Source organism: Phyllobates terribilis, unplaced genomic scaffold, assembly GCF_046119375.1.
Source record: "Phyllobates terribilis strain yellow unplaced genomic scaffold, ASM4611937v1 Scaffold_2__4_contigs__length_985480577, whole genome shotgun sequence".
NCBI lineage: Eukaryota > Metazoa > Chordata > Amphibia > Anura > Dendrobatidae > Phyllobates > Phyllobates terribilis.
Genome location: NW_027362762.1, coordinates 26,997,985 through 27,105,807, shown reverse-complemented (window position 1 = coordinate 27,105,807; position 107,823 = coordinate 26,997,985). Strand labels below are relative to the sequence as shown.

The 107,823-nt window shown below is 49.5% G+C and overlaps 1 protein-coding gene across 1 annotated transcript; it reads left to right on the top strand.

Moving 5' to 3' along the window:
• Nucleotides 1–13,689: 13,689 nt before the first annotated feature.
• On the top strand, nt 13,690–52,629 carry LOC141243726 (olfactory receptor 12D2-like). The gene is made up of 3 exons (XM_073668947.1): nt 13,690–13,698; nt 42,571–42,634; nt 51,707–52,629. The coding sequence occupies exons 1-3, from the start codon at nt 13,690–13,692 to the stop codon at nt 52,627–52,629; spliced, it is 996 nt and encodes a 331-aa protein (XP_073525048.1).
• The last annotated feature ends 55,194 nt before the right edge of the window (nt 52,630–107,823 follow it).

The following is a 107,823-nucleotide window of genomic DNA, read 5'->3' as shown; positions in this document are numbered from 1 at the left end:
CCTGCATATGGGGGGAGAGGTGACATCCTGCATGGGGCATTATATGGTGGGGAGTGACATCCTGCATGGGGCATTATATGGGGGGGAGGTGACATCCTGCATGGGGCATTATATGGGGTAGGTGACATCCTGCATAGGGCATTATATGGAGGGGAGAGGTGACATCCTGCATATGGGGGGAGAGGTGACATCCTGCATATGGGGGAAAGGTGACATCCTGCATGGGGCATTATATGGGGGGGAGTGACATCCTGCATGGGGCATTATATGGGGGGAGGTGACATCCTGCATGAGGCATTATATAGGGGGAGAGGTGACATCCTGCATGAGGCATTATATGGGGAAGGTGACATGCTGCATAGGGCATTACATGGAGGGGAGAGGTGACATCCTGCATATGGGGGGGGAGAGGTGACATCCTGCATGGGGCATTATATGGGGTAGGTGACATCCTGCATAGGGCATTACATGGAGGGGAGAGGTGACATCTTGCATATGGGGGGAGAGGTGACATCCTGCATGGGGCATTATATGGTGGGCAGGGACATCCTGAATGGGGCATTATATGGGGGGGTGACATCCTGCATGGGGCATTATATGGGGGGAGAGGTGACATCCTGCATGGGGCATTATATGGGGTAGGTGACATCCTGCATAGGGCATTATATGGGGGGGAGGTGACATCCTGCATGGCATTATATAGGGGGGTCACATCCTGCATGGGGTATTATATGGGGGGAGGTGACATCCTGCATAGGGCATTATATGGGGGGGAGAGGTGACATCCTGCATGGGGCATTATATGGGGGGAGAGGTGACATCCTGCATGAGGCATTATATGGGGGGAGGTGACATCCTGCATGGGGCATTATATGGGGGGGTGACATCCTGCATGGGGCATTATATGGGGGGAGAGGTGACATCCTGCATATGGGGGGGAGAGGTGACGTCCTGCAAGGGGCATTATATGGGGTAGGTGACATCCTGCATAGGGCATTATATGGAGGGGAGAGGTGACATCCTGCATGGGGCATTATATGGGGGGAGAGGTGACATCCTGCATATGGGGGGGAGAGGTGACATCCTGCATGGGGCATTATATGGGGGGAGAGGTGACATCCTGCATGGGGCATTATATGGGGGAGAGTTGACATCCAGAATATGGGGGGAGAGGTGACATCCTACATGGGGCATTATATGGGGTAGGTTACATCCTGCATAGGGCATTTTATGGAGGGGAGAGGTGACATCCTGCATATGGGGGGAGAGGTGACATCCTGCATGGGGCATTATATGGTGGGGAGTGACATCCTGCATGGGGCATTATATGGGGGGGGTGACATCCTACATGGGGCATTATATGGGGTAGGTGACATCCTGCATAGGGCATTATATGGAGGGGAGAGGTGACATCCTGCATGGCATTATATAGGGGGGGCGGTCACATCCTGCATGGGGTATTATATGGGGGGGAGGTGACATCCTGCATGGGGTATTATATGGAGGGAAGGTGACATCCTGCATGGGGCATTATATGGGGGGGGAGGTGACATCCTGCATGGGGCATTATGTGGAAGCCAGTATTCTGTATGGAGCATTATAAGGGGGCCAGTACCCTGTATGGAGCATTATATGTGGGCCAATATCCTGTATGGAGCGTTATATGGGGACCAGTATCCTGTATGGAGCGTTATATGGGGACCAGTATCCTGTATGGAGCGTTATAAGGGGGCCAGTATCCTCTATGGAGCATTATAAGGGGGCCAGTATCCTCTATGGAGCGTTATATGGGGGCCAGTATCCTGTATGGAGCGTTATATGGGGACCAGTATCCTGTATGAAGATTTATATGGGGACCAGTATCTTGTATGGAGCGTTATATGGGAACCAGTATTCTACATGGAGCGTTATATGGGGTCCATTATCCTGTATGGAGGACTATGTGGGGCCCATTATACTGTATGGAGGACTATGTGGTGCCCATAATACTGTATGGAGGACGGTATTGTCCGGTCTGCACTGTGCGCTGCGAGGATTCGCAGGTTTCTGAGCTATTGTAGAATTTACTATAAATATCGCTCATGTCATGTAAGAAGTGAAATCTTCAGCATTGTACTATATATATATTTCTCTGCGGTATCTGTGCATCATGAATCGTGGTATGTGTTAAAGGGGCCACTGAGACTCTTTCGCCCAGGGCCCACAAAAACCTGGAGCCGGCCCATGTGGTAGTAGATAGTGATGGACCACGCATGCACATATACAGATACTGGCTGATGACGGATCATACATGTACATATACAGATCCTGGCTGATGACTGGGTCATACATGTACATATACAGATACTGCCTGGTGACCGGTCATACATGTACATATACAGATACTGGCCGGTGACCGGGTTATACATGTACCTATACAGATACTGGCTGATGACTGGGTCATACATGTACAAATACAGATACTGGCCGGTAACCGGGTCATACATGTACATATACAGATACTGACTGGTGACCGGGTCATACATGTACATGTACAGATACTGGCTGATGACGGATCATACATGTACATATACAGATACTGGCTGATGACCGGGTCATACATGTACATATACAGATCCTGGCAGGTGACCGGGTCATACATGTACATATACAGATACTGGCTGGTGACCGGGTCATACATGTACAGTACAGACCAAAAGTTTGGACACATCTTCTCATTTAAAGATTTTTCTGTATTTTCATGACTATGAGAATTGTACATTCACACTGAAGGCATCAAAACTATGAATTACCACATGTGGAATTATATACTTAACAAAAAAGTGTGAAACAACTGAAAATATGTCTTATATTCTAGGTTCTTCAAAGTAGCCAGCTTTTGCTTTAATGACTGCTTTGCACACTCTTGGCATTCTCTTGATGAGCTTCAAGAGGTAGTCACTAGAAATGGTCTTCCAACAATCTTGAAGGAGTTCCCAGAGATGCTTAGCACTTGTTGGCCCTTTTGCCTTCACCCTGCGGTCCAGCTCACCCCAAACCATCTCGATTGGGTTCAGGTCTGGTGACTGTAGAGGCCAGGTCATCTGGCGTAGCACCCCATCACTCTCCTTCTTGGTCAAATAGCCCTTACACAGCCTGGAGGTGTGTTTGAGGTCATTGTCCTGTTGAAAAATAAATGATGGTTCAACTTAACGCAAAGCGGATGGAATAGCATGCCGCTGCAAGATGCTGTGGTAGCCATGCTGGTTCAGTATGCCTTCAATTTTGAATAAATCCCCAATAGTGTCACCAGCAAAGCACCCCCACACCATCACACCTCCTCCTCCATGCTTCACGGTGGGAACCAGGCTTGTAGAATCCATCCGTTCACCTTTTCTGAGTCGCACAAAGACACGGTGGTTGGAACCAAAGATCTCAAATTTGGACTCATCAGACCAAAGCACAGATTTCCACTGGTCTAATGTCCATTCCTTGTGTTCTTTAGCCCAAACAAGTCTCTTCTGCTTGTTGCCTGTCCTTAGCAGTGGTTTCCTAGCAGCTATTTTACCATTAAGGCCTGCTGCACAAAGTCTCCTCTTAACAGTTGTTGTAGAGATGTGTCTGCTGCTAGAACTCTGTGTGGCATTGACCTGGTCACTAATTTGAGCTGCTGTTAACCTGCGATTTTTGAGGCTGGTGACTCGGATAAACTTATCCTCAGAAGCAGAGGTGACTCTTGGTCTTCCTTTCCTGGGGCGGTCCTCATGCGAGCCAGTTTCTTTGTAGCGCTTGATGGTTTTTGCAACTGCACTTGGGGACACTTTCAAAGTTCTCCCAATTTTTCGCACTGACTGACCTTCATTTCTTAAAGTAATGATGTCCTCTCGTTTTTCTTTACTTAGCTGCTCTTTTCTTGCCATAATACAAATTCTAACAGTCTATTCAGTAGGACAATCAGCTGTGTATCCACCTGACTTTAGTACAACACAACTGATGGTCCCAACCCCATTTATAAGGTAAGAAATCCCACTTATTAAACCTGACAGGGCACACCTGTGAAGTGAAAACCATTTCCGGTGACTACCTCTTGAAGCTCATCAAGAGAATGCCAAGAGTGTGCAAAGCAGTCATCCAATCAAAAGGTGGCTACTTTGAAGAACCTAGAATATAAGACATATTTTTAGTTGTTTCACACTTTTTTGTTAAGTATATAATTCCACATGTGTTAATTCATAGTTTTGATGCCTTCAGTGTGAATGTACAATTTTCATAGTCATGAAAATACAGAAAAATCGTTAAATGAGAAGGTGTGTCCAAACTTTTGGTCTGTACTGTACATATACAGATACTGGCCGGTGACCGGGTCATACATATACATATACAGAAACTGGCTGGTGACTGGGTCATACATGTACATATACAGATACTGACTGGTGACTGGGTCATACATGTACATGTACAGATACTGTCTGATAACTGAGTCATACATGTACATATACAGATCCTGGCTGGTGACTGGGTCATACATGTACATGTACAGATACTGGCTGGTGACTGGGTCATACATGTACATATACAGATACTGACTGGTGACTGGGTCATACATGTACATGTACAGATACTGGCTGATAACTGGGTCATACATGTACATATACAGATCCTGGCTGGTGACTGGGTCATACATGTACATGTACAGATACTGGCTGATAACTGGGTCATACATGTACATATACAGATCCTGGCTGGTGACCGGATCATACATGTACATATACAGATCCTGACTAATGGCCGGGTCATACATGTACATATACAAATCCTGGCTCATGGCCGGGTCATACATGTACACAAAGAGATACTGGCTGATGATTGATCATACATGTACATGGACACACCTTCTCATTTAAAGATTTTTCTGTATTTTCATGACTATGAAAATTGTACATTCACACTGAAGGCATCAAAACTATGAATTAACACATGTGGAATTATATACTTAACAAAAAAGTGTGAAACAACTGAGAATATGTCTTATATTCTAGGTTCTTCAAAGTAGCCACCTTTTGCTTTGATGCCTGCTTTGCACACTCTTGGCATTCTCTTGATGAGCTTCAAGAGGTAATCACCGGAAATGGTCTTCCAGCAATCTTGAAGGAGTTCCCAGAGATGATTAGCACTTATTGGCCCTTTTGCCTTCACTCTGGGGTCCAGCTCACCCCAAACCATCTCGATTGGGTTCAGGTCTGGTGAGTGTGGAGGCCAGGTCATCTGTCGTAGCACCCCATCACTGTACTTCTTGGTCAAATAGCCCTTACACAGCCTGGAGGTGTGTGTGAGGTCATTGTCCTGTTGAAAAATAAATGATGGTCCAACTAAATGCAAACCGGATGGAATAGCATGCCGCTGCAAGATGCTGTGGTAGCCATGCTGGTTCAGCATGCCTTCTATTTTGAATAAATCCCCAACAGTGTCACCAGTAAAGCACCCCCACACCATCACACCTCCTCCTCCATGCTTCACGGTGGGAACCAGGCATATAGAGTCCATTCGTTCACCTTTTCTGCGTCGCACAAAGATCTGGTTGGAACCAAAGATCTCAAATTTGGACTCATCTGACCAAAGCACAGATTTCCACTGGTCTAATGTCCATTCCTTGTGTTCTTTAGCCCAAACAAGTCTCTTCTGCTTGTTGCCTGTACTTAGCAGTGGTTTCCTAGCAGCTATTTTACCATGAAGGCCTGCTACACAAAGTCTCCTCTCAATAGTTGTTGTAGAGATGTGTCTGCTGCTAGAACTCTCTGTGGCATTGACCTGGTCTCTAATCTGAGCTGCTGTTAACCTGCGATTTCTGAGGCTGGTGACTCGGATAAACTTATCCTCAGAAGCAGAGGTGACTCTTGGTCTTCCTTTCCTGGGGCGGTCCTCATGTGAGCCAGTTTCTTTGTAGCGCTTGATGGTTTTTGCAACTGCACTCGGGACACTTTCAAATTTTGCCCAAATTTTCAGACTGACTGACCTTCATTTCTTAAAGTAATGATGGCCACTTGTTTTTCTTTACTTAGCTGCTTTTTTCTTGCCATAATACAAATTCTAACAGTCTGTTCAGTAGGACTATCAGCTGTGTATCCACCAGACTTCTGCGCAACACAACTGATGGTCCCAACCCCATTTATAAGGCAAGGAATCCCACTTATTAAACCTGACAGGGCACACCTGTGAAGTGAAAACCATTTCCGGTGATTACCTCTTGAAGCTCATCAAGAGAATGCCAAGAGTGTGCAAAGCAGTCATCAAAGCAAAAGGAGGCTACTTTGAAGAACCTAGAATATAAGACATATTTTCAGTTGTTTCACACTTTTTTGTTAAGTATATAATTCCACATGTGTTAATTCATAGTTATGATGCCTTCAGTGTGAATGTACAATTTTCATAGTCATGAAAATACAGAAAAATCTTTAAATGAGAAGGTGTGTCCAAACTTTTGGTCTGTACTGTACATATACAGATCCTGGCTGATAACCGGGTCATACATGAACAAATACAGATCGTGGCTGATGACTGGATCATACATGTACATATACAGATACTGGCCGGTGACCTGGGTCATACATGTACATATACAGATCCTGGCTGGTGACCGGTCATACATATACTGTACATAAACAGATACTAGCTGGTGACCAGATCATGCATGTACATATACAGATATTGACCGCTGACCGGTCTTACATGTACATATACATATCCTGACTGATGACGGATCATGCATGTACATATACAGATCCTGGCCGGTGACCGGATTATACATGTACATATACAGATCCTGGCTGATGACCGGATCATACATGTACATATACAGATACTGGCCGGAGACCAGGTCATACATGTACATATACAGATACTGCCTGTTGACCTGGTCATACATGTACATATACAGATACTGGCTGGTGACTGGGTCATACATGTACATATACAGATCCTGGCTGGTGACCGGATGATATATGTACATACACAGATACTGACTGGTGACTGGGTCATACATGTACATATACAGATCCTGGTTGGTGACTAGGCCATACTTGTACATATACAGATACTGGAAGGAGACCAGGTCATACATGTACATATACAGATACTGCCTGGTGACCGGTCATACATGTACATATACAGATACTGGCCGGTGACCGGGTCATACATGTATATATATACAGATACTGGCTGGTGACTGGGTCATACATGTACATATACAGATCCTGGCTGATGACCGGATGATATATGTACATATACAGATACTGGCTGGTGACTGGGTCATACATGTACATATACAGATACTGGCTGGTGACTGGGTCATACATGTACATATACAGATACTGGCTGGTGACTGAGTCATACATGTACATATACAGATACTAGCTGGAGACCGGTTCATACATGTACATACACAGATACTGGCTGGTGACTGGGTCATACATGTAAATATACAGATACTGGCTGGTTACCGGTTCATACATGTACATATACAGATACTGGCTGGTGACTGGGTCATACATGTACATATACAGATACTGGCCGGTGACCGGGTCATACATGTACATATACAGATACTGGCAGATGACCGAATCATACATGTACATTTACCGATACTGGCTGATGACCGGGTCATACATGTACCTATACAGATACTGGCTGATTACCGGATCATACACATACAGATCCTGGCCTGTGACAGGGTTATACATGTACATACACAGATCATGGCTGATGACCGGGTCATACATGTACATATACAGATCCTGACTGAAGACCGGAACATGCATGTACATATACAGATCCTGGCTGATGATCGGATCATACATGTACATATACAGATACTGGCTGGTGATAGGTCATACATGTACATATACAGATACTGGCTGGTGACTGGATCATACATGTACATATACAGATACTGGCTGGTGACTGGGTCATACATGTACATATACAGATACTGGCTGGTGACTGGGTCATACATGTACATATACAGATACTGGCTGGTGACTGGATCATACATGTACATATACAGATACTGGCTGGTCACTGGGTCATACATATACATATACAGATACTGGCTGGTGACTGGGTCATACATGTACATATACAGATACTGGCTGGTGACTGGGTCATACATACACATATACAGATACTAGCTGGTGACCGGATCATACATGTACATATACAGATACTGGCTGGTGACCGGTCATACTTGTACTGTACATACACAGATACTGCCTGGTGACCGGATCATACATGTACATATACAGATCCTGGCTGATGACTGGGTCATACATGTACATATACAGATCCTGGCTGATGACCGGATGATATATGTACATACACAGATACTGGCTGGTGACTGGGTCATACATGTACATATACAGATACTGGCTGGTGACTGGGTCATACATGTACATATACAGATACTGGCTGGTGACTGGGTCATACATGTACATATACAGATACTGGCTGATGACTAATCATGCATGTACATATACAGATACTGGCTGGTGACTGGGTCATACATGTACATATACAGATCCTGGTTGGTGACCGGATGATATATGTACATACACAGATACTGGCTGGTGACGGGGTCATACATGTACATATACACATACTGGCTGGTGACTGGGTCATACATGTACATATACAGATACTGGCTGGTGACTGGGTCATACATGTACATATACAGATACAGGCTGATGGCCGGGTCATACATGTACATATACAGATACTGGCCGGTGACCGGGTCATACATGTACATATACAGATACTGGCTGGTGACTGGGTCATACATATACATACACAGATACTGGCTGGTGACTGGGTCATACATGTACATATACAGATACTGGCTGGTGACTGGGTCATACATGTACATATACAGATACTGGCTGGTGACTGGGTCATACATGTACATGTACAGAAACTAGCTGGTGACCGGATCATACATGTACATACACAGATACTGGCTGGTGACTGGGTCATACATGTAAATATACAGATACTGGCTGGTTACCGGTTCATACATGTACATATACAGATACTGGCTGGTGACTGGGTCATACATGTACAGTACAGACCAAAAGTTTGGACACACCTTCTCATTTAAAGATTTTTCTGTATTTTCATAACTATGAAAATTGTACATTCACACTGAAGGCATCAAAACTATGAATTAACACATGTAGAATTATATACTTAACAAAAAAGTGTGAAACAACTGAAAATATGTCTTATATTCTAGGTTCTTCAAAGTAGCCACCTTTTGCTTTGATGCCTGCTTTGCACACTCTTGGCATTCTCTTGATGAGCTTCAAGAGGTAGTCACCGGAAATGGTTTTCACTTCACAGGTGTGCCCTGTTAAGTTTAATAAGTGGAATTTCTTGCCTTATAAATGGGGTTCGGACCATCAGTTGTGTTGTGCAGAAGTCAGGTGGATACACAGCTGATTGTCCTACTGAATAGACTGTTAGAATTTGTATTATGGCAAGAAAAGAGCAGCTAAGTAAAGAAAAACGAGTGGCTATCATTACTTTAAGAAATGAATGTCAGTCCGTCCGAAAAATTTGGAAAACTTTGAAAGTGTCCCCAAGTGCAGTTGCAAAAACCATCAAGCGCTACAAAGAAACTGGCTCACATGAGGATCGCCCCAGGAAAGAAAGACCAAAAGTCACCTCTGTTTCTGAGGATAAGTTTATCCGAGTCACCAGCCTCAGAAATCGCAGGTTACCAGCAGCTCAGATTAGAGACCAGGTCAATGCCACACAGAGTTCTAGCAGCAGACACATCTCTACAACAACTGTTAAGAGGAGACTTTGTGCAGCAGGCCTTCATGGTAAAATAGCTGCTAGACAGGCAACAAGCAGAAGAGAGTTATTTGGGCTAAAGAACAAAAGGAATGGACATAAGACCAGTGGAAATCTGTGCTTTGGTCTGATGAGTCCAAATTTGAGATCTTTGGTTCCAACCACCATGTCTTTGTGTGACGCAGAAAAGGTGAATGGATGGACTCTACGTGCCTGGTTCCCACCGTGAAGCATGGAGAGGAGGTGTGATGGTGTGGTGGTGCTTTGCTGGTGACACTGTTGGGGATTTATTCAAAATTGAAGGCATATTGAACCAGCATGGCTACCACAGCATCTTGCAGCGGCATGCTATTCCATCCGGTTTGCGTTTAGTTTGACCATCATTTATTTTTCAACAGGACAATGACCCCAAACACACCTCCAGGCTGTGTAAGGGCTATTTGAAAAAGAAGGAGAGTGATGGGGTGCTACGCCAGATGACCTGGCCTCCACAGTCACCAGACCTGAACCCAATCGAGATGGTTTGGGGTGAGCTGGACCGCAGAGTGAAGGCAAAAAGGGCGAACAAGTGCTAAGCATCTCTGGGAACTCCTTCAAGATTGTTGGAAGACCATTTCCAGTGACTACATCTTGAAGCTCATCAGGAGAATACCAAGAGTGTGCAAAGCAGTCATCAAAGCAAAAGTTGGCTACTTTGAAGAACCTAGAATATAAGACATATTTTCAGTTGTTTCACCCTTTTTTGTTAAGTATATAATTCCACATGTGTTAATTCATAGTTTTGATGCCTTCAGTGTGAATGTACAATTTTCATAGTGATGAAAATACAGAAAAATCTTTAAATGAGAAGGTGTGTCCAAATTTTTGGTCTGTACTGTACATATACAGATACTGGCTGGTGACTGGGTCATACATGTACATACACAGATACTGGCTGGTGACTGGGTCATACATGTACATACACAGATACTGGCTGGTGACTGGATCATACATGTACATATACAGATACTGACTGGTGACTGGGTCATACATGCACATATACAGATACTAGCTGGTAACCGGATTATACATGTACATATACAGAAACTGGCTGGTGACCGGATCATACATGTACATATACAGATCCTGGCTGATGACTGGGTCATACATGTTCATATCCAGATACTGGCTTGTGACTGGATCATATATGTACATACACAGATACTGGCTGGTGACTGGGTCATACATGTACATATACACATACTGGCTGGTGACTGGGTCATACATGTACATATATAGATACTGCCTGGTGACCGGATCATACATGTACATATACAGATCCTGGCTGATGACTGGGTCATACATGTACATATACAGATCCTGGCTGATGACTGGGTCATACCTGTACATATACAGATACTAGCTGGTGACCGGTCATACATGTACATATACAGATACTGGCTGGTGACTGGGTCATACATGTTCATATACAGATACTGGCTGATGACTAATCATGCATGTACATATACAGATATTGGCTGGTGACTGGGTCATACATGTACATATACAGATCCTGGCTGGTGACCGGATGATATATGTACATACACAGATACTGGCTGGTGACGGGGTCATACATGAACATATACACATACTGGCTGGTGACTGGGTCATACATGTACATATACAGATACTGGCTGGTGACTGGGTCATACATGTACATATACAGATACAGGCTGGTGACTGGGTCATACATGTAAATATACAGATACTGGCTGGTTACCGGTTCATACATGTACATATACAGATACTGGCTGGTGACTGGGTCATACATGTACATATACAGATACTGGCTGGTGACTGGGTCATACATGTACATATACAGATACTGGCTGGTGACTGGGTCATACATGTACATATACAGATACTGGCTGGTGACTGGGTCATACATGCACATATACAGATACTAGCTGGTAACCGGATTATACATGTACATATACAGAAACTGGCTGGTGACCGGTCATACATGTTCATATCCAGATACTGGCTTGTGACTGGGTCATACATGTACATATACAGATACTGGCTGGTGACTGGATCATACATGTACATATACAGATACTGGCTGGTGACTGGGTCATACATGTACATATACAGATACTGGCTGGTTATTGGGTCATACATGTACATATACAGATACTGGCTGGTGACTGGGTCATACATGCACATATACAGACACTAGCTGGTGACCGGATCATACATGTACATATACAGATCCTGGCTGATGACTGGGTCATACATGTACATATACAGATCCTGGCTGGTGACCGGATCATATATGTACATACACAGATACTGGCTGGTGACTGGGTCATACATGTACATATACACATACTGGCTGGTGACTGGGTCATACATGTACATATACAGATACTGCCTGGTGACCGGATCATACATGTACATATACAGATCCTGGCTGATGACTGGGTCATACATGTACATATACAGATACTGGCTGGTGACTGGGTCATACATGCGACTCCCCACCTGGGCCGCGTGGGGCACCCGGAACCGGGCCTTTTTGTAGATGCTGGGGGTTGTAGTCACCATGGCGGTGACCCGGTCCCGTGGCTCAGGGTGGTCAAACTAAATGGCGGGCTATATGCTAAATGTCCGACTACGCCACCCGTGGATTGCGGTCAGAGTGAACCGCCGCTGCAGGGTAGACCACTGAGGCTGGTGTTGTGGGTGCAGCAGGGGATAGTACAACTCCCCACGGGAGGAGTATGGCCTCAGGGCAGTAAACAGGGATGTTGGTGGTGATGGTGCGCGGGAGCAGCAGTAACCACACGGAGTCTGTCATGCAATTCAGGGTCTTTACTGTTGATGGTATTAAGGGACCCGTCCAGAATACAGGTTAACAATGGAGGCCTGGTCAGTCTGAGAGCAACTGGGAAATCCCGCTGGTCAGGGGGAGTTTGTAGGCCTACCGTGCTGACTTCACTCTTTCTTGGCTATCCTGCTGTAGTGTGGTGGTAGCCCACGTCCCTGAGTGTACCGTGTTGTTCTCACCTGTATGACTGGCGACTCGGGCCTTCCGTGCTTCTCACCCCTCCAGGGCAGTAGTGGTCCCTCTCGTGTGGCTGAGCCTCCGGGCTTCCTTGGGCCAGAGGACTTGAAGTCCCCTGCGTGGTGGTTTTCTGCTGCTGGGCTTATAACCCTCACAGCCTCGGACTCCAGTGTCCAGCTTTTCAAGTCTCTAGTCAGGATGAGCTCTTCTAGCTCCCCTCTTGGCCTCGTGTTCCTCCTCTGCCTACAGGGACTCCTCAGCCTGCTGCTGACCTGTCCCTGTCTCTGGAACTAGACTCTAACTGGTCTCTGGCTTGTCTCTGGCTGGTCTTCACTGTCTAACCCCGCCCCAGATCCAGTTTATAAAGGGCAGGTTTCTCCCCTCCCTGGACTGAGGCAGGAGGTGCTGCATGCTAATTGTCCCCAACCAGGGAACCTCCCACCTGCTCTCAGACATGACATTGCTGCCACTGTGGCGACCAGACCTGGGGTGCCACATTCCCCCCTAGTGAAATTTAGTACTCCGGGACTAAACATTTTTTTAAGTAAAACACAACATAACAGAGGATAAGCAATAACATAAACATATATACAAGTACATTTAGTTTTTATAGGTCACGGCACTTCCGTGACCGGGTGTCCATGTCACCCAACAAGGTGAAGTCTTGAACAGTGTGGGGGACCTGTCCCCACAACCCCCAAGTTCCTGGCCCTGGGTGTGGCGGCAAGGCTGAAGCTATCTACTTTGGACCACAAGGGGGCCACGGACAGGTTTTTCTTCTGTGGTCGTCTTCAAAAGAGGGCACCTTACCAGGTGCAACTATGCACAAGGTATCGTTCCGGTTATTCATTGTCCATAACCTGTTAGTCCATGAACCCTGTCGGGTAACTAGAAAAACATAATTAGTAACCAGGCAACAAACATTAAACATTTGCAATATGCAGGTAAATATATCACATTTTTAAATTCTCCAGCGAGCGGGTACCTGACCTTTAGTGCTCCTGTTGGACCTACGTAACCCACTGTCTGGTGGTACTCTATTTGGGTCCCCTGTTTCCACCCCCTGTGTACTGGGTGTGCTCGTGTCTGCACTAGAGGTGTTTGCAGATGTTACGGGTAGGTTGGGCAGCTTTCTGCGTACTCTTTGGCTCACCACGGGCATGGCAGGTTCACTACTAGCAGAGGGTTGATTCTCCTGGGCTGCTGGTATGGAATCTCCTGCCTACGGGGCCGGTTGCTCTTCCAACACTACTTGCTCTTCTGCAGGTCCTTGAGGGGCTGGCTGGAGAAAGGTAAGGATGGGTACCACTATGGCGTTGTTGATTTGTGTCCAGGACCATGGAAACTCTCCGAGCACTGTACTGACCATTTCTTCCCTTTCCTCTGCGGGTTGAGGGCTATCTTGGTCTTCATCAGCACTTTGCAGCTGCTCAGGACACCTCTTCAGGTGGTCTCTGGAGTAGAGATGAGCGGTGTTCGACTCGAACTGTTCGCCAATCTCAAATTCGAGCTGTTATGGGCGGTGTTCGAGCCGTTAGGCGAATACGAACGATTTGAAAAAAATTCGGCTGTTCGAGGTTATGTTCGATAACTGTTCGTGCACCAAAATCATAACTGAATTTTTTCTCAGTAATGCTGAAAATTAATGTTAATACGCAGTTTGAGTGTACAGCGGGGCGGGAGGAGGGGCAGGGGATGGATCTCTGCAGAATTAATGAAGATCTCCATTTTTTTTTCTCTTTCCCGCATTTACAGTGGGGAGGTGCAGTCTGTCAGCCTATCAGCAGCGCACACACGGAGCGAACTGCTTTTTTTTCACACAAGCAAGGGCATGTGTCATTGGCAGTGTATGTCACATGTCCTTGCCCTATAAGACCCAGCCATTTTCCCCATCGCCACCATTTTCTCACTGCCGCAGCTGCGTGTTAGACGGCACCGCTGTTGCTGTGTGTGCTATACTTTGTTAATTTGAAGCCAAGTTTCGCACAAATCTACAGATAGCTTGGGAGTAGGGAATAATTGTGATTGCAGTCCTTTTAAGGACTAGGTTACATCATTTCCTACGACTTTTATCAGGCAGGTCTGTGCTCTTAAATAGATAGGTTTGGAGTAAAGACTAATTGTAATTGCAGTCCTTTTCAGGGCTAGGTTACATCAGTTCCTATCACTTTTATCAGGCAGGTCTGTGCTCTTAAATAGATAGGTTGGGAGTAAAGACTAATTGTAATTGCAGTCCTTTTCAGGGCTAGGTTACATCAGTTCCTATCACTTTTTGCCAGGCAGGTCTGTGCCAGTGCTGTGCAAGTTTTTTTCACAGCATTTGGCTAAATCTAGCAAAGCAAATTCTTTTTGGCCTCTTGCAGTGTGTGTTAGTCAGTGGAGAAGCCTATCTGTGTTGCAAGCTACACCACCTATGTATAGAATACAAATTTTTTTACTGCACCTAGTGAAGTAAAACCTATTGGGCATAGCATCATTTTATTAGTCCATCTATACTAACCTCCACCAGGTTGCAAATTCAAAATAATTTTTATCTGCATCTAGCTCTAAAAAAATATTTGGGCTTCGGCTTGTAGCAGTGTGTGGGACTTGTTCTGTTAGTCCATCTATACTAACTTCCATCAGGTTGCAAATTCAATATAATTTTTTTCTGCATCTAGCTGTGAAAAAATATTTTGGCTTGTAGCAGTGTGTGGGACTTGTTCTATTAGTCCATCTATACTAACCTCCAGCAGGTTGCAAATTCAAAATAATTTTTATCTGCATCTAGCTCTGAAAAAATATTTCAGCTTGTAGCAGTGTGTGGGACTTGTTCTATTAGTCCATCTATACTAACCTCCATCAGGTTGCAAATTCAATATAATTTTTTTCTGCATCTAGCTCTGAAAAAATATTTCGGCTTGTAGCAGTGTGTGGGACTTGTTCTATTAGTCCATCTATACTAACCTCCAGCAGGTTGCAAATTCAAAATAATTTTTATCTGCATCTAGCTCTGAAAAAATATTTCGGCTTGTAGCAATGTGTGGGACTTGTTCTATTCGTCCATCTATACTAAACTCCAGCAGGTTGCAAGTTCAAAATAATTTTTATCTGCATCTAGCTCTGAAAGAATATTTCGGCTTGTAGCAGTGTGTGGGACTTGTTTTATTAGTCCATCTATACTAACCTCCATCAGGTTGCAAATTCAAAATAATTTTTTTCTGCATCTAGCTCTGAAAAAATATTTCGGCTTGTAGCAGTGTGTGGGACTTGTTCTATTAGTCCATCTATACTAACCTCCATCAGGTTGCAAATTCAATATAATTTTTTTCTGCGTCTAGCTCTGAAAAAATATTTCGGCTTGTAGCAGTGTGTGGGACTTGTTCTATTAGTCCATCTATACTAACCTCCAGCAGGTTGCAAATTCAAAATAATTTTTATCTGCATCTAGCTCTGAAAAAATATTTCGGCTTGTAGCAGTGTGTGGGACTTGTTCTATTAGTCCATCTATACTAACCTCCATCAGGTTGCAAATTCAATATAATTTTTTTCTGCATCTAGCTCTGAAAAAATATTTCGGCTTGTAGCAGTGTGTGGGACTTGTTCTATTAGTCCATCTATACTAACCTCCATCAGGTTGCAAATTCAATATAATTTTTTTCTGCATCTAGCTCTGAAAAAATATTTCGGCTTGTAGCAGTGTGTGGGACTTGTTCTGTTAGTCCATCTATACTAACCTCCAGCAGGTTGCAAATTCAAAATAATTTTTATCTGCATCTAGCTGTGAAAAAATATTTTGGCTTGTAGCAGTGAGTGGGACTTGTTCTATTAGTCCATCTATACTAACCTCCATCAGGTTGCAAATTCAAAATAATTTTTATCTGCATCTAGCTCTGAAAAAATATTTCGGCTTGTAGCAGTGTGTGGGACTTGTTCTATTAGTCCATCTATACTGACCTCCATCAGGGTGCAAATTCAATATCATTTTTATCTGCATCTAACCCAGCCAATACTTTTGGGCTAATACCACAGTTTGGCCACTCAGCTCTGCTCGGTTCCCATCCATTGTTTTTTGTGCAAACAACTCCAGAGTTGTCAATTAGTTAACCACCAAAATGAGTGGAAAAAGGCCTACTGCTGGTGGAAAGGGGAATAGGCGTGTTGGGAAGGGAAAAAAAGGTTGTGTCCGTGGGGTAGGTGTTAAAGCAACAGTAACATCTGCAGAAGAAAGACCATCTTCCAGCCAAACTAAGATGTCTACTTCTTTTTGCGGACAATGTGATAAGATCCCTTTCTTACGGCCACGCCAATCGCTACAAATTCCAGATGAGGCAAAAAAAACGCAGGTGCTTCAACGAATATCAAGTTCTCCTTTAAGTGGGCTCTCCTCCACCTCAACTTCAACATCACAAATACTCCAGTCCTCAGAGGTGTCACCCCAATCGCACTTGCTTCCTCACAGCTCCCAAGTCTCCAGCTGCCCGTCTGAGTATGAGGTAGAACAGATGGTTGAGTCTGCAGAGCTGTTTGCTCATACTATAGCCTGGGAATCAGAGGTCAGCTCCAGAGCTTCTGTGAATCCAGACGAGGAAATGATCTGCACTGATGCCCAGAATCTTTATGAGTCGGATCCAGGACCAGATGCAGAAGGTTCTGACCATAATGTAGACCCTCGTTCCCAAACTGTAACTCCTGTTGGTGGAGACAATGAGGAAGATGATGATGAGACTCAAATACCTGATTGGAGCGACAACTTTAGTTTTTTGTCAGGGCAGGAAGAGGTTGGCTCTGAGGACGACGGGTGTGATAACACACAGGGTGATGATGACGAGGTTGGAGATCCCACTTACTGTCAACCCACAGTCAGCCAAGAGATGAGGTCAGCAGAGGAGGTGGAGGAGGATGCTAGTGACGACGAGGTCAGGTTGTGCCTTCCTGGACAGAGACGTAGTACTGGAAGCACGTCAACAACTGCATCCTCAAACACAACTCTGCCTCTGACCACAAGTCGTGGTGGCTCTTCATGTCGCATGGGTGCTAAGCCTTGCATAGCCTGGGCATTTTTTCAGATCGATAAAGATGACCCAACTCGTGTTATCTGTAACATTTGTCAGCAAAAGCTAAGTAGAGGCCAAAAAATACATAGTTTGAGTACTTCATGCATGAACTGGCACATGGATATGAAGCATAAGTTGCAGTGGGAAGCTCACTGTGCTACAATGTGGCCTAGTCGGCCGGGCCAACCACCGTCTGCCACATCTTGTGCATCCGCGGCCTCTTCATCCTCTGTGACTGGGGGGACAGCAGTCACACCTGTTTTGGGACGCAGACCTGCCACCTCTTTACCCGCAACAGCCAGCGTGATTGGCAGGTCATCATTTTCTTTGGAGGTGGAAACACCAGCTGGTGTTCAGCGCTGTCCGACATCGATAGCACCACCTTTGGATCAAGGCAACCTAACATGTCCGCCAGCATCTTCCTCACAGACCAGCAGTTTGCCGGGGACACCCTTCTCAACCCCGTCTAAGCACAACAGCCAGCCCTCGGTCCCTCAGATGTGTACAAGTAAAAGACCATTTCCTCCTAGCCATGAGAAAGCTAAGAGGTTGAATTTCACCATCTGCAAGCTCTTGGCTACAGAAATGCTTCCTTTCCGCCTGGTGGATACAGAGGATTTTCGAGACCTTATGTCCGTCGCAGTGCCCCAGTACCAGATGCCCAGTCGGCACTACTTCTCAAAGAAAGGTGTGCCTGCGCTCCACCAGCATGTCGCACACAACATCACCGCTTCTTTGAGAAACTCTGTGTGTGACAGGGTGCATTTCACCACAGACACTTGGACGAGTAGGCATGGACAGGGGCGTTACATGTCGCTGACTGGGCACTGGGTAACTACTGTGACAGCAGGACAAGGGGCTGCTGTCCAAGTCTTGCTGTCCCCACGAGTTGTGCGTCAATCCTCTTTATCTCAAAGTTCCTCCACTGCTTCTGCCTCCTCAACCTCCTCTCGGTCCTCCATCTGCACCCAAAGCCTGTCTGGTCATGCCACAAGCTTTCTAACTGCGCAGAAGGGATCCTGCACACCTCCTTACTATGCTGGCAGCAGGGCTCAACGTCATCAGGCGGTTTTTACTTTGAAATGTCTGGGAAATGTGAGTCACACAGCTGAGGAGTTGTGGTCAGCTCTGGAGAACCAGTTTCATGAATGGTTGTCTCCACTGGACCTGAAAACAGGGAAGGCCGTGTGCGACAATGCTGCAAACCTCGGTGCGGCCCTTCGCCAGGTCAATGTCACACACGTGCCTTGTATGGCTCACGTGTTGAACCTGGTTGTCCAGTAATTTTTAGCCCATTATCCCGGACTAGATGGCCTTCTGCAGAGGGCACGGTCGCTGTGTGCTCACTTCCGCCGTTCGCATCCCGCAGCTCAGCGACTTACATCTCTACAGAAGTCCATGGGCCTGCCACTTCACCGGCTAAAATGCGATGTGCCTACCCGGTGGAATTCAACTCTGCACATGTTGCAGCGACTGTGGCAGCACCGACAAGCCTTGGTGCAATACGTTCTGACGTATAGCCTGGGCCAACGAGATCCAGAGGTGGGGAAAATCACGCTGGAGGAGTGGTCTAAGATCAGGGACCTATGCAACCTTCTGCACAGTTTTGAAATGGCGACGAAGATGTTTAGTGCTGACGATGCCTTTATCAGCATGACTATTCCGGTGATTTACATGCTGGAGCACATGTTAAACAGAATTCGGAGTCAGGTGGTGGCACAAGAGGAGGTGGAGGAAGTAGAGGAGGAGGAGTTGTATGCGGAAGGGCTAATGACTCGCCCCCTGGGCCGTGGGGCACGCGGAACCGGGCAGTAGGGAGACGCTGGGAGTAGTAGTGGCGGCCCGGTCCCGCGGCTCAGGGTGGTCAGACCAATGGTAGTCTGCTACGTACTGATGATAATGTCCGACTACGCCACCCGTGGATTGCGATTATTAGGAACCGCCGCTGCGAGGCAGTCCGCTGGGGCCGATGGTGTATGCAGCTAGGATGGTGTGACTCCCCACGGGAAGAGTGCGGCCCCAGGGCAGTGTAGTGGAAGATGGGAATAATGGTGGTGAGAGTCCCAGTACCGGTAGTGCCGGAGGAGCGAAAAAGCACACAGACAACGTACTGCAGTCCAGGGTCTTTACTCACGGTTAATATCCAAGTCACTTCTGCAGGGAATGACTGCCCGAGCCGTGCTGCGTCCACCAGATGAGGGGCTCGGTCAACTCCCAGGCAGCTCAGGAGTATGGCTCAGGACCCCCTTCAATCCTTCCTCTGGCCTGCCTCACCAGTGACCCACTTTTGTCCAGCTGCCGCGGACTTGTGCGGTCAAACGTTGGCCCCATCCTCCGCTGTCCTATATGGTGTCTTCCTAGCAGGTTTGATGAGGTGTCGCACCAATAAATGATCACGACGTCCGGTCTTTGGCTGAGGGTAGTTTCTCCTCCACCAACTTGGGATCCGGCACCCTTAATCTGCCTGACCCTTCACCCTGTATTCTCGTGGGTTCTTAGGGTCCCTTCCACCTTCTTGTTCCTGAGCCCTTCTGTTTCTCTCTCTTCTCCTTCTCTCCTGTTCTGTCTTCTCCTCCTTCCCTTGGCCTCTTCTCCAGGCCCACTTCTCCTTCTCCTCTCAGGCTCCGGCCTCTTCTCTAGGCCTGACTCTGGAGCAGCACTCAGCCTGAGCTGCTGCTCTCTGTCAGCTCTCCTCACAGACTGAACCCAGATCTAAGATGGCTCCTCCCTTTTATACCTCTCTCTAGCCATGAGCCCAGGTGACCAGCAACCAATGAGCTCCTTCCTACGCTCAGGAACCAACCCCTATCTGCCCCTACAGCACTGGGTGTTCCACCCCCTCTCCCCACTCCAGTCAGGGGCATAGTCGGTCGTGCCTGCACTTCTGTCTAGTGGGAGCACCGTTGAGCTGTCCCTCGGAAATGGGGTGTGTGTGCTGTATGCAGCTAACTGAGCCCTGGTCCATACTCCATCCTTACCTGGGAGTGGAATATCACACCTCTGGCAGAGGTGCAATACCCCTGTAGCGGCCGAACCCTCGGGGCGCTACATTCCCCCCTGGTAAAGCACAGCACGTCCTCGGGCTGGAAAAGAGCAAAACAGTTGATTACAGGACATGCAAAACTTTTCAAAACTTTTTACATTTAGAAAGGGACAATACGGTTCAGTTCCCTTTATGGGACATACTTTTCTTTCACTAGGCACTATAAAATGTTTTTAACACTACTGGAACTCTTTTGTCACTTGTCATATAAAACGGTTTCAAGATTATGTAAAACATTTTCTAGCAGCATATTAAACTCTTCACATAAAACTTTTTTTTTTTTTTTTTTTTAAGCAAAACACATTCTTGTATTCTTGGCTGCGGTGCAACTTGTGACCAGGTGTTCATTCTTCTTGAAGGTGCAACAGTCCAGTAAACTTGTCTTGAGGTAGACGTTGCAGTCTTTTTATAAAACCAGTAGGGGGCGCTTTAGGAAGCGCAACTATATACAAGGGGTGGCCGCTCTCAGTCCTCGGCCAGTTTTGGGAAGGGGAATGGCTGCTCACAGTCCTCAGCCTGTTAGGGGATGTAGGGGGTAACCTTCAAGTAGTTCCACAACAGTTCCATGACAGTCCCAACGTGGACCACACTTCAATATGAAACAGTCCCAAACAGTTCCTTTGTACCCTGACGGGTAACTATTTACACTGGTATGCTACTGTTCACTGGTAGCGATACCCTCCAGCCGCTCCATGCTCCTCATGGTGATGATCTTCAGGCCCGTCCGGGCCCTCTTGGTACTCAGAGTCCGAGCAGTACTGCTTCTCCTCTCCTACCACTCTGTGAACGTGCAGGGCGTACCATCCCTTCACGCCTTGGTGTCGGGTGTAGGACACCACGTCTCCTGGATATAGATCCCGCCCTCGATGACCTTCTGGCAGGTGGCTCTCTACATCCCTCCTAGTCACGAACACGTTGCTGATGGTCTCAGGATCTTTAATGAAACCCCAGCCATGTTCCATGTGAAATTTCACGACAGTCCCGGTGACTCGGGGACCGCGGGCAGCTCGGGGATCTCGCCGGGTCTTCATCTTCTGCTCCGCACTCTGGACCTGCAGCTTCTCCTGTTTCATGCGCCGCTCCCGCAGCTCCCTCTCGAATATCTCCAACTGTTGGCGGCAGTACTCCCGTCGACGGGCGGCGTCCGGGGGCGCTAGGCCTTGCGACCGGGCCTGCGATTGTGGTCTGCTGATCACACCCGGGGTCAGAGGGCACGGCGTGGGGCGGGGCTCGCTGGCGGTGTCGATGGCCTGGGAACCGGTTGGTAGCGGTGGAGGCACGGTGTCGATGGGGGGTTCAGGTACATTGGGCTCCGCAACAGGGTGCAGGGGCAGGTCGGCGGCCCCAGGGTTCGGGGTAGGGGCGTCTCCGTTACCTGCCTCTGCTGTCGCGGCCTCCTCCGCGGCGGCGTCCTCGGCCTCCACTATGCTTTCACTGCCCTCGATGGCTGGTGTGCCGCTGGATGTCGACGGCGCCTCCTGCTGCAGGATCACGGCCCGCCGGGCCATTTCTTCTTTCGACCTGGCAATCACGTCCCGCTGCGCCCGGACCATCCTCCGGTCCAGCTCCTCCAGCGCAGCCCGCACATACTCGGGGTCTTCCTTGGGGAGGTGTGCTAGCAGCTCCGTGAAGCTGCTTGGGGATTCTGCCTGCAGCAGGCCATGCGCCAGGGCGCTGGAGCTGGTTCCTGTCTCTATCTTCGGGTGCGGCCTGGCCAGACTGATCCAGACCGCGCCCTGCCCAACAGTTTTCTTCTCTCTCCGCCCCTGGGGGGGGTGGTCCTGGGGCATTCTGCTGACAATCACTCTCAGGGGCAGCCCCCCCACGTTGACGGACATCTCCACAGCCGCTCTCATGGCTGTTGGGGGTGGGCTCCTTCTTTGGCGCCATTCTGGGACCGGGCCCACGATGGGAGGTGGCTTCCTGTGGTCTTTTGGTGCGCACATTATGGCGCTTGTTCTTCTAGGGCGGGCGCCATTTTCAGCACAGTCAATTTTCAATAAAACAGTCTCTTTTTCTTCAGGCGCGCAGTACCCGTTGTTAGCGGGCACGTAATCCTGCCGACTACGCCAAAGCTGACTCGCCCCCTGGGCCATGGGGCATGCGGAACCGGGCAGTAGGGAGACGCTGGGAGTAGTAGTGGCAGCCCGGTCCCGCGGCTCAGGGTGGTCAGACCAATGGTAGTCTGCTACGTACTGATGATAATGTCCGACTACGCCACCCGTGGATTTCCAGTTATTAGGAACCGCCGCTGCGAGGCAGTCCGCTGGGGCCGATGGTGTATGCAGCTAGGATGGTGTGACTCCCCACGGGAAGAGTGCGGCCCCAGGGCAGTGTAGTGGATGATGGGAATGATGGTGGTGAGAGTCCCAGTACCGGTAGTGCCGGAGGAGCGAAAAAGCACACAGACAACGTACTGCAGTCCAGGGTCTTTACTCACGGTTAATATCCAAGTCACTTCTGCAGGGAATGACTGCCCGAGCCGTGCTGCGTCCACCAGGTGAGGGGCTCGGTCAACTCCCAGGCAGCTCAGGAGTACGGCTCAGGACCCCCTTCAATCCTTCCTCTGGCCTGCCTCACCAGTGACCCACTTTTGTCCAGCTGCCGCGGACTTGTGCGGTCAAACGTGGGCCCCGTCCTCCGCTGTCCTATATGGTGCCTTCCTAGCAGGTTTGATGAGGTGTCGCACCAATAAATGATCACGACGTCCGGTCTTTGGCTGAGGGTAGTTTCTCCTCCACCAACTTGGGATCCGGTACCCTTAATCTGCCTGACCCTTCACACTGTATTCTCGTGGGTTCTTAGGGTCCCTTCCACCTTCTTGTTCCTGAGCCCTTCTGCTTCTCTCTCTTCTCCTTCTCTCCTGTTCTGTCTTCTCCTCCTTCCCTTGGCCTCTTCTCCAGGCCCACTTCTCCTTCTCCTCTCAGGCTTCGGCCTCTTCTCTAGGCCTGCCTCTGGAGCAGCACTCAGCCTGAGCTGCTGCTCCCTGTCAGCTCTCCTCACAGACTGAACCCAGATCTAAGATGGCTCCTCCCTTTTATACCTCCCTCTAGCCATGAGCCCAGGTGACCAGCAACCAATGAGCTCCTTCCTACGCTCAGGAACCAACCCCTATCTGCCCCTACAGCACTGGGTGTTCCACCCCCTCTCCCCACTCCAGTCAGGGACATAGTCGGTCGTGCCTGCACTTCTGTCTAGTGGGAGCACCATTGAGCTGTCCCTCGGAAATGGGGTACGTGTGCTGTATGCAGCTAACTGAGCCCTGGTCCATACTCCATCCTTACCTGGGAGTGGAATATCACACCTCTGGCGGAGGTGCAATACCCCTGTAGCGGCCGAACCCTCGACCAGACGGTCGGCAGCACCAAGGCGGCAGGCATGTGAGGGTGGGGGAGATGGTTTTACCAGGGCGCATGGTAGCAGCCAAACTAGTGAGGAAGGTGCAGGAGCCCAGGAAGAAGTGGAGGACGAACTGATGGAAGACTCATCAGATGAGGGAGACCTTGATCACATTTCTGTTGTGCGAGTTTGGGGGGAGAGGGCAGAAGAAGGAAGCATGATTGTTACCTCGCCACCAACACAACAGGGACTTGGTGCTCCTGGATGCGCAAGACACATGAGTGCCTTCTTGCTGCACTACCTGCAACATGACCCTCGAATTGTGAGAATTAGAAATAATCCTGACTACTGAGTTGCCACACTCTTAGATCCCCGGTACAAAAGTAAATTTGCAGAAATTATTCCTGCCATAGAAAGAGATTCACGCATGCAGGAGTATCAGCAGAGACTGTTGCAGAATCTTACATGTGCTTTTCCCCAAAACACTAGTGGTGCACGTAGTGAATCTCAACTTGACAACTGTGGGACCGTCGAGTGTTCAGCTCTCAAAACGTAACAGAAACAAGGTATCTGCTGGTAATATCAATTTTGCAAAATCATTTCACCACTTTTTTAGCCCATCCTTTGCAAGGCCACAAGAGACAAGAAGTCTGACACATAGTCAACGCCTAGAGATGATGGTACAGGAGTATCTCCAAGTAAACATTGAAGCCATGACTGTGTCACTGGACCCTTGCTCTTTTTGGGCTTCCAATCTGGATAAATGGCCGGAACTCGCCACTTACGCCTTGGAGATCTTGTCATGCCCCGCAGCCAGCGTTCAGTCTGAACGTGTGTTCAGCGCTGCTGGTGGTGTGCTGACAGATAAGCGCACGCGGCTCTCCACTGATAATGTAGACAGACTCACGTTCATAAAGATGAACAAATCATAGATCCGAAACGACTTTTCTACCCCTGTGTCATCCTGGGGAGAGTAAAAGCTTGATGATTTTTTAAAATCACCTCACCAACCGTTTTAAGCTTTCAAATTACTAATCATGTTTATCTGTATCTTGGCTGGAAAATAATTTGGGCCTTGTAGCAATGTGCAGTACTGATTCTATTAGGCCATCTATACTAAACTCCACCAGATTTAAAATTACTAATCATGTTTATCTGTATCTTGGCTGGAAAATAATTTGGGCTTTGTAGCAGTTTGCAGTACTGATTCTATTAGGCCATCTATACTAAGCTCCACCAGCTTTCAAATTAATAATAATTTTTAGCTGGATCTAGCCCGGAAAATAATTTTGGGGCTCCTAGATGCGCAAGACACATGAGTGCCTTCTTGCTGCACTACCTGCAACATGACCCTCAGATTGTCAGAATTCGAAGTAATCCTGACTACTGGGTTGCCACACTCTTAGATCCCCCACACTCTTCGATCAACCTTTTCATTTTAATAAAGAACAAAAAAATGGTCATTTTTGAAATTATAAGCATTAGCAGATTATTAGAAACTGAAATCAAACAGTTTTCAACTCAAAACTTTATTCTAGGTGATGTTACATTTGCACATAGGACCCCTTGTTCGAAAGGAGCTTCTGTACTCTCTCGTCCATTGAATTTGTCAGGTTTTGGATGGTTTCTGCTTCAATTGTTTTGCATGAGGACAGAATACCCTCCCAGAGCTGTTGCTTAGATGTGAACTGCCTCCCGCCATCATATATACTCCTTTTGATGATGCTTCAGAGGTTCTGAATGGGGTTGAGGTCAGGGGAGCATGGGGGTCACACCATAAGTTTGTCCCCTTTTATGCCCATATCAGCCAGAGATGCAGATGTGTTATGTGCAGCATGAGACGGTGCATTATCATGCATGAAAATGATCTTGCTGCGGAATACACGGTTCTTCTTCTTGAACCATGGCAGGAAGTGCTGTTTGAGAAACTCCACATACATTATGAAGTTCATCTTTACCCCTTTCAGGGATCCTAAAGGGGCCGACAATCTCTCTCCCCATGATTCCAGCCCAAAACATTACTCCACCTCCTCCTTGTTAGCGCCGTAGCCGTGTTTGCATGGGGTGTCCATCAACAAGCCATCCTCCACTCCATCCATCTGGACCATCGAGCACTGCACGGTACTCATCGGTGAACAAAACAGTTTTGAAGTCAGTCTTCATGTATTGTTTGGCCCACTGGAGCCGTTTCTGCTTGTGTACAGTGGATAGAGGAGGTCGACAGGATGGCTTACGCACATCTGCAAACCTCTGAAGGACCCTGCATCTTGTTGTTCGGGGGACGTTGGAGGCACCAGCAGCTTCAAAAACTTGTCTGCTGCTATGACAAGGCTTTTTTGCCGCTGCTCTTTTAACCTGACGTAATTGCCTGTAGGAAAGAGTCCTCAATTTTCCCTTATCAGCACGCACACATGTGTACTGTGAATCGGCTACATACTTCTTGATTGTGCGATGATCAGGATGAAGTGTCTTGGCAATGTTCATTGTAGTCATGCTTTGACCTAAACACTCCACAATTTGTTGCTTCTCAGAAGCCAACACATCCTTTTTCTTTCCCATTTTGGCAGAAAATGTAGGCTGCTTAATAATGTGGGACAGCCTTCTTAAGTAGTCTTGCCTTTCATTGGACACACCTTCCAAACTAATTAGCACAGGTGTCTGCAATTGCTTACAGTGATATAAAGAGCCCTGACACACATCACCATCAATGAGTTTAACTGACAAACAAAAAAAATTCTTACCTTATCGCTCCTAAACACTTTTTGCATAATAATTTGGAACACAGTGTACATGTGCTTTTCCACAAAACACCTGTAGTTCACGTAGTGAATCTCACAGTTCTAACTTGCCAACCGTGGTCTGTATGGAGTTGTTCAATAAAGGGCCCAAAATTAAGATAAAATAGACGGGAGAGGTCTCTATGAATACGAATTCCTAAGTATTTGATACCCTGTGAGGGCCAGGCAAAGGGAAAGTTGGACTGGATGGAATCCTGTATGGATTTGGGGAGGGAGACATCGAGGGCCTCAGACTTCGCTGCATTGATTTTAAAATTTGACCATGTAACAAAGTGATCTATTTCAGCCATAACAGCAGGGATGGATATATGTGATTAAGTGATATATACTAGGACATCATCAGCAAATGCAGAGCACTTGTACTCGGTGCCTTCCACCTCAATCCACCTAATATTGGGGTTATGGCGAATTGATGAGAGCAGGTGCTCCGTCACTAGGATGTATAAGAGAGGGGACAGAGGACATCCCTGCCTTGTCCCATTGGTGATTATGAAAGGTGATGGCTGGCTATAAAAGGGTCCCCTAGACCCCTACCCCAAGCTTTTTAAGAGAATAATATATGGCGTGCCAGGAGACTCTATGGAATGCTTTCTCAGCATCCAACGAGAGTATCTAATTACAAATTTTTAACTGCATCTAGCCCAGGAAATACTTTGTGCCTAGTAGCAGTGTCTGCTAGTCAGCGGATTATCCCAGCTGTTAAGCAAGCTACACCACCTGTAGTTTGGACACTTAATTTTTTCAAAGGAAATGCTTCGGGCCACCGGGACACTCAGTGAAGAGCATCGGGGAGGCACCCCAAGGCATAGGGGCTGGGACTGGTGGTAGGACACCTTGCGGTGGACCGCCGAGCTCGATCCTTATAAAAGCTTTTTAACTGCAGCAGCTTTAGTGGACGCTACTGGAGCTGGAATTACGTGGCTGCTGGCATGAGACTTGCCCTCCAATAGATCCTTGTAAAAGGATTTAAAGTGTATTCATTCAAATTAGAGAGACAATTTAAATTAAAAAGATTAGACCTGCCTCCACCGCAGGGGGGCTCGCTCGACCCACCAGCGGACAGGCACCAGTATTGGGAGAGGGGGGCTGGCCATCAGGGTCCACCGCGGCTCTGGCACAAAGCCGGCGACACGGAGGTCGCACAGGCAGGAACGGACTGGCTGTGTCGGCTTCGCACTTTTTTGGTTTTAGAAGGGCATGACATGCCTATATCTGTGTCTCCACCTCCTTTTACTCCTCCACCTCTTTTCTTTTCGCATGACTATATGTACTTGCACTTTTCCATGTGTTAGTTGTGTCTTCTGAGCAGTTTGTCAGGTTTTGGACACTAAACACATTAAAACCAATGGCAGGAAAACAAAAACACATAGAAACACATAGAAAACACCTTCAAAGGTGTCCAAAAGCTGACAAACTGCTCAGAAGACACTCTCTTTAAAAAAGCCGGCCGGCAATTCAGCAGCGGCATACACCGGTACCCGACAATTTAGACAAGAAGGAATAGAGCATCACACATAGATTAGATAGATAGAAACATGTCAGTCACATATATATAAGAAGTACAGTGACAGTGTTGGTTACTGTACTTGTCATTTAGTGTTAAAGGATTTATTAAAAAAATATTAGTATTTTCATGCACCGTCTCTTTAAAAAAGCCGGCCGGCAATTCAGCATCGGTACCCGACAATTTATAACAGAAAGAATAGAGCATCACACATAGATTAGATAGATAGAAACATGTCAGTCACATATATAAGAAGTACAGTGATAGTGTTGATTACTGTACTTGTCATTCAGTGTTAAAATAAAGGATTTATTAAAAAAAAATTGGCGTGTGGTTCCCCGTAATTGTAGTCTCTAGCGGAGGTTAAGCAGACAGCTGGGGCAGATGTTTTAAGACTGGGAAGGGAGTAATACCCACGGAGCTTCCCAGGCTACTAATATCAGCCCCCAGCTGAATACCTAGCCTTTACTAGCTATTAAAATGGGGGACCCCCAAAAAAATGAAGTGGGGTCCCCCCTAATTTAATAGCTAGCAAAGGCTAGGCAGACAGCTGGGGGCTGATATTAATAGCCTAGGAAGGGGCTATGAATATTGGCCCCCTCCCAGGCTAGAAACACCAGCCGTCAGCCGCCCCAGAATTGGCGCATCCATAGGATGCGCCAATTCTGGCACTTAGCCTCGCTCTTCCCACTGCCCTGTAGCGGTGGCAGTGGGGTAATAGGGTTGGGGTTGATGTCAGCTTATAATGCCAGCTGACATCGAGCCCAGGTTAGTAATGGAGAGGCATCTATAAGACACCCCCATTACGAACCCCATAGTCAAAGTTACAAAAAAACACAAACACCCAGAATAAAGTCCTTTAATTGAAATAAACACACAATTCTTTATTGTTCTAAATTAAACTATACTTACCGTCACGCCCATTCCAACTGAAGCCAACGATCTCCTGCAATAAAAGTAAAATAATAAAGCAACATCAACCTTACCTTTCCATGGTTCTCAGGATGGCTCCAGCTCTGCTACATTCACATGACAGGCTGGAGCGCAGCAAAACGCTGCCATCCAGCTTGCCATGCGGCAGACACTGAGAAGCGCAGGCATGCTTGCGCTCCTCAGTGTCTGGCTGTGACGGCATCCAGATGAGCCGAGCTCATGTCCAATGAACTCAGCTCACCTCATGCACGTCACTGACAGCGTGGGAAAATTCTCAGCTCTCAGGCATGCTTGCACTCTGCAGTGTCTCTGAAGGATGACAAGCTGGATGGCAGCGCTCAACTGCGATCCAGCCTGTCATCTCAATGCCATCCCAGCGTGGGAGAATTCTCCTGCTGAAGCGCTGAGCGCTGAGAATTTTCCCACGCTGTCAGTGACTTGCATGAGGTGAGCTAAGTTCATTGGACATGAGCTCACCTCATGCACGTCACTGACAGCGTGGGAAAATTCTCCTGCACTCAACGCATGTGCAGGAGAATTTTCCCACGCTGTCAGTGACGTGCATGAGGTGAGCTGAGTTCATTGGACATGACCTCGGCTCATCTTTATGCCGTCACAGCCAGACACTGAGGAGCGCAAGCATGCCTGCGCTTCTCAGTGTCTTCCGCATGGCAAGCTGGATGGCAGCGTTCTGCTGCGGTCCAGCCTGTCATGTGAATGTAGCAGAGCTGAAGCTGTCGTGGGAACCATGGAAAGGTAAGGATGATGTTGCTTTATTATTTTACTTTTATTGCAGGAGATCGTTGGCTTCAGCTGGAATGGGCGTGACGGTAAGTATAGTTTAATTAAAAACAATAAAGAATTGTGTGTTTATTTCAATTAAAGGACTTTATTCTGGGTGTTTGTGTTTTTTTTTAACTTTGACTATGGGGTTAGTAATGGGGGTGTCTTATAGATGCCTCTCCATTACTAACCTGGGCTTGATGTCAGCTGGCATTATAAGCTGACATCAACCCCAGCCCTATTACCCCACTGCCACCGCTACAGGGCAGTGGGAAGAGCGAGGCTAAGTGCCAGAATTGGTACATCCTATGGATGCGCCATTTCTGGGGCGGCTGACGGCTGGTGTTTCTAGCCTGGGAGGGGGCCAATATTCATGGCACCCTTCCTGGGCTATTAATATCAGCCCACAGCTGTCTGCCTAGCCTTTGCTAGCTATTAAAATAGGGGGGACCCCACGTCATTTTTTTGGGGGTCCCCCATTTTAATAGCTAGTCAAGGCTAGGTATTCAGCTGGGGGCTGATATTAGTAGCCTGGGAAGCTCCGTGGGTATTACCCCCTTCCCAGGCTACAAACATCTGCCCCAGCCGTCTGCTTAACCTCCGCTAGAGACTACAATTACGGGGAACGCCACGCCAATTTTTTTTTTTAATAAATCCTTTATTTTAACACTAAATGACAAGTACAGTAATCAACACTGTCACTGTACTTCTTATATATGTGACTGACATGTTTCTATCTATCTAATCTATGTGTGATGCTCTATTCTTTCTGTTATAAATTGTCGGGTACCGATGCTGAATTGCCGGCCGGCTTTTTTAAAGAGACGGTGCATGAAAACACTAATATTTTTTTAAATAAATCCTTTAACACTAAATGACAAGTACAGTAACCAACACTGTCACTGCACTTCTTATATATGTGACTGACATGTTTCTATCTATCTAATCTATGTGTGATGCTCTATTCCTTCTTGTCTAAATTGTCGGTGTATGCCGCTGCTGAATTGCCGGCTTTTTATGTTTCACTGTGAGCACTGTTCCCATCGATTTGGGCAACCACTGGGCAACCACTGTAATGCCACAACCACCATGGCTGTGGCATTACAGTGAGTGGCAGACAATCCCTGCATGATTGGTGCTCTAAATAGCGCCAGACATGCAGGACATGCTTTTGGTGCACGAACAGTTATCGAACATAACCTCGAACAGCCGAATTTTTTGCAAATCGTTCGCGTTCGTCAAACGACTCGAACACCGCCCAAAACAGCTTGAATTTGAGATTGGCGAACAGTTCTAGTCGAACACCGCTCATCTCTACTTACCAGGTCTTGCTCTCATTAGGTAAGCCGGGGTGCAGTTGGTAGAACCCACTGGGATATGGTTATACAAGTCCACCAGATCCGGCAGTTTCTCAGGCCACAGGCTGCGTTCCTCCAGAGGCAACGTCTTGAGCAGTTCTATTACTACCTGATACATTTTCTCACACATCCCGTTGTTTTGGGGGTGGTAAGGCGTTGTCCTTATCTTCTTGCAGCCATACAGGTTGCAGAATTCCTGGAAGACTTCAGCCTCGAATGCTGGACCTTGATCAGTCAACACCTGCTCTGGATACCCGTGTGGACGGCAGAAATGCTGCTGAAAGGCTGTGGCGGCTGTCTGAGCCGTTAAGAGGCCACCACTAGGAACCGGGAGTAGTGATCTACGATTGTGAGGGCGTAGACGTATCCCGATCTGCTTGGAGCCAGCTTTAAGTGGTCCAGGGCCACCAGCTCAAGGGGCTGCTTTGTGATGATGGGCTGCAGGGGAGTCTTCTGGCTGGTGCGGTCCTTCCTCCTTAGGTTGCATGGGCCACAGTCTCTGCACCATCTCTCTATAGCCCCTCTCATGCCTACCCAGAAGAACCGCTCCCGCAACAGGAACTCCAGCTTCTTCCATCCAAAGTGCCCTGCTCCGTCATGGTATGCCTCTAGGACCATAGCCGCATCCCACCCTGGGACCACTACCTGCCAGATCAGCTCGTGCGTTCGAGAGTTGACGGTCCAGCGGCACAGCCTCCCCTCATAGAGAAACAGCTTGCTCCTCTCCTTCCACAGCTGTTTGGCCTCTTCTGGAGCATCCAGATCAAGGTGGGCATCAGCTTCGGTCAGCATCTCTTTCACCAGGCGTACTGCGGGGTCACTATCCTGTGTCTCTGCCCAGCCGTGGTGGGGTAAGGGATTGAACGTAGCGGTGGCAGAGCACCTCTCCTTTACGCAATGGGAACACTGGGTGATCCCATGACGGTGGAATGCAGGGAGTTCAATTTCTTCCAGTTCTTCTGGATCCTCTCCCCCGTCCTGCAAGTGAGACATTCTGGACAATGCATCTGCGTTGGCATCTGCGCGCCCTGTCCGATATTTGATGGTAAATTCATAATTGGACAGCCGGGCCATCCATCTCTGCTCTAGGGCACCAAGTCTTGCAGTGTCCAGGTGTGTCAACAGGTTGTTGTCCGTGTATACGGTGAACTTAGAAGAAGCCAGGTAATGCTTGAAGCGTTCGGTGACTGCCCACACCACTGCCAGGAACTCTAGCTTGAAGGAGCTATAATTCTCAGGGTTTCTCTCTGTGGGTCTCAGCTTTCTGCTAGCTTAAGCAATTACCCGTTCTCTGCCCTGCTGGATCTGGGACAGTACGGCTCCTAGCCCCACGTTACTGGCGTCAGTGTGGAGGATAAAAGGCTGGCCGTAATCAGGGTAGGCCAGGATCTCATCCCCCGTGAGGGCCATCTTCAGCTGGCGGAAAGACTCCTCCTCCCGCTTGTCCCACTTAAAGGGCGGCTTCTGACTTTTAGTCTTTGACTGACCTAACAGGAGGTCCTGCATAGGGGCGGCCATTTTGGTGAACCCGGAGATGAATCTTCGGTAGTAGCCTACCAACCCGAGGAACTGCCGCACTTCCTTTATGCTGGATGGTCATGGCCAGTCCTTAATCACCGTGATCTTGTCAGCGTCTGGGGCTACTCCGTCAGCACTCACCACGTGTCCCAGGTACTGTACCTTTGGCTTCAGTAGATGACACTTGGAGGGTTTCACCTTTAGGCCGAAGCCTGCCAGGGCATCGAACACCTCTGTCAGGTGCTTTAGATGGTCCCCATAGGTCTTGGAATACACGATAACATCGTCCAGGTAGAGTAGGACCGTCTCGAAATTTCTGTGCCCCAGACAGCACTCCATCAGCCTCTGGAAGGTCCCTGGTGCATTGCAGAGTCTGAAAGGCATACAGTTGAATTCACTGAGACCCATCGGGGTGGTGAAGGCGGTCTTCTCCTTGTCAGACTCTGCTACAGGAACCTGCCAGTACCTGCTAGTGAGATCCAAAGTAGAGAAGAAGTTAGCAGATTTTAATGCAGCCAAAGACTCCTCTATCCTAGGTAACGGGTACGCATCTTTGTGTGTTATTCTGTTGACCTTTCTATAATCTACACACATCCTCATCGTGCCATCTTTCTTTTTTACAAGAACTAGAGGAGCTGCCCAGGGGCGACAGCTATCCCTGATCACCCCAGCCTCCTTCATTTCTCGTAACATACCCTTGGCATTCTGATAGTGTGCAGGGGGTACAGGCCGGTATCTCTCCTTTATGGGTGGATGGTCTCCTGTGGGGATTTGGTGTTCTACCCCCTTTACTTGCCCAAAGTCTAGCGGGTGTTTACTAAAGACTCTTTCGTACTCCTGAACCACCCGGTAGACTCCCTGTTTTTGGTCTGAGGGAGTGGAGTCGGTGCCCACATGCAGTTTCTGACACCAGTCCTCCATTTGTTTCTTGGAGCCGTTACCCTCCTCTGGTTGAGATGGAGGCAAGGGTTCCATGGCCTTTACAGAGTTCTGGTTAATGGTGAACAATTTGGCTAGAGTAGCATACCGGGGCACGTGTACTTCTCTTTCCCCAATATTTAGGATGCGGACTGGTACCCTCCCATGGCGGACATCAACCACCCCCCGTGCTGTCAAAATGGTGGGCCTACTGTCTGAGTAAACGGGTTCTACCATAGCTTGGTAGTCCCTTCCTCTTAACCCGATTGCAGTCCGGCACCAGATCATCATTTCACTTTTTGGGGGCATGGCGATAGGGAACGGGTCACTCATCCAAACGCTACCAATCTCACCACCAGACAGTTCTACCTGTTGCCGCTTCATCAGGGCTCTGATCTCTTTTTGTAAGACATGCTGCTGGCTGGAGCTGGCCTTCATTGCAACCTGCTGTAATATGACAATTATCTCTGAAAGACAATTTTCAATAACGTTAGTACCCAAGGTTATTTTAAGGTGACTTTCACGACGGTCAATGTCCACAATAATCAGTCCTTGCGCCGGCAGTTCAACTTTACCAATTTTGATGGTCACCTCTTTGAACCCCACCTGCGGCACGGGCTGACCATTGCTGGCGATGATGCTCAAGTCATTATCTGGGTAGCGGGTAATATCCGTGTCATCCAAGTTCCGCTTGAAAAGTACATAGGGGATGGTGGTTACCTGTGACCCGGTGTCCAACAGTGCACTCATGGGAATGCCATCCAGTACCACAGGCAAGACCGGTCGTCCCCCCACATATTTGTCACGCCAGTTTGATGGGCCTGATGATCTTACACCTGGGAGTTGGCCCTCTGCCCCAGGTTGGGCCCGTTTAAATTACAGTACCTCGCAATATGTCCTGGCTGGCTGCAGCGGCGGCAGATGGATTGTCCATCCTGGTCATAGCGGTCCGTTGGCTTCCCTCAGGACGGTGGGATCATATTCTGTCGGCGCCATGGGATGTCCTCCGGACTGGTAGCCAGCTGGATCTTTCTTGGAGAGGATACCTGCAACGACTGCACAGTCCTGGTTAGTGCGGCAACGCTTTTAGTCAGCTCTTGGACCTGATAGTGCAGGTCTGTAGACGGGGTACTATTCTGTGCGTTGGCTCCTGCAGATTCTGTAGACTGGGGCGCCGCCTCTTGGTGATAAGTGATAGCAGGGCGCCTGGAGGCCGCAACGCCACCGGGTGCTGGTTCTCGGAGTACCCGGATGGCTCTGTCCTTAAATTGTGCAAAGTCTAACTCAGGGTTCTGCAGGTCCATCAGGCGTAACTGGGTTCGGTGGGCGTTGGACAGCAGACCCTCAATGAATTGTTCAGTCAGCAGTTCACCTGCATTCCGCACACTGTCAGGGTCTGCCTGCTTAATGGCTCTCAGGGCCTCTTGCAAATTCAAAGCATAGTCTCTTATACTGTCTTGGGCCCGCTGCTTGCACCCATAAAATCTCATTTTGATCTCTGCTGAGGTGCGGGTATCAAAAGTGTCCTTTAGACGGGCTAAAATCTCCTTCACGGTTCCCTTGTCCCTGACTGACCAGGACTTTACTTCTCGTTGGGCCGCGCCGGTTAACTGGCCTATCAGTATGGTCACTTTTTGTTCCTCCGTCAGGGGGTACACCTTGAATAGGCAATATAGTCTCTCTTTAAAGTCGCCCAGAGTATGTGACTCCCCTGAGTACTGGGGCAACCAAGCCGCTCCGGGGATATAAGGCATCGTGAACGGCATTACTGCGGCAGTGGCCGCGCTGCCTGTGGCAGTTCCCTCCGCTTCCAACATTTTCTTCCCCCTAGTCAACCGTGGCCTACCTTCCGTTGCTTTCTTCTGTAGGCCGCGGCTCCGCAGGCGATCGTCGGGGTTGAGGACCTTGCGTCGCGTCCAGGTGACGTCAGCGTCCGCTTGGCTCCTTTCAGGACCTTGCGCAGCGTCCGTGCGTAAGGCGGGGCTCCAGTTCTCACGCGCTTTTGTCGTCCATGCCCCTCTTCTTCCCGCGCGGCGTGCCAAAGATGGCGTCCGATGGCGGGAAAATGGCTGCAGATGGCGGGAAACTACACCAAGGTAAGTATTACAGTCTTATTTCAGGCACGCAGTACCCGGTGGTTGCGGGCATGAAATCCTGCCGACTACGCCAAAGTTGACGAGCCCCCTGGGCCGCGTGGGGCACCCGGAACCGGGCCTTTTTGTAGATGCTGGAGGTTGTAGTCACCGTGGCGGTGACCTGGTCCCGTGGCTCAGGGTGGTCAAACTAAATGGCGGGCTATATGCTAAATGTCCGACTACGCCACCCGTGGATTGCGGTCAGAGTGAACCGCCGCTGCAGGGTAGACCACTGAGGCTGGTGTTGTGGGTGCAGCAGAGGATAGTACAGGAGAGTATAGGAGTATGGCCTCAGGGCAGTAAACATGGATGTTGGTGGTGATGGTGCGCGGGAGCAGCAGTAACCACACGGAGTCTGTCATGCAATTCAGGGTCTTTACTGTTGATGGTATTAAGGGACCCGTCCGGAATACAGGATAACAATGGAGGCCTGGTCAGTATGACAGCAACTGGGAAATCTCGCTGGTCAGGGGGAGTTTGTAGGCCTACCGTGCCTACTTCACTCTTTCTTGGCTATCCTGCTGTAGCGTGGTGGTAGCCCACGTCCCTGAGTGTACCGTGTTGTTCTCACCCATATGACTGGAGACTAGGGCCCTTCCGTGCTTCTCACCCCTCCAGGGCAGTAGTGGTCCCTCTCATGTGGCTGAGCCTCCGGGCTTCCTTTGGCCAGAGGACTTGAAGTCCTCTGCGTGGTGGTTTTCTGCTGCTGGGCTTATAACCCTCACAGCCTCGTACTCCAGTGTCCGGCTTTTCAAGTCTCTAGTCAGGATGAGCTCTTCTAGCTCCCCTCCTGACCTCGTGTTCCTCCTCTGCCTACAGGGACTCCTCAGCCTGCTGCTGACCTGTCCCTGTCTCTGGAACTAGACTCTAACTGGTCTCTGGCTTGTCTCTGGCTGGTCTTCACTGTCTAACCCCGCCCCAGATCCAGTTTATAAAGGGCAGGTTTCTCCCCTCCCTGGACTGAGGCAGGAGGTGCTGCATGCTAATTGTCCCCAACCACGGAACCTCCCACCTGCTCTCAGACATGACATTGCTGCCACTGTGGCGACCAGACCTGGGGTGCCACACATGCACATATACAGATACTAGCTGGTGACCGGGTCATACATGTACATATACAGATACTAGCTGGTGACCGGATCATGCATGTACATACACAGATACTGCCTGGTGACCGGATCATACATGTACATATACAGATCCTGGCTGATGACTGGGTCATACATGTACATATACAGATCCTGGCTGATGACCGGATCATACATGTACATATACAGATCCTGGCTGGTGACCGGATCATATATGTACATACACAGATACTGGCTGGTGACTGGGTCATACATCTACATATACACATACTGGCTGGTGACTGGGTCATACATGTACATATACAGATACTGGCTGGTGACCGGATGATATATGTGTGGCACCCCAGGGGTCTGGTTTTCCACAGTAATGTAATGTTATGTCTGAGAGCAGGTGGGAGGTCCTTTGGTCAGGGATCCTGTGCATGCCACACCTCCTGCCCAGTCTTGGGAGGGGAAGAACTTCCCCTGTATAAACCCTGGGCTGAGGCAGGGTTAGTCAGTCAAGGAGAGTAGAGACAAGAAACAGCAGAAGCAATACTACTACGAGTCAGGGGCTGGCAGCTGCAGAGCTCGCCCTGACTGAGAAGCTTTCTTACCGGACCCGGCGTCCGAGGCTGTGAGGACTAACTCCTACCCAGCAGCAGAAGCCGACCGGCAGGGGATTTCAGGTCCTCAGGCCCAGAAACCCGAAGGCACGGTCACACGCGTGGGACCAGCACCGCCATCGTGGAGCGGAAGCCATTAGAAGGCCCCGAGTCACCGGCCATACGGGTGAGCACCACACGGTACACTCAGGGACGTGGGCTACTTATATCCGCTTCTAGCAAGGTAGCCAGAAGAGTACAGTCAGTTTGGGAAGCCTACAACTCCGCCTGGCCAGGGGAGATCCCATCTGCTCAAGGACTGACCAGGCCCCGTTCACTAGCAAGTACTCCGGGAGGGTCTATCGTTGTTACCAGTAAAGACCCTGAATTACACCGCACCGTCTCTGAGTGGTTCCTGCTACCCCCATCATCCACATCTGCTGCCCTGAGGCCATACCCCTCCCGTTGGGGGTTATACCATCTACGCTGCACCATCCATCCACCGGCCTCAGCGGACTGTCCTGCAGCGGCAGCTCCACAGCTGCATTCAACGGGTGGCGTAGTCGTCCTACATCTACCGCTGTTACATCGCCGCTCAGTTTGACTCCCTGGGCACGGACCGGGTCACCGCCACGAGACTACAACCCTCAAGAGATCCAGCTCCGGGTAAGCTCCCGCGTGCGCAACGCAGCGCGACACAGGCCCAGGGGCGCGTCAACTTTGGCGTAGTCGGCAGGATTTCGTGCCCGCAACCACCGGGTACTGCGTGCCTGAAAAAGAGACTTTTCAAACTTACCTGTGGTGAAGATTCCCGCCATCCGGCGCCATCTTCAGCCTTCTTCCCGCCATCGGTGAAGTTTCCCGCCATCCGGCGCCATCTTCTGCCTTCTTCCCGCCATCCGTGGAGTTTTCCCGCCATTGGACGCCACCTTGAGGACGCCGCGCGGGAAGAAGAGGGGCGTGGACTCCGAAAGCGCGCGAGAACTGAAGCCCCGCCTCACGTCCGGACGTTGCGTAAGGTCCTGGAAGGAGCCCAACAGACGCCGACGTCACAGGAGCGCGACGGAAGGTCCTCAACCCTGACGATCCACTGCGGAGCCGCGGCCTACGGAACAGGATCATCGCAAGGTAGGCCACGGTCCACTAGGGGGGAGGAAGATGTCGGATACGGAGGAGAGCTTCACTGCCTCAACCCCCGCCAGCGCTACCGCTGCTGCAGTTATGCCCTTCACCATGCCCTATATCCCGGGAGCAGCTTGGCTACCCCAGTACTCAGGGGAGTCACATACCCTGCATGACTTTAGAGAAAAGCTGGATAGCCTCTTCCAGGTGTACCCCCTCACAGAAGAGCAAAAAGTGAGCATCCTGGTGGCCCAACTAACCGGGGCAGCCAAAAGGGAAGTAAAATCCTGGCCACCTGGGAGGAAGACTGTCGCAGGGATACTAACCCGGCTGAAGGACACCTTTGATACCCGCACCTCAGCCGAGATTAAGCTTAGATTCTACGGGTGCAAGCAGCGAGCGCATGAGAGTATAAGGGACTATGCACTAAACCTACAAGAGGCCCTGAGGGCCATTAAGCAGACCGACCCTGATGGAGTGGGAAACGAGGACAGGCTGTTGACCGAACAGTTTATAGAGGGACTGTATTGTAATACCCACCGAACTCAGTTGCGGGCAATGGCCTTACAGGATCCCCATCTGGGCTTTGCACAGTTCAAGGACAGAGCCATCCGGGTGCTCCGAGAACCGGCACCGGGTGGCGTTGTGACCCACAAGCGCCCTGCTATCACTTACCACCAGGAGGCGGCGCCCTTGTCGGCAGGGCCTGTGGGAGCTGATGCGCAGGCTTTGGACAATGACCCGGCTCCAGACCTACACCATCAGGTCCAAGAGCTAGCTAAGAGCGTTGCTGCGCTAACCCGAACTGTGCAGTCTTTACAGGCTTCCACCCCAGGGAAGATCCAGCTGGCATCCGGACCGGAGGACATCCCGTGGCGTCGACCAAGGAGGACCCCACCGGCCAGAGGAAGACCCAGTGACCTATACAGCGAGGACGGACGACCCATCTGCCGCCGCTGCAATCAACCTGGACATATGGCAAGGTACTGTTCTTTAAACGGGCACAACCTGGGGTAGAGGGCCAACCCCCAGGAAAAAGATCACCAGGCCCATCGAACTGGTGCGACAGATATGTGGGAGGACGTCCAGTCTTGCCTGTGGTACTGGATGGCATTCCCATGAGTGCCCTACTGGACACCGGGTCACAGGTCACCACCATCCCGTACGTGCTCTTTAAGCAGTACTGGAATGACTCGGATATTACCCGCTACCCTGACGACGACTTGAGTATCATCGCCAGCAATGGCCAGCCCGTGCCACAGATCGGATTTAAAGAGGTGACCATCAAAATCGGTAGAGTCGAACTGGCAGCACAGGGACTGATCATTGTAGATATTGACAAACATGAGAGTCACCCAAAAATAACTCTAGGAACTAATGTAATTGAAAATTGTCTTGCAGAGGTGATTTTCCTTTTACAGCAGGTTGCCAAGAACGCCAGCTCCGGCGAGCAGCGGGTGCTCCAGAAAGAGATCCGGGCACTGATGCAACGGCAACAGGTGGAACTCTCCGGCGGTGAGATTGGTAGCGTAAGAATGTGTGACCCTTTTCCTATTGCCATGCCCCCAAAAAGTGAAATGATGATTTGGTGTCGGGCAGCTATTGGTCTGAGAGGTAGAGATTACCAGGCAATGGTAGAACCAGTTTACTCGGACAGTAGGCCCACCATTTTGACAGCACGGGGGGTGGTTAATGTACGCCATGGGAGGGTGCCCGTTCGCATAATAAATATCGGGGAGAGGGAAGTGTACCTGCCCCGGTATGCCACGCTAGCCAAATTATATACCATTAACCAAAATTCTATACAATCTGTGGAACCCTTGCCTCCATCTCACCCGGAGGAAGGTAACGGCTCTAAGAAAAACATGGAGGACTGGTGTCAGCAACTACATCTGGGTACTGACTCCACTCCCGCACACCAGAAACAAGGAGTCTATCGGGTGGTTCAGGAGTACGAGAGAGTGTTCAGTAAACACCCGTTAGACTTCGGGCGAGTCAAGGGGGTAGAACACCACATCCCCACGGGAGACCATCCTCCTATAAAAGAGAGGTATCGACCCGTACCCCCTGCCCACTACCAACACGCCAAGGGGATGCTTAGAGACATGAAGGAGGCTGGGGTGATCAGGGATAGCTGTAGCCCCTGGGCAGCTCCACTAGTCTTAGTCCGAAAGAAAGACAACACCATGAGGATGTGTGTAGATTACCGGAAAATCAATCGTATCACACACAAGGATGCGTACCCCTTACCAAGGATAGAGGAGTCATTGGCTGCTTTAAGATCTGCTAACTTCTTCTCTACCTTGGATCTCACTAGCGGGTACTGGCAGGTTCCTGTAGCAGAGGCGGACCGGGAGAAGACCGCATTCACCACCCCGATGGGACTTAGCGAGTTCACCTGCATGCCGTTCGGACTCTGCAACGCACCGGGAACCTTCCAACGACTAATGGAGTGTTGTCTGGGCCACAGAAACTTCGAGACGGTCCTGTTGTACCTGGACGATGTCATCGTATATTCCAAGACGTATGAGGACCACCTGAAACACCTGGCGGAAGTGTTCGAAGCTCTGGCAAGTTACGGCCTAAAGGTGAAACCCTCCAAGTGTCACCTCCTGAAACCAAAGGTGCAGTACCTGGGACACGTGGTGAGCGCTGACGGAGTGGCTCCCGACCCTGATAAGATCACCGCAATTAAGGAATGGCCAAGCCCCTCCAGCGTAAAAGAAGTGCGGCAGTTCCTCGGGTTGGTAGGCTACTACCGAAGGTTTATTCCCGGTTTCACCAAAAAGGCAGCACCTATGCAGGACCTCCTGATAGGCCAGTCCCGGAAGGCCAAGAACCAGAAGCCGCCCTTCAAATGGGAGGAGCTGGAAGAAGAGTCCTTCCGCCAGCTGAAGATGGCCCTCACGGGGGACGAAATCCTGGCGTACCCGGATTATAGCCAGCCCTTTATCCTCTACACCGACGCCAGTAACATCGGGCTAGGAGCCGTGCTGTCCCAGATCCAGCAGGGGAAGGAACGAGTAATTGCCTACGCCAGCCGAAAACTGCGACCCACCGAAAGGAACCCCGAGAATTACAGCTCATTTAAGTTAGAGTTCCTGGCCGTAGTATGGGCAGTCACCGAGCGCTTTAAGCATTACCTCGCTTCTTCCCGGTTCACCGTGTACACGGATAACAACCCGTTGACACACCTGGACACGGCAAGACTCGGTGCCCTGGAGCAGAGGTGGATGGCCCGTCTGTCCAACTACGAGTTCACAATCAAATACCGGGCAGGACGCTCCAATACCAACGCGGACGCCCTGTCCAGGATGCCCAACCTGCCGGATGGAGGAGAAGATCCGGAGGGACTGGAAGAAGTTGAACTCCCTGCATTCCACCGTCATGGGACTATCCAGTATTCCCACCGGGTAAGGAGTAAGCAGGCTGCTACGTTGAACCCCTTACCCCACTACAACTGGGCGGAAACGCAAGACAGCGACCCTGCCGTCCGACTGGTGAAGGAAATGCTGACTCGGCCGGAGGCTCGCCTTGAACCAGACGCTCCGGAGGAAGCCAAACAACTATGGGCAGAGAAGAGTCGACTGTTCCTTTACAAAGGGAAGTTGTGCCGCAGAATGGTTAACTCCCGGACGCATGAATTACTCTGGCAAGTAGTGGTGCCACGAAGAGACGCAGCCATGGTGATGGAGGCATACCACGACGGAGCTGGACACTTCGGGTGGAAGAAGCTGGAGTTCCTGCTGCGCGAGCGGTTCCACTGGGTAGGCATGAGGGGAACCATCGAGAAGTGGTGCAGAGACTGTGGCCCGTGCAACCTGAGAAGGAAGGACCGTGCCAGCCAGAAGACTCCCCTGCAGTCCATCGTCACCCGGCAACCGTTGGAACTGGTAGCCTTGGATCATGTAAAACTGACCCCAAGCAGAAGTGGCTACGTCTACGCGTTAACCATCGTGGATCATTACTCCCGGTTTCTGGTTGTCGTCCCCGTCAAGGACTTAACGGCTCAAACAGCAGCTAGAGCCTTCCAGCAGCACTTTTGCCGTCCACACGGGTACCCGGACCAAGTGCTGACGGACCAGGGACCTGCCTTTGAAGCGGAGGTCTTCCAGGAATTCTGCAATCTGTATGGCTGCCGGAAGATAAGGACGACACCCTACCATCCGCAAACTAATGGACTTTGTGAGAAAATGAACCAGGTGGTAATGGATCTTCTAAAAACGTTGCCCCTGGAAGAACGCAGTCTGTGGCCTGAGAAGTTGCCCGATCTGGTGGACCTATACAACCACATCCCGGTAGGTTCCACCAACTGTACCCCGGCTTACCTAATGAGGGCAAGACCTGGTAAGTTACCTGTTGACCTGGAAATGGGAGTCCTGACACCCGAGGACACTTCACCAGAAACAGACTGGGACACAGAGAGGCAGCAGCAGTACCGGAGAGTACAGGAGAGCGTGGAGCGAAGTCTCTGTCAGGCTAGGGAAAGACAAGAGAAAACTTACAACCAGTATGCTCCCGCTGTTCCCCTGGTACCCGGAGAGCAGGTCTTGAAGAGGAAGAGACGGCTCCACAAGTTGGATGACCAGTGGGAGAAGGACCCGTACACCGTACTGCCCTCAAGCCACGAGAACCCGAAGGTTTGTACCATCAGTAAAGACGGAGGGGAAACCACAGCCATTGTATCCCGGGACCACCTGAAGAAGTGTCCCGAACAACTGAGGAACCCTGAAGAGGAACAAGAAGACCATCGACCCGTAGAGGAAAGGGAAGATATGGTTAGTACTGTGCTCGGGGACTTCCCTCGGTCTTGGACTCAAGTCAATGGTGCAGTTGTGGTACCCGTACTCACCTTCCTCCAACCAGCATCCCAAGCACCTACGGAGCAACAGGTAGAGCTGGAAGAACAGCCGGTCCAGGAGGCAGAAGACTCCACACAAGCAGAACAGGAGGATCAACCCTCTGCTTATAGTGAGCCTGCCGTACCCCTAGTGAGACAAAGAGCCGGTAGACAGCTGCCCAGTTTACCCTTGACAGCTCCTACACCCTGTAGTTCAGGGCCAGACAGTCAGCTCCGTAGGTCCACTAGGGCCACTAGAGGCCAGTTACCCGCACGCTGGAGGATTTGAAGTGTATAAATTGTTTTATTTATGTTTATCTGTGTATTGTTGCTTGTGTATAATTTTGTGTTTCCAGTTATTTTTAGGAATCCTTGGTGGATTTACCGGGAATCCTTGTACATAGTTGGAGCGTAACCCAGGATGGACTAGAGACTGTTAAGGACTCGGGGTAGGACAGACCCCTACCTGGTTACGTCTCCCTGTTTTGGTGAAATGGACACCTTGCTTTCTTCAAAGACTACACCCGGTTACGGACATGCCGTGACCACCTTTATGTGTTTCTTCTTATTGTACTATTATTGTTGTTATATCTTGTTATGTTTTTTTCTAAAATATGTTTAGTCCCGGAGTACTAAATTTCACTAGGGGGGAATGTGGCACCCCAGGGGTCTGGTTTTCCACAGTAATGTAATGTTATGTCTGAGAGCAGGTGGGAGGTCCTTTGGTCAGGGATCCTGTGCATGCCACACCTCCTGCCCAGTCTTGGGAGGGGAAGAACTTCCCCTGTATAAACCCTGGGCTGAGGCAGGGTTAGTCAGTCAAGGAGAGTAGAGACAAGAAACAGCAGAAGCAATACTACTACGAGTCAGGGGCTGGCAGCTGCAGAGCTCGCCCTGACTGAGAAGCTTTCTTACCGGACCCGGCGTCCGAGGCTGTGAGGACTAACTCCTACCCAGCAGCAGAAGCCGACCGGCAGGGGATTTCAGGTCCTCAGGCCCAGAAACCCGAAGGCACGGTCACACGCGTGGGACCAGCACCGCCATCGTGGAGCGGAAGCCATTAGAAGGCCCCGAGTCACCGGCCATACGGGTGAGCACCACACGGTACACTCAGGGACGTGGGCTACTTATATCCGCTTCTAGCAAGGTAGCCAGAAGAGTACAGTCAGTTTGGGAGGCCTACAACTCCGCCTGGCCAGGGGAGATCCCATCTGCTCAAGGACTGACCAGGCCCCGTTCACTAGCAAGTACTCCGGGAGGGTCTATCGTTGTTACCAGTAAAGACCCTGAATTACACCGCACCGTCTTTGAGTGGTTCCTGCTACCCCCATCATCCACATCTGCTGCCCTGAGGCCATACCCCTCCCGTTGGGGGTTATACCATCTACGCTGCACCATCCATCCACCGGCCTCAGTGGACTGTCCTGCAGCGGCAGCTCCACAGCTGCATTCAACGGGTGGCGTAGTCGTCCTACATCTACCGCTGTTACATCGCCGCTCAGTTTGACTCCCTGGGCACGGACCGGGTCACCGCCACGAGACTACAACCCTCAAGAGATCCAGCTCCGGGTAAGCTCCCGCGTGCACAACGCAGCGCGACACAGGCCCAGGGGCGCGTCATATGTACATACACAGATACTGGCTGGTGACTGGGTCATACATGTACATATACACATACTGGCTGGTGACTGGGTCATACATGTACATATACAGATACTGGCTGGTGACTGGGTCATACATGTACATATACAGATACTGGCTGGTGACTGGGTCATACATGTACATATACAGATACTGGCTGGTGACTGGGTCATACATGTACATATACAGATACTAGCTGGTGACCGGTTCATACATGTACATAGACAGATACTGGCTGGTGACCGGGTCATACATGTACATATACAGATACTGGCTGGTGACTGGGTCATACATGTACATATACAGATACTGGCTGGTGACTGGGTCATACATGTACATATACAGATACTGGCCGGTAACCGGGTCATACATGTACATATACAGATCCTGGCTGATGAATGGGTCATACATGTACATATACAGATACTAGCTGGTGACCGGATGATACATGTACATTTACAGATACTGGCCGGTAACCAGGTCATACATGTACATATACAGATCCTGGCTGATGAATGGGTCATACATGTACATATACAGATCCTGGCAGGTGACCGGGTCATACATGTGTGACGCCTCGCTCCCGCTCGCTAGCCCTACCCTGAGAGATGGGGGTTACTCGGAACCGGGCCTCCTATTTACGGTGGATGCAGTTGTGGCCTAGGCCCGGCCCGTGCCCAGGGTCATCACAGTAAAAATAAGGGCCAGGAGGGACGGTGGTAATCGAGTGCATGTAATGACTACGCCACCTGTGGTGCCTGGTGATTCACCACTAGCGCTGCGGCAGTCCTCTGAGGCAGGATGTCGTGGCAGCAGAAGATGGTGCTACACCCCACAAGCGGATCAGGGCCTCAGGGCAGAGATGACGGATCAGGGGAGTGGTAGTGGGTGGTGCGGTGTGGTGTCGTGCTGAAATGAGGAACCGGAGGCAGTGGATGCAGTCTTCCAAACTTTACTCACGTTGTTAGGTGTCAGCTGCAAGGCTTCTCCTTGCTCCTCACAGCGCGCTGCAGCCACCAGGAAGGGGTTCAGCACTCTCCGGATAGTTAGGGTGCATCATTCAGGACCCCCACACCAGAGTGTTCCTAGAATTTCCCACTAGGTCCTCTCCTGTCCGTATGTGGTGCGTGTTACAAGGCTGGCTATACACAGAACAAGGGTACGGGTGGCGACTCCGCTCCGTCCGTTACCCGGTGGGATCCACTAAGCCTCCGGGCTTTTCTGACTGAGACGTGAAGTAGCAGAGACAGATATCGGGGGCCGGTACCCCTCTTGCAGCAGGAGTCCCTCTGACTAGGCCAGAATAGTGAGGACAGGTGGCGTATGCCGCTCCGTCTGTATCCCCTTGGGATCCTTTTGCCTGTGGAGCTTGTCTCCTCTGCTTCCCTCCAGGCCTTCTTAGGTAGGGACCTTGACCGGGTAGAGACAGCCATTAACTCTAGCCTGCTCCTCGCCTCAAGGCCAGAGGACGAGGACCGTGTATCTTCAATCAGCTGCAGGTTCCACCGGAAAGCCACGTTCAGTGATGAAGACCACAATCAAAGACCTTGAATCTAAGATGGCCGTTGATTAAATATAATTGAATGAGTGTAACCTAAAGGTGCGTCCTCCACCCTCACCCACTACATGGTTCCCCCTATCTTTGGTTCCCCCCATCTCCTATATCCCGGCTGGGGCAGCACTATGGTGCCTTAAAGCTCCCCTCAGGACAGGAGTGTGTAGTGTTGAATGGATGGCTGAGTCCTGAGAGGTGCTCCACCCCTACCTCGGAGAGGAGATACCACACCTCGGTCTGAGGTGCAGTGCCCCTGTGGCGGCTGAACCCTCAGGGGTGCCACTTTCCCCCCTGGTGAAACACAGCACGTCCATGGGCTGGAAAGAGAGCAAAGCATTGGTACAGACTTTTTACATTTTTGCATAACAGTAAAACTATCTTTCCTTTATGGGAAGCTCAATTCTTGAGCGTTGCAATAATATATATACAATATAAATATAGACAAACATTAAGTCACATTATGCATGTATAAAAGACATTATGCACACATGGGAGACATTCAAGAGACATTATGCAAGTAGACAGTTCTGTAGAAAATATTGTAGAAAAGAGTCAGTTCAGCAGCATGAGGGACCTGTCCCAAACCCTCAACGTAGGCCCTGGCGTGGCTGCAGGGCATGGAGATCCTGAGTTGGACCTCCAGGAGAGCCACTCCAGACAGGTTTTGCTTCTGAGGTTTGAGGTAGTAGTAGAGCGGTTTTGCATAAAACCAATAGGGGGCACCTAAAGAGATGCAAAACTATTTACAAAGTGAGTCTGTCTACTGCCAGTGTCCGCAGGGACAAATGTCTCTTTAAACCGGGAGGAAAAACAACATAACTACTTAAAACAGTAACTTAGTCAACAGGGAGGTACAACCTCCGGGGCTGCTTAGGAACGGTATCCCCACTTAGGAAAAGGCTCATTCTTGCCAACTGAGCCTGACCGGTCCTCTGTGGGCAGGTGAGTGGGGGCATCCCCTTTGAACACCCTGTGGACGTCCAGTGCGTACCACCCACGCTCCCCGTGGTGGCGGGTGTAGGACACCAAGTCGCCCGGGTAGAGGTTCCGGTCAGGGTGGCCTTGCTCCAGTTGCGGCTCGACGTCCCGCCGATTCACGAAGATGTCCTGGTGGAACTGGGGGCTGCGAATGAAGCCCCATCTGGCCTCCTGGTGGAATCTGACTATCTGGCCTTCCTCCCTGGGGCTTGGATGGGCGGCCTCTGCCTGGCGGGCCCGTGACTTTGCGGCCTTGGTCCGCACCTCCAGGCGCTCACAGCGGACCTCCGTTTGGCGTCGCTCTTTATCAAATTGGAGGAGCTGACTTCTGCACATCTCCTCCCTCCTCCGCGCTTCAGCCCGGGTCTCCTGGGGGAAGCCCATCAGGTCCCCCCCCCCTGGTTGTCCCAAGCCATCTCTTCCGCCGCCGAGCAGGCGACCTGGGTAGCGGCGTCAGCAGGGGTTGCTGCTGGTCCTCAACCAGTACGGACCAGACCGGGTTGGAGCTGGGAGTCTCCTCAGTAAGGGCAGGAGGTTGGCCGGGAGTCGGGAGACACAGCAGGCCTCCGGTGGTAGCGGTAACTTGGGCCTCCAGCTTCGGAGCTAGAAGCTGCTCCCACTGGATGGCGCCCGGGGACAGGGGTGCCGACAGGATACTCAGGAGAAGTACAGCACGCCCTGCGCCTGGGACGTGGATTTCTTGCTTACCTGCTCCTGGGCTGCACGAGGCCTCCTGGGTTTCCTCTGTCTGGGCTACGGTTCTGCTGGATAGGCTTGCAGAGCTCTGGCGGCGGGCCCGAATCTTGCGGAGCACCTTCTCTCGCCACTCTCCGGAGACCAGTCGTTGCGCCTCCGCGATCCTCATGGTGAGGTCCTGCGCTTCCTCGCGGAGGAACTCGGCTTCCTCCGGGGTCAAGTGGATTCCTCCCATGCCACGGAAGGTAGCAGCTTCTGGGCCAGCGCTGGAGGATTCTGGAGAACTCTCCTCGGTGGCTTCCATTACTGCTGCAGGGTGCGGCGAGTCTGGGATTGTTGCGGCCACACCTCGTTGTTGCCTTCGTCTCCTCCTCTTTTCGGTGCGGCTTCAGGGCGGCTGGCTGACGGGCACTCCCAGGGACATCCCATCCGCTTTGACGGACATTACCTTGCGGAGTGTCTCTACTGCAGGGGGCGGTCTGCACTTTTGGCACCATGAGGGAGCCAGGCCCACGATGTGAGGTGCTGGGTTGCTGTCCTTTCTGCACATAATGGCATCCATTCTTCTTGGGCGGGCGCCACATGGAATGTGAAATGACAGTCTTTCTGTAAAGTCGCGCAGTACCCGGTAGCAATGGGGACAATTTCTCCGCTGCTGCGGGCACGCAATCCTGCTGACTACGCCAGGTCTGTGACGCCTCGCTCCCGCTCGCTAGCCCTACCCTGAGAGATGGGGGTTACTCGGAACCGGGCCTCCTATGTACGGTGGATGCAGTCGTGGCCTAGGCCCGGCCCGTGCCCAGGGTCATCACAGTAAAAATAAGGGCCAGGAGGGACGGTGGTAATCGAGATGACGGATCAGGGGAGTCGTAGTGGGTGGTGCGGTGCGGTGTCGCGCTGAAATGAGGAACCGGAGGCAGTGGATGCAGTCTTCCAAACTTTACTCACGTTGTTAGGTGTCAGCTGCAAGGCTTCTCCTTGCTCCTCACAGCGCGCTGCAGCCACCAGGAAGGGGTTCAGCACACTCCGGATAGTTAGGGTGCATCAATCAGGACCCCCGCACCAGAGTTTTCCTAGAATTTCCCACTAGGTCCTCTCCTGTCCGTATGTGGTGCATGTTACAAGGCTGGGTCTCCCTCTGGCTATACACAGAACAAGGGTACGGGTGACGACTCCGCTCCGTCCGTTACCCGGTGGGATCCACTAAGCCTCCGGGCTTTTCTGACTGAGACGTGAAGTAGCAGAGACAGATATCGGGGGCCGGTACCCCTCTTGCAGCAGGAGTCCCTCTGACTAGGCCAGAATAGTGAGGACAGGTGGTGTATGCCGCTCCGTCTGTATCCCCCTGGGATCCTTTTTCCTGTGGAGCTTGTCTCCTCTGCTCCCCTCCAGGCCTTCTTAGGTAGGGACTTTGACAGGGTAGAGACAGCCGTTAACTCCAGCCCGCTCCTCGCCTCAAGGCCAGAGGACGAGGACCGTGTATCTTCAATCAGCTGCAGGTTCCACGTTCAGTGATGAAGACCACAATCAAAGACCTTGAACCTAAGATGGCCATTGATTAAATATAATTGAATGAGTGTAACCTAAAGGTGCGTCCTCCACCCTCACCCACTACATGGTTCCCCCTATCTTTGGTTCCCCCCATCTCCTATATCCCGGCTGGGGCAGCACTATGGTGCCTTAAAGCCCCCCTCAGGACAGGAGTGTGTAGTGTTGAATGGATGGCTGAGTCCTGAGAGGTGCTCCACCCCTACCTCGGAGAGGAGATACCACACCTCGGTCTGAGGTGCAGTACCCCTGTGGCGACTGAACCCTCAGGGGCGCCACACATGTACATATACAGAGACTGGCTGGTGACCAGTCATACATGTACATATACAGATCCTGGCTGGTGACCGGATCATGCAGCTTAATATGAAAACACTGTTCTCCCCGTATTTGTGTGGGTTTCCTCCGGGTTCTCCGGTTTCCTCCCACACCCCAAAGACATACTGATAGAGAATTTAGATTGTGAGCCACAATGGAGACGGTGTCGATAATGTCTGTAAAGCGCTATGGAATTAATGTCTCTATAGAAGTGAGTAAAATAAATAAATAAAATAAATAAATTATAATAATAATAGCTGGATCGTACACAACAGCACGTTCTACCTGTTTTGTCGACCTATTTCCATATAGATTGTAAGCTTGCGAGCATCCGGATCCTCACTGCTCCCGTAACTGTTGAAATGTGTTAGATTATATTGTTTTTATTGTCTGTACATGTCCCGCTTAACTGTAAAGTGCTGCGGATTATGTTAGCGTTATAGGGATAAAATTATTATTATTATTATTATTTAGTCGAGTACTAATGATGGTTCTGGTGATATATTCATCACTGAGGCGGGAGCTTGTGATGTATTTATGTACTGATGGTGGTTCTGGTGACTTGTTCTTGTGCTGTTCTTAGTTCCGATCCTATACACATGTAACAACCCATTTCTTGTAAGATTATGGGATACATGGACTTGTTGATAAAGTATTGTGCCTTTTGAAAAGTTAATGATGACTGCATTAGTATTTATGTTAGGAATATTACAGGGGTTGTCCAAGTTTGTGATGAAAGTCTGCAGTCAATTTATGTGAATATAAACGTATGAATCCTCACAGCGTGCACAACACATGCTGTCAGGATTTCCCAGTGCTGTTGGTGAGAGCATCTATCTCTCTGATATTGGGGAAAAGCATTGTCACCAGAATGAAATAAATAATTGTCTGACATTAACTGATCATTAAGCCCGACCTGGGCCACTAATCCCATCTGAGCCATTGAGTGACTCTTTCTGATCCATCTTTTGTAAATTCTATTATTTATTTGCAGTGGATCTGAGGACAGATGAGGATCATCTCAGAGGAACCTCATTCATTTCATGATTCATGTTTGCTGTTATAAAACCTGATCGGATTCATGAAGTACATGATGTCACAAGTTGAGAACCAGACAGCTGTAAATGAAATGGTCCTCCTGGGCCTGACAGAGAGGCCCGAGCTGCAGGACACCATCTTTACCTGGTTCCTTATCATCTACACCTTGAATTTACTGGGAAATGGCTTTATCCTGGTTATTGTGATCTTAGACAACAGCCTCCACACCCCAATGTACTTCTTCCTCAGTAACCTCTCATTCTTGGATATTTGCTTTTCTTCTGTTACGGTTCCAAAAATGCTCCAGAACTTACTGACTAGGCAGAAGCAAATCTCTCTGAAGGCATGCCTGGCCCAGATGCATTTCTTCCACTTTCTGGGCAGTACAGAGGTCCTGATCTTGACGGTGATGTCATATGATAGGTACGTGGCCATCTGTAGGCCTCTGCACTATACAGTGGTCATGAATGTGTCCATGTGCCTCTCACTTGCCCTCAGCTCCTGGACTGCTGGCTTTGTACACTCGCTGGTCCACACCATATTCACTTCTCAGCTTCCTTTCTGTGGTCCGAACAGAGTGAACCACTTTTTCTGTGATATCAAACCATTGTTGGGACTGGCGTGTGCTGACACCTCGCTCAATGTCAGGCTCCTGTCTCTCATCACAGGGTCGTTAGTCATGGCCTCATTCCTTCTGACTCTTCTTTCTTATGCGCTTATTGGTATTTCCCTTCTTCAGATTCCCTCAGCTGCAGGGAGGATCAGGGGCTTCTCTACCTGCACGGCGCACCTGATGGTTGTCATACTGTTGTATGGTACAGCGCTCTTCACCTACCTGCGCCCAGTTACACAAGAGTCTCTACAAATCGATCAGATTGCAGCTATTTCCTTCACCGTCTTCACCCCAATGCTGAACCCACTGATTTATACGCTACGGAATAAAGATATCCACAGGGCCACAAAATGCCTCATTAGGCTCCTGATGTAATATGAAGAAAGCTCCTGTGGTAGTTATAGTACAGGACTCGTACTGAGTAACATGATCTCCCAAGTCTAGGGACTGGAAACGCGTAGAGATCTGTGTACTATGAAGGCGATATGGAATCATAACATTAGAGTTAATAAAGAGATGCAGATTATAAGTACCCAGTGCCACATCAACTCTATATGCAGATGTGTTGATGATTATATATATATACACAATATATACACACATATACATACAGTGGGTACGGAAAGTATTCAGACCCCTTTAAATTTTTCACTCTTTGTTTCATTGCAGCCATTTGGTAAGTTCTAAAAAGTTCATTTTTTTTTCATTAAAGTACACTCTGCACCCCATCTTGACTGAAAAAAAGCAGAAATGTAGACATTTCTGCAAATTTATTAAAAAAGAAAAACTGAAATATCACATGGTCATAAGTATTCAGACCCTTTGCTCAGACACTCATATTTAAGTCACATGCTGTCCATTTCCTTGTGATCCTCCTTGAGATGGTTCTACTCCTTCATTGGAGTCCAGCTGTGTTTAATTAAACTGATAGGACTTGATTTGGAAAGGCACACACCTGTCTATATAAGACCTCACAGTTCACAGTGCATGTCAGACCAAATGAGAATCATGAGCTCAAAGGAACTGCCCAAGGAGCTCAGAGACAGAATTGTGGCAAGGCATAGATCTGGCCAAGGTTACAAAAGAATTTCTGCAGTATTCAAGGTTCCTAAGAGCACAGTGGCCTCCATAATCCTTAAATGGAAGAAGTTTGGGACCACCAGAAGTCTTCCTAGACCTGGCCGTCCAGCCAAACTGAGCAATCGTGGGAGAAGAGCCTTGATGAGAGAGGTAAAGAAGAACCCCAAGATCACTGTGGCTGAGCTCCAGAGTTGCAGTAAGGAGATGGGAGAATGTTCCACAAAGTCAACTATCACTGCAGCCCTCCACCAGTCGGGCACAGTGGCCCAACGGAAGCCTCTCCTCAGTGCAAGACATATGAAAGCCCGCATAGAGCTTTCTCAAAAACACATGACGGACTCCCAGACTATGAGAAATAAGATTCTCTGGTCTGATGAGACAAATAAAGAACTTTTTGGTGATAATTCTAAGCGGTATGTTTGGAGAAAACCAGGCACTGCTCATCACCTGCCCAATACAATCCCAACAGTGAAACATGGTGGTGGCAGCATCATGCTATGTGGGTGTTTTTCAGCTGCAGGGACTGGTTGCAATTGAAGGAAACATGAATATGGCCAAGTACAGAGATATCCTGGATGAAAACCTCTTCCAGAGTGCTTTGGACCTCAGACTTGGCTGAAGGTTCACCTTCCAACAAAACAATGACCCTAAGCACACAGCTAAAATAACAAAGGAGTTGCTTCAGAACAACTCTGTGACCATTCTTGACTGGCCCAGCCAGAGCCCTGACCTAAACCCAATTGGTCTCTGGAGAGACCTGAAAATGGCTGTCCACCAACGTTCACCATCCAACCTGACGGAACTGGAGAGTATCTGCAAGGAAGAATGGCAGAGGATCCCCAAATCCAGGTGTGAAAAACTTGTTGCATCATTCCCAAGAAGACTCATGGCTGTACTAGCTCAAAAGGGGGCTTCTACTCAATACTGAGGAGCAAAGGGTCTGAATACTTATGACCATGTGATATTTCAGTTTTTCTTTTTTAATAATTTTGCATAACATTTCTACATTCCTGGTTTTTGCCAGTCAAGATGGGGTATAAAGGGGTCTGAATACTTTCCGTACCCACTGTAATATATATATATATATATATATATATATATATATATATATATATATACACAGATGGTGGAATCAGTATTGAACACTTCACTAACTTTCTAAGTACCGTTAAATATATTTCAAAAGGTGTTATTGACATGAAATTTTCCCCAGATGTCGGTAACAACCCGTCCAATCCACACAGGAAAGAAATCACCATAGATGTCCATGAATTATCTATAATAATGAGAAATGACACCGGGAGAAGTATTGAACACACTTACTGAAATGTATTTAATATTTCATGCAAAAGCCTTTGTTGGTGATGAAGCTTCAAGATGCCTTCTGTATGGAGAAACTACTAGCAGGCATTGCTCAGGTGTGATTTTGGCCCATTCCTCCACACAAACACTCATCGCATCCTGAAGCTTTCATGGGCTCCTTCTATGAATTCTGAGCTTTATTTACTTCCATACATTTTCTATAGGATTCAGGGCAGGTGATTGGCTACGCCATTCTGGAATCGTTATTTTCTTTCTCTTAAACCAAATGAGTTTACTTGGCCGTGTGTTTGAGGTCATTGTCTTGCTGAAATGTCCACCCTTGTTTCATCTTCATCATCCTTGTATATGGCAGCAGATTTTTATCAACAATTTCTCGATACATTTGTCCATTCATTCTTCATTCAAGTTTGTGAAGTTTGCCAGTGCTGAAAGCTGAAAAACAGCCCCACAGCAAGATGTTCCACCTCCAAACTTCACTGTTGGTATGGTGTTTTTGAGGTGACATGCAGTGCCTTTTTGCCTCCAAACATGGTGTGTATTATGGCATCCAAAGAGTTCAATTTTTGTCTCATCTGACCAGTCTATATTTTCCCAGTATTTGACAGGCTTGTCTAAATGTTGTTGAGCAAACTGAAAAAGTACTTGAACATGCTTTATATTCAGCAATGGAGTCCTGCGTGGTGAGCATGCATCCAGGCCATGGAGGTTGAGTGCATTACTTATTGTTTTCTTTGAAACAATTGTACCTGCTGATACCAGGTCTTTCTGTAGCTCTCCACAAGTGGTACTTAGCTCCGCTAATAATTTTTTTTCACTTCTCTGTCTGAAATTTTGCCAGGTCACCTGGTCGTGGCAGTTTATGGTGAAATGATGTTCTGTCATACTGAAATGATGAAATGATGTTCTTTCCACTTTCGGATTATGGTTCCAGTAGTGCTCACTGGAACCCTCAGTAATTTAGAAATTCTTCTGTAACCAATGGCATCAGGATGTTTTTCAACAATAAGCTTGTGAAGGTTTTGAGACTGCTCACTGGTGTTATTCATCATGAGATGTTTCTTGTGTGGTACCTTGGTAATGAGACACTTTTTTATAGGCCATCAGGAGAACCAGCTGATATTATTTGTCACTAAGTGGCAGGATTTCTTTCTAATTACTGGTAGATCTCAGCCGGTGTCAGGACTTCCAGGGCTTTTTGCATCTCTCTTTCTTCATGTCTTCAATATCTTTTCTCTGTGTCAATTCTCACTATTACACAAAATTTATGGACATCTATCATGATTTCTTTGCTTGAATGGATTGGATGGGTTGTTATCGACATCTGGGCAGAATTTCATGTCAATAGCAGCTTTACAAATAGATTTACTTAGAAAATTGGTGACATGTTCACTATTTATTTCACCCGGGTATATGCACTCGTGAAACATTGAAACTGCAATACCAAGAATGAAAAGTTTGGACTTATGGAAATCACAGGATGAATAGACATGTTAATTTTATGCAAATGATTAAAAAAATTGAAAGAAAAAAAACTTTCCACTATAGGAAATGAGTTCCATGTGCAGAAATCTGCACTCTTCCAGCCTCAGCTGCGATCACTGAGGTTACGAATGGTTGTCTGAGGAAGGTTCTAACACTGAAAGTGCAAATCATCAGGATCCGCTGCCGGCAGCTCCTGCGTAATCACTGACCAATGACATCCTTCATGTGCTTGAAGGAGACAAGTCCAGAGATGCTGCTGTGACACCCCAGGGGTCTGGTTGCCACAGTGATAGAGATGTTATGTCTGAGAGCAGGTGGGAGGTCCTTTGGTCAGGGATCCTGTGCATGCCACACCTCCTGCCCAGTCTTGGGAGGGGAAGAACTTCCCCTATATAAACCCGGGGCTGAAGCAGGGTTAGGAGTCAAGGAGAGTAGAGACAAGAAACAGTCATAGGAAGAAACAGCTGGAGCTCAGTGGGAGCAATACTACTACGAGTCAGGGGCTGGCAGCTGCAGAGCTCGCCCTGACTGAGAAGCTTTCTTACCGGACCCGGCGTCCGAGGCTGTGGGGACTAACTCTTACCCAGCAGCAGAAGCCGACCGGCAGGGGATTTCAGGTCCTCAGGCCCAGAAACCCGAAGGCACGGTCACACGTGTGGGACCAGCACCGCCATCGTGGAGCGGAAGCCAATAGAAGGCCCCGAGTCACCGGCCATACGGGTGAGCACCACACGGTACACTCAGGGACGTGGGCTACTTATATCCGCTTCTAGCAAGGTAGCCAGAAGAGTACAGTCAGTTTGGGAGGCCTACAACTCCGCCTGGCCAGAGGAGATCCCATCTGCTCAAGGACTGACCAGGCCCCGTTCGCTAGCAAGTACTCCGGGAGGGTCTATCGTTGTTACCAGTAAAGACCCTGAATTACACCGCACCGTCTCTGAGTGGTTCCTGCTACCCCCATCTTCCACGTCGGCTGCCCTGAGGCCATACCCCTCCCATTGGGGGTTATACTATCACGCTGCACAATTCTACACCGGCCTCAGCGGTCTGCCCTGCAGCGGCAGCTCCATAGCTGCAAATCAACGGGTGGCGTAGTCGACACTCAAATAACATCTATCAAGACTGCCACATACTGAGTTTGACTCCCTGGGCACGGACCGGGTCCCTGCCACTCGGAGACTACAACCCTCATCTGATCCGGTTCCGGGTAAGCCCCCGTGCGCGAGACGCTGCGCGACACAGCAGGCCCAGGGGCGCGTCAACTTTGGCGTAGTCGGCAGGATTTCGTGCCCGCAACCACCGGGTACTGCGTGCCTGAAAAGCAAAGACTGTTCAAACTTACCAGTGGTGAGGTTTCCCGCCATCCGGCGCCATCTTCTGCCTTCTTCCCGCCATCCGTGGAGTTTTCCCGCCATTGGACGCCATCTTGAGGACGCCGCGCGGGAAGAAGAGGGGCGTGGACTTCGAAAGCGCGCGAGAACTGAAGCCCCGCCTCACGTCCGGACGTTGCGTAAGGTCCTGGAAGGAGCCCAGCAGACGCCGACGTCACCGGAGCGCGACGGAAGGTCCTCAACCCTGACGATCTACTGCGGAGCCGCGGCCTACGGAACAGGATCATCGCAAGGTAGGCCACGGTCCACTAGGGGGGAGGAAGATGTCGGATACGGAGGAGAGCTTCACTGCCTCAACCCCCGCCAGCGCCACCGCTGCTGCAGTTATGCCCTTCACCATGCCCTATATCCCGGGAGCAGCTTGGCTACCCCGGTACTCAGGGGAGTCACATACCCTGCATGACTTTAGAGAAAAGCTGGATAGCCTCTTCCAGGTGTACCCCCTCACAGAAGAGCAAAAAGTGAGCATCCTGGTGGCCCAACTAACCGGGGCAGCTAAAAGGGAAGTAAAATCCTGGCCACCTGGGAGGAAGACTGTCGCAGGGATACTAACCCGGCTGAAGGATACCTTTGATACCCGCACCTCAGCCGAGATTAAGCTTAGATTCTACGGGTGCAAGCAGCGAGCGCATGAGAGTATAAGGGACTATGCACTAAACCTACAAGAGGCCCTGAGGGCCATTAAGCAGACCGACCCTGATGGAGTGGGAAACGAGGACAGGCTGTTGACTGAACAATTTATAGAGGGACTGTATTGTAATGCCCACCGAACCCAGTTGCGGGCGATGGCCTTACAGGATCCCCATCTGGGCTTTGCACAGTTCAAGGACAGAGCCATCCGGGTGCTCCGAGAACCGGCACCGGGTGGCGTTATGACCCACAGGCGCCCAGCTATTACTTACCACCAGGAGGCGGCGCCCTTGTCGGCAGGGCCTGTGGGAGCTGATGCGCAGGCTTTGGACAATGACCCGGCTCCAGACCTACACCATCAGGTCCAAGAGCTAGCTAAGAGCGTTGCTGCGCTAACCCGAACTGTGCAGTCTTTACAGGTTTCCACCCCAGGGAAGATCCAGCTGGCATCCGGACCGGAGGACATCCCGTGGCGTCGACCAAGGAGGACCCCACCGGCCAGAGGAAGACCCAGTGACCGATACAGCGAGGACGGACGACCCATCTGCCGCCGCTGCAATCAACCCGGACATATGGCAAGGTACTGTTCTTTAAACGGGCACAACCTGGGGTAGAGGGCCAACCCCCAGGAAAAAGATCACCAGGCCCATCGAACTGGCGCGACAGATATGTGGGAGGACGTCCAGTCTTGCCTGTGGTACTGGATGGCATTCCCATGAGTGCCCTACTGGACACCGGGTCACAGGTCACCACCATCCCGTACGTGCTCTTTAAGCAGTACTGGAATTACTCGGATATTACCCGCTACCCTGACGACGACTTGAGTATCATCGCCAGCAATGGCCAGCCCGTGCCACAGATCGGATTTAAAGAGGTGACCATCAAAATCGGTAGAGTCGAACTGGCAGCACAGGGACTGATCATTGTAGATATTGACAAACATGAGAGTCACCCAAAAATAACTCTAGGAACTAATGTAATTGAAAATTGTCTTGCAGAGGTGATTTTCCTTTTACAGCAGGTTGCCAAGAACGCCAGCTCCGGCGAGCAGCGGGCACTGATGCGACGGCGTAAGAATGTGTGACCCTTTTCCTATTGCCATGCCCCCAAAAAGTGAAATGATGATTTGGTGCCGGGCAGCTATTGGTCTGAGAGGTAGGGATTACCAGGCAATGGTAGAACCAGTTTACTCAGACAGTAGGCCCACCATTTTGACAGCACGGGGGGTGGTTGATGTATGCCATGGGAGGGTGCCCGTTCGCATAATAAATATCGGGGAGAGGGAAGTGTACCTGCCCCGGTATGCCACGCTAGCCAAATTATATACCATTAACCAAAATTCTATACAATCTGTGGAACCCTTGCCTCCATCTCACCCGCAGGAAGGTAACGGCTCTAAGAAAAACATGGAGGACTGGTGTCAGCAACTACATCTGGGTACTGACTCCACTCCCTCACACCAGAAACAAGGAGTCTATCGGGTGGTTCAGGAGTACGAGAGAGTGTTCAGTAAACACCCGTTAGACTTCGGGCGAGTCAAGGGGGTAGAACACCACATCCCCACGGGAGACCATCCTCCTATAAAAGAGAGGTATCGACCCGTACCCCCTGCCCACTACCAACACGCCAAGGGGATGCTTAGAGACATGAAGGAGGCTGGGGTGATCAGGGATAGCTGTAGCCCCTGGGCAGCTCCACTAGTCTTAGTCAGAAAAAAAAGACAACACCATGAGGATGTGTGTAGATTACCGAAAAATCAACCGTATCACACACAAGGATGCGTACCCCTTACCAAGGATAGAGGAGTCATTGGCTGCTTTAAGATCTGCTAACTTCTTCTCTACCTTGGATCTCACTAGCGGGTACTGGCAGGTTCCTGTAGCAGAGGCGGACCGGGAGAAGACCGCATTCACCACCCCGATGGGACTTAGCGAGTTCACCTGCATGCCGTTCGGACTCTGCAACGCACCAGGAACCTTCCAACGACTAATGGAGTGTTGTCTGGGCCACAGAAACTTCGAGACGGTCCTGTTGTACCTGGACGATGTCATCGTATATTCCAAGACGTATGAGGACCACCTGAAACACCTGGCGGAAGTGTTCGAAGCTCTGGCGAGTTACGGCCTAAAGGTGAAACCCTCCAAGTGTCACCTCCTGAAACCAAAGGTGCAGTACCTGGGACACGTGGTGAGCGCTGACGGAGTGGCTCCCGACCCTGATAAGATCACCGCAATTAAGGAATGGCCAAGCCCCTCCAGCGTAAAAGAAGTGCGGCAGTTCCTCGGGTTGGTAGGCTACTACCGAAGGTTTATTCCCGGTTTCACCAAAAAGGCAGCACCTATGCAGGACCTCCTGATAGGCCAGTCCCGGAAGGCCAAGAACCAGAAGCCGCCCTTCAAATGGGAGGAGCTGGAAGAAGAGTCCTTCCGCCAGCTGAAGATGGCCCTCACGGGGGACGAAATCCTGGCGTACCCGGATTATAGCCAGCCCTTTATCCTCTACACCGACGCCAGTAACATCGGGCTAGGAGCCGTACTGTCCCAGATCCAGCAGGGGAAGGAACGAGTAATCGCCTACGCCAGCCGAAAACTGCGACCCACCGAAAGGAACCCCTAGAATTACAGCTCATTTAAGCTAGAGTTCCTGGCCGTAGTATGGGCAGTCACCGAGCGATTTAAGCATTACCTCGCTTCTTCCCGGTTCACCGTGTACACGGATAACAACCCGTTGACACACCTGGACACGGCAAGACTCGGTGCCCTGGAGCAGAGGTGGATGGCCCGTCTGTCCAACTACGAGTTCACAATCAAATACCGGGCCGGACGCTCCAATACCAACGCGGATGCCCTGTCCAGGATGCCCAACCTGCCGGACGAAGGAGAAGATCCGGAGGGACTGGAAGAAGTTGAACTTCCTGCGTTCCACCGTCATGGGACTATCCAGTATTCTCACCGGGTAAGGAGTAAGCAGGCTGCTACGTTGAACCCCTTACCTCACTACAACTGGGCGGAAACGCAAGACAGCGACCCTGCCGTCCGACTGGTGAAGGAGATGCTGACTCGCCCGGAGGCTTGCCTTGAACCAGACGCTCCGGAGGAAGCCAAACAACTATGGGCAGAGAAGAGTCGACTGTTCCTTTACAAGGGGAAGTTGTGCCGCAGAATGGTTAACTCCCGGACGCATGAACTACTCTGGCAAGTAGTGGTGCCACGAAGAGACGCAGCCATGGTGATGGAGGCATACCACGACGGAGCTGGACACTTCGGGTGGAAGAAGCTGGAGTTCCTGCTGCGCGAGCGATTCCACTGGGTAGGCATGAGGGGAACCATTGAGAAGTGGTGCAGAGACTGTGGCCCGTGCAACCTGAGAAGGAAGGACCGTGCCAGCCAGAAGACTCCCCTGCAGTCCATCGTCACCCGGCAACCGTTGGAACTGGTAGCCTTGGATCATGTAAAACTGACCCCAAGCAGAAGTGGCTACGTCTACGCGTTAACCATCGTGGATCATTACTCCCGGTTCTTGGTTGTCGTCCCCGTCAAGGACTTAACGGCTCAAACAGCAGCTAGAGCCTTCCAGCAGCACTTTTGCCGTCCACACGGGTACCCGGACCAAGTGCTGACGGACCAGGGACCTGCCTTTGAAGCGGAGGTCTTCCAGGAATTCTGCAATCTGTATGGCTGCCGGAAGATAAGGACGACACCCTACCATCCGCAAACTAATGGACTTTGTGAGAAAATGAACCAGGTGGTAATGGATCTTTTAAAAACGTTGCCCCTGGAAGAACGCAGTCTGTGGCCTGAGAAGTTGCCCGATCTGGTGGACCTATACAACCACATCCCGGTAGGTTCCACCAACTGTACCCCGGCTTACCTAATGAGGGCAAGACCTGGTAAGTTACCTGTTGACCTGGAAATGGGAGTCCTGACACCCGAGGACACTTCACCAGAAACAGACTGGGACACAGAGAGGCAGCAGCAGTACCGGAGAGTACAGGAGAGCGTGGAGCGAAGTCTCTGTCAGGCTAGGGAAAGACAAGAGAAAACTTACAACCAGTATGCTCCCGCTGTTCCCCTGGTACCCGGAGAGCAGGTCTTGAAGAGGAAGAGACGGCTCCACAAGTTGGACGACCAGTGGGAAAAGGACCCGTACACCGTACTGCCCTCAAGCCACGAGAACCCGAAGGTTTGTACCATCAGTAAAGACGGAGGGGAAACCACAGCTATTGTATCCCGGGACCACCTGAAGAAGTGTCCCGAACAACTGAGGAACCCTGAAGAGGAACAAGAAGACCATCGACCCATAGAGGAAAGGGAAGATATGGTTAGTACTGTGCTCGGGGACTTCCCTCGGTCTTGGACTCAAGTCAATGGTGCAGTTGTGGTACCCGTACTCACCTTCCTCCAACCAGCATCCCAAGCACCTACGGAGCAACAGGTAGAGCTGGAAGAACAGCCGGTCCAGGAGGCAGAAGACCCCACACCCGCAGACCAGGAGGATCAACCCTCTGCTTGCAGTGAGCCTGCCATATCCCTAGTGAGCCAAAGAGCCGGTAGACAGCTGCCCAGTTTACCCTTGACAGCTCCTACACCCTGTAGTTCAGGGCTAGGCAGTCAGCTCCGTAGGTCCACTAGGGCCACTAGAGGCCAGTTACCCGCACGGTGGAGGATTTGAAGTGTATAAATTGTTTTATTTATGTTTACCTGTGTATTGTTGCTTGTGTACAATTTTGTGTTTCTAGTTATTTGTAGGAGTCCTTGGCGGATTTACCGGGAATCCTTGTACATAGTTGGAGCGTAACCCAGGACGGACTAAAGACTGTTAAGGACTCGGGGTAGGACAAACCCCTACCTGGTTACGTCTCCCTGTTTTGGTGAAATGGACACCTTGCTTTTCTTCAAAGACTGCACCCGGTTACGGACATGCCGTAACCATCTTTATATGTTTTTCTTATTGTATTATTATTGTTTTTATCTTGTTATGTTTTTCTAAAATATGTTTAGTCCCGGAGTACTAAATTTCACTAGGGGGGAATGTGACACCCCAGGGGTCTGGTTGCCACAGTGATAGAGATATTATGTCTGAGAGCAGGTGGGAGGTCCTTTGGTCAGGGATCCTGTGCATGCCACACCTCCTGCCCAGTCTTGGGAGGGGAAGAACTTCCCCTATATAAACCCGGGGCTGAAGCAGGGTTAGGAGTCAAGGAGAGTAGAGACAAGAAACAGTCATAGGAAGAAACAGCTGGAGCTCAGTGGGAGCAATACTACTACGAGTCAGGGGCTGGCAGCTGCAGAGCTCGCCCTGACTGAGAAGCTTTCTTACCGGACCCGGCGTCCGAGGCTGTGGGGACTAACTCTTACCCAGCAGCAGAAGCCGACCGGCAGGGGATTTCAGGTCCTCAGGCCCAGAAACCCGAAGGCACGGTCACACGTGTGGGACCAGCACCGCCATCGTGGAGCGGAAGCCAATAGAAGGCCCCGAGTCACCGGCCATACGGGTGAGCACCACACGGTACACTCAGGGACGTGGGCTACTTATATCCGCTTCTAGCAAGGTAGCCAGAAGAGTACAGTCAGTTTGGGAGGCCTACAACTCCGCCTGGCCAGAGGAGATCCCATCTGCTCAAGGACTGACCAGGCCCCGTTCGCTAGCAAGTACTCCGGGAGGGTCTATCGTTGTTACCAGTAAAGACCCTGAATTACACCGCACCGTCTCTGAGTGGTTCCTGCTACCCCCATCTTCCACGTCGGCTGCCCTGAGGCCATACCTCTCCCGTTGGGGGTTATACTATCACGCTGCACAATTCTACACCGGCCTCAGCGGTCTGCCCTGCAGCGGCAGCTCCATAGCTGCAAATCAACGGGTGGCGTAGTCGACACTCAAATAACATCTATCAAGACTGCCACATACTGAGTTTGACTCCCTGGGCACGGACCGGGTCCCCGCCACTCGGAGACTACAACCCTCATCTGATCCGGTTCCGGGTAAGCCCCCATGCGCGAGACGCTGCGTGACACAGCAGGCCCAGGGGCGCGTCACTGCAACCACAGGACTAGGTATAGGCCACGCAGGCTGTTCACAATAGGAAAAGGAACACGAGACCTGGTGTTCTCATGTTGCAAAGAGACTCCTGAGACACTTTGGAGATATGGCCATACCACTGGTTCCACCACAAATCAATGTAAATTTAGGCTGTTAGTACAATACATCTTTTGATGAATTTTGCAGGCTGGCATGACCATGTGCCATCCCGCTCCAGCTCTTCCCAAGCTTCGCCTAACTTGGCAGAGCTCATTCAAACTAGAGTGAAAAAAACAAAAGTCATTTTTGGAGACAATACGGCGCCGGACTACTGGCAGCCCATTGCAGCAGCAGAAGCTTCTACTTTATTTTAGTTACAGTTTTGTTACAGTTATTTTATTTTATTATTTTATTACCTTCTCTGGATTGCAACGTTCCTGTATACTCGTCTATTGGGGATGGAAGATACAACACTTCCCACACTATCAACTGCTGCTGGGCACACAGCACGAGATCTGCACCTGGATCTTCTTCCACCACTTACAAGTCTCCTGCAGGTACAGACACTCTGGGGCACGCAATACGGACCATCTCAGCTAATGCTACTGAAGGATGCATGCTGCTACCCACAGCCTGTGACAGGGATACAGCCATATGTGATCGGTGGAGGTCACTGTATACGATTTGCCATGGAGAGGACTGGTGTGACGGGTGGAAATAATGACGGGATGGTGGACCCTAGGTCTGTTGCTAAACGAGCAGTGTATTCTAGGGATCGTCTTCTGGAACTGCGCAGGATAAAGTCTTCTCCAGCAGTGGCAATACTGAATGTTCCACGGGAAATAAGGAGACCTTTCAGAGGCTGCAGAGCAGGCAAGAAGATCAAGTCCTGGAGGAGAAGGTTTAAACCAGTGGTCCCATCCATTATCATGGGTAACGTACGATCGCTGGGAAATAAGTCGGATGAACTGCTGGCTCTGAGTAAGACCCAGAAGGAGTTTAGGGAATGCAGTCTCATGTGCTTTACAGAAACCTGGCTGCATGAGGAGGTCCCAGATTCATGTGTCTCGGTACCAGGGTTTCAAATGGTTCGGGCTGATAGAGAGAGAGTTAGATGCGGCAAGAAAAAAGGTGGAGGAGTGATACTCTACATTAACAACAGATGGTGCAATCAGGGGCATGTAACTGTTAAGGAGAAACATTGCTGTCCAAATATTGAACTGTTAGCAGTGGGCCTCAGGCCTTACTATCTGCCTAGAGAATTCACTCTTGTTATTGTAGTTGTGATGTATATACCACCATCTGCGAACCCAGAGGCTGCTGGGGATGTGTTGTCAGGGGTGATGGCCCGGCTTCAGACTAAACACCCAAACTCTCTAACTGTAATTTCTGGGGATTTCAATCGAGTAAAGATCTCATCTGCAATACCAAAGTTCTATCAATATGTCAAATGTCCTACACGGGACAACAACACACTGGATCTCCTCTTTGCTAATGTTAAGAATGCTTATTCATCGGCTGCATTACCCCCCCTGGGGAAATCTGACCACAACCTCATACTATTGTCTCCTGCTTACCAACCAGACGTCCGCAAACAACCAGTGACAATTAAAAAGATAAGGAAGTGGTGTCCAGCAGCAGAGGAGGCGTTACAAGACTGCTTTGACTGTACAGACTGGGAGGTGTTGTGTACCATGAAAGAGAAATGTAATGTTAATGAGATTACTGGCAGAGTTACTGATTACATCAACTTCTGTATGGACATTGTAGTACCTGTTCAAGAGATTCGGTGTTATGCAAACAATAAGCCATGGATTACAAAAGAGTTGAAACATTTACTAAACATGAAAAAACTGGCTTTTAAAAGGAAGGACAAGGAGGCATTGAAAATTATACAGCGAGACCTAAAGGGGAAAATTAAGATTGCCCGTGAGGCATTCAGAGTTAAATTAGAAAATCAATTTGCACAAAAAAGCTCCAGAGAGGTGTGGGCTGGAATGAAGCTAGTGACTGGGTTTAAGGCAAGGTCGGAGCAGGGGGGTGGTGGACTTACAATGGCTAATGAAATGAATCAGTTCTTCAATAGATTCAGCAATAAAGGTGCGGTAGCAGCAGGGAAGGGGGAGGAGGCCGGGGAACAACTAGCTAAATTAACAGGGGGTGAAATAGATCATTTCTCGGTCTCCAAAAATGACGTGAGGGACCAGTTTAGTAAGCTGGCCATTGGCAAAGCAGCAGGGCCTGACGGTCTCAGTCCACGTGTCCTCAGAGTGTGTGCAAATGAGTTATGTACTGTCTTCCAGCATCTCTTTAACCAGAGCTTACAATCAAAGAGAGTACCAGTGCTATGGAAGACTTCCTGCCTGGTGCCGATTCCCAAGACTACCTTCCCGGCTTCCCTGGGGGACTATAGACCGGTGGCCTTAACATCGCATGCGATGAAGTCCTTGGAGAGAATAGTACTTGCTCACTTGTGTCCGAGGGTGATGGCGCATACTGATGCTCTTCAGTTTGCGTACCGGCAGGGACTGGGTGTGGACGATGCTGTAGCGTCTCTGCTACAAACAGTACATTCCTTTTTGGACAATGATGGAACCACAGTGCGTGCTTTGTTCTTTGATTTCTCTAGTGCGTTCAACACATTACAGCCACTCTTACTGCGAGGAAAGTTGATTAAAATGGCGGTGGATGAGGGACTTGTGAATTGGATAATTGACTACCTGTCGGATAGGCCACAGTTTGTTAGGTGGGGGACGGCTACATCAGATAGTGTACTGAGCAGTGTCGGAGCCCCGCAGGGAACAGTGCTGTCGCCATTCCTCTTTACATTGTACACAGCTGACTTTCAGTATAAATCAGACCGTTGTCACCTCCAGAAGTACTCGGATGACTCTGTGATAGTTGGCGGTATTGGGAAGGACCAGGACGAAGAGGAATATAGAAGGGTGGTTGCGGACTTTGTAGTATGGTGCCAGGCTAACCATCTAGAACTAAATGTTAAGAAAACCAGGGAGTTGGTGATGAGCTATGGAAGGTGCAAGAAGGTATGCCTACCTGTTACCATTGACGGTCAGGATGTGGAGATGGTGGACAGTTTCAAATATTTGGGGGTTTACCTGGATAGCAAGCTAGACTGGAAGTGCCACATGGAGAAGGTCTACAAGAAGGGGATGAGTAGATTGTACTTCCTAAGGAAGTTAAGGTCTTTTAATGTGTGTGGCAAAATGCTTGAGGTGTTCTACCAATCCATTGTGGCTAGTGCCACCTTTGCGGCAATAATTTGCTGGGGTAACAGTGTGCGTGTTGCTGACGCCAACAAGCTCAACAAACTTATAAAGAAGGCTAGCGCGACGGTGGGCCTACAGCTTGGGACTTTTGAAGAGGTGGTAGAGGATAGGATTAAGAAGAAGTGCAGAGCTATAATGGGCAACAACACACACCCGCTTTATGAACTGTTTGCGAAACAGAAGAGCACATTCAGCAATCGCCTAATACAACTAAGGTGTAAAAAGGAAAAATACAGGAGATCGTTTGTTCCAACAGCTATGGGGGTGTTTAACAAATGTCTGAAAAGCAATGTCTAAAGCATTCCAAATGTTATGTTATCATATGTGTCATGTTCGAGATCTGTGTTCTGCTGCTGTGATACCGCAATTTCCTCCGGGATAAAAAATAAAGTATATCTATCTTATCTTATTAAAATTTTGGCACAACTCTTCATTGCGCAAAATTTTGCAACTTTTCAATGCTTTTATGCCACTTTTCTATTGTAAAAGTTTTAATGAATTTAATATCTCCACAATAGAAGTGAAAAAAAAACCTACATTTTACTCAGCTCTTTAGCTCCTTTATCATAAGGTAGACAATTTTTTTTGAGTGACTAATAAGTCCTCTCCAAAGATAGATAAATATCTTGCAAAAAAATTTCCTGCTTTCCCTGAATCTGCCTTTCTGTTCCACCTTTCGCTGCCTTGCTCCAATACTGACATATTCACATTTCTTTCTTCTGGAGCGCAAATGTAAGGTGCCTCAGCGATGTAGTCGTGGGCGAGCTGTAGCCCATACTCACTCTAGCACCCTACAGCCAAAGTGTGCCCTCCCCCTGATGTGCTGCCGTGCATGTGGTGTTTTGCACTTACTTCTGACCAGCTGGTCTTTTCTGTCTCCAGGGATTTCTCTTCTGGAACCAGGGCAACAATGAATTCAGAGGACACAAAGTTCATAACAATAACTGGGACTTTACTGAGTAACTGGGAGTGTTTACAATATTTACAGGCAGGTATAAAGGATAGGTCCCAATGGGTTGTCACCTTTTCCACAGGTACTTGATAAAACTTCAGCCCTGTTTCCCAATTTAGGTGAAGCTGTTGCTCTGTTCTCTAGCCCTAGAGAATCTTCCTCACCAGTGACAGTACAGTTGTGCTCAAAAGTTTACATACCCCGGCAGAATTTTTCCTTTCTTGGCCTTGTTTCAGAGAATATGAATGATAGTAAAAAAAATTTTTCTCCACTCATGGTTATTGGTTGGGTGAAGCCATTTATTGTCAAACTGTATTTTTTCTAAATGACAACCAAAAACATCCAAATGACCCTGATCAAAAGTTCACATACACCAGTTCTTAATACCATGTATTGCCCCCTCTAATATCAATGACAGCTTGAAGTCTTTCGTGGTAGTTGTGGATGAGGTTCTTTATTCTCTCAGATGGTAAAGCTGCCCATTCTTCTTGGCAAAAAGCCTCCAGTTCCTGTAAATTCCAGGGTTGTCTAGCATGAACTGCGCGCTTGAGATCTCCCCAGAGTGGCTCAGTGATATTAAGCACATGTGCCAGGAATGGTACATGTGTGAGCTCGCCTCGCTTCAGAGCCGCCACCATGTTCCGGACATTGTCACACATGACCATGCTGTAGGGTCAGCGGTGTCAGCCACAGATCTGCGTGCTCTTTCAGAGCTGTCCACAAATCTTCAGCGTTGTGCGGTTTGTCACCTAAGCATATTAGCTTCAGCACAGCCTGTGGCTGCTTGGCTGAGCAGTGCTGAAGTGCTTCCAGCTTGTGACTGATGTGATAATTTCAGAGATGGAGGCTGAAGAGGAGGAGGTGCAGGAGTTGTAGAATGATTGACCCAGGGCCTGAAATCCTCGGCGTCGGGAGGATGTGATCCGTCCCAAGGTCCGACTGGGTCCCGGCTTCCACTATATTAAGCACTTGTCCACGTGTCCGTGGTTAGGTGGACTTTCCCAATAACTGCATTGTTGAAGGCACGGCTAATGTTGTGGGACACATGCTTGTGCAATGCAGGGATTGCACACCAGGAGAAATAGTGGTGGCTGGGGAACAAGTACCAAGGGACAGCTGCCACCATCAGGTTGCGGAAAGCTTTAGTCTCCACGAGCCTAAAAGGCAACATGTCGAGCGCAAGGATTCGCAAAATATGTGAATTTAGTAGTGTGTCCTGTGGGGCATTGGCTGCGTGTTTGCGCTTGTGTTCCAAGTACAGGGGTAGGGACAACTGAATGCTGCGCTGGGACAAGGAAGTGGACCTGCTTGCTGATGGTGCTAGTTTAGAGTGTGCAAAGACACGTGCAGGGCTGGAGGCATCTTCACATGCGCCATGGACAGGAGATTGGCGTGCACGCACAATAGCGGAAGAAGCAGGGGTGTCACCCGCAGATACTGTTTCTGGACCCTGGGGTTCAGCACACTTAGTCGAGTGCTTTGCTGTCATGTGCCTGATCATGCTGGTGGTGATCAGGCTGCCTGTTTTTCTACCCCTGCTGATGCTGGCCTGGCATATGGTGCAAATGGCCTTTTTGGGGTTATCTGCAGAGTCTTTAAAAAACAACCAGACTTGGGAAGACCTAACAGTTGTACTGGAAACTTCCGTTGTGTTGGCATTTCGGGGAACGGTTGCTCGACTTGTGTCTATGGCCACCACACTGCTTGTTCCCGCCTGTTGTTGTGCTACACCTATCTCCCCCTGTGTGCCGCTGTCCTCGCACTGCATGTCACTTTGCCAGGTTGGGTCAGTGACTTCATCGACCATCACCTCGTTTTCCTCTTCCGCACCTTGGTCCTCCTCCTGACTTTCTGGCAATTGTGTTTCATCATTAGTGTTGAGCCACCCCCATAGTGTTCGAGTTCGGTTCGGTTCGTCGAACACCCGTGTGTTCGCTGAACTGTTCGTCGAACTGTTCGTCGAACACCTTCGAACACCGTTAAAACCAATGGCAGGCAAACAAAAACACATAGAAACACATAGAAAACACCTTCAAAGGTGTCCAAAAGCTGACAAACTGCTCAGAAGACACAACTAACACATGGAAAAGTGACAAGTACATATAGTCATGCGAAAAGAAAATAGGTGGAGGAGTAAAAGGAGGGGGAGACACAGATATAGGCATGTCATGCCCTTCTAAAATCCAAAAAGTGAGAAGCCGACACGTTCAGTCCGCTCCTGCCCGTGCCACCTCCGTGTCGCCGGGTTTGTGCCAGAGCCGCGGTGAACCCTGACGGCCAGCCCCCCTCTCCCAATACTGGTGCCTGTCCGCTGGCGGGTCGAGCGAGCCCCCCTGTGGTGGAGGCAGCTCTAAGCTTTTTAATTTAAATTGTCTCTCTAATTTGAATGAATACACTTTAAATCCATTTACAAGGATCTATTGGAGGGCAAGTCTCATGCCAGCAGCCGCGTAATTCCAGCTCCAGTAGCGTCCACTAAAGCTGCTGCAGTCAAAAAGCTTTTATAAGGATCGAGCTCGGCTGTCCACCGCAAGGCATCCTGCTGCCAGTCCCAGCCCCTATGCCTTGGGGTGCCTCCTGATGCTCTTCACTGAGTATCCCGTGGTCCCGAAGCATTTCCTTTGAAAAAATTAAGTGTCCAAACTACAGGTGGTGTAGCTTGCTTAACAGCCTGGATAATCCGCTGACTAGCAGACACTGCTACTAGGCACAAAGTATTTCCTGGGCTAGATGCAGTTAAAAATTTGTAATTAGATACTCTCATCTGGCACGCCATATATGATTCTCTTAAAAAGCTTGGGGTAGGGGTCTAGGGGACCCTTTTATAGCCAAAATCACGGCCCTGTATCACAATACGTCACCTAGGCTGAAGATAAATGGAACTGTAGCACCCTGAGGGCTCGGTTGCTACAGAGGTATTGCACCTCACCCAGAGGTGTGATATCTCACTCTCAGGTAAGGATGGAGTGTGGATCAGGACCCGACACCTGCATGCATTACACCACATTGCCGTGGGGCAGGGCGACCAATATGCCTCTGAGATGGGCACGACAGTCCCTGTCCCTGGCTGGAGTGGGGGGAGGGAACACTGAGGAAGGGGAACCCTGTAGTGCAGGAGCAGGGAGGAAGCAGTTCCTGGGTGCATTGAGAAGGGAGTATAAAAGGTGGGCACCATCTTAGTTCAGTGCAGAGAAGTCTGAGCAGAAGTGGCAGGGAGCAGGGGCTCTGCATGAGCTCTGCTCCGGAGGCGGGCCTAGTAACAGAGGCCCAGGCCTGGAAGAGGGAGAAGGAAGGAAGAGGAGCAGAGAAGGCTCCAGGAATGAGGAATGAAGGGATCCCAGGGGTGCGGACGGGCGAGTCGCCACCGCATGCCCGAATCCACCTGCGTGGAGGGGTCAGGCCAAAGGGGGAGACCGGTCCCCGAAACTAGTGGAGGCAGGAAACGACTCTCAGCTAGAAACCGGAGGCTGTGACATTTTATGTGGCGCAGCCCCTCGCTACACCCGCTAGGAAGGCACCACATAGGGTCAGGGAAACTGGCGCCAAGTTTACCAAGAGGAGGCCCGAGGCAGCCGGACAGAAGGGTTGGTAAGAAAGGCCAGACAAAGGAGACACAAAGGGGGTCCTGTGAAGCGCTCCAAAGTTATCTGTGAGTTGTCTGAGCCCCTCACCTGGTGAGCACAGTACGACATGGGCAGCCGTTACCTGCAGACGTGGTCTGGATAATAAGAACTGTGAGTAAAGGCCCTGGACTGCATCACTGACTCCGTGTCGTTACTGCTGCTGCCCTGCACCATCACCCCCATCCTCCGCATACACTGCCCTGAGGCTATACTCCTCCCGTGGGGAGTTATGCTACGCTCTGCTGCACCCACAACACCAGCCTCAGCGGTCTGCCCTGCAGCGGCGGTTCACTCTGACCGCAATCCACGGGTGGCGTAGTCGGACATTTAAACATCAAAACCACATAAATAGTTCCCCACTTGTTTGACCACCCTGAGCCACGGAACCGGGTCGCCGCCACGAAGACTACAACCACCAGCATCCACCAAAAAGGGTCCGGCTCCGGGTGTCCCAAGGCCCAGGGGGTGCATCAGAACATTTTCATCACCTTTCACAATCACCAATGGGACAAGGCAGGGATGTCTTCTGTCCCCTCTCTTATACATCCTAGTGACGGAGCACCTGCTCTCATCAATTCGCCATAACCCCAATATTAGGTGGATTGAGGTGGGAGGCACCGAGTACAAGTGCTCTCTATTTGCTGATGATGTCCTAGTATATATCACTCAATCACATATATCCATCCATGCTGTTATGGCTGAAATAGATCACTTTGTTACATGGTCAAATTTTAAAATCAATGCAGCGAAGTCTGAGGCCCTCGATGTCTCCCTCCCCAAATCCATATAGGATTCCATCCAGTCCAACTTTCCCTTTGCCTGGCCCTCACAGGGTATCAAATACTTAGGAATTCCTATTCATAGAGACCTCTCCCATCTATGTTATCTTAATTTTGGGCCCTTTATTGAACAACTCCATACAGACCACGGTTGGCAAGTTAGAACTGTAAGATTCACTACGTGAACCACTGGTGTTTTGTGGAAAAGCACATGTACACTGTGTTCCAAATTATTATGCAAAAAGTGTTTAGGAGTGATAAGGGAAGAATTTGTTTGTTTGTCAGTTAAACTTATTGATGGTGATGTGTGTCAGGGCTCTTTATATCACTGTAAGCAATTGCAGACACCTGTGCTAATTAGTTTTGCAGGTGTGTCCAATGAAAGGCAAGACTACTTAAGAAGGCTGTCTCACATTATTAAGCAGCCTACATTTTTTGCCAAAATGGGAAAGAAAAAGGATGTGTCGGCTGCTGAGAAGCAACAAATTGTGGAGTGTTTAGGTCAAGGCATGACTACAATCAACATTGTGCGATGATCAGGATGAAGTGTCTTGGCAATCAAGAAGTATGTAGCTGATTCACAGTACACACGTGTGCGTGCTGATAAGGGCAAATTGAGGACTCTTTCCTACAGGCAATTACGTCAGGTTAAAAGAGCAGCGGCAAAAAAGCCTTGTCATAGCAGCAGACAAGTTTTTGAAGCTGCTGGTGCCTCCAACGTCCCCTGAACAACAAGATGCAGGGTCCTTCAGAGGTTTGCAGCTGTGCATATGCCATCCTGTCGACCTCCTCTATCCACTTCACACAAGCAGAAACGGCTCCAGTGGGCCAAACATTACATGAAGACTGATTTCAAAACTGTTTTGTTCACGGATGAGTGCCATGCAGCGCTCGATGGTCCAGATGGATGGAGTGGAGGATGGCTGGTTGATGGACACCCCACGCAAACACGGCTACAGCACCAACAAGGAGGAGGTGGAGTAATGTTTTGGGCTGGAATCATGGGGAGAGAGATTGTCGGCCCCTTTAGGATCCCTGAAGGCGCTAAAGATGAACTCCATAATGTATGTGGATTTTCTCAAACAGCACTTCCTGCCATGGTTCAAGAAGAAGAACTGTGTATTCCACAGCAAGATCATTTTTATGCATGATAATGCACCATCTCATGCTGCACATAAAACATCTGCATCTCTGGCTGATATGGGCATAAAAGGGGACAGACTTATGGTGTGACCCCCATGCTCCCCTGACCTCTACCCCATTCAGAACCTCTGGAGCATCATCAAAAGGAGTGTCTATGATGGCGGGAGGCAGTTCACATCTAAGCAACAGCTCTGGGAGGGTATTCTGTCCTCATGCAAAACAATTGAAGCAGAAACCATCCAAAACCTGACAAATTCAATGGACGAGAGAGTTCAGAAGCTCCTTTCGAACAAGGGGTCCTATGTGAAAATGTAACATCACCTAGAATAAAGTTTTGAGTTGAAAACTGTTTGATTTCAGTTTCTAATAACCTGCTAATGCTTATAATTTCAAAAATGACCATTTTTTTGGTCTTTATTAAAATGAAAAGGTTGATCGAAAAGTTTGGGGGATCTAAGAGTGATGCAACCCAGTAGTCATGATTACTTCGAATTCTGACAATATGAGGGTCATGTTGCAGGTAGTGCAGCAAGAAGGCACTTATGTGTCTTGCGCATCTCGGAGCCCCAAAATTATTTTCCGGGCTAGATGCAGCTAAAAATTATTATTAATTTTAAATCTGGTGGAGCTTAGTATAGATGGCCTAATAGGATCAGTGCTGCACACTGCTACAAAGCCCAAATTATTTTCCAGTCAAGATACAGATAAACATGATTAGTAATTTTAAATCTGGTGGAGCTTATTATAGATGGCCTAACAGAATCAGTGCTGCACACTGCTACAAAGCCCAAATTATTTTCCAGCCAAGATACAGATAAACATGATTAGTAATTTGAAAGCTTAAAACGGTTGGTAGGGTGATTTTAACCAATCATCAAGCTTTTACTCTCCCCAGGATGACACAGGGGTAGAAAAGTCGTTTCAGATCCATGATTTGTTCATCTTTATGAACGTGAGTCTGTCTACATTATCAGTGGAGAGCCGCGTGCGCTTATCTGTCAGCACACCACCAGCAGCGCTGAACACACGTTCAGACAGAACGCTGGCTGCGGGGCATGACAAGATCTCCAAGGCGTAAGTGGCTAGCTCCGGCCATTTATCCAGATTGGAAGCCCAAAAAGAGCAAGGGTCCAGTGACACAGTCATGGCTTCAAAGTTTACTTGGAGATACTCCTGTACCATCGTCTCTAGGCGTTGACTATGTGTCAGACTTCTTGTCTCCTGTGGCCTTGCAAAGGATGGGCTAAAAAAGTGGTGAAATGATTCTGCAAAATTGATGTTACCAGCAGATACTGTGGTTCTGTTACGGTTTGAGTGCTGAACACTTGACGGTCCCACGGTTGGCAAGTTGGAACTGTGAGATTCACTACGTGCACCACTGGTGTTTTGTGGAAAAGCACATGTAAGATTCTGCAACAGTCTCTGCTGATACTCCTGCATGCGTGCATCCCTTTCTATGGCAGGAATAATTTCTGCAAATTTACTTTTGTACCGGGGATCTAACAGTGTGGCAACCCAGTAGTCAGGATTATTTCTAATTCTCACAATTCGAGGGTCATGTTGCAGGTAGTGCAGCAAGAAGGCACTCATGTGTGTTGCGCATCCAGGAGCACCAAGTCCCTGTTGTGTTGGTGGCGAGGTAACAATCATGCTATCTTCCTCTGTCCTCTCCCCCCAACCTCGCACAACAGAAATGTGATCAAGGTCTCCCTCATCTGATGAGTCTTCTATCAGTTCGTCCTCCACTTCTTCCTGGGTTCCTGCACCTTCCTCACTAGTTTGGCTGCTACCATGCGCCCTGGTAAAACCATCTCCCCCACCCTCACATGCCTGCCGCCTTGGTGCTGCCGACCGTCTGGACCTTGCAGATGTTAGCCCTTCCGCATACAACTCCTCCTCCTCTACTTCCTCCACCTCCTCTTGTGCCACCACCTGACTCCGAATTCTGTTTAACATGTGCTCCAGCATGTAAATCACCGGAATAGTCATGCTGATAATGGCATCGTCAGCACTAAACATCTTCGTCGCCATTTCAAAACTGTGCAGAAGGGTGCATAGGTCCCTGATCTGAGACCACTCCTCCAGCGTGATTTGCCCCACCTCTGGATCTCGTTGGCCCAGGCTATACGTCAGAACGTATTGCACCAGGGCTTGTCGGTGCTGCCACAGTCGCTGCAACATGTGCAGAGTTGAATTCCACCGGGTAGGCACATCGCATTTTAGCCGGTGAAGTGGCAGGCCCAACGACTTCTGTAGAGATGTAAGTCGCTGAGCTGCGGGATGCGAACGGCGGAAGTGAGCACACAGCGACCGTGCCCTCTGCAGAAGGCCATCTAGTCTGGGATAGTGGGCTAAAAATTGCTGGACAACCAGGTTCAACACGTGAGCCATACAAGGCACGTGTGTGACATTGCCCCGGCGAAGGGCCGCACCCAGGTTTGCAGCATTGTCGCACACGGCCTTCCCTGGTTTCAGGTCCAGTGGAGACAACCATTCATGAAATTGGTTCTCCAGAGCTGACCACAACTCCTCAGCTGTGTGACTCACATTTCCCAGACATTTCAAAGTAAAAACCGCCTGATGACGTTGAGCCCTACTGCCAGCATAGTAAGGAGGTGTGCAGGATCCCTTCTGCGCAGTTAGAAAGCTTGTGGCATGACCAGACAGGCTTTGGGTGCAGGTGGAAGACCGAGAGGAGGTTGAGGAGGCAGAAGCAGTGGAGGAACTTTGACATAAAGAGGATTGACGCACAACTCGTGGGGACGGCAAGACTTGGACAGCAGCCCCTTGTCCTGGTACTGGGGCACTGCGACGGACATAAGGTCTCGAAAATCCTCTGTGTCCACCAGGCGGAAAGGCAGCATTTCTGTAGCCAAGAGCTTGCAGATGGTGAAATTCAACCTCTTAGCTTTCTCATGGCTAGGAGGAAATGGTCTTTTACTTGTCCACATCTGAGGGACCGAGGGCTGGCTATTGTGCTTAGACGGGGTTGATAAGGGTGTCCCCGGCAAACTGCCGGTCTGTGAGGAAGATGCAGGCGGACATGTTAGGTTGCCTTGATCCAAAGGTGGTGCTATCGATGTCGGACAGCGCTCAACACCAGCTGGTGTTACCACCTCCAAAGAAAATGATGACCTGCCAATCACGCTGGCTGTTGCTGGTAAAGAGGTGGCAGGTCTGCGCCCCAAAACAGGTGTGACTGCTGTCCCCCCAGTCACAGAGGATGAAGAGGCCGCGGATGCACAAGATATGGCAGACGGTGGTTGGCCCGGCCGGCTAGGCCGCATTGTAGCACACTGAGCTTCCCACTGCAACTTATGCTTCATGTCCATGTGCCGGTTCATGCATGAAGTACTCAAACTATGTATTTTTTGGCCTCTACTTAGCTTTTGCTGACAAATGTTACAGATAAAACGAGTTGGGTCATCTTTATCGATCTGAAAAAATGCCCAGGCTATGCAAGGCTTAGCACCCATGCGACCTGAAGAGCCAACACGACTTGTGGTGAGAGGCAGAGTTGTGTTTGAGGATGCAGTTGTTGACGTGCTTCCAGTACTACGTCTCTGTCCAGGAAGGCGCAACCTGACCTCATCGTCACTAGCATCTTCCTCCACCTCCTCTGCTGACCTCATCTCTTGGCTGACTGTGGGTTGACAGTAATTGGGATCTCCAACCTCATCATCATCACCCTGTGCGTTATCACACCCGTCGTCCTCAGAGCCAACCTGTTCCTGCCCTGATAAAAAACTAAAGTTGTCGCTCAAATCAGGTATTTGAGTCTCATCATCGTCTTCCTCATTGTCTCCACCAACAGGAGTTACAGTTTGGGAATGAGGGTCTACATTATGGTCAGAACCTTCTGCGTCTGGTCCTGGATCCGACTCATAAAGATTCTGGGCATCAGTGCAGATCATTTCCTCGTCTGGATTCACAGAAGCGCTGGAGTCGACCTCTGATTCCCAGGCTATAGTATGAGTAAACAGCTCTGCAGACTCAACCATCTGTTCTACCTCATACTCAGACGGGCAGCTGGAGATTTGGGAGCTGTGAGGAAGCAAGTGCGATTGGGGTGACACCTTTGAGGACTGGAGTATTTGTGATGTTGAAGTTGATGTGGAGGAGAGCCCACTTAAAGGAGCACTTGATATCCGTTGAAGCACCTGCTGTTTTTGTGCCTCATCTGGAATTTGTAGCGATTGGCGTGGCCGTAAGAAAGGCATCTTATCACATTGTCCGCTAAAAGAAGTAGACATTTTAGTTTGGCTGGAAGATGGTCTTTCTTCTGCAGATGTTACTGTTGCTTTAACACCTACCCCACGGACACAACCTTTTTTCCCCTTCCCAACACGCCTATTCCCCTTTCCACCAGCAGCAGGCCTTTTTCCACTTATTTTGGTGGTTAACTAATTCAGAACTCTGGAGTTGCTTGCACAAAAAAACAATGGATGGGAACCGAGCAGAGCTGAGTGGCCAAACTGTGGTATTAGGCCAAAACTATTGGCTGGGTTAGATGCAGAAAAAAATTATATTCAATTTGCAACCTGATGGAGGTCAGTATAGATGGACTAATAGAACAAGTCCCACACACAGCTAGAAGCCCAAATATTTTTTCAGAGGTAGATGCAGAAAAAAATTGTATTCAGTTTGCAACCTGATGGAGGTCAGTATAGATGGACTAATAGAACAAGTCCCACACACTGCTAGAAGGCCAAATATTTTTTCAGAGGTAGATGCAGAAAAAAATTATATTCAGTTTGCAACCTGATGGAGGTCTGTATAGATGGATTAATAGAACAAGTCCCACACACAGCTAGAAACCCAATATTTTTTCAGAGGTAGATGCAGAAAAAAAATATATTCAGTTTGCAACCTGATGGAGGTCAGTATAGATGGACTAATAGAGAAAGTCCCACACACTGCTAGAAGGCCAAATATTTTTTCAGAGCTAGATGCAGACAAAAAATTATTTTTAATTTGCAACCTGATGGAGGTCAGTATAGATGGACTAATAGAGAAAGTCCCACACACTGCTAGAAGGCCAAATATTTTTTCAGAGCTAGATGCAGACAAAAAATTATTTTTAATTTGCAACCTGATGGAGGTCAGTATAGATGGACTAATAGAGAAAGTCCCACACACTGCTAGAAGGCCAAATATTTTTTCAGAGGTAGATGCAGATAAAAATTATTTTTAATTTGCAGCCTGATGGAGGTCAGTATAGATGGACTAATAGAGAAAGTCCCACACACTGCTAGAAGGCCAAATATTTTTTCAGAGCTAGATGCAGATATAAATTATTTTTAATTTGCAACCTGATGGAGGTCAGTATAGATGGACTAATACAGAAAGTCCCACACACTGCTAGAAGGCCAAATATTTTTTCAGAGCTAGATGCAGAAAAAAATTATATTCAGTTTGCAACCTGATGGAGGTCAGTATAGATGGACTAATAGAACAAGTCCAACACACAGTTAGAAGCCCAAATATTTTTTCAGAGGTAGATGCAGAAAAAATTATATTCAGTTTGCAACCTGATGGAGGTCTGTATAGATGGATTAATAGAACAAGTCCCACACACAGCTAGAAGCCCAATATTTTTTCAGAGGTAGATGCAGAAAAAAATATATTCAGTTTGCAACCTGATGGAGGTCAGTATAGATGGACTAATAGAGAAAGTCCCACACACTGCTAGAAGGCCAAATATTTTTTCAGAGCTAGATGCAGACAAAAAATTATTTTTAATTTGCAACCTGATGGAGGTCAGTATAGATGGACTAATAGAGAAAGTCCCACACACTGCTAGCAGGCCAAATATTTTTTCTGAGCTAGATGCAGATATAAAATATTTTTAATTTGCAACCTGATGGAGGTCAGTATAGATGGACTAATAGAGAAAGTCCCACACACTGCTAGAAGGCCAAATATTTTTTCAGAGCTAGATGCAGAAAAAAATTATATTCAGTTTGCAACCTGATGGAGGTCAGTATAGATGGACTAATAGAACAAGTCCCACACACAGCTAGAAGCCCAAATATTTTTTCAGAGGTAGATGCAGATAGAAATTATTTTTAATTTGCAACCTGATGGAGGTCAGTATAGATGGACTAATAGAGAAAGTCCCACACACAGCTAGAAGGCCAAATATTTTTTCAGAGCTAGATGCAGAAAAAAAATATATTCAGTTTGCAACCTGATGGAGGTCAGTATAGATGGACTAATAGAACAAGACCCACACACAGCTAGAAGCCCAAATATTTTTTCAGAGGTAGATGCAGATAGAAATTATTTTTAATTTGCAACCTGATGGAGGTCAGTATAGATGGACTAATAGAGAAAGTCCCACACACTGCTAGAAGGCCAAATATTTTTTCAGAGCTAGATGCAGACAAAAAATTATTTTTAATTTGCAACCTGATGGAGGTCAGTATAGATGGACTAATAGAGAAAGTCCCACACACTGCTAGAAGGCCAAATATTTTTTCAGAGCTAGATGCAGATAAAAAATTATTTTGAATTTGCAGCGTGATGGAGGTCAGTATAGATGGACTAATAGAACAAGTCCCACACACTGCTAGAAGGCCAAATATTTTTTCAGAGCTAGATGCAGAAAAAAATTATATTCAGTTTGCAACCTGAAGGAGGTCAGTATAGATGGACTAATAGAACAAGTCCCACACACTGCTAGAAGCCCAAATATTTTTTCAGAGCTAGATGCAGAAAAAAATTATATTCAATTTGCAACCTGATGGAGGTCAGTATAGATGGACTAATAGAATGATGCTATGCCCAAAAGATTTTACTTCACTAGGTGCAGTAAAAAAATTGGTATTCTATACACAGGTGGTATATCTTGCAACACAGATAGGCTACTCCACTGACTAACACACTCTGCAATAGGCCAAAAAGGATTAGCTTTGCTAGATTCAGCCAAATGCTGTGAAAAAAACTTGCACAGCACTGGCACAGACCTGCCTGGCAAAAACTGATAGGAACTGATGTAACCTAGTCCTGAAAAGGACTGCAATTACAATTAGTCTTTACTCCCACAATCTATCTATTTAAGAGCACAGACCTGCCTGATAAAAGTCGTAGGAAATGCTGTAACCTAGTCCTTAAAAGGACTGCAATCACAACTATTCCCTACTCCCAAGCTATCTGTAGATTTGTGCGAAAATTGGCTTGAAATTAACAAGGTATAGCGCACACAGCAACAGCGGTGCCGTCTAACACGCAGCTGCAGCAGTGAGAAAATGGTGGCGACGGGGAAAATGGCTTGGTCTTATAGGGCAAGGACATGTGACATACACTGCCAATGACACATGCCCTTGCTTGTGTGAAAAAAAGCACTTCGCTCCGTGTGTGCGCTGCTGATAGGCTGACAGATTGCACTTCCCCACTGTAAATGCGGGAAAGAGAAAAAAAAATGGAGATCTTCATTATTCCTGCAGAGATCCATCCCCTGCCCCTCCCCCCACCCCGCTGTACACTCAAACTGCGTATTAACATTAATTTTCATCATTACTGAGAAAAAATCCAGTTATGATTTTGGTGCACGAACAGTTATCGAACATAACCTCGAACAGCCGAATTTTTCTCAAATCGTTCGTGTTCGCCGAACGGCTCGAACACCGCCCAAAACAGCTCGAATTTGAGATTGGCGAACAGTTCGAGTCGAACAACGCTCATCTCTACTCATCATCATCCAAGTCTTGCGTCATTAATTGCACTTTCTCACAGTTACCTTCGTGTGACCATGTCAGCTCAAATATTTAGGAATTACTACACGCGTTCTCCTCTTGTCCCCGCTTGAAGCTGGCCAGGCGAGAGGCCCGAATCTATTAATGGAAAAGTGAACAGCTCTTCGGAGTGTCCAAGTGTGGGATCAGTTGTCTCTGGGCACTCGGCATGGTGGAAGGAAGGAGGATCAGGGTGAGGAATATGCGGTCCAGACTCACGGCTACTGAGACTTGACCGTGTGGAAGACAGGGTGGTGGTAGTAGTGGCAAAGTGACTGGAAGTAGTGCTCGGGGTTCAATAGTGGTGTGCTGCGGTCCCCTAGTAATTGGGACAGGAAGGTCGGCCGACAAAATGTGGGTGTTTGTTGTGGTCTTGACCTCTTCATGCACCATCACCATCATGTCCATTTCCCCATCCCTTGCCACACGCCTTGCCCATTTTAAATGGAGGACAATATTTTGCATGATCGCTACAAATGGCTGGATTTGTACCGCAGTTATATGTGATACGTCTGACGGACGCCCACGGTTTTAAATAGAGGGCTTGTAGTTTCCTATTATTGCTTGTGACCACGTGTGAACAGATTCACTGACACTCTGCTGCCAAACTGTAAATGGAGGACAATATTTTCCATGTTCACTACAAAATTCTGGATTTTTATCGCTGTAATATGGGATAACGTTTGATGATGGAGAAGATCTGGCTGTATTCTTCTGTGCTAAAAAGCAAATGGAGTAGTAACATGTTGGGCTCTATTACTTTTTTAGAAAATAATCAGGATTAAGGTAAAAAACAAATTAGCCCTGGCCCCTGATATCTGGGGCTATGTCTATGGATTTCTGTAACAGCAGGAGCAAACAGAACGTGCAATGGACACTATAGTGCTCTATAGTGTTCACAAACTTCTGTGCCGCCTAACTCCTGCTATCACCACTGAATATATGCAGCTGAATTAGTCCTCATAAGGACTGTTAGTTCAGATGGATATGCCTAACTATTACACCGCCAATTCTGTCACTCACACAGCAGCACCTCTCCCTATTCTGCCTGTCTGAAGGTTAGACTGTGACGACCATAGCGTCACCAGGTCTTATATAGACCCGATGACGCTATGCAGCCAGCCAATCACTGTAATGCCACAACCAAGTTGGCTATTACAGTGAGTGGCAGACAATCCCTGTATGTTCATTGGTTCTCTAAAGAGCGCCAAACTTGCAGGGAGGGGACTCGAGCTCCCATACGAGCATCCCGGAAATACTTGCCAAGCATCTTTAGCAGTGAGATGCTCAGGCGAGTACCGAGCAGTAGCGAGCACGCACGCTCATCACTACAGTACACTAATGAACCATTCATTTCCTGTATTCAACAATAGCACTGGGTTCCCCCTTCCAATACTGGGCTGGGTTATGAAAACTAACCCCTTAACTGGACCTAACTGCAGCCCAGAGAAATCTAACTTTCGGGAACATGCTTTTAACCCCTTTTTAGTGCCGGAGGGAAACTACTTCCTTCACCAATACTTCATTTCCCCACACTTTAATCATGGTCGTCCTCGGTCATATTAGACAACCAATCAAATGTTTAACACTTACAATAATACAACGTATTATCAAAACATTTTAGTAAAAGACCTGTCCTGATGTCCTCTTCTTGGGTAAGAACTGGTCCTTCTTGGCTGAGGGCCCTGGAACAGCAATCAGGACAGTTCATTGTTATAACATTTGAAACTCTTCAGTTGCACCGGTCCTTCTCGGTAAGGACCCCGGAAACACAGTATCCATGTCCATTTTATCAGCATAAGTCAATTCAACAACAGCCCTTCATTTCCTTAATGGCAGAGTCCTGAGGCACACAGCCATGGGAGTCACCACATGAGTTCTCTTTATATGGTCCAGTCGGGGGTTCCCAGTTCTTCCCGCTAGGCCGTAAGTCTCTTAATGGTGGAGGATACCAATCCTCAAGACTCGCCTCAGTGCTGAAAATTCCAGCAGAAAAAGTCGCAACAGGCGCAACAAAAATAAAATAAAAGATAAAAGTAAGCAGCTCACAAAACAAACAACTTTTTCTGCTCTAGGCCTCCCCGGCCCTGGAGGCAGACAAACAGTCCTCCGATTTGTTTCCTTTATTTGGGACAAAACTCTAATGAATATAGGGCAATACGCCTCCATCGGGAATCAGTCCCGGACAGGAACCACCATCAATGGTAATATTTAAACAAAAACTCGGAAGTCAACGAACCTCCACTCAGCCGCCTCCCTTCTTCTTTCGGGCCTCCCTCTTCTCCATGAAGGAGGCCCATGTATTGGATGAAGGGGGTTTCTTTCACCTCCAGGACTGGTCAGGGTACCTGCTTGGCCCAGGGTCCTCGTCCGAGGTGGGATCTTAGCTGGTAACTCTGAACTTTTGCACCACATGGATAGTGTTGGTTTGTGAGTCCCCAACAGCCCCCTGACCAGTCACCTCTACCTCCTCTGGCTGTTTGGGCGGGAATCTGACAGCCTGCGCCTCTCTGGGAGAATCAGCTGCACCGCAGCTCTTGAAGCTCTCTTCCTCCTCGTCTTCAGACCCTCCCCATCGGCATCTCACCTGATGTTCCTCCACTCTTGGGCCATCTGCTTTTGGAGGTGGCAGGAAGCCCTTGGGAGTTTCCATGGCTGCTGGTCTTCCCATTCAGCCCTCTTCTGGAGGACCTCTTGGTCCCTCTCCAAGATGTTCTCCCACTTGTAGGGATGGGTTAATGCAGCCGCGTACTATCCTTGGGTACATTCACACTTGACGAAATACACAATGTCTCCGGCGTGTAAGTTATGGAGATGGGAAGGCAGGTATTTTCGCTTCACTACGTCCCGGCTGATGTATGCCTCGTCACCCATCCACTCCTCTTCCAGGAATCTGTAGCCCTTCTGGATGTTGAATTCAGTCACCCGTCCCAGAGTCTGGAAATCTTCCACTGACTCCTGCCGAGCTGCGTTGAAGCCTCCCAGCCACCCCCGCAGAAAGGTGTCCATCCACTTCTGGTGCTCCAGCAATGTAATCAAAGGAGAATGCACCGCTAGCCACTGCGGCTCATACCCGGGATGGCTCTCTATGGGAGGTGTGCGCATTATGTCCCGCTCGATTCTCCACCAATTGATGTAAGGGACCTTCTGTTTGGCCACTCTCGCCTCCAACTCGCTGCCTTCGGGCCCCAGAATGCTCACCGCCATTAAAGGGATTACTGCTGCTTGCTCCAAGAGCGGGACCAGCCTCGAGGGGAAGCGTTCATCGTCCTCTCCCGGCCGCATTGCGGTTGCTGTTCCGGCTCCACCTGGAGTTCCTCCACCCTCAGCCGAGGTTGCATCACTGTCCGTCATCCGGTTCCAACACCACACTCGGAGCTCATGGACTAGCAGTTCTACATCTGGCTGGGGCATGGTGGACCTTCGCACGGTGACAGGTGGTAGCGGTGGTGGTCCATGGGTGGCGCCCATTGATGGATGACTTCCAGCTGTGGCCCCTGGGGTGACGATTTCTGGGATGTCCTCCTCATCGCTCATTTCCATGGGGTAATCGGGCTCATAAGATGCCATGTCCTTAGACACTCTAGTGCTGTACTTCCTTCTCCTCGTGTGCCAGGCAGAAAATGGCGCTGGTCTCTGACTGGTGTTGCGATTCCTGGGCGCCCAACTCCTCCTCTTTCTGTCCCGACCTTCTGACGTGACCGCTGCATCATGCTTCAGTCTAGGCGGCTCAGCCTTCTACCGCGCCTCTTTTCTTGGCGCACTGTCACTCACTGGGCTGGACTTCACTCTGCGCCGCATCCTCTTCTCCAACGTACCATTCAGGGACGGATCTTGACTGCTGGGCCCATCCTTCTATGGGCAATTTGTGGGGGCTAGATACCTTTTCACGCTCTTGGGCACCGTCCACTCCCACGATAGGCAATTCTTCTCCTGTTCTTTACCGCCACTGCCGCTGTCTCGGTGTCCATGCTTCTGGACGCCATCTTGGGAAGCATGTTTACGAGAACTTTTCCATCTGAGTTGACTCTCCCCCGTTTTCTTTGTGCCAGGAGCTCGCATCCGGCCGACTACGCAAAATGTAAGGTGCCTCAGCTAGGTAGTCGTGGGCGAGCTGTAGCTCATACTCACTCTGGCACTCTACAGCCAAAGTGTGCCCTCCCTCTGAGGTGCTGCGGTGCACGTGGTGTTTTTCACTTACTTCTGACCAGCCGGTCTCGTCTGTCTCCAGGGATTTCTCTTCTGGAACCAGGGCAGCAATGAATTCAGAGGACACAAAGTTCATAACAATAACTGGGACTTTACTTAGTAACTAGGAGTGTTTACAATATTTACAGGAAAGTATAAAGAATAAGGCCCAACGGGTTGTCATATTTCCATAGGTATTTGTTTTCTGCACGTACTAGCCTTGAGTCCTAAATTCTTCTGCAGTTCTGCCGACAGAATGCTCCCCTAGGTCACCGACGACTCTTTTGAGGTTGTCAGGCCGGCTAAGAGGACTGTTGTGAAGAAATCCTTCTTTCTGACGATCCACTGTCTGGGATACTAGGCACACGTTTACCCTATCAGCCACTATATGAAGCTTGTGACAATACAGCCCATCTAATCTAATATATATAATTGTCTTATCCCGTCTGTCTGTCTGTCTGTCCAGGAAATCCCACGTCGCTGATTGGTCCGGCCGCGGCCAATCAGCGACGCGGGATTTCAGAACAAGATAGCGGCCATTAGCGGCTCACCCTCACACGCACACCCGCACACGCTCACCCTCACACGCTCATCCTCACACGCTCACCCTCACACGCTCACCCTCACACGCACACCCTCACACGCGCACACGCTCACCCTCACACGGTCACCCTCACATGCTCACACGCTCACACACACACCTCCACACGCACACGCTCACCCTCACATGCACACCCTCACACGCTCACCCTCACAAGCTCATCCTCACACGCTCACCCTCACACGCTCATTCTCACACGCTCATTCTCACACGCTCACCCTCACATGCTCACCCTCACACGCTCACATCCTCACATGCTCACCCACACACGCTCACCCTCACATGCTCACCCTCACACCCTCACATGCTCACCCTCAGACGCTCACCCTCAGACGCTCACCCTCAGACGCTCACCCTCACACGCTCACCCTCAGATGCTCCCACCCTCACACGCTCACCCTCACACGCTCCCACGCTCACCCTCACACGCTCCTACGCTCACCCTCACACACTTATCCTCACATTCTCACATGTACGCCCTAACACGCTCACCCTCACACGCTCACCCTCACACGGTCACCCTCACATGCTCACACGCTCACCCTCACACGCTCACCCTCACACGCTCACCCTCACACGCTCACCCTCAGATGCTCCCACCCTCACACGCTCCCACGCTTACCCTCACACGCTCCTACGCTCACCCTCACACACTCATCCTCACACGCTCACCCTCACACGCTCCCACGCTCACCCTCACACGCTCCCACGCTCACCCTCACACGCACACGCTCACCCTCACACGCTCACCCTCACACGCTCTCACCCTCACACGCTCTCACCCTCACATGCTGACCCTCACACGCTTACACCCTCACATGCTCACCCACACACGCACACCCTCAACCGCACACCCTCAACAGCACACTCTCACCCTCAGACGCTCACGCTCACACGCTCCCACGCTCACCCTCACACCCTCACACGCACATGCTCACCCTCACACGCTCACCCTCACACGCTCACCCTCACATGCTCACACGCTCACCCTCAAACGCTCACCCTCACACGCTCACCCTTACACCCTCACACGCTCACCCTCACACGCTCACCCTCACATGCTCACCCTCACACACTCCTAAGCTCACCCTCACATGCTCATCCTCACACGCTCACCCTCACACGCACACCCTCACCCCCTCACCCTCACTCGCTCACCCTCACACGCTCACCCTCACATGCTCTCACCCTCACATGCTGACCCTCACACGCTCACACCCTCACACGCTCACCCTCACACGCTCACCCTCACATTCTCACCCTCACACACTCCTACGCTCACCCTCACACGCTCATCCTCACACACACACCCTCACCCGCTCACCCTGATCTGCTAATAATCTGGACAGGCTCAAAAGATGATCTGCTCACCTTCCACGATAACTTCAACAGGTTCCACCCAAACATCAAGCTCACACTCAACTTCTCAAAATCCCAAATACATTTTCTGGATACGACCATATACATCAAAGACAACATCATACAAACATCGATTTACCATAAGCCCACAGGACGTCCGGCATATCTTAGATGGAACAGCTTTCATCCAAGACACAGAAAAAAATCCATCATCTACAGTCAAGCTCTGAGGTACATTGGAGTCTGTTCAGACAACAAGGACAGAAAACTGCAGCTGCCATCACTGAGGAATACATTCCTACAACAAGGATCCCATCCACTGGTAATAGATGAACAGATCCACAGAGCTACAAGGATACCAAGAAGCAGCCTCCTGGAGTACAGACAGAGGGAGGACAACAACAGAGTACCTCTTATGGTCACATATAACCCTCACATGAACATCCTAAGGAAAATTGGTGCTGATCTCCAGCCCATATTCCACAGAGACCACAAACTGAAAGAAATATTCCCAGAACTACCACTTCTCTCCTACAAACAGCCCCCTAACTTAAGGAATCTTCTTGTCAGAAGTGTCCTCTCATCACCATCAGTGACGGCACATTCCCATGTAAAAAAAAAATGTAAAACTTGTACCCACATATTACCATCAAATACAGTCCGTATACCAAACACAAATCAGGACTACAAAATCATGGATGTCTTTTTATGTACATCCTCCAATGTGGTGACATGATACAATGTACAAGGTGCCCGGAAGGAGTTTATATTGGAGAAACGATGCAAAAACTGCAAACGAGAATGACTTTACACAGACACACAATTAAGAATGAACTGGACACGCCTGTGGGAAAACATTTCTCTAGTCAGGGACATTGTATGAAAGATCTAAAAGTTTTAGTACTAAAAGGTCACTTCAAAGACGACAGGGAGAGAAGAATTTGGGAATTCAAATTGATAAAGATATTCAATTCACTGACAACAGGACTCAATATAACACCTGGGTTTATGACTCATTACATGGAGTCAATGTACACCTCCACCAGATGGTCTAAAAATAATTAAGCATTCCCACAGACATCTCTTGGACTTATCAATAGGAGGCATCACCCCCTCCACCTCATGAACAAATGTCGCACTGTAACAGCTCTTAAATGTTGTACCCCTTGTCTTATGAATTCAATTGTAATATTGCCTGATGAAGGAGCCTCTGTGCTCTGAAAGCTTGCACATATATAGCTTTTTCTTGTTAGCCAGTAAAGGCTTCACTCCAAGAATACTTTTGTAATTTTTGGGCATAAAAGTATTTACATCAATTTTTCTGGCGAACACGGTACCACAATATAACTTTGTATTGTACATTAAAAGGAGAATGAGAGACATCCTTCAGGACAGTAGATGGTTTGCATGTCGACTCCATCCAAAGAGACACAGATTTGGATTCTACATGATTCTGACCTAAGGGTATATGGCTCTGACTGGAAAGATACGGATCTGCTCCATTGACTATCAGAGAACCCATGGATACATTTGGGGAGACCAGGTTGGGACGATGAAGTCATCTGGCCCCATGAATATGTTGTTTGGGGTTGCCAGGAGGGACAGTCCCGTCGCCTGGAACCCATGGGGACATTCGCAGAAGCTAGATTTGGAACAGTTGGTCATCTGGCCCCATGGAAACTCTCAGAGAGGCCAGGGTGAGACCCCTGGGTTTCCTGGCCTTGTACCTTGACTGACTGCTAGCTTTCTAAGCTTGCCGCTACCTTGTTTCTATGGGGGCCCTCCAGAAGCAGGTGGCCACTGGTTGAGGTAGTCGGCCCTGGAAGTCCCCAAAAGTCGCAGCTGTTCTATCTCAGGCAGGCGGAGCGGAAGGGTGAGACTCTGTAATGTTGTACCATCTTGGGTATTAGCTAGGACTGTTCTATCTGTTTATTGCCTGTTTTGTGGTTCAATTGTCACACTGTTTTACTCTCACCCTGTGTTGTCTGAGTAGTATTATGCCCACAGAAGACCTCGAGTCTTCACAGAGCCTGTCTGCATTCTCTCAAAATCTGTACACTCATGAACCATTCACTTCCTGTACTCAACAATAGCTTTGGGTTCCACCTCCCTCTACTGGGCTGGATTATCACATCTAGCTCCTTAACTAACCTAACTGCAGCCCAGAGAGACCTAATTTTCCAGAACATGCTTTTTAACCCCTTTTTAGTGCCAGAGGGAAACTACTTCCTTTTTCAACATTACACAGCATGTGAAATCTCTGCTTGTTGTTCAGGGTATCCTCCACGGGTGGACACCTTTATTCCTCCCTCCAAGATGCTGCCAGTCACAGAGACTGTTAGATCATCTGCCAAACTGCATCTGAGAGTGAGGAGTGAAAGCGCACACCCCATGAGAAGACTATGTAGAGACACTAAGTTGAACTACAGGCAAAGGTTTCATATAATGAGTTCCAAAAGTAACAAATGTGAATATCTCTGCAATAGAGCAACGCAACACAAAATGGAAAAGAGAGGCCGAATCACAGATCAGGTATTTTTCAAGGTGTTTAAAGAGAATCTCTCAGTGGGATCATCCCTCCTGAGCCATCTATGTGGCTACAGGTCATAGAAAGCTGAATAACATGACCGTGTACGGCCAACCCGGGTTCCATGGTTCCGTAAGACCCCTCCCCATCTTACCGAGCTCAAGTACCTTAACAAATAAAAACACTGCACCTGTAATTTCTTTGGATAAATTTGGCCACAGCGGCCACTTTATTAACAAACAACATTAACATATAAACATTATTATTCAAATAAATAAGAAGGGAGCGTTCTTGGAGTTAAAAATTAGATCTGGCATAACTAAACCGAAATCGAACCACCGTATTACCCTCAGCCGTCCATCACCAGCTCAAGGGCACCAAAAGCTCCCAGGGTAAAACCCCGTCCAGAGCCCCAAAAAACCAAATGCCAGATCACCCCGCTTAATCAAGCCACTGCCTGTAAATTTCCAATAACTTTCCCACCGACACTACTGTGCCAACTCCAAGAACCCCACCCCCCGCCAAGCCACTGCGACATATGTGGAACCCCAGGGGTCTGGTTACCACAGTAATAGCAATATTACGTCTGAGAGCAGGTGGGAGGTCTCCTGGTCAGTTACCCTAAGCATGCCACACCTCCTGCCCAGTCCTGGGAGGGGAAGAACTTCCCCTATATAAACTGGGGGCTGAGGCAGGGTTGGAGAGAAAGAGAAGAAGAGGAGTCCCAGACAGAGACACAGTCTGGTCTGGAGTGGAGCAGATACAGGGAGAGCAAGATCAGGAGCTCTGTGGGAGCAGTGATAAAAGGGGTCAGAGACTGGAAGCTGTAGAGCTCATCCTGACTGAAGAGATCTCACCGGACACGGAGTCCGAGGCTGTGGGGACTGATCCATACCCAGCAGCAGAAACTGACCGGCAGGGGATTTCAGGTCCTCTGGCCAAGAAACCCGAAGGCACAGTCACACGCAAGGGACCAGCACCGCCGGCGTGGAGCGGAGGCTACCAGAAGGCCCCGAGTCACCGGCCATACGGGTGAGCACCACACGGTACACTCAGGGACGTGGGCTACTTCTACCCGCTTCTAGCAAGGTAGCCAGGAAGAGTACAATTAGTTGGGGAGGCCTACAACTCCGCCTGGCCAGAGGAGATCCTATCTGCTCACGGACTGACCAGGCCCCGATCGCTAGCCAGTACTCCCGGGAGGGTCTACCTTTGCCACCAGTAAAGACCCTAAACTACACCGCACCGTCTCTGAGTGGTTCCTGGTGCCTGCGTGCAATTCTGCTATCCCCATCATCCACGTCCGCTGCCCTGAGGCCATACCCCTCCCGTTGGGGGTTATACCATCCACGCTGCACAACCGTACCACCGGCCTCAGCGGTCTGCCCTGCAGCGGCGGTTTCATAACCGCATTCAACGGGTGGCGTAGTCGAACTCTATAACATCCTATTCTAAGTTCTGCCACTTGGTTTGACACCCTGGGCACGGACCGGGTCACCGCCACGAGGACTACTATCCCTATCAGATCCGGCTCCGGGTATTCCCTGCATGCGCAATGCTACACAACAAGGCCCAGGGGGCGCGTCAACTTTGGCGTAGTCGGCAGGATACCGTGCCCGCAACCACCGGGTACTGCGTGCCTGAAAAAGACTGTTAAACTTACCTGTGGTGAAGATTCCCACCATCCGACGCCATCTTCTGCCTTGTTCCCACCATCCGTGGAGTTTTCCCGCCATTGGACGCCATCTTGAGGATGCCGCGCGGGAAGAAGAGGGGCGTGGACTCCGAAAGCGCGCGAGAACTGAAGCTCCGCCTCACGTCCGGACGTTGCGTAAGGTCCTGGAAGGAGCCCAGCAGACGCCGACGTCACAGGAGCACGACGGAAGGTCCTCAACCCTGATGATCCACTGCGGAGCCGCGGCCTACGGAAGAGGATCATCGCAAGGTAGGCCACGGTCCACTAGGGGGGAGGAGGATGTCGGATACGGAGGAGAGCTTCACTGCCACAGCCACCGCCAGCGCCACTGCTGCTGCGGTCATGCCTTTCACCATGCCCTATATCCCGGGGGCAGCCTGGCTACCCCAGTACTCAGGGGAGTCACATACCCTAAATGACTTCAGAGAAAAGCTGGATAGCCTCTTCCAGGTGTACCCCCTCACAGAAGAGCAAAAAGTGAGCATCCTGGTGGCTCAATTAACAGGGGCAGCCCAAAGGGAGGTAAAGTCCTGGCCACTTGGGAGGAGGAGGACTGTCGCAGAGATACTAGCCCGGCTGAAGGACACCTTTGATACCCGTACCTCAGCCGAGATCAAGCTTAGATTCTACGGGTGCAAGCAGCGAGCACATGAGAATATAAGGGACTATGCACTAAACTTACAAGAGGCCCTGAGAGCCATTAAGCAGGCTGACCCTGACGGCGTGGGAAACGAAGACAAGTTGTTGACTGAACAATTTATAGAGGGTCTACATTGCAATGCCCACCGAACCCAGTTGCGGGCAATGGCCTTACAGGACCCTCATCTGGACTTTGCAGAGTTCAAGGACAGAGCCATCCGGGTGCTCCGAGAACCGGCACCAGGTGGCGCTGTGACCAACAGACGCCCTGCTACCACTTACCACCAGGAGACGGCGCCCTTGTTGGCAGGGCCTGTGGGAGCTGATGCGCAGGCTTTAAACAATGACCCGGCTACAGACCTGCACCATCAGGTCCAAGAGCTAACTAAAAGCGTTGCTGCGCTAACCCGAACTGTGCAGTCTTTACAGGTTTCTACTCCAGGGAAGATCCAGCTGGAATCCGGACCGGAGGATATCCCGTGGCGCCGACCAAGGAGGACCCCACCGGCCAGAGGAAGACCCAGCGACCGATACAACGAGGACGGACAACCCATCTGCCGCCGCTGCAATCAACCCGGACATATGGCAAGGTACTGTCCTTTAAACTGGCACAACCTGGGGTAGAGGGCCAACCCCTAGGAATAAGATCACCAGGCCCATCGAACTGGCGTGACAAATATGTGGGAGGACGTCCAGTCTTGCCTGTGGTACTGGATGGCATTCCTATGAGTGCCCTACTTGACACCGGGTCACAGGTCACCACCATCCCGTACGTGCTCTTCAAGCAGTACTGGAATGACTCGGATATAACCCGCTACCCTGACGACGACTTGAGTATCATCGCCAGCAATGGTCAGCCCGTGCCACAGATCGGATTTAAAGAGGTGACCATTAAAATCGGTAAAGTCGAACTGGCAGCACAGGGACTGATCATTGACAAGCGCGAGAGTCACCCAAAGATAACTCTAGGAACTAATGTGATTGAAAATTGTCTTGCAGAGGTGATTCTCATTTTACAGCAGGTTGCCAAGAACGCCAGCTCCGGCCAGCAGCGAGTGCTCCAAAAAGAGATCCGGGCACTGATGCGACGGCAACAGGTGGAACTCTCCGGTGGTGAGATTGGTAGCGTGAGAATGTGTAACCCTTTCCCTATTGCCATGCCCCCGAAAAGTGAAATGATGATTTGGTGCCGGGCAGCTATTGGTCTGAGAGGTAGAGATTACCAGGCAATGGTAGAACCAGTCTACTCAGACAGTAGGCCCACCATTTTGACGGCACGGGGGGTGGTTGATGTACGTCATGGGAGGGTGCCCGTTCGCATAATAAATATCGGGAAGAGGGAAGTGTACCTGCCCCGGTATGCTACGCTAGCCAAATTGTATACCATCAACCAAAATTCTGTACAGTCCATGGAACCCTTGCCTCCATCTCATCCAGAGGAAGGTAACGGCTCTAAGCAACAAATGGAGGACTGGTGTTAGCAACTGAATTTGGGTACTGACTCCACACCCGCTCACCACAAGCAGGGAGTCTACCGGGTGATCCAGGAATACGAGAGAGTGTTCAGTAAACACCCGCTAGACTTCGGGCGGGTAAAGGGAGTGGAACATCACATCCCCACGGGAGACCATCCTCCCATAAAGGAGAGGTATCGTCCCGTACCCCCTGCACAATACCAACACGCCAAGGGGATGCTTAGAGACATGAAGGAGGCTGGGGTAATCAGGGATAGCTGTAGCCCCTGGGCAGCTCCACTAGTCTTGGTTAAAAAGAAAGACAACACCATGAGAATGTGTGTAGACTACCGGAAAATCAACCGTATCACACACAAAGATGCGTACCCCTTACCAAGGATAGAGGAGTCTTTGGCTGCTTTAAAATCTACTAACTTCTTCTCCACTTTGGACCTCACTAGCGGGTACTGGCAGGTTCCTGTAGCAGAGGCGGACCGGGAGAAGACCGCATTCACCACCCCGATGGGACTTAGCGAGTTTACCTGCATGCCGTTCGGACTCTGCAACGCACCAGGAACCTTCCAACGATTGATGGAATGCTGTCTGGGACACCGGAACTTTGAGACGGTCCTGCTGTACCTGGACGATGTTATAGTTTATTCCAAAACCTACGAGGACCACCTGAAACACCTGGCGGAAGTGTTTGAAGCCCTGGCAAACTACGGTCTGAAGGTGAAACCGTCTATGTGTCACCTGCTAAAACCAAAAGTGCAGTACCTGGGACACGTGGTGAGTGCTGACGGAGTGGCTCCCGACCCTGATAAGATCACCGCGATTAAGGAATGGCCAAGACCCTCCAGCGTAAAGGAAGTGCGGCAGTTCCTCGGGTTGGTAGGCTACTACCGAAGGTTCATTCCCGGTTTCACCAAAAAGGCAGCTCCTATGCAGGACCTCCTGATAGGCCAGTCCAGGAAGGCCAAGAACCAGAAGCCGCCCTTCAGATGGGAGAAGCTGGAAGAAGAGTCCTTCCGCCAGCTGAAGATGGCCCTCACGGGGGATGAAATCCTGGCGTACCCTGATTACAGCCAGCCCTTTATCCTCTACACCGACGCAAGTAACATCGGGCTAGGAGCCGTATTGTCCCAGATCCAGCAGGGAAGAGAACGGGTAATTGCTTACGCCAGCCGAAAACTGCGACCCACCGAAAGAAACCCTGAGAATTACAGCTCATTCAAGCTAGAGTTCCTGGCAGTGGTGTGGGCAGTCACCGAACGCTTTAGGCACTACCTCGCCTCTTCCCGGTTCACTGTGTACACGGATAACAACCCGTTGACACATCTGGACACTGCAAGACTCGGTGCCCTGGAGCAGAGATGGATGGCCCGCCTGTCCAACTATGAGTTCACGATCAAATACCGGGCAGGACGCTCCAATACCAACGCGGATGCCTTGTCCAGAATGCCAAACCTACCGGACGTAGGGGAAGATCCAGAGGAACTAGAAGAAGTTGAACTCCCCGCGTTCCACCGTCATGGGACTACCCAGTATTCCCACCGTGTAAGGGGTAAGCAATCCGCTACGTTCAGCCCCTTACCTCATTACAACTGGGCGGAAACGCAAGACAGTGACCCCGCCGTCCGACTGGTGAAGGAGATGCTGACTCAGCCAGATGTTCGCCTTGACCCAGACGCTCCGGAGGAAACCAAGCAACTGTGGGCTGAGAAGAGTCCACTGTTCCTTTACAAGGGGAAGTTGTGCCGCAGAATGGTTAACTCCCGGACGCATGAACTGATCTGGCAAGTAGTGGTGCCAAGAAGAGACGCGGCTATGGTACTGGAGGCATACCACGACGGAGTTGGGCACTTCGGATGGAAGAAGCTGGAGTTCCTGCTGCGCGGGCGGTTCCACTGGGTAGGCATGAGAGGAACCATCGAGAGGTGGTGCAGAGACTGTGGCCCATGCAACCTAAGAAGGAAGGACCGTGCCAGCCAGAAGACTCCCCTGCAGTCCATCGTCACCAGGCAGCCGTTGGAACTGGTAGCCTTGGATCATGTAAAACTGACCCCCAGCAGAAGTGGCTACGTCTATGCGTTAACCATCGTGGATCACTACTCCCGGTTCTTGGTTGTAGTCCCCGTCAAGGACTTAACGGCTCAAACAGCAGCTAGAGCCTTCCAGCAGCACTTCTGCCGTCCACACGGATACCCAGAGCAGGTGCTGACGGACCAGGGACCTGCCTTTGAAGCGGAAGTCTTCCAGGAGTTCTGCACTCTGTATGGCTGCCGGAAGATAAGAACAACACCCTATCATCCACAAACCAATGGACTCTGCGAGAAGATGAACCAGGTGGTGATAGACCTTCTGAAAACATTGCCCCTGGAAGAACGCAGTCTGTGGCCTGAGAAGCTGCCTGATCTGGTGGACCTATACAACCACATCCCTGTAGGTTCTACCAACTGTACCCCGGCTTACCTAATGAGAGCAAGACCTGGTAAGCTGCCTGTTGATCTGGATATGGGAGTCCTGACACCCGAGGACACTTCACCAGAAGCAGACTGGGACACAGAGAGGCAGCAGCAGTACCGGAAAGTACAGGAGAGCGTTGAGCGAAGTCTCTGTCAAGCAAGAGAAAGACAGGAGAAGACTTACAACCAGCATGCTCCCGCTGTTCCCCTGGTACCTGGAGAGCAGGTCTTGAAAAGGAAGAGACGGCTCCACAAGTTGGACGACCAGTGGGAGAAGGACCCGTACACCGTACTGCCATCAAGCCATGAAAACCCAAAAATCTGCACAATCAGTAAGGATGGAGGAGAAACCACAGCCATTGTCTCCCGAGATCACCTGAAGAAGTGTCCCGAGCAGCTACGAAACCCTGAAGAAGATCAAGAAAACCCTCGACCCGCAGAGGAAAGGGAAGAGATGGTCAGTACTGTACTCGGAGACTTCCCTCGGTCTTGGACACAAGTAAATGGCGCTGTTGTGGTACCCATCCTCACCTTCCTCCAACCAGCATCCCAAGTGCCTACGGAAAAACAGGTAGAGCTGGAAGAGCAGCCGGTCCAGGAGGCAGAAGACCCCACACAAGCAGACCAGGAGAATCGACTCTCTGCTTATAGTGAGCCTGCCGTGCCCCTAGTGAGCCAAAGAACCCGTAGACAGCTGCCCAGCTTACTTTTGACAGCTCCTACACCCTGTAGCTCAGGACCGGTCAGTAAGCTCCGTAGGTCTACTAGGGCCACTAGAGGCCAGTTGCCAGTACGTTGGAGGATCTAAAGTGTTCAGACTGTTTTATTGGTATTTACCTGTTTACTGTTGCTTGTAAATAATTATGTTTTTCTAGTTATTTTATAGGTGTCTTTTGTGGATTAACTGGAATTCTTTGTATATATGTTTGGAGCGTAACCCAGGAATGGACTAAGACTGCTAAAGTCTCGGGGTAGGACAGACCCCCACCTGGTTACGGCTCCCTGTTCTTTGGTGAAATGGACACCCTTATTGCTTCAAAAACTGCACCCGGTCGCGGACACGCCGTGACCACCCTAACGTGTTTTTCCTTATTGTATTGTTCCTGTTTATACCCTGTTATGTTTTCAAAAATATGTTTAGTCCCGGAGTACTAAATTTTACTAGGGGGGAATGTGGAACCCCAGGGGTCTGGTTACCACAGTAATAGCAATATTACGTCTGAGAGCAGGTGGGAGGTCTCCTGGTCAGGTACCCTAAGCATGCCACACCTCCTGCCCAGTCCTGGGAGGGGAAGAACTTCCCCTATATAAACTGGGGGCTGAGGCAGGGTTGGAGAGAAAGAGAAGAAGAGGAGTCCCAGACAGAGACACAATCTGGTCTGGAGTGGAGCAGATACAGGGAGAGCAAGATCAGGAGCTCTGTGGGAGCAGTGATAAAAGGGGTCAGAGACTGGAAGCTGTAGAGCTCATCCTGACTGAAGAGATCTCACCGGACACGGAGTCCGAGGCTGTGGGGACTGATCCATACCCAGCAGCAGAAACTGACCGGCAGGGGATTTCAGGTCCTCTGGCCAAGAAACCCGAAGGCACGGTCACACGCAAGGGACCAGCACCGCCGGCGTGGAGCGGAGGCTACCAGAAGGCCCCGAGTCACCGGCCATACGGGTGAGCACCACACGGTACACTCAGGGACGTGGGCTACTTCTACCCGCTTCTAGCAAGGTAGCCAGGAAGAGTACAATTAGTTGGGGAGGCCTACAACTCCGCCTGGCCAGGGGAGATCCTATCTGCTCACGGACTGACCAGGCCCCGATCGCTAGCCAGTACTCCCGGGAGGGTCTACCTTTGCCACCAGTAAAGACCCTAAACTACACCGCACCGTCTCTGAGTGGTTCCTGGTGCCTGCGTGCAATTCTGCTATCCCCATCATCCACGTCCGCTGCCCTGAGGCCATACCCCTCCCGTTGGGGGTTATACCATCCACGCTGCACAACCGTACCACCGGCCTCAGCGGTCTGCCCTGCAGCGGCGGTTTCATAACCGCATTCAACGGGTGGCGTAGTCGAACTCTATAACATCCTATTCTAAGTTCTGCCACTTGGTTTGACACCCTGGGCACGGACCGGGTCACCGCCACGAGGACTACTACCCCTATCAGATCCGGCTCCGGGTATTCCCTGCATGCGCAACGCTACACAACAAGGCCCAGGGGGCGCGTCACATACCTTCTTACACAACTTTACATAACACTTTTAATATAACCAAGTATAATGCACAACATCAAATACCCCTTTAATTCTTTCACGATAAACAACCACCCTTTTACCATTAATCACAAAATATACCAATGGAAAACAAAAAAGAGGGTGGGTGGGTGGGAACTTCTCTCAATGACTTCTTCCCTGGACTGCCCGTTTTCCCGCACTTTTCCCTATTATACCTCTTCCCCCCTTTACCCCACCCCCATCCAAATGCCAGCCCCTCCAAGCCTATACCCAATCCTGACCATTGGGATTTAAAAATTGCACCCTCCTGGCCAATCCCGGTCATGTGGGGCTTCCTTCTAGGTTCCCATGCCTCCAGCCCCCTTCTTGACCGTGTACGGCCAACCCGGGTTCCATAGTTCCGTAAGACCCCTCCCCATCTTACCGACCTCAAGTACCTTAACAAATAAAAACACTGCACCTGTAAATTCTTTAGATAAATTTGGCCACAGCGGCCATTTTATTAACAAACAACATTAACATATAAACATTATTATTCAAATAAATAAGAAGGGAGCGTTCTTGGAGTTAAAAATTAGATCTGGCATAACTAAACAGAAATCGAACCACCGTATTACCCTCAGCCGTCCATCACCAGCTCAAGGGCACCAAAAGCTCCCAGGGTAAAACCCCGTCCAGAGCCCCAAAAAACCAAATGCCAGATCACCCCGCTTAATCAAGCCACTGCCTGTAAATTTCCAATAACTTTCCCACCGACACTTCTGTGCCAACTCCAAGAACCCCACCCCCCGCCACAAATGAACAGCCCTGACCACCTCAGGCTCGTGAGCGCCCCAACACTGCCAAAGCCCTCTCAATCCCCTCCTGTATAGATAATGCCCATAAATCAATCCCAATATCGTTCAGGTGCACACCATCCTTCGCCCAAAAATCACCATCCCCTGCCTCAAGATCAAGATGCCGAACACTTACACCCCCATTTCTACCAACAAAAGCTGCTATGGCTCTATTCAACTTTACTCGTGCCCTATTAATGCCCTTCACTGATCTGACCTCCCTCCAATTTTTTCTCGGCACAATGTCAGACCAAACCGTCAACACCCCAGGAAAAGATGTCCATAACCTTAAAAAATCAATTCGAATATCCCTCATCAATTCCCTAACCGGCCGAACCCCCAAATCATTCCCCCCCATATGCACCACCAAAATGTCCGGCGCCCGGTCCAAACGAGCCGCCTTATGGAATTCAGGCAGCACCCTTCTCCATACCATCCCTCTAAAACCCAGCCACGGGACCACCACTTGCTCTCTGCTAAAACCCAATTGCCTACCGTTTGGCCTCACATCCGCCCGCAGCGCCCCCCAATGAACGAAAGAGTGTCCAAGAATCCAGACTAATAACGGGACGTCACCTGCAATAAGACAACCAAAAAGGGGGTATTCACTCCTGGACAAAATAAAAACCACCATTCCGCATACCTAATGCCGTACATAGGACAGATAACGATCAGAACTCCACCTCCCGATGCGTTTTATAACATCCTTTCCTAAACCCAAACCGTCCGCTTCTGACGCCGCACCGATTCTGAAAGAATGCGACCCGTACACCTCAGGACTAAGGCCCAACTCCCGGATCCCTTTTTTAAATACTGCAATAAATTGAAAACGTGACAAAAACTCTCAGTTTTTATGACACAATAATGGGCCCTTACGTCCCGACCAAACCTGCCAGTAAGCCATTAAACATCTCCTAGGACAAATAAAAGATCCATTAACCTCCCCCAATACCACTCGCTTGCCTCTGCCCAATTGATCCGTCTTCCCCCTCCTAATCCACAATTCGATGCCCCCTTTCCGATCGCTCACATCCTCAGCAAACAAACCCCCAACCTTATTCCTACTTGGTGCCACCAACTCACCTAATCTTAGTGCGCCAAAGAACGCCAATGAAAAAGCCAACCTAAACAGTGTGGCTTCAAAAACTGAACAACAAATCTTATCCAACGCAAAACCCAACTGCTCTAAAATACTAAAAGTCACCGGTCTTCGTTTATCTAACACCTTACCTCCTCTCCTAAAGCCCCTAAGTGCTTGCTTCACTAAAAAGGACTTTGTAACATCTTTTATCCCCTGCAATTTAAAAGCGAATGCCAATCCTGCAACAAATTTACTAACTTTTGACACAGACCATCCAATCTCTGCTGCCCTTCCCACAAGAAACAACACTGCCATCTCTCTATCTCCTTCACTTTCCACCACACCCCACTCCAGAATCCAACTTTGCCATACTCGCCACGATGCCTCATATGATGCCCAGGTCTGCCTCGTAATGGACTTCCTTATTAACCGTCCGGCTCCTCCATAACCAGTTGCCACAAATGCGAAGGGCATTCTTGATCCACGTCCCCTGCCTCTGGTGCTAGCGCCCGAAAACAGTCCCACTGAAAACTAGATAAGGCATCTGCTATGGAATATTCTACACCTGGAACATGTACCGCTGTAATCCAAGCGTTCAAATTGAGACAACAAAGAACTAGTTCCCTCAGCAGCCTAATAACCGGCGGGGACGAGGCCGACAAGCTGTTGATGACAGACACCACTCCCATGTTGTCGCAATGAAACCGAATTCTCCTGTTGGCAAAACACTCCCCCCAAATAGTAACCGCAACAACAATAGGGAACAATTCCAAAAACGCCAGGTTCCTCGTAAGTCCCCTCTCCGTCCACCCAATCGGCCATGCCCCAACACTCCACCGCCCCTTCCAGCAGGCCCCATAACCAGCACTTCCTGCAGCATCTGTAAATATCTCACAATCAAAACTGCTTACAAACTCCTGCTGGATTAACGACCTGCCGTTATAACTTTCCAAAAACAACTTCCAAACCTTCAGGTCCTCCTTGTGTTCCTTATTTAGGCGGATGAAATGATGGGGGGCCCGCACTCCTGCTGTCGCGCCTGACAACCTGCGACAAAAAATTCTGCCCATTGGCATAATCCTGCATGCAAAATTTAAGCGCCCCAACAGCGATTGTAGCTCCCTCAGGGTCACCTTGCGCAACCTCCCGACTCTATCGACCTCCTGCTTGAGCAGACACAATTTATCTTCAGGTAATCGACACTCCATCGTTTCCGTATCAATAACAATGCCCAAAAACGTAGGATTGTGCAAGGGCCTTCCGTCTTTTCTTTTGCCAATGGTACGCCAAAATGCTCCGCTACCCACACCATAGTACCTAACAAATTCCTACACAATAACGATTGCGGAGGGCCTATAAACAAAAAATCATCCAAATAATGAATGACTGACTTAACTGATGCCAGGTCCTTCACCACCCATTCCAAATATGTACTAAACGTTTCAAACAAAGAACACGAAATTGCACAACCCATTGGCAAACACCTATCCACGTAATATGCCCCATTCCAAAAACAACCTAACAACGGGATACTATCCGGATGAACTGGCAGCAACCGAAAAGCAGACTCGATGTCCGTCTTGGCTAGCAACGATCCTGACCCATATCGCTGTACCCATCGCACCGCCGCATCAAATGATGTATATTCAACTGAACATAATTCCTGTGCAATGCCATCATTCACCGAGAGCCCCTTCGGGTACGACAAATGCTGAATCAAACGAACTTTATTCAGCTCTTTTTTGGGCACAACCCCCAACGGCGAAATAATCACCCTGCTGCTAGGTAATACCCGAAACGGTCCCGCCATCCTGCCCAATTCCACCTCCTTAGCCAACTTCACGCTAACCACATCCGGATGAAGGGAAGCCGACGTCAAATTTTTTACTGAAAAGGGGACCTCGTGCTCAGGAGGAGGGATTCTAAAACCTTCCAAAAACCCATCCGAAATGACCTTACCCTTCAACTGATCCGGATACCTACTTAGAAAGGGGGCCATCGCGTGAACCCTCACCGGAGTCACCCCCTTGACCGGTACCCAATGTCGGCTTTCCCTTACCCTTCTTAAAGCATTTTGATGCTCCGTGTGAGCTTCCATTACAATGGGAGCACACGTGTTTGAATTTACAGGAGCTCCCGTACTTGCATTGGCCGTCATTAAATTGCCAGCAAGTTCCCTCTTCCTTCTTAGTGCTTTGTGCCCCCTGGTAACTTCCCCCGTGTCCTGTTGATTGGTTACCACTACTGCTGCTCCCGTGAAAGGACTGCCCATACCTCACTGGGGCCATAACCTTCAGCTACAAACCAATGTCCTTTTGATCCCATCTGATCTCAGGGCGGACTGCCTTCCTCTGCCGAAATTGCTCGTCATATCGTAACCACGCCTGACCCCCGTAAGTCCTATGAGCCTCCCCAATAGCATCAAGGTAGCAAAACAAACCCGAACAATTATCAGGAGCTTTTTCTCCAATAACGCTAGCCATTATTGCAAAAGCTTGTAACCAATTGACAAACGTCTGTGGAATCAACCTTCACCTACGCTTCTCCTCCTCCTCTTTTTTACTGTCTTCCTTTTTTCCCTTATCCAGGTTAAACTTATTCAACGGAAGAAGGGAAAAAATTTCGACATACTCATCCCGCCAAATTTTTTCTTTAACCTCTTTTTTTAAATGCGCCCCCAACGGCCCCTCAAAGCACACATATACCTCCCCTTTCACCCTATCATCCAGTTTTATAGTATCCGCATTTTCCTTTTCTGTCTGCACACAAACCGATACCCCAGAAGGTGTCCCAGCTGTACACCCCGCCGACCTGGCCGACTTGCTCCCCACCTGCAACAACGCCGGTTGACTAGGTAGCCAAGCCCCCGCCGGTGACAGCCCCCCTTGAATGGCTCCCCCGCCGTCTATTCTCGCCAAAATGCGTGACATGCTAACCAACAAATCTCTAAACCCGCTTACATCTGACCCACTACCTCCCCTAACATTTTCCCTGCTGGGCCCAGACACCTGCCTATCCCCTACCCCATCCGCTACAGACCCCGCGGGCGACAAACCATACATAGACGCATACTCACGAAGCTGCGCAGGTGCTGTGTCCCCGCCAGCCGTACTCCCCGAGTCCTGATGAGTCCTGGTTCGTCTTGTTCTTCTCCATAATCCAGTCCGACCGACCACTGCCGCTCAAGGCCCGCGCCCCTGGCCTCCTCGTCACCAGGAGGGACCCGAGCCCGTGCCGACCTCCCCGCCGTTCGTCCTCCGCTCGTCCCTGCTCCAGTCCTCACCGCCGACCGTGCACATCCGCGATTTTTAGACCCGGACTCACCAGCCCGATCCGTGTTGGTCCGTGGATAACTGCCAGGCAACTCCGTGCTGCTGCCCGCCGCTCCATCCCTCTGCCTGGAGAAACTTGAGCCAGGCAGCAGGTCCTGGAATTGTTGCTGCCTGCCCGTGTAGCTCCGCTGCTGTCTGCGCCCTCTGGTCTGTCTGGCAGGCACCCCGACAGGAACGTCACCAGGATTGCCGCCCTTTTTTCTTTTGAATAACCGGCGTCTTGAATCGCCGCTGGATCTTGGAGTGGGGGGCGTGTCCCTGCGCCCGCCGCTCATTGGCTGTGCGTCCCTTTCATCTGTCTCCGGGGCCGGATGTGACGTAGTCCCCATTTCCGGTGAGGCCCCGCCCCCCGGATGACGCGTCTGCGGCCCGGGCCTTGCTTCCGGCGCGGCCTGGGCTCTAGTACTGCGGCGCGCCGACGGGGGAGGCCGCACCACGACGGACCGGGGAACTTTAGTCGCGGACCGCAACCCGATGCAGGGGGAGCCCGCAGACCGGCTGGACGGATTCCTGCCGCGGCGGGCACGCCGGCAGGGGATTCCGCCGGCATGCTCCCCGGACACAGGGTCCCCTGAGGGGCTCCGCAGCCTGCGCCTGCTGCCCGTACCGACCATCTCCAGGGAAAGCCTCTCGAGGGGCCGCGTCCTCCTGGCAATTCTTCCCAAACCCGACGGGGATTCTTCCTCTCCGGCATTCCCCAGAAGTCCGGCCAGCTGGGCCTCAAGCCACGCTCCTTGCCTGGATCTGGCAGTCTCCCTCAGCCTGGCGATAAGGGACTCCACGGACTCCATAATAGCGAGAAGAGTGACCAAGCAATTAGAAAGGTAAAAATATATATATTTTTTTTTTGATCAGTGCTCCAGAACTTCTCTCAATGACTTCTTCCCTGGACTGCCCGTTTTCCCGGACTTTTCCCTATTATACCTCTTCCCCCCTTTACCCCACCCCCATCCAAATGCCAGCCCCTCCAAGCCTATACCCAATCCTGACCATTGGGATTTAAAAATTGCACCCTCCTGGCCAATCCCGGTCATGTGGGGCTTCCTTCTAGGTTCCCATGCCTCCAGCCCCCTTCTTGATACATACAGTACAGACCAAAAGTTTGGACACACCTTCTCATTTAAAGATTTTTCTGTATTTTCCTGACTATGAAAATTGAACATTCACACTGAAGGCATCAAAACTATGAATTAACACATGTGGAATTATATACTTAACCAAAAAGTGTGAAACAACTGAAAATATGTCTTATATTCTAGGTTCTTCAAAGTAGCCACCTTTTGCTTTGATGACTGCTTTGCACACTCTTGGCATTCTCTTGATGAGCTTCAAGAGGTAGTCACCAGAAATGGTCTTCCAACAATCTTGAAGGAGTTCCCAGAAATGCTTAGCACTTGTTGGCCCTTTTGCCTTCACTCTGCGGTCCAGCTCACCCCAAACCATCTCGATTGGGTTCAGGTCTGGTGACTGTGGAGGCCAGGTCATCTGGCGTAGCACCCCATCACTCTCATTCCTGGTGAAATAGCCCTTACACAGCCTGGAGTTGTGTTTGGGTCATTGTCCTGTTGAAAAATAAATGATGGTCCAACTAAATGCAAACCGGATGGAATAGCATGCAGCTGCAATATGAAGTGGTAGCCATACTGGTTCAGTATGCCTTCAATTTTGAATAAATCCCCAACAGTGTCACCAGCAAAGCCCCCCACACCATCACACCTCCTCCTCCATGCTTCACGGTGGGAACCAGGCATGTAGAATCCATCCGTTCACCTTCTCTGCTTCGCACAAAGACACGGTGGTTGGAACCAAAGATCTCAAATTTGGACTCATCAGACCAAAGCACAGATTTCCACTGGTCTAATGTCCATTCCTTGGGTTCTGTAGCCCAAACAAGTCTCTTCTGCTTGTTGCCTGTCCTTAACAGTGGTTTCCTAGCAGCTATTTTACCGTGAAGGCCTGCTGCACAAAGTCTCCTCTTAACAGTTGTTGTAGAGATGTGTCTGCTGCTAGAACTCTGTGTGGCATTGACCTGGTCTCTAATCTGAGCTGCTGTTAATCTGCGATTTCTGAGGCTGGTGACTCGGATAAACTTATCCTCAGAAGCAGAGGTGACTCTTGGTCTTCCTTTCCTGGGGCGGTCCTCATGTGAGCCAGTTTCTTTGTAGCGCTTGATGGTTTTTGCAACTGTACTTGGGGACACATTCAAAGTTTGCCCAATTTTTCGGACTGACTGACCTTCATTTCTTAACCCCTTAACAACATTTGACGTACTAATACGCGTCTGTGCCCTGGGACTTAAGAGCCAGACCCGTATTAGTACGTCATGGCGATCGCGCGCACACACAGGCTGTGCGGGCACGATCGCCGCCGGGTGTCAGCTGATTGTCACAGCTGATACCCGGTACTATGTGCAGGGAGCAGTCACGCACCGCTCCCAGCACATTAACCCCCGCGATGCTGCGATCGAAGTCGATCGCAGCATTGCGGAGGCAAGGGGAGGTGATCGCAGATACTCACCTCCTCTTCCGGCTTCCAGCGCTGTCTGCCGTGGCTTCCAGGATGTTGCCATGACGACCCGATGTCGTCATGACAACATCTGGGTCACCAGACAGCAGGAAGATTTTTTGGACATGCGCAGTGTATCTCCAAACAATCTTCTCCCTGTCCAGCGCTGACAGCCTGCATGACACAGGGATGGTGCTGCATTCCTGTGCCATGCAGGCGATCAGAGAAAAAAAAGTGAAAATCCCATAGTGGGACAAAGTAATAAAGTATAAAAACTAACAGAAAGTGAAAAAAAAAAAATTGTAAAATCATAAAAAAAAAGTAAAAAAAATAATCCACCAAAAATAAAAATATAATGTACCCATCAATAAATATTATTATAAAAAAAAAAACAAAAAAAAACAATAAAAGTACACATATTTGGTATTGCTGCGTCCAGAACAACCTGATTTATAAAACTGTCCCACTAGTTAACCCCTTCAATGAACACGGTAAAAATAAAAAATAAAAAACAAAGCAAAAAACAATGCTTTATCACCATACCGCCAAACAAAAAATGGAATAACACGCGATCAAAAAGACAAATATAAATAAAAATGGTACCGCTGAAAACATCATCTCGTCCTGCAAAAAACAAGCTGCCACATACCTCCATCAGCCGAAAAATAAAAAAGTTATAACTCTCAGAATAAAGCTATGCTAAAAAATAATTTTTTCTATAAAATTGCTTTTATTATGTAAATGTGCAAAACATAGAAATACAATATAAATGTGGTACCGCTGTAAACGTACTGACCCGAAGAATAAAGCTGCCTTATCAATTTTACCACACGCGGAACAGAATAAAAAAAAAACAAAAAAAACAATTCCTGAATTGTTGGTTTTTGTTTATTCTGCCTCCCAAAAATCGGAATAGAAAGCGATCAAAAAATGTCACGTGCATGAAAATGGCACCAATAACAACGTCAACTCATCCCGCAAAAAAAAAGCTGTCAAATGACTCTGTCTGCCAAAATCTGGAAAAATGATAGCTCTCAAAATATGGCGATGCAAAAACTAGATTTTACAAAAAATGCGTCTTTTAGTGTGTGACAGCTGTCAGTCATAAAAACCCCATATGATTCTGGTATCGCTGTAGTCTCACCGACCCAAAGAATAAGGTCGTCTAATCACTTATACCGCATGTGGAATGGCGTAAAAAATAAACTCTCAGGTTA

Coding starts and splice junctions, on each gene's coding strand:
- LOC141243726 (XM_073668947.1), top strand. Junction 42,635..51,706: donor CTGTTCCTTTACAAAGGGAA/GTTGTGCCGCAG, acceptor TGATGTCACAAG/TTGAGAACCAGACAGCTGTA.